Source organism: Peromyscus maniculatus, chromosome 3 (assembly GCF_049852395.1).
Source record: "Peromyscus maniculatus bairdii isolate BWxNUB_F1_BW_parent chromosome 3, HU_Pman_BW_mat_3.1, whole genome shotgun sequence".
Classification (NCBI taxonomy): Eukaryota; Metazoa; Chordata; class Mammalia; order Rodentia; family Cricetidae; genus Peromyscus; species Peromyscus maniculatus.
In genome coordinates, this window is record NC_134854.1 from 55,755,356 (window position 1) to 55,899,534 (window position 144,179).

A 144,179-nucleotide genomic window follows, 5' to 3' on the forward strand; every position below is an offset into this window, starting at 1 on the left:
GCAGAGGGGCCTAGGTTCATCTCATAACACCCACATGTTGACTCACAACTGCCTATAGCAACTCCAGGGATCTGATGCCCTCTTCTGGCCTCCATGGGTACTGCATACACATGGTGCACATACATACATTTAAACATTAAATAAATAAACATTTTTAATTACAATAACAACTGTCTTCTGTAGACTTAAATGCAAAGTGGAGTGTTATCAGAGTTCAAGTGAAAAGCAAACAATGCTATCCTTATTAATAACATCAGTAACACCAAAAATTCTAATAAGCCAGGAGTGGCAGCACATACCTATAATCTTAGCACTTGGGAAGTGGAGGAAGGAGGATGAGATGACCAAGGTCATCCTCATCTACATAGTAACTTTGAAGCCAATAGGGGTTCCTTCAGACCATGTCTCCAAAAAAAAGAAAAAAAAATCATAATAATTGACCATTGATCATTTTTAAAAGATTTATTTTTATGTGTGTGTCTGAGTGTCTACATGTATGTATATGGACCATATGCATGTTTGTTGCCCACAGGGGCCAGAAGAGGGCATCAGATCTCCTGAATCCAGAGTTACTGGAGGTTGTGAGCCACCTGCTATGTGTGCTGGGAACTGAACCTAGGTCCTCCGGAAAAGCAGCAAGTGCTCTTAACCCCAATAACACACCATTTCTTAATGAAGGCCAGGAAGAAATCCCAGTGTCTTGTGTAAATTACTTCCTTTACCCTTCACAACCATGTGGCAGAGGATATATGATTTTGCAGAAGAAACTAAAGCTCAGAAGCTGGCTAGTTAGCATAGGAGAAACTGGGGTTTATCCATCTGATGCTAAAAGCTGACACCTGTCCACTGAACCATTGTGCCTCCTGCCTCTCTGGCTCCGTGTGCTGGACAGCCCAGGCAGACTGTGGAGATTCACTGGTTTTCCTTTGGTAGGAAAAGCCAGGAGTCCTGACCCCCAGCTCCAAGAACCCAGAGACGAACAGGAAGAAGTACAGATCCCACCATGACCAAATGATCTGCAAGTGTCTCTCTCTGAGTATCTCCTACGCTGCTACCATCGGTGGCCTGACCACCATTATTGGCACCTCCACCAGCCTCATTTTCCTAGAGCATTTCAACAAGTAAGTCGTTCACTTGGTCAGCAAGTACTAAGTCAGCACCCTCTACTGGTGGCTGGGCCAGAACGGGACGAGGTCCCAGGGGCATAGCAGGAGTCAGACCAGAGCTGCTGCTGTACCAGTTGAGGAGGGTAAGACAAGTCCAGGATTCTGCTCAGGGGGCCGATCCATCTGCAGAGAGGATGACGGTGACAGGGCCACCGGGATGAGGAGGCAGGAGAAGCTAGATGGAAGCCTTCCAATGAACTTCACGGTAGTGTGGGGGCTCTGAGGCAGGAGAGTGGAGCACTTAAAAGGAACAACAGGACAAAGGGGGCCAGGGAGGAGAGAGACCATTGACAAAGGGCTGGAAAGACTCACGGAGAGCCTGGGTGGTACCGAGAAGGCCATGAGAAGCCTTCGAGGAATTTGAAGTCAGGATGAGGAGGTCAGAATCACAGTTTTGAGAACTCACTCGGGATGGAGACTGGAGAACAATGTGGAATAGGGGATTTAGGGAGAGAGCTCCTTGTGGTCTCGGGAGGGAGCGCCAGTGAGGAGGAAGGGCAGAGTTGAGCCTGTACAGTTCTAGACAATGTCTGGTCAAACATTACTGTAGTTGCCTCTGCCCTTGGCCCTGCCTTGTGTCTTCTGAAGGAGCTCTTGGCTATCACTCCCAAAAACCATGTGGAAATAGCGTTCGTTCCTTACCCTTGGCCTGGTCTTTACCCTCCAGCCAGTATCCAGCGGCAGAGGTGGTGAACTTCGGGACCTGGTTCCTCTTCAGCTTCCCCATCTCTCTCATCATGCTGGTGGTCAGCTGGTTCTGGATGCACTGGCTCTTCCTGGGCTGCAAGTGAGTACCAGGGCCCTGCTGGCAAAACACCAAGGTTCTCCCAAAGGCTCGGGTCCAAGTGGGTAGGCCCAGATCCAACAGCCTGTGCTCTGGGGATGCAGGGGACAAGACCAGGAGCTGATCATCGTCTCTTCTGGAGATTTCATGAACTCTGCACTTCTCTCGCAGTGCACAATGAGATGTTCTTAATGCCAACCACCTGGCTTGCAGGCCTGTCTGATTTATAGAAAGCCTAGAGAGTGTCTGATGCAGTTTCGTTGCCCTCAAATCCTACAGAGTAACCTCAACTGCTCTTAGAAACATGGTTCTAGGTAAAGCTGCCCTGGGTTTAGTTCTATAGACAGGGATGATTTCTGTTTAGAAGTTTGTATAGAATGTGCTCATGTCTCTCAAAATGGCATGTTGGCTATGACTCCTGTGGTTTTATTTCTAATATTAAACTGCTTAGTAAGCCTTTTCTTAATAACCATTGGTCTACTCTCAATTTGATCAACCCCAAATGCAAGAGGGGAAAACACATATGATGTTTTGTTAGCAACTCACCCGTGGAACCCATCACTCTCTTGGCTAAGGAATGTCTTCTTTTTACTCAATTTAGTGTCAAACCAATGATGGCTGCACAAACAGGCCAACATTGTAGTATAAAACTAGCACCTATGTTTACCCCAGACAAACCTTGTCTCTAGACAAATAGTTGTCTGTACATACACACACACACACACACACACACACACACACACACACACACACACCCTCAACACTCTGACTACTCACGTACGAGACAGTTGTATGGAAGTAACTAGACATTCATACCCAGCTACACATCTGTAGGACATAATGCCACACTTATATACCCAAACCATGTCCAGATAGATAGAACTGAAGGCCAGGGGAAGGTCTAGGAGAGGCTGGGTAACTAGGCAGACAGAAGCTGTGCAAACAGCAGGGCAGGACAGTGTGTGTGTGTGAAGAGGACAAGGAGATCACAGCAGGAGAGGATTGGTACATCTACCCTCAGAAGCATATTTGCTTATTCTCCTTTCTTAGCTTTAAAGAGACCTGTTCTCTGAGCAAGAAGAAGAAGACCAAAAGGGAAGAGCTGTCAGAGAAGAGGATCCGGGAGGAATACGAGAAGCTGGGAGACATTAGGTAAGAGCTACATCCCCACCCCACCCCCCGCCAGTGTTCCAGTGTAACAGTGAAGGGAACCAGCAGCCTGGGTCCTGACAGTCCCCTACATTGGTGGAATTTTCCAGAACTCCAAATCGAAGCATTCAGATGGTACTATTTAACGTCAGAGCCATGCTGGCCCAGTTTTCAGTTCTATCCTATGGTGTGGAGTATCTAGTGGGACAATTGAAGAAAAGCCAACAGAAAGAAAGCACAGCCACTCACAGAACATGCTAGACTCCTTGAAAAGCCAGGGATCTTTACATTTCTCAAATGGGCCACAACAGTGATCCCGCTGTCACCCCCAGGGAGCTGGGGGCTGTATTTAGAGCATAAAATAGCATCAAATACAGATTTGAAGACATCACTACCAGCTTCCCCAACATCAACATCACAAACACTACTGTCAATATTCCCACAGTGCCCCAGTACAGCCTTCTGACTAATGCTGTATCTCCTCTCCCAGAGTGCTCCCGATGCAGAACTTTGAGTGAAAAATTCAGATAGAAATTATATTCTTTAAAGCTTTAATTTATAAAAGGAATAAATGTTCATGGTGTGCCATTTATAAATAGGAAAGTATAAGAAAAAGTAAAATGGACTTGTATCCTAGTGTTAATTGTTAGCACAATATAGTCCTTTCCCGTGTGTTTGTGTGTATGTGTGTCTGTGTATGTGTATGTATGTGTGTTATGTGTGTATGTGTGTCTATGTGTGTGTAAATTACATGACTAAGATGGGCTTATAATCCCAATTAATTCCAAAGGCTGAGGCAGGAAGGTATGTCCAAGACCAAACTGGACAACTTAGACTATTTCAAATTTAAGTCAAAGGAAGCTGGGAAGGTTAGCTCAATGGTAGAGCACTTGCCGAGCATGCACAAAGCCCTGGGTTCAAGCCTCAGTACTACAGGATATGCATATTATAAATATATATATGTGTGTGTGTGTGTGTGTGTGTGTGTGTGTGTGTGTGTGTGTGTGTGTGTGTGTATTTGTATAACGTTCATACCGGACTAGTTATATATGCTGTCTATTTTCACCTAGCCTTCTGCTCTGATTATGTCCCCATGTCATTCATTCTGCCTGGGCAACATGACTATTACTGGTTGGATTTCATTTTAATGGTAATACCAAAATGTATTTATTGTCACGGAATGTCATTGGATCATTTCCTTTTTCACTGGGTAATAATTCACTGTGCATTGCCAATTATTGTCTCGGGTGAAAGGAATAACCCAAACTAAAGCTCCTAAGGTATATGGTAAATTGCCCTAAAACACTGGTTGGTAACAGAATCTGAAGGTGCTCGCTGTATGGCGCTTTCCTGAGAGGCGAGGACTAAGCTGTGCTTTCGCCCTCCCACCTCCATTTCTCCAGGAAACTTGGCTTCTGTCGGCTCTAGCATCCCTGTCAGTTCATTTCCTAATTCACGGCCAGCCATTCTAGTGCTTAAGTAGCGACTGTGTTTTGTGTGTCAGTGTTGGCGATCTGAAGCCATGTGAAAAAGCTGTAAGTTCCCAGTTCCTGAAGCGGGTCTTCCTGCTTTCCTTGACAGCTACCCTGAAATGGTGACTGCATTTTTCTTCATCCTGATGACGGTGCTGTGGTTTACTCGGGAACCTGGCTTTGTCCCTGGCTGGGATTCTTTCTTTGAAAAGTAGGTTCTACCGTTTCCTCCTGATCCCAGTCCTCACTCACCCTCAGGCTGTAACCACAGGTTACACAAACCCAGGAGCATTTGGCCCCTTGAGAAATCCATTCTGTTAAGGAAGTGGCGGTATGGGAGCCAGGAAGAAAGCACGGTGTTGGGAGTCCCTGTCTAGGGTTGGAACCAGGGGCTGCTAATTACCCGTGTGTGGCCTTAGTCATCTTACAGAAGTGCTTGGGGCCTCGCCTATCTCCTAGGATGCTAAGAAACATCTGTAAAGAACTAGCTTAATGAGACTGTGGCCTCGGAGTCCTGTGGAGGAAGAAGCCACCAGGCGAGGTACACATAGGTTCCCAGGCCATCACTGGATTTATAAGCTCTCCCAGCACCAACGTTGAGGTGTGGTCCTCACAGGAGAGAGGCCCATGCTTTTCTATCATGTAAACAACTCTGATCACTCCACAACTCAAGGACTCCCCAGCCGTCGCTCCACACTAAGACACCTGCCTTCGGGAGGCTGTCTCCAGACGTTAACCCTGGCAGTGAAGCCCCCATAGCACACCCAGCTCGACAACTGGCAAAAAGTCAGGTTGCTGTCGCTGCTGGATTACGTCCTGTGAAGAGGTGCTGTGTCCCCACAACCTGTCCTGAGACTTGTGCTGCTCCCGAGGATTCCTGACCCGCCGCCTCCTACCGCGTGTGTCTCTTTGTTAGGAAAGGCTACCGCACTGACGCCACCGTCTCTGTATTCCTCGGCTTCCTGCTCTTCCTCATTCCAGCGAAGAAGCCATGCTTTGGGAAGAGGAGCGACGGTGAGGGAAGGCCAGGGGTGGGGGGGATGGGGGGGTGCGGGGTGCGGCGGGGGGGGGGGGTGCGGGGTGCGGCGGGGGCGGGGGGGTGGCTCTAACCAGAGAATGCCAAGTCAGAATTTTCAAGAGCCTTTCCAAGGCCCTTCACACTCCAATCCAGCTTGCAAGCTCCCAACCCCTGCAATGTACATGTTAGCTAGGCTCTTCTTCACAAATCCTACCTCCAGGGTCTTACCTGCCTCCATTCCTTCCTATCTGTGATCCAGGGGCAAGCCAGGAGCCCAGCCAGGGGATAGAGCCCATCATCACATGGAAGGACTTCCAGAAAACGATGCCCTGGGAGATTGTCATCCTGGTGGGAGGAGGCTATGCTCTGGCTTCTGGCAGCAAGGTAACAAATCAGCTCTCTTCTTGGTCAGATGCTGGTTCAGAAGCTTCCTAAGGAGTCCGTTACAACCCTGAAGGAGAGACTAGAAGTTTCCAAGGGGGAGCACAGTGGTCACCGAGTCACTAGGAAGGACGGCAACACAGCAGGACAGACGCTGTGTTTCCCCCCTGGCCATTCAGTCGGTGCCACAGGTCACAGCACACAGACATTGATTCCTCCTTTGCAGGCCCCACACTGTCACAAGCAAAGGAATTTGGGTTTTAACGGGGTCTCATAATACTGACAGGAGGTAGGTTGCAAAGGCTCATAGAGACCCCAAATGACAACTCAGTAGGCTGTCCTTCTGTCCATCTACATGCCTAGACTGAGCCTCTCAGAGAATCTTAGCTGAAGCTGCTATAAAGGCGCTTCCCGCTTGGGGAATGTTCAGCATGGGATCTCTTTAGAGCCGCTAGTGGGAAATAACTGAAGCTCTTCTACCATTTGCCCTCTATGAAGAAAAGAATCCTGGGAATGAATCCTGTTGAGATTCAGACCACTTCCCCCTCCACCTTGTCTACAGGCACTAACCTGCCCCAAACTTGGTATATTTTCAATCTTAAAATTTATTTTATGGCCAGGCGGTGGTGGCGCATGCCTTTAATCCCAGCACTTGGGAGGCAGAGCCAGGCAGATCTCTGTGAGTACGAGGCCAGCCTGGGCTACCAAGTGAGTTCCAGGAAAGGCACAAAGCTACATAGATAAACCCTGTCTCAAAAAACCAAAAAAAAAAAAAAAAATTATTTTATGTGTAGGAGTGTTTTGCCTGCATGTATATATGTGCGCTGTATGTGTGCCTGGTGCCTGCAGAGTTCAGAAGACATTGGATCCCCAGGAACTGGAGTTAGGGCCGGTTGTGAGCCACCATATGGGTGTTGGGAACTGAACCCCGGTCCCCTGCAAGAACAAGTGTTCTTCACCACTGAGCCTTCCCTCCAACCCCAGCCTGGTTCACTTTTGGGCCTCAATACTATCTCACGGTCGGCAGCCAGGCAGACCCTATAGGGGAAGGAACCTCAGGGGACACTGAGGCCGACTTCCTACCCACTGAGTGTTCCCTCCAGGACACTCATCCTTGCACACCTCCACTGATGGAGTGCTCCCTATACAAAGAACAGTTACTCATTTCCAGCCAAGTTCTTCTTGATGCCTCATGTGGCATCACTCTTGGTCCTGGCTGCTTTCTGGAATTCCAGATAATAGTTATTAATCTAATAAATAGGTTCTATTGGGTTTTTTTTTCCCCAGCTAAAACTCCCTAGTTCCTATAACCATTCTCAGAGGTTATACTTCCTGATCTCACTCAGGACTCACTGAAGTTTTTTTTCCCCAGCCATATTTAAATATGGTCCCGGGGTGGTCAGTGCATGGGTTAATTATATTCGCCAACCCTCCTCTTTCCCTGATGGAAGCATCAGCCTGCAGCTGCATAGGAGCTTTCATGAGGCTTCCTGGGCACGTGTGTCAACATCTACACTGAAACTGCAATCACTTGCAACTCTAATTCTTTGCATTAGGGGCAACTATTAAACCTCAGCCCTTTCAGCCCTATTAAACCAAGTCTTTTTAAAAAGTAAGACTTCTTTTGTTATGCTTCTTCTAACTTGGCACCATAATTAATCAATTTATTACAAACTTTTGTATAAAAAATTTCTGTTGGAAAAGTAATTATCATTGAATTATAAGTACTATTTGGATAACATCATAAATAAAACTCAACTGTTTCCTAAAACGCACTGTTTGTAACTCATCGGATGGCTCTTCCTGCTGTGGGGCCATTCTCTTGGTGTAATAATGTGTTATAAGAAGGAGCAGTGGCAGCTGCTGGAGGCTTCGAGGAGCTGTATGAATTATTAACCAACACCAGGTACTGTGTGGGCAGCTCTCAAAGTCCTGCACACGCCTCAGCTACAGCAGAGAGAATTCTGAAGGCCTCCAGTCATCACTGGTCTGTGAGCTTGCCATGATGTGAAGAGAGTTCCCTGGAGATGCATGAGCTCTCAGTGACCTTAGCAAAGAGGAGCAGAGGGCGCCTGCCGCCCAACCATGTGGGGAAGTGGCCTTTAAGCTTGACGGATTGTAAAATATCCCCACCTTGCTTCCTGCCCACTCTCCATTTCTTTATCGCCTTTGCAGTCTCTGGGATAGTCTAAGAGGAGTCTGAGCATGTCAGCCACAGAAGAGAGAGAAGAAAGATGCACATGGCGACCTGGGATGTTTTAGTCCGGAAACTCAATAATGCTGTCGGCCATTTTTTAGGAGAGGAGGGATCACCCTCACCTTTGTGAGGGAGGCCGCACAGAGTGAGGTTGTCAGAGGTAGGGAAAAGGATGAGAGTAACCTTGAAGTATAAAACTGGGGGTAAAGACCCCCAATTTTGCCTAGGAAGGATCGTGTGGCCAAGGCGGGTGGCTCTAATGCCCCATGACCAGGACACCCAAAGATAGAATGTTGTACAGCCTTGAGACATTTCTGGGCTATAAAATTAATCTAAACTCAGTGTGGGCTCCGGTGAGGCCAGATAGATCAGATGAGGCCTGGTAGCCCTCCCAGGCAGCATTCCCGACCCCCTCAGCCCAGAAGCTCCCCCTGGAACATTCTTTTACTCCTTTCCCTCCTCCCACAGAGCTCTGGCCTCTCCACGTGGATTGGGCACCAAATGCTGTCCCTGAGCAGCCTCCCGCCATGGGCTATCACTCTGCTGGCATGTGTCCTGGTGTCCATTGTCACGGAGTTTGTCAGCAACCCAGCCACCATCACCATCTTCCTGCCCATCCTGTGTACCCTGGTGAGTAGATGAGACTCCTAGATGGCCAGGCATGTGCCCTGGGGTCTCAGTGCCAAGCCTGGCCTGGGGAACAGTGTCTGTGGCTGTTCCTCCCCCTGACTACTCACCACTTTCAGTGGCTGGTGTCCAATCCATAGTTTAAGCGGTGAATTTTTCCAAATGGCAATTAGTAAAATAAAATTAAAATGTATCAAGAGTTTAGAAACACTTTTCAAAAAAAAAAAAAGCAGAATTAATTTATTTGAGGGTAGCATGGGTTGCATACTGAAGTCATCTCAGGAAAACAAATACCCAAGACCACAGCTTCAGTAGGCACCACCTCCAACGTCAGCCCGACTCCATGGCCCTGAGGCCAGTTTGTAGTGAGCAGAGCAAGTGCTGAGGTCCCCAAAGTTGTACACTTGATCGAATGCTGCACCTGGAAACGAAGGGCATGAAGGCCTCTACCAGTCTCCTACAAAACAGTCCTTCCTGCTCCGTGGAATGCCAGCTCTCATGGCTACTCTGCTCAGATGTCCCCATCTGCCTCTGCCTTCCAGCCCTGGGGAGAATACTGGAATTAAATCCATGTGCCATGATGCCCTTCATACCATTTTCTTAAAACATGGCAATATTGAAAGCAAGGCCACGGGTTCAAATCCCAAAGAGAGCAACTGAACTATCTTCCAGGGTGGGAGAGTCCCTCAGATCTCTATACCCCAAGGGTGAGGGATTCTGGCTTCAATTAAAGCCACTGATTCATAAGATTTTCTTAAAGAAGGGATTTCTTGGCTAAAGAATAAACTTCAAGAAGCACTTCATTAAGATGTCCCCTCCCCTCAAAGCTCAAACCCTTGGAATTGCCCTAGTGGGCAAAAGCACTGTGTGCCCCAGAGGGCAGCGAACTACCTAGCCCAGAATATGGTGTCCAACACCAAGCCATGATTAGAGCACATTCCATGCCAACCTGTTCTCAAAGTTAACATCACTGTGACTTCTCTCTTCTAGTCTGAAACGCTGCACATCAATCCACTATACACCCTGGTCCCGGTCACCATGTCTATCTCCTTTGCTGTGATGTTGCCTGTGGGCAATCCCCCCAACGCCATCGTCTTCAGCTACGGGCACTGCCAGATCAAAGACATGGTGAGCCGGGGGTGCCCTCTGCCAGGCCCCATCCCCTGAGGGTAGGGACGGTTCGCTGTGTGGGCTTCTCCTGGAGTCTCCTATTTCATAGCAGGCTCCCAGCACTCTCTCTGGCGTGTGGAAAAAATGACTCCTGTCAAAAGGTTCTTGGTTGGCCTGTAAGCCCCAGGAATAGCAGTGGGCTTTCCCTAACTCTCATCTGGAAAAAAAAAAAAGCAGGCCCAGGGATAGAGACAGCTGCCAGGGCACAGGCTGTGGCCTCGTTCCAGAAGGCATGAGCTTGCACAAACCTTCCCTGGACAAGTACTGATTTATTTGTAGACAATGGAGTATGAGAAACTGTATGAACCCAAGGTGAAAGGTACCTTGTGAGAACAGGATCCTTCTGTTCAGTTCTCACCCAAGCAAGGAAGCCTTGAAGCGTTGCTATAAACTAAAATGTCTCCTCTCCGGGCTCTGGCTTCCAGCTGGCTCACAAGAGACAGCTCTGCAGACATTCTGTGGCTGCTGTTAGCGTTGAGCATACCCACATTCCACCCTCAGCCTATAATTACGGCTGATCTTAATCCTCAAAGCTGACCACAGGTCGAGGAGATATTAAACACACTAACACAAACTACTGAGGCCCAACGGTCTGAAGCAGGGTCCGAGCACCATTGCTGAGGTGAAACTATTTTCCTCAGTGGCCACACAAAACAGCAGATGAAGCCAAGGAAGGAAGTTTTGGGAGACCTTTCTCCACCATTAAAACTGCTCTTCATCGGGATGACTTCGGAGCAGGAGGTCATGGCCACACCCTCCCCCTCTCCTCTTACTCCATAACCCTTAGACTGTTCATGCTGAGCTCTGCCTCAACTCTCTTGCCTCCACTTCTCCTGTGTGGCTGACCCCTCACCCCCCTAGCCTTTATATTAATTATCAGAGACAGTACTTAACAAAGGAACTAGGAGACAAGTGAACTAGTGCCAGGTTCCATTCCTAACCTGATGTTAACTTTAAATCCCCAGTCTCTTCATCTGTTCAACAAGATGCTTCCAACTAGGTACTTCCATGGAACCCTAATTTACTAAGTTAGAACCCATCCACCATCTGCTGAAAAGCACGGTCAACTGACTCCTCACACAACAGGGTCCAGGATGACTGAAGTTCAGGTCCTAACCAGAAGGCTAGTCATGGGTTTTGAACAATTTTCCAGCATCCATTTTTCCCTTATAATATCCCCCAGCTTCCTACTAGCTAGAGGACCTGCTTGAGCTACAAGCTACGTGCTTGGTTACTCAATGGAAGGATGCTAGCTGCCCTGACCCTGGGTCCCCATTCAGCCAGTCCACCATCCTTCACATCATCGACCTGTGAGTGTCGATGCCCAGGCAGAAATGAAATGGGTCCTGTCAGAGGTACACTTTCCTCTTAAGGAAGAAGCAAAGGCCCTCTGGGGCAGCTGCTTCCCTAAGTAACCCTGGGTACTCTACATCCCTCAGCTGTTCCTTGGGGGCTGGGGATGGAGAGATGGCAAAACACAGCCTCTCCTACATTCTTAATGCACTGAGCACTTAGGAGGCTCTGCCTTCCTGCCCAGGAGATCGCTTATGTAGAATATATTTCCCCCATCATTTTGTTGCACAAACAACCACATTCCTCAGATCTGGTTTTCCAGCTAGCTCACAGACCTCCTAGGCTTCTTCTTAATGATGAGTGTGCTATAAGCAAGAAGCGAAGGCGACTCTTATCACTCTCTCCCATTCTCCATTACCTCTCAGCCTTTCCAGTCCTTCCACAGATGGGTACACCTCGATAAGGTAGAACTAGAGCAGGCCAGGCAGCTACTGAGAGAAATCAGAACGGCATGGGGGCAAGGCTAAGTCAAGGCCTAGGAAGGGCTCACTGCGGGGCAGTCTGGCTGCTGTTGACTCAGAATGACCAGGGGTTTTTTCTGGCTTATGTCCTGCAGGTGAAAGCTGGCCTAGGAGTCAATGTCATTGGCCTGGTGATAGTGATGGTGGCCATCAATACTTGGGGAGTTAGCCTCTTCCACTTGGACACTTTCCCAGCCTGGGCTAAGGTCAGCAACATCACCGATCAGACCTAACACAAGTGGACAGTTAATTAGCACAGCCAGAGCTGAGCCACCGGCAGAGAAGACCACCGGGAGCACACCGCCCAGACCCATACGGAGGACATCCGTCACCAGATTCCTCTTCCTGCCACCAGCCACGTTGGGTGTGTCTCCTTCCCAGCCTTGCCTGCTCCCCTTAGCACCGACTCTCAAGAAAGCCTACAGCTGCTCTCTCCCTGTGTCCAGCCCTAACTCTTCCTGAAGATCAGAAACGCTGCAAGCCTTAGTTCCCTGAGGGAAGCCTCACAAACTGTCCGGCCTCTCTGTCATACCTTCCCAGGAATCGGAAATAGCAGAGCACTCTGCCCATATGGACCACAAGACCTGTGACCTCTCTTCCGGGGGAAAGCATTTCTATCTGTGTCTAGGAAAAGGTAACCCTTGGGAGGTCCTCTTTGTGGCAATCTGTACATTCATCAGTTTTATTTGCCTTAAGTCTCTCCTCTCTCTCTCTCTCTCTCTCTCTCTCTCTCTCTCTCTCTCTCTCTCTCTCTCTCTCTCTCTCGGTTCCTCTTTACCTTGGTATCAAATTCCTGTAAAGAAATAATGTTCCCCTTTACAAAGAGGCTGGCCTTCTTCCATCAAAGGAAAGTGGCAGTTTAAAAAAAAAAAAGCATTGTGGGATCAGCATCTCTATGCACTGTCATTATGTCATTAACCAGAAATGCTATTGCCTTGTGAGTGTGGTGAGGGAGGAAAAACAGTTCAAACTTGTCTTATTAGGGAGACCAAAACTCGTTAAGACCGCAGTATTGATATTACACCTGCTTCTCCATGTAATGACTAGTTTGTTTCTGAGAACACCAAGTTCTAAGCAGTTCCCAAAGGCCCTGCTGGTCCTTCCTATGCATCCCTGAGCCCTCTTGGGGGAAGATGTGTCTTGGGTTCTTTACAGTGTATTCAACTCTAACTGCTCAATAAATGTTTCTGATAAAAAAAAAAAAACCTCACTGTGAAGCAAGGCCGACTCCTTCCACTGGAGGAGTGTGTCGTTTTTCCCATCAGATGCCCCTTGCTGGGTGGCTAGCTGGAGATTTCCATCCCTTGTTTGCGGCCATTCTGCGCTTCTGATTTCACTATCAGTTGCTTGTTGAACGTGTCTTAGAAAAGAGGAGTCCCCTGCAGTTACTACACTGTTGTAACCAAATTAACTTTACCACTGGTGGCACACAGTTTCCTTGTGACAATGTATCCCTTCAAGTCTGAGTTGTGAAGTTCCTTGTGTGCCAGACAACGCTTCCAGGCTCCACAGAATGTAGCCAACCAGGTTTAACCAGGAATACAACCTCTTCTACCTTACTAATTAGCACGGCCAATCACAACAGTGAAGACTTCACAAGGCCACACACAATGCCAACAGTATAGCTGGCCTGAAAGTAATGGCATCCTGCCAGGCGGTGGTGGCGCACACCTTTATTCCCAGCACTCAGGAGGCAGAGGCAGGCGGATCTCTGTGAGTTTGAGGCCAGCCTGGGCTACAGAGTGAGTTCCAGGAAAGGCTCCAAAGCTACACAGAGAAACCTTGTCTGAAAAAAACCAAAATAATAATAATAATAATAATAATAATAATAATAATGAATAATAAATAATAAAAGAGTAATGGCATCCAATGCAATGTTTTTTAAAATGTTTTGAGCCGAGGTGTTTCTCCTGTTGCCAGGATGGCTTCTCACAGTTCTGAACCACTGGATAAGAAAAGCATAGGTGACGTGATTGAGGGAGTCGAGGAGGTAAGAAGAGGAAGGAAAGGTGACTTAAGTAAGAGTTCCTAGCATTACTGGCCACCTTCAGCCACCGGAGTCTTCCTCGGGGAAAGCAACGGCACCTCCCACAGGACCCGCTGCCCGCTCGGTCTCCATTAGCAGACGCCTTCAACCATGCCAGTCTGCCGTGGCCATGCCCAAACAGCGCCTCCTTCCCTAACCCAGACTCAGGCCAAACCTGCCTGCCTGCCTCAGTAACGGAGCGGCAGATGTGACTCAGGCCAAACCTGACTGCCTGCCTCAGTAACGGAGCGGCAGATGTGGGCGCCCTCTAGTCATCTAAAGGCACTTCACTTCCAGCCCTCCTCTTGGTACAATTTGATTTTTATTTTCTAGTATCACACAGTGTTTGTGAAAATACAATCATCTTACACCAGCTCATCTTCCAGATGATGAAACAGAACTGAGGATATTAAGTATGGCTGCATCTTATTCTTAAAGCTGCCTTTAAAATCCCTTTAAGTCATCCATGTCATAGTTACCTTCGATTATCAACTTGACAGCTGGAAAGAGGCAACCTCAACTGAAGAACTGCCCCCATCAGACTGGCCAGTGGGCAAGTCTATAGAGCATTTTTGTTTTGTTTTGTTTTTGTTTTGTTTTCTGAGACAAGGTTTCTCTATATAACAGTTCTGGCTATCCTGGAACTCATTCTATAGATCAGGCTGGCCTCAGACTCACAGAGATCCACCTGCCTCTGCCTCCCGAACGCTGGAATTAAAGGCGTGCGCCACCACCACCCCACCACCACCCCACCCCACCCCCCGCATGAAGTATTTTCTTAATTGCTAATTGACATAAGAGAGCTTAGCCCCCTATAGGCTGTGCCATCCCTGGGCAGGTAGACCTGTGCTGCGTAAGGCACCTGAGCGTGCCACGGGAAGCAAGTCAGTAAGCAGCACTCCTCCTTGGCCTCTGCTTCAGTTTCTGCCTCTAGGTTCCTGCCTTGAGCTCCTGGGTCCCCTTGATGATGGACTGCAACCTGAAAGCAAAATAAACTCTTTGTTCCACAAGTTGCTTTTGGTCAGGGTGTTTCCTCACAGCAACAGCAAGCACGGGTATGACCTTCCACATTCAGCATCTACATGTCACGAAGACTTACGTCCACCATCACGGCTTTTAAAAACTGCTACTTCTCCTTCCATGGAGGATATATGTCAGCTCTATGCAGATGCACACCACTGTACATGAGGGACTTGAGCATCTTGGACCTTGGTATCTACAGGGGGGCCTGGAACCAATCCCCTGTGAATACCAAAGACAGCAGTCAATGTCACATACAGAGACCCTACTGTTAGTATCTTTAAACGCTAGAATCACTGTCAGTACTGCAAGATGCTTGACCCACTAACATAAAAGGGCTGAAACTCTAAGTAAACATAGTATCTTCTTCCACTGCACTTTCTGTCCTAGCCCTGAGCATCTGCACATGTGCTGACACACCTCACCACACCTTTCCCACCCTCCGGCCACTGTGGCAATGATTCAGGCAATGCTCCACCCTGGGCTCTTTCCATGAAATCCCTCAGTTCTTTTTTTGCTTCCACTGTGCCTTATAAAACTGCCATCCATGACGTCCCTCATTTGGCTGGGTATGTTGCAACCAGACTCAGGAAAAGCATATACTGAATCCTTGAAATTCGAAGTACCACAAACTCCCCAAAAAGAACAAGCAAGGTCTTAAAATATTTTTCCTTCACTGCCCTGTTCCTTTCCATAAGCAAGGCCCTAAGAGCAGGGAAAAAAGAACTCATTGATAGGTGTCAGGAGCAGACCCACGGCTGGGAAGAAAGGTTTCATTTGCTCCAGTACAGTATAGTGCTCTTTCACAAGGAGGACCTTTAAAGCACTATTTAAAATGTAGGAGACCTCACCAGAAAAACAAACACCAGCACAGTATCTAGGGCGTGAACTGCCCAGTGGAAATGAAAACATTACATATGTAGTCGGTACACCATGACCAGTAGGACAGACGAGGAAAACCACACATCTCACTTTTCTCTGCAGCTGTGAGAATAAGAACTGAGTAAGTTAGAGAAAAAGAAATCAGATTTCTCTTTTACACCAGAAGTAGGTACCTCCTTAACTCCATACAACATCAGCTCAGAAGTCTAAAGATGCCATTGTGATGACTCATAAAATGTCACCCTTTGAAATTAAATGTTTGGTGGCTTTTTTTCTCCAGGTTTACAGTTTGAGGATATGTCTTTCAAATTTAGTGTAGTTATTAAATTTCCAACAATCGTGTCAGGCAGTGGTGGCACACACCTTTAATCCCAGCACTCAGGAGGCAGAAGCAGACGTATCTCTCAGTTCAAGACAAGCCTGGTCTTGGGACAGCCAGGACTCCAGAGAGAAACCCTGTGTTGAGAAACTAAATAATTACGTGCAGACATACGTAAATACATAAAATAATCCCAACAAGCCTGAAGTCTTCTATTTCATGTGTCAGAGGAAGCTGCTGTAGTATTTTGAGTAATTCTTACAGTCACCTAAGGTGAAGTTTTCTTAAAATATATCCCCAGAATTTTCAAGTATCTTTTAAATGGAGATGAGGAGAGCCATGTCTCAGTGATGGGTCTTCACAATCACAATCACACTCACATTACCAATTTCCAATCCCTGCCCCCCACAACTCACAATGAATGGTTCCAGACTCTTCCAACATTTATGTCAATGGCTAATGTCTTGCCCAGGAACTGAGCTCCCTTTCACTGCTACAGAACAGAAAGCCAGGGCTGGGGATAATATGCTTCTGTAGCAGAACACTTGGCCAGCAAGTGCAAGGTCATGAGTCTGATCCCCAGGATCAGAAAATAAACACAGCAAAACATCAGGAGAATGTACCTGAATAGCAAACTTGCAACTAGCCTCTATTTATTGTGTGTCAATTTCTATGCTGGAGCTGAAATGAAGGCAGCTTCCCTTATAGAAACAATTCTTTTTTTTTTTTTGGTTTTTTCGAGACAGGGTTTCTCTGTGTAGCTTTGCGCCTTTCCTGGAGCTCACTTGGTAGCCCAGGCTGGCCTCGAACTCACAAAGATCCGCCTGGCTCTGCCTCCCGAGTGCTGGGATTAAAGGCGTGCGCCACCACGCCCGGCTTATAGAAACAATTCTATCAGTACAGGTAAGTGTCACTCCTGAGGGAAGCCCTCAGTCCCCAAAAGTTTGACTACATAATATAATGTAAGAAGACCTTGGGACTGAAGAGATGGTTCAGTGGTTAAGAGCACTTGGTGCTTGTCCAGCGGACCAGAGTTCGGTTCCAGCAGGTGGTTTACAACCATCTGTGAGGGTGAATGGGATCTGAGCCTCTTGTCTCTTCAAGGTACTTGCACTCACATGAATATACTCACATGTAACAAAGACTGTAGAGGTCCAGCCCCTTATATCCTTTTCCCAGAGTTCCAGAAGAGACGCTACCAGCAGCAAAGAATTAATCTGAGGGATGTCAAATGAATCTAAGTACATTGAGCTCTTTTGTCCATTCCCTTTATTCTTCTAAATCAATTCTATCTACACAGCTTCACTTCTGTTCTCATACTTAGTTCCTCTCTGTCCCTTCTATTTTCTCTCAAAGTTCTTTCCACTTCATCCGTCCATCTTCTCTCAAGTTCCCAGTTATATACACATACAATCAGTTATTCTCTGGCTGTGCTGCTTTCTGGTAGGGCAGGCAAGTGTACTCAGTAGCTAGGCAGCCTGTGTCACAGCTTGATGCACGTGGTATGTAAAAGCCCTTTTGTTCTGAGTTAATTGTTAAAGGGGGAGTCTTTAGAACTAGGGATACCACTAGGGCTATGGGAGAAAGGAGGGTTTAAGCTTAATAAAGCTTTGTACCTAACATCTACCTGGCCTTGGTGGTTGTATCAGTAAGACATTTGCCCTATCTCAGGAAACTAGCAGGCAGTCTGAATGCTTATCTATCTGCAGTCTGTCCTTGGATGTTTATCTCAGATAAAATACTTTTGTCCGGAGATGGCCCTGGCTGGATACTTGCTAATGAACATAATTACAGAAAGGCAGACTTGTGAGTCTAATGCTAAAAAGGGAGAACAAAAGCCTGGGGATGTTATCCAAATACCCCAATTGTACAGGGGAAATTGTGCCAATGAATGATCAACCACACTGTTAGAAGTTCTTGGGGAAAGAATCAAATGGGAAAGCTACAATAGCACACAGGAAATTCACTGCAGGAAACACATGCAGACACACACATAATTAAAAATCTTATGAATAGGAGCTGGAGAGATGGCTCAGCAGTTAAGAGCACTAGCTGCTCTTCCAGAGGTGCTGAGTGCAATTCCCAGCAAGCTCATGGTGGCTCACAATCATCTGTAATGGGATCTGATGCCCTCCATGCAGAAAGAGCATTCATACACATAAAATAAACCTTTTAAAAAATAACATGAATAAGTCTTTCTTTATATAAAAACCTAATCTCCTAATATCTAAAGGGCCATCACCTCCAAAGCAGCCACCCATACAATGCTGTCATGGCGGTTCTTTGCCAAAAGCTTGCTAAGTAAGCCTCTATCTAGCATTCTGAATATCCTCGAGTGCGACAAACCTTTCTTCTTTTGAGGCTGTAGTTTATTCTGCTAAGAACCTAGTCATTCACAATCAAATCTTGTGAGCTGGGCAGTACAAGGACAATGGATACTGCATATTTTCATTAATATCCAAGAGAATAACCACAGAATACCACCACATTCTATGCGTTTCATGAACTGGTTCCAAAATGACTGTAGAAACACAAAAGCAGTATGGCTCAAAACAGCATGTTTCAACTAATGTCTGCTATTTATTGAATAGTTTGCAAAGCACAGTATAACAGAGCACATACATCGTCTCAACTGTTTCTCATGAAACCCTCATGAGGTAGGTGTTACAAAGTTTCAGAAGAACACACCACTTGCCCACTCCCCACTGCTAGGGAGAAGCCAAATCATAATTTGCTCTTCCTCTGTCTCCCAAAAAATGACTTTTACAGGGATAAAATGCATTCCCAACATGAGCGCCATGTTGACTTCCATATGGGATTGGTGCCATCCCCTTCTGAAAACAGGTGTCTCTAAGTAATCTCTGCAGCTGTTGTCCACTGAAAGATCTTCAGAAAGGCACTGTCAGAGAAGCTGCCCAACAAGCCCTCTGAAACAAGACTCTGTCTTCATGCAAACTAGACTTTTAGGGCTTTATCTTACAGCTATACTCGGGGTGGCTCTGGACAGCAGGTTCGTGGCTATCACCACAGCAGCAAAAGAACCACCTAAACATTCATCAGTTGCACATTCAATCATGAAATATCCAGTCAATAGAATCTTACACAGAGAACAGAGGGTTGTTTCCTTGTTCTTAACATACTGACATGGAATATGTTCCATTAAGAATAAAAAAGCAAGTCAGGCATGATGGAGCACAGCTTTAATCCCAGCACTCGGGAGGCAGGGGCAGGTGGATCTCTGTGAGTATGAGACCAGCCTGGTCTACATAGAGAGTTCCAGGCCAGCCAGGACTACATAGTGAGATCCTGTGTCAAAAAAGCAAATGAAATAAAAGAAAAGGAAAGAGAAAAGAACTCTAAAAAGAGCAGCTGGGCATGGTACACACCTATAATCCTTGCACCTGGGAAGCAGAGGCAGGAGGATCAGAAGTTCAAAGTCATCCTTGATTATAAAGCATGGGCTTAACACTCTGTGTCAAACAAAAAGGCGAGGAAGAGACAAAAGGCAGAGCGCTGTGTAAACAAACCAGAAACACATGTGTGTCTAGACACTTTCTCAATGGTACACAAGAAACTGGGGATGGCCTGAAGAACTACACCTGGGAACAAGACAGAAACTACAGAGAACCTTCGTGGGAAATCACTTCTTACCACCTCCTGTGGAACAGTTACCTTTTAGAATATTTTTACTTAAAAAAATGATGGACTAGGCCGGACACTGTGGTGCAGACCTGTAGTCCCAGCACCCGAGGCTGAGGCAGGAGGACTGCTTGAGCCCAGGAGTTCAAGGTCACCCTGGGTAACACTGTCTTTAAAAAAAAAAAAAAAAAAAAAAAAGATGATGATGCTAGATGATCCATTCTCATTGGGGTGGGAGGTGCTTCAACTGTGGAAAAAAGAAGAATTTTCCCCATGGTCTCATTTTATCACACATTCGGACATTTCTCTTAGGGAGAATAGCTATAAAGCTATATAGTTAGTACATACTTTGATGTTTATCATTCTTTTATCAACAGCTTCTCACCCACCTATCACATAATGGTGAGTGTACACATAAAGAATGTTTCCTTTGATGGCAGAGTCAGAGCAAATATATCATTAAAGAAGAACACTCGGACTAAACAGACTGAACTCTACTCAGACAACAATTATTTTGCATGTTTAAAATTTCCCAGTTCTTATAGAATTCAGTTTCTTGGTTAATGACAAGCAAATGATTTATTGGTTAAATTATCAATCATGGAGCTCCTTGATAACAAAATAAATGGATAATTCACCAGAAACTGGCTTGAAGGTATTGACTTTAATTACTTTGACAATAAATTTTAATAACAAACGTCTAACAAGCTCCTGGTTTGACTGCTAGACAGTGAAATCAGCTATCCAAACTCATTCATTTTTATCTCTTGACAACGGGTAGCAGAACTCCCAGAGGACAGCAGAGCGAGCACTAAGAAAGAATGTGTTTGCTAACCTAGCACCATAATTCCAGTCTTAGGACTCGGACACAGCTGGACGGAAGTTACAGGAGGAAGAGAAGATGCTGGAAACGCAAGGAAACCCGACTTCTGGCCCCATGTTGGCAGGGTCTGAGGCTGAAGAGGAACACAGATTTGGGATGCGGCTATGAAGGAGGCAGGCCCCTCCGGAGAGAGCTGGTGGGTCCGGAGTGCAGTGCCGGGCAGTGTCAGGGACTAGGGGGTTTCTTCTTGGCTTCCAGGTCCTTTTTAATCTCTTCAAGTTTTTTCGACATGTTTGGCATCTTTAAAAGAAAAAGGCAGCATTATAATTTAGCATCTACCTAACCAATATTCTTTCATGCTTCTTCTTTTAATAATGCCTTTGCAAGGTTTTGGCTTCCTCTGGAGGAGACCTGCTCAGCAGTGGTATTTCTTTGCTTCAGCCCTGCATACAAAAGCTATCAGTGTTAAGTTTATGTGATGTGCCCTCTCTGAAAGCCAGGCCCAACTCAGTCCTTCAACCCAGTACCAGCCAAAAGATACAAATCTATTTGCAACAAATGGCAAGGCAATAAAGACCCTGACTAGACTACTAGATTCTAGTGATGGGACTCCTTTTGCCACACTAAAACCGTTAGTACACAAGAAAGTACAATCCCCCTCCCCCCAAAAAAAAAAAGTACAATCCCTTGTCTTTCTAAAGCACCTTTGCACCTTTTAGGTTCCTCATCCGGCTGTGACATCCAGTTTTCCACCCCTCATCCCTACAGTAAGGCTGATGCAACTCCCCACTGCACCAAACTGTCTTCCTTACATGAACCACACTCTATAAATCCACAGCTCCAATTCTCTTGTGATGATATGGGATATACATCCTTCTGTGAGTTCAATTATTTTTTTCAAACAACAGAAAAACTTTCTATAAAGTTAAGGACTCATACTTATGGGCCTCATTTATGCTAGTAGGCAAACTTCACCTTGAGAGAGAAAAATAACTACGAAACAGTTACAGAGATCCAAGAGAGATGTGAATATGACTACTTACGTCATAGTTCTGGGCCAGATACATTCCAACCACGTTGCCCAAAGTAAATCCAAGCTGAAACAACAGAACAGGAGAGTTAGACTGTAGACAAAATCCATAATGAGCCTGCAACCAAGCCAAACACACAGGCTACATCTTCCCAAGATGCATGGCAGGTGAATGCTCAAGTGCTCAGTGTAGGATTGCATACAACATAGGGGTCACATCTCTCTCCTATGAAACAATCACACACACACACACACACACACACACACACACACACACGCATGCGCGCGCGCCATGCACCAACATTAGAAAGTCCAGGACAGAATAAACGGTGGCTATGAGTAAGTTGCCCTTGTCTCCTCCAAGCCCCCATACAGTCCTTAATGGAATCCGGAAACCCAGGCAAGGTTAATTTGTTGCAGGTGCTGTTACTCCTGTCTACAGCTGATAAAAAGTCCTCAGTTACAAACACCCACTGGAGCGGGACATGGTGGCTCACACTTGCTATCCCAGCATTCAGGAGACAGAGGCAGGAGGATCCTCAACAGTGAAGGACCATTCTGGTCTACACAGACAGTACCAGAGCAAGAGTTCCATCCACACCTACGCGGCAAGACTTGGTCTCAAAACAACAAACAACAGCAACAAAAATCATCTGAATCAAAGAAGTTTAGAAAATAAAGGAAGTCTCAGAGTTCAGTCTCCGTGTTTCAAAAGAACGATCTGCCCAGGGTTATCCACAAAAGCAGCACAGGACAACTTGAGTTACTCAGAAACTCAGCTCCACAGGGCAGAAAGAACAGGAAACTGACACATCAGTGAGCCCAGCACAATGCCAAGGGCGGGGACTAAAGGACAGGACACTTGAGGTCTGTGGGGAACATGGCTCCCCCCCCAAAGACAGAAGGGACAAGAACAACTTTTAGAGAACTCTAACTGTTTATCCCACTGGGTGAGATTTTTCCTGAAAATCTAGAGTACTCCCTATACACACAGGGATTAAGTCTCTCAGCTTTGCGTTGTAATGATGATAGTTCTGTTTTCCTCCAGGATCTTTTTACTTCAGAGCTCACAACTTCAGGCTAATTTCTGACTTAATAAATTCAAATTGGCTTCTACCTTCGCCCCCCTCCCCATTATTTTGTTGAGACAGTGTTGCTTCCACTCAGTCTCAGTAGAGAAGTTAAAACAGAAATCAAAGAACAGCACTTACTGTATCATCAATCACACATGAGGTGTCCAGACACCGAGAGGGCAAGGATACAGATGGGGTGATGGGGAGATGGCTCAGTAGTTAAGAGCACGTACTACCACTCTTGCGGAGGACCAGAGTTCAGTTCTCATCGCCCATGTTAGTTAGCTCACAACCGAGTCAGTCCAGCTCCAGGGAACCAACACCGTATTCGCCTTCCGCGGGCACCCGCACCCCAGGGTGCTACTGTCACCTCCAACCAGAACAGTAAACATAAACCCTAAAGGGGAAACCACAACTGGGTCTTTCCTACCCTTAGCCTTTAAATTCCAAGAGCAATTTTAAATTGGTTTGCTGCTAGGAAGAAACACAAACAAGGCTATCTAGTTTCTCATGGCTGACCATCTTCTGATGCCTTTAAAAAAATCCTTACCAAGCTGGCACCAAGAAGCAGAATTCCTTTTTTCCCCACTACACTAGATTCAAACCATAAGTTCTTGAAATCCAGAAAGATAATTACATTTGAGACAAAGTTTAAAAGGAAGAGGGGGAAAAAGTCCCTTGAGGATACTAATCCTAATATCTCCCAGAAGGAAAATGGGCCTGAGAAAACGTCAAGGAACATCAGCACCAGAACTCTGGTTGTCTGCCAGCATCTGTGTGCCTTCAGGTGAGCCTTGCTGAGCTGGGCTTCCCGTCTCTTAAAATTCCAGGTTCTTACTATGTATGTCTCAAAATAAACACAGGCCATCTAGTGTGGTTCTATCTTAGCAACGTCACCAAGCACTGGGGCACAAGAGAAGGGACAGTTATTTTAAAACACAAAACAAAACCCATGGGCCTCTATAAACAGCACCCTCTTCCAGTTCCAGAATACCATCAGATCTAACAATAAGACATTTTGAATATGATATACAACCCAATCTGAGAAGTGTCACTTCTCAGAGAAATGATGGAGGACACCCGGGAGGTCAGGAAAATGCGCATGCTGTTCAGGAAATGCCAATATAAAATCTACACTTTGACCTCTTACCTCTACATCCACATGCACAGGCAAGCAGACCTGCATACATTCATGTGCACATACACACACACACATCCTACACACAAAATAAATAAAAATGTTAAAATGTCTGCCTTTCAAATAATACCAAAGAGAAAGGACAAACCTAAGAAGAGAATTATTCGCAAATCATATATCTGTTAGTATTTGTATCCAGAATAAAGATCTTTCACATTTAAATGACAAAGAAACAATTCAATTTAAAAAATGGGCAAAAGCCTTGAGTGGATTTCTCCAAAGACACAGTCAACAAGCCCATGAGACGTCTGACATCAGTTAGTTGTTGAGGAACTGCAAAGCAAAACCACAAAGAGCCATGGCACACCCACTAAGATGACTTTATTGAAAAACAAAACAAAAACAAAAACCAGAAGACACCCAGCCCCTCACCCCCACCCCCGGGATGGAATGGCAGGCGCACTACAGTGAACAAGCACGTGATGGTGAGATGGGAAAGCTGGAGGGCTCGGTGGGGAGACGGGGGAGAGAATGGAGCTGTGCGCGTGTCGTGGAGGGGGAACTAGAGCAGGCAGATGTGAGGAGCCTGTGTAGCCGCCTGAGGCCACGATGTGCCGGGCTGCCACTGAGGGCCACGGCTGGGTCGTGTCCCTACTGCAGCCTGTGTTGATGTCCATGTCCATGGACAGTGCTGTCACCAAGGGTGACAAGCCACCTGGTCTGGGCTGCCACCTGAGGCCATGGTGATGTCTGGGGTGGGGGGGAAGACATGCTCTCATCCAGGGCCAAACTGACCTGCGTGGCCTGTGCGGCCACCAGAGGCCATGGTGCTCTCTGGGCCTGGGCTGCCACCATCACCTCCCACCCCTACACCAGGGCCATGCCTGAGTCCACGGTCCTCCTGCAGCCAGGGTCTGTGCTGATGTCTGTGGCCAGTGTTAACACCAAAGGTCATGCAGATGTCTGGTCTGGGCTGCCACCTGGGGCCATGCTGATCTGAGTGGCCTGCACTGCCACCCGAGTCCATGGTGATATCCAGGCCTTGCTTCGACCGGGGGCCATGTCTGGGTCCTTGGTCCTACTGCAGCTGGTATGAGGCCTATGTTACCACCAAAGGCCATTCAGCTGACTGCGGTCTGGGCTGCTGCCTGAAGCCATGTTGATGTCCTGGCACAGTACTGAGCTGGCTTGGGCCTTCAGCAGCCATGGAGAGCTAGCCCTACCCCTCACAGGCCACCACATGGGAGAGCTAGCCACAGCAGCAGTAGAGGCAGCAGCGTGAGTGTGGGGGAGTTGGCTCATCCCTCACAGGGGAGTGGGGGACATTGGGGAAGGGAGGTCCAGTGGAGACCCAGGCTGACCAACTCAGCTGACCAAACCCAGATCCAGGGTTGAGCTGGCCCACCCCAACACCTACCCTATCTATGAGCTGCTAGAGCACATGAAGGGGCAGGTCCTACAGAACCACACCACAGGACCTCCATGACTGAGGCACCAGCGGGATATCTGAGAGGACACAGTGACAGAAGATAAACCAGTGACCGACTGGGCTGAAGGGGGGGTGAGAAATGAATCCTAACATCACACAGTTTCTTTTTTATATAAAACAGAGTGATGGCTGCACAGTCTCGGAGCACACTAAAACCACTGGATTACAGACATTAGCTGGCTGAATTTCTGTCTCAATGCGAGAGAGAGAGAGAGAGAGAGAGAGAGAGAGAGAGAGAGAGAGAGAGAGAGAGAGAGAGAACGAACACTAAAATTTGGTAAAATAATGTCAGCTACCTGGGATGAAATGGAAGAAACCAAAGACAACTTCATGGCTTCCAAAGAGGACTTTGTTAGGAAGAATGAAATGCCAGAGGAACAAGAGAAAACCAGGCAAATAAATGGCACAGTCTGCACATAAGAAATCTAAAAGTATTCTGAATTTTAAACACACGAACAGATCAGTCAGCAATACTCTATCCATTAGCATTAAGAAAGTACCGTTAAAAGCAACAAAGATCACTCTAGAAGGATGCATCTGGCCATTTGCTCAAGCCCGTCCCCTTCAGAAAGTTGTAGTGTCTGGAGATCAACAAATAAAACTACAACCTTTACCTGGGGATGGCTCCTGGCAAGAACCCAAAGCAGCTGACAAGTTGAAACTATGACTCATCCAATTACATAGTTTCAAAAATAGCATGCCCAACCCAAAGTTACTGACAAAGGTTTAAGATTCTAAAAAGAAGGGTGGAGAGATGGCCCAGTGGCTCAGAGCATGGACTCTTCCTGTAGAGGATGAGAGTCCAGTTCTTAACACCCACATCAGGCAGCTCATAACTGCCTGTAACTCACCAGAGAACCTAACGCCTCTGCCCTCAAGGGGTGGGTGTTATACACACACACACACACACACACACACACACACGCACGCACGCACGCACGCACGCACGCACGCACACATGCGCGCACACACGCACAAAACACACACCACTTAAAATAATAAAAATAAATCTTAAAAAAATATTAAGCAAATATAGCTACATGCTAGCATTAAAAAGGAAACCTAAAAATATTTGGTCTATGGTGAAAACATCTATAACTCAAAACTATGCATTAACTAGAATTAATAAAAAGCTAAGTTGATAACAGTATTTGAAGTGTTATTTATTTTTATCTGCATGGGTGTTTTGCCTAATTTATAACGTATACCACTTTTGTGCAGTCCCACAGAGGCCAAAAGAGGACATCAGATCCCCTAGAATTGGAGTTACAGATGTTATGAACAACTATGTGTGTGCGGCAAATCAAACCCACGTCCTTTGGTAGAGCAGGCAAGGCTCTCAACAGCTGGAGTATCACTCCAGCCCTGGTAACAGTACTCTTCAATTTTAGACTCAAAGGAAGACATCAGAAGGCCTTCCAAGGAGGCATGTACATACAGCACCATTTCTGTGTCTCAGTTTCTAAACTTGCTGTGAAGACTATCATAAGATGTATAAGGTCTGCTTCAAGTAGTAAAAATATCTATATTCTATGCATTAAAACAAAACCCTGCTGGGGATTAGAAACTAAAACCCTTCTATACTTCCTAGAAAAGCATTCTTTAAGAGGTAAGCTATGGCTGGATGCGGTGGCGCACGCCTTTAGTTCCAGCACTCAGGAGGCAGGCGAATCTCTGTGAGTTCAAGGCCAGGCTGGTCTACAAAGTGAGTTCTAGGGCAGCCAGGGCTACACAGAGAGAACCTGCCTTGGAAAACCAAAAAGAGGTAAGCTATGTTTTATATTCAGTAATACTGCTTGGAGGATAAATGGAGAAAGAAAAACATAATAAGAAAAATCATAAACTCCTTAACTGCCAATAATCAACAGGGGCACATGAAAATCCTTCTGGGAAGGATGTACTGGTTTCCCTACTCTCAAAGAAGCTGTTACAAATATTTAACTATCATATAACCAAAAGTAGAAACGGAGTGAAAAAAGAAGACCTAACCTTAATGAGGGATCCATTCCAGGGCACCCCACACACTAACATCTGTAGCTGTTTGAGCTGGTTATACAACTGCACAGAAACCCACCCACATTCCCCAGCTCACCCTAACCCTCTACATCACTCACAATGCCTACTGCAACGTAAGGCGACAGGGACAGTCCATCCCACTATCCTGGTTAGGAATGTCAAGGAAAAACTGTACACATGCAATACATACACAATTATTTCCTACTATTTCCCATCCATGGATAGTTAAATATGGAGAACTGACTGTAAATGAAGTCAGTCATCACCAAGTATTGACTAAGTCCCTTGTATGTCCCCAAACTTAATCCCTTAGTAGTGATGAGAAGCAGCAGCCTGGCAGCCAGCCTGGAGAACCCTTCTAGTTCACACCTGAATTCAACATCAGCCAGCTGGGGCAGCCGCTCTGAGAGCAGAGTGGGAACAACTCAGTGGGAACACTGTGAAGAGAGCAAGCTTCAGTGGGTCAGCCACGGAGACCTCACAGCCGCCATCTAAGGTGGCATCCCGCCTCTTCCATTAACTCTTGGTCCTCACAACCTTAGAGAACCACTATTATTGCCCACATTTATGCCGGGAAAACTGAAGCACAGAGTCATGAAAGATCCTAGTCAAGACTATACAGCAGGTCTGGCCTGGAAAATGGCTCAGCAGGTAAACACCCTTGCCACAAAGCCTGGCAACCTGAGTTCGAGCCCCAGAACCCATATGGGGGAGGAAGAACCAACTCCTGAAAGCTGTCCTCTGACCTCTTCATGTGCATGCCCCACAGTAGAGACAAGTGCAGAGAAAGATAGAGAGAGAGAGAGAGACAGACGTGATTTAAGAAAGAAATTTGCTATATGGAAGATGCACCTGCTACATCACATAAAAAGATTGTGTAAACAAGTGAATACACACACATGTCAGGCATATGATATCAAGAATGAAACAGTTTTAATGAATAAAATGAAGAATAAAAGAAAGAAACCAAAGACTGTGTCAACATTTCAAATGTTCAAGTTAAATGTGGGGAAGGATTGGGGAAGCAGGAAGGAGCAGTCAATCCAGATGAGAAGAGTCTGAGAGGATGGCAAATAAGACATGTTGACGGTTGATAGATGGAACACACAGAAAAGGACTCAAAGTACTTTTGGAAACCATCAGTGAAGATGTGAAAAGAGACAGCTTGATCAAGAACACGTCTCTAAGGGTAAATTCAGAGAGCACAGTGGCTCAAGACCCAGGCCTGAGCCACCCACAGTAACTAAGAGCAGAGGGAAGCAGCCAGTAAAAACAGGAAAGATTAGAGAGGCAGGGAGCGTCCCATCTGCTACACCCAGATAGGGCCCGCTCTGCGGGAGCAGTGGCCAGTCACCCTCACTCTGCGATTCTGAGTTTTAACACAACAGAACCTGGGCAGTCCAGTGCACGGGCCCCAGAGCTAAGGGAGACAGTTAAGGAAGATGTGGTTTGAGTTAACAGCCACCGCGGCTCAAGAGGAAAGAGGAACTGACCCTGCAGCAGTACCATAGGTGCTGTGAACCGCCACAGTGCTCACAGCCAGCTTCCCATCTAAGCGTTCCTGGAAATAGCTACAGCTGAGCTAGGGGCAGGGTGTGGAGTGCAGTGTGCAAATAGGGATGATGGATGCCATTGTAACCGGAAGAGAAAGGAACAGAGGAGCAACACAATCAAACGCACAGGTTCTTCAATGGCCTCCGAGGCAACAACTGAGGAAACATTCCAGAGGGCTACAAGTGCGCAGTGGCAGGTCTCACACTGGGACTGGATCATTCCATCACACTCAGCCTTCTCCTATCATCTGTCTGTGGGAGGCCAACTCCCACTTCTGATACCTTACAAAAGAGAAGGGGCAGTATCTCCGTCTTTAGGGAGTGCCAGTGTTTAAGTGTCTAATGTACTGGCTCCTTTTGAAACCTCACAAAGGGCAAACGGAAGCACAGAAAACTGAGATGATTTGCCCAACTCCCACAGCTTGAGAGTAATAAGGACAGGGTACAAATGCAAGCGTGATTCTTAAGCCTAAACTTTTTTTTTTTTTCTTTTTTGGTTTCCAAGACAGGGTTTCTCTGTGTAGCTTTGGAGCCTGTCCTGGAACTCGCTCTGTAGACCAGGCTGGCTTCGAACTCACAGAGATGGACCTGCCTCTGCCTTCTGAGTGCTGGGACTAAAGTTGTGCGGCGGAGTCTAAACTCCTAGACATTAGGCCAGGATGGCCAGTGTTTTCTAGATGAAATGGCTAACGTAAGGAGGAAGACTTGCAGAAGTTAACCAGTGTTTGACCAAGTCCACAACACGAAAGCTGATTCCACCTCTGCCCATCCGTATTCATTCATCCCCAACAAAAGCAATGAAGGGGGGACACAGGGCAGGGGGACCCTAGTGGGTGACCAGTTACGTCGGTGCTAAGAATCTGATGGGCGGCGTCAGCATCTCTCCTTAAATGTTGAAAATCTTGAATTCCCAAATCAAAACCCACGTTAGTACGGAGCAGTTTAGTCCCACACCAAATACACCCATTCAGCAAAAGCATGTAAAATGTTGTGCAAATTGAATTCATGTTCTCCCTAGTTATCAATGAGCATCAGGTGCGGTGGGAAAGCCAGTCATATCATCTTCCACTAGCTGGTTGATACTGCTTTTAAAAGTGATCCCTAACAAGTAAACTGACTGTTAATTACTCCTGCCTCCTAAGCTAATGCTCGGTTAGGACACTGGAGAAACCCCCAGAGGCAATGCGGGCAGCAGGCTTGTCTTTGTGGGACAGTTTATGTCAACAATCCTGTTTGGGCTAACTGGATTAAAAGCAACTCCTTCCCGGGGCACCAGGTGGCCACTGACCATCTGAAAGAAAAAGGACATCTGCTTTATTAGAATTAGAGGATGAAACATCAAGTTTGAAAACGTTCATCTGAAAATTGGACTGTCGGCAAGTTCTCCTGGAATCCTCAACAGGCAATTTTAGAAATAATTGATTTTTTGCCAGAAAACGTAGTAATTCAAAAACGGAGAACTTGGACAATTTGCTTTTGATTCTCATTTTACACCCCCCTCCCAAAAGGGTTCTATGAGGAGTTACTTATAGGCTAATCTGACTCATTCCTCAAAACGTGCCAACTACAAAGGTCTTTAGAGAGCTCCTGAGCCGCTCGCTCCAACGTCGTGAGGTGCCTGACTAATGCACGGCTTGTGAAAGGCACTCTTAGGGCCTCAAAAATGCCAACTATCGGGCCGAGAATGGGATGAGGGGGTCTGTGGGAAGGGTGGGGAGGGGGCGGGCAGGAGACAAGTCCTTAAGGACCTCTCTGATCAAACTTTTACTAACTAGGATGGCGCAAGGAGCTCACAGTAAGTGGCTTTGAAAACGCATCCATCTCCCTGACACCGCAAAGTTTTCAGAACTTGAAGGACTGCATATAAACCCAGGCAAAGGAGCAAAGGACTTGGGAGAAGGCCGGAGGGGAGCCGCGCGAGCTCCCCCGAGGGGCTACGACTGGCTCGAGCCGCAGGTTCAGAGCCGTGCCCCGCCGACCCGGGACCCCGAGAGGACGAGGCGACCGCGGCGCCCGATCCTCGGAGGCTCCACTCACCAGGAACTGGAGCATGATGTCGGTGGGGAGGGCGAGGAGGGTGTGAGAGCGGCTTCTGCTCCAGCGCGGCTCCGGGACTCCTCCCCAGCGCGAGGGCGGAACCCGCCATCAGGTTCCGGTTTACTCCCGGGCCCGCCCTCTCCATGCCCGGAAGCGACTTGCGGTGCCGCAGCGCCCCCTCACGGCCATCGCGGGAAGCGGGGAGGGGTGAGGTGCAAGCCTAGGCTTCTTTGAACCAAGGCCGCTGGAAAACTGAGGCCCAGAAATGTACGCTGTTCCAATTGTTACGCTGGCAATTGTGATAACACAGTCGGACTTAGAGCTTCCTGGCCTACTCAGCCCTAATGAGGGTGAGGTGGCGGGTCCCATGCCAGGTGAGCAGTTGACTCTTTGCAAAGAGTCATGCTAATCGCCCCCACAGTGGACTCTCAGGCGAAAAGGGGCGAAAAGTCCCATTTTTCAAAAGCTCACAGATGTGCTATGCAGCCTAGTTAAGCGGAGTCCTCAGATCCATGATAGAGGATGGAGAGAGATCTTCGGAGCCTGGCACAACTGGACCCAAGTCGTGATTGCTGGCAGCCACCACCAACTGCCTAATCTCTCTGAAGTTCACTAAAGGCCTGTGTAAGTAGAGCGTGCATTAGCTACCACATAGGAGCCAAAGATGAATGTGGGCGCGAGCACTGGGAGGCCCCGTCCCAGTCCGTCCGCTCTTGCCCGGTTCGTACACAAACACAAGGAAACCACCCTTTTCACTTTGCTCTCAGTCTGCGAATTCAACTTTATCTGCTTAGGTGAAACTCTGGTTTCCAATCATAGCTGGATCTAGCGGTGCATGCCAGTCATCTCAGCACCGAGGAGTCAAAGGCAGAAGACGTGAGGCAAGTTCAAAGTCAGCATGCTGGACATGGCATGTTCTTAGGCCAGTCCGAGCTAGATGGCAAGACCGTGTCTCAGAAAAGTAATCAGAAAAGCAAATCATATTAGCTTAAACCAAATGGGAGTGCATTGTACAACTACAGAAAAAGGATCATAGATATTTCTAAGACTTTATTAATTTTATGATTGCTTTGCCTACGTATATGCATGTGTGCACAAATGTGTACCCAGAGCCCTTGCCGGTCAGAAGAGAGCATTGGATGCCCTGGAACTGGAGTTATGGATGGTGGTTAGCCACCATATGGTTGCTGAAAACTGAACCTGGGTATTCTGGAAGCAAAGTGCTCTTCACCACTCCCTGAACCATCTCTCCAGCCCTTTATCAGAATTTCCTCAATTCTGCTTTTCTCTGTCCATCTGCTTCAATGCTTCTCACTTCCCTCCCCTCCCCCACTCCTCTGTCAAACTGACAAAAGATCTGATTAGAGAAAAAAAATTAGATAAAAATAGAGATCAGCACACCACCAAGAGAAAGATTGATAGATTTGACATACCAAAATGTGTAAAAATCGAGAAAAATAACCTAAAGACTTTAAGTAAATATATGCAGAGAAAGTGAGGGGGGCCTTCTGAATTTATTATTTATTTGTTTGTTTGTTTGTTTATTATTTTGCCTGCATGTTTGTCTGTGTGAGAGTGTCAGATCTTGGAGTTAAAGACAGTTGTGAGCTGCCATGTGGGTGCTGGGAATTGAACCTGGGTCCTCTGGAAGAGCAGTCAGTGCTCTTAACCACTGAGCCATCTCTCCAGCCCCCTTTGTAGCCCAGGCTGGCCTTGAACTCATGAACCTCCTGCCTCCATCTCCTTCAGCAAATCCTACCAGCGTGTGCCACCACAACTGGCCTGAATTTATTACAATTACTTCCTACCCGTGGGGGAAAAAAAAAAAGATAACCCAGTGTACTAGTTAGTTTTATGTCCACTTAACACAAGCTAGAGTCATCAGGAGCTTCGATTGAAAAAATGCCTCCATGACATCCAGCGGTAATGCTAGGCAGTGGTGGCACACACCTTTAATCCCAGCACTTGGGAGGCAGATGCAGGCAGATCTCTGTGAGTTCAAGGCCAGTCTGGGCTACAGAATGAGTTCCAGTACAGCCATTGAAACCTTGTCTTGGCAAAAAAATAAAAAATTAAAATTAAAATTAAAAAAAAAAAAAACAACTCCAACTGTAAGGCATTTTCTTAATTAGTATGAGAGGAGGGCCCAGCCCATTGTGAGTGGTGCCATCCCAGGGCTGGTGGTTCTGAGTTCTATAAGAAAGCAGGCTGAGCAAGCCACGAGGAGCAAGCCAGTGAGTAGCATTCTTCTATGGTCTCTGCTTCAGTTCCTGCCTACATGTTCCTTTCCTGTTTGAGTCTGCACTGACTGTCTTTGATAATGAACAGTAATATGGAAGTGTAAGCCAGGTAAACCTTTTCCTCACCAGCTTCCCTTTTTGTCATGGTGTTTCATCACAGCGACAGAAACCCTAAGACAAGTTGGTACCAAGATAATGGGGGATTGCTGTGACAGACCTGAGCATGAGTTTTGAGGATCGTGGAAGGACTTGGGAAAGAAAAGCCATTGAGTCTGCGGTGCTTGCTGAGTGGTACTGTGGGGTCTTGGAAGATAACGTTGAGGGCAATGCAGACAATGAGGGCCTGGCTTGGGAAGTTTCAGAGGGAAATTTAATGATTCCGTCATAGCTGTTTGTTATTTTGAATTAAGATGCTGTGGTTCTGCTCAGCTGAGACTGAAAATTAGCCATGATTAACAAGACAGCATCACTGAAGTGAACCCTTTGTTTTACTGGGGCAATTGATGCTGTTTAGCTGGAGCTGAGAAATTAGAGATGATTAAAAAGAGACCAGCATCACGGAGGTGAAATCTTCTGGGAAGTGTTTCCTGAGAGTCACCACCAGAAGCTGTGGTCCAGAGGTGGCCGTGTTTGGTAGCCAAACTTGCTAGTTAAGAGTCACCCAGGCAGTACTGGTTTTGAAGGCATGAAGGGGTCATGGAGTGCTGCTGAGGCTTGGCACTGTGAGAGGCCAGGAGAGGCCATTGGTGAAGATGCAGCCTCAGTAGCAGCTGAAGCCATGATTGAAGGGATCACACAGAGAAGTTGAGGCTTGGCACCATGAAGAGAGGCCAGGAGAGGCTATTGGTGAAAGTGCAGCCCAGTTGCAGCACTGCATTTTGGAGATGCCAGTACCATGGGATGACCACCAAGATCAGCAACAGCCTTGGAGTGGAGCTTACCAGAGCTTAGAAGACAAATTGTGTATACGACAGAGGGTAGAGCCAGAGACGTGATCCAAGCACCTTGGGGGAGCCCAGAAGATCGTAAGTGAATCCCAGATAATTGGACATTGAGATATTTACACAGTTAGAGTTTGGTTTTACTTTGTTCATATTGTGACTATGCCCTGGTTCTTCCCTCTTGAAGGAAGCATTTAACTTAATTTTGATTTTTATAGGAGCCCAGATTTGAGAAACTTTGAACTTTTAAGAGATTTCAGATTCTTAAAGAGATTGGATATTTTAAGCTGAGTGTGGTGACTCACACCTTCAATCCCACCACTCAGGAGGCAGAGGCAAGTGGATCTCTGAGTTTGAGACCAGGCTGGTCTACAGAGCAAGATCCAGAACAGCCAGAGCTACACAGAGAGACATTGTCTTAAAAAACAAACAAAAGGGGAAATAGAGGGGTGTTGTGGAATAATTCTTTTGTATACTGTAAAGATTTGTCACTCGAATTGGTTTAATGAAAAACTGACTGGATGGTAGCCAGGCAGAAAGTAGAGGTGGAAAACCTAACTAAGGATGCTAGGATGAAGAACACACTGTTTCCTGTCTGATCCATCCAGTCCCAAATAACCACTAGGAGGCTTAATATTACTTATAAATGATCAGCCAATAGCTCAGGCTTGTTACTTACATTTAAATTAACCCATACTCCTATATTTATGCTTGCTACGTGGCTTGTGGCTTGTTACTTCATTTTCTACATGTCCTGCTTGCTTGATGGCTAACTGGCTAGCCATCTCCCTGACTCTGCCCTATTTCTTCCCATTGTTTTCAGTTTGGCTTTCCCACCTAACTTCCTGCCTGGCTACCAGACTGTCAGCTCTTTATTAACCAGTGAAAGTAATACATATTCATAGTGTACAGAAGGATTATTCCACAGCAGGAGTAAGAGGAGATGCCAGTAGACACAGAGGAAGCAGGACATGTAGAAAATGAGGTAACAAGCCATGAGCCTTTTGGCAGAGGGTAGATAAGAAATATGGGTTGCCGGGTGGTGGTGGCACATGCCTTTAATCCCAGCACTCGGGAGGCAGAGGCAGGCAGATCTCCGTGAGTTCGAGGCCAGCCTGGGCTACCAAGTGAGTTCCAGGAAAGGTGCAAAGCTACACAGGGAAACCCTGTCTCAAAAAACAAACAAACAAAAAAAAACAAAAACAAAACAAAAAAAAAAAAGAAATATGGGTTAATTTAAAATGTAAGAGTAACAAGCCTGAGCTATTGGTCAAGCATTTATAATTAAGTCTCCCAGTTGGGCCAGGCGGTGGTGGCACACACCTTTAATTCCAGCACTTGGGAGGCAGAGCCAGGTGGATCTCTGTGAGTTCAAGGCCAACCTTGTCTACAGAGTGAGATCCAGGACAGGCATCAAAACTACACAGAGAAACCCTGTCTCAAAAAACCAAAAAAAAAAAAAAAAAAAAAAAAAAGAAAGAAAGAAAGAAAAAAAAATCTCCTAGTTGGTTATTTGGGAACTGGCAGGCTGTTAGGACAGGAAAACTCTATCAACAGATGGGGAGGGAGAGAGTGGATATTTTAAAAGAGACTAAACTTTTTAATGTATTTAAATTTGTAAGGACTACTGGACCTTAAAATTTATATATGTCTTATATTATGATATTAACATTTCATCCTGGGGATAAACAAAAAGGAAAGGTTCTAATTGAAAAGTGATGTGTCTGTGTGTCAAGCTGACAAGGGGTCAGTTGTACTGGCTAGTTTTATGTCAACTTGACACAAGCTAGAGTTATCAGAGAGAAGGGACCCTTAATTGAGAAAATGCCTTCATAAGATTCAGCTATAAGGCATTTGCTCATTTAGTGATCAATGGGGAAGGGCCCAGCCCATTGTGAGTGGTGCCAATCACTGGGCTGGCAGTCCTGGGTTCTATAAGAATGCAGGTTGAGCAAGCCATGAGAAGCAAGCCAGTAAGCAGCACTCCTCCATGGCCTCTGCATCAGCTCCTGCCTCCAGGTTCCTGCCTTGTTTGAGTTCCTGTCCTAACTTACTTCAATAATGAACAGTGATATGGAAGTGTAAGCCAAATAAACCCTTTCCTCCCCAATGTGCCTTTTTGTCATGGTATTTCATTGCAGCAACAGAAACCTAACTAACACACCCAACGAAGGAAAAAAATAAAACATACAAGCAGGCGGGGCGGTGATGGCACATGTCTTTAATCCCAGCACTCGGGAGGCAGAGGCAGGCAGATCTCTGTGAGTTCGATCTGCAGTCTACAGAGCAAGATTCAGGAAAGGCACCAAAACCACACAGAGAAACTCTGTCTCGAAAAAACAAAAACAAACAAACAAAATACAAGCAGAAAGAATGGCCAATAATGTACACAATGCAAAACAAGTGAGATCCACTTTACATCCATCAGATTGATTTTTTTAAAGTGCAGCAATTAGGGCTTGGGAAGAAAGCTCAATCAGTGAAATGCTTGCCACACACGCCTAAGGACCAGAGTTCCGGTGCTGGGGAGACAGACCTGAAAAATCCCTAGGGTTTGCCAGCCAGCCTTACCTAATCTGTGGGTTCCAGGCCAGTGAGACATCCTCTTCCAAAATGTAGAATGCATGGCACCTGAAGTATGACATCTAAGACTAACTTTCAGTCTCCACTCATACATACACACAAACATAACAATTCAAGGGTTATCAATGGTGTGAAAAATGCACGACTCCTCACCCTGCAGGTAAGAGTACTTTGGGGCAAACGCTAAGAAAAAGAGCAATGTCCAGCAAAACCAGGGTTCTTATCCTCCCAAGCAGGATTTCCACTTGTAGTTACGTGATGTGCAGAAGCCCTCTTACATGGCCTATGTCTCACCAAGGAGATATGTATATATAATCAGCACTCCAGTTCACAAAATATTGGGACCTAAATGTCTGCTGATCCCATTACAGAATAAGGCATAAATCAGGGTGTTTGCACAACAGGATACTGTAACTATTCAACAATTATAAGAATGCAAAACTAGCAAAAATCATGCTGAACGGAAAGCAATTTATAAGTTGTTTCATACAATATCAAAATGGATAACTCTGCAAAGTAGTACTAACTTAATGCCTGTAAACATACACTTAGAAGTACCAAACATGGGTTGGAAGAAGCAATAATGAATTAAGAAGTGACCTCAGGGAGGGAAGCAAGGAAGTAGGCTCCGTGGGTCATGGGGGCCTAATCCTGCCTACCATCCTTTTCTCACACAGGACCTGGAACACTGTGGCACTACCATTCACTGTGAGCATGTGTGAGGGTATGTGCCTGTGCACATGCAGAAGCCCAAGGACACTGGGTGTCCTGTCCTGTTACTTGCCAGCTTCCTCCCACCTGGAGCCAGGGTGAAAGCCACCTTCCTGTCTCTGCCCGCAGAGCACCAGGGTTATTGACACCTCCATGCAGCCACGCCCAGCTTTCTACGGTGGCTCCTGGGTCCAAACCCCAGCAGCCACGCTATATAGCAAGGGTTCTTACTCACTGAGCCATTTCTCCAGCCTGAAACTGAGTTATTCTAAGGTATAAAACTACGTGTCTGGTGCCAGAGAAGACTGGATAGCCAGGTTTGTTGTACTTAAAGCATTTTTAATGGAAACAGCATGTAATTTTTAAATATTTTAATAGAAAGGATTAATTCAATGATTAAAGGTTTTCCTGGGACCAAGATATTCAATCTGAAAGTATCACCCTGACAAATTACTTACTCCAATGGGAAATGACCTTTCCATCTCACCAAATGATCACTTAGTGTCACGGGACACACTGATGTGAACTTCCTGGTGAGATAGATACACTGTAGGCACAGTATCACCTGTCAAGTTGATTCCGGTGGAAAATATTCAACATGAATCTAATCAAAAGACAACGGATGCTCTTTCTAAACAGCTAAAACCTGTTAACTTCTCACTCTCTTAAGGGGAGAGGCAAGGTTTGCAAATACAGATGATTCGAGAGGTAAATATATGTACCGTGTGATTTTTTTTAAAAAAGCTTTTTTCAAGACCGTTTTCTGTGTAGACCTGGCTATCCTAGAACTTGCACCTAGCTTCCTGTGATTCTTAGTTGGATCATATGTTTTTAAAAAGTTTTTTTGTTTTTTTTTTTGTTTTTTTTTGTTTTTTTTTTTTTTTTTTTTTTGGTTTTTTTCGAGACAGGGTTTCTCTGTGTAGCTTTGCGCCTTTCCTGGAGCTCACTTGGTAGCCCAGGCTGGCCTCGAACTCGTTTTTAAAAAGTTTTAAACTAAGCTTTAAAGACAACTGAAGAAATCTGGATATGGAAGGAATATAACAATGTTTGCATTTTATAGTAAAATGTCTAAAACATGGAAATGTCGTTGGTTCGGAATCCTTTGGGCACAGGTAACAACTGAAGGCAGTGACTAGGTTTACGGGAGGCGCTCACTGCACTCTGCTCCCAACTCTTGAGAAGATGCAAAGCTTTCAAAGTAACCTGGGGAAAGTGGTATTTGGAAAAGACTAAATTCGTGCCTTGTACAGCACAGATAAAAGTTTGTCAAAGCTACAGTAGTAGTGATTGTGAAGAGAACATACCTTTTTGAATTACGAGCTCCAGAATACTGATTAACTCAGTAAAAATGAATTAAAGCCCTAAATTAACTTAGTCCTTTTGGGGAACAGAAAGCCTTTCCTTTAAATGCTAAAACTGTAAATCAAAGTATCTAAAACCTGCTTCTCTCCCCTTTGCTTGGCAGAGGGGCCCATAAATAACTTCTCTCCATGTCTCACGTATAGGAGCCTCGGTCAGGCCTTCCTGCTTCTGCCCACCCCCTCTGCTGCATGCAGCAGCAGTTCTGGTCAGCGGCACTGCTGCTGCTCACGGCATCATTCCTTCCCACACCTTCCCACTGCCCTGCTGACCTGAGCCGGTCCCCTGCACATCTGGAAGAAATGAGAACAAGAATGATAATGCTGGGCCAGTGAGGTGGCTCAGTGGGGAAAGGCATTTGCCACAAGCTCCATAACCTGAAACCCTCATGGTGAAAAGAAAACCGACTCCCCCAAGCTGCCCTCTGAACTCTGTGGAAGCTATCACTTCTTTTGGGAGCTTCTTAGGCTTTGAATGTAACACAAATTGCTAAATGGTAAAACCCAGAGCCAGATATTGGGATGAAAGCTGAAAGATCAAAGAAGCAGAGCGAGCCACAGCCACCACCTCACCAACTCTTTTGGCTGAAGCCAAAAGAGCCTCCTCAGCCTAAAGACTTTAGTTCCTGTCTCCTCCCGCCTTACATACTTTTCTTTGCCCTCGCATGCCATTTCCTGTCTCAACTTTCCTAGTGCTAGGATTAAAGGTGTGTGCCACCACTGCCTGGCTTCTATGTGTACTCTAGTGGCTTGTTCTGTCCTCTGATCCTCAGGCAAACTTATTAGGGTCCACACTACATCACCACATTTGACGGTCGGCAGGGTCGTCTTTAGTTATCTGAATGTGGGTACACTGTAGCACCATGCACACGTGGGAGTCAGGACAATGCTAGAGTTGGTTCTCCACCTCTACCAGGTATGTTCCAAAATTCAAACTTGGGCCAGCAGACTTGGCAGAAACCACCTTTATGCCCCAGCCATCTTGTGGCTGGCCCAACGCTGTGTTCTTGATGACAACGGGCTGGAGGGAGAGGTCAGTGTGCTACTGGGAGGCCCTGGGTTCCTCCTAGGGTCACAGGAGACAAATGAGGACCAGTGCAGCGAGGCAGGAGGCTGACATCTTGACATCGTGGATCCAGCTATATGCTCACTCATCTCCCTAGGACTTGTGACTAACAGGACATTTTCTAGCTAAAGGCTGTTGTGGAGCTGGTGGGCAGCCAATTACTTTCAAAATGTAACAATGGCCAAGTCTTTTAATGACAATGCTTAAGAGCTGAAGAAATTTCATTGTTAAGATTTAAAAAACAAAAGCCATCAACTATAACACCATGGACTGACATTAACGCTCTGCGTCCATGTGAGTCAGGCCTCAGCCCCCTCAGCAGCCTCAGTTACCAGGCTAAAGTTGCTGCTGGAAGGGAAAACGTACCTCTAATGGCGAACTTGGGAGAGCAGTGATGATGTAATCTTTTCCTCAGTGGTAACCACATTAATGAGAATATAGGTGGATGATTGAGAATTGAGAATTGTCACAATCCTTTCAAAGAAACCATGTGGATTTTGCTGCCATTTGAAATGCAGGAAAGAAAGGCAAAAGCTAACTTTAGGAGACGGCTTGTCGTTTTTGAGGCATTTCTGTTTCCGCAGCATGAGCATGGCTATAGTTCATCATCCACTCTGCTACAGAGTGTCTGAGCATCACAGAGGCATACGCCACAACTGAAACAAACTGCTCTAATTGTGCATTCAGAAGTTCTCCGGAAAAACCATAAGCATCAAGACATTTTTATGTTAAGAGTCTTAATAATTTCAAAAGACTGATCATGCGTTTGTTATTTTTTAAAAAGTATTTTATTATTCACAAATGAGGGTGAAATAAGGCAGAGGTTTACAGAAAAGATGTCCATATATCAAGAAAGAAATAGCAAAATATCTTTTGGTCATAATTTAGAAATAAAGTCATCTATAAAAAGGAGATGTTCCTCAGTTCATCTCTTCCACAGAAGAGCATTAGCACGGCTCTCAACTCCTTGATATCCTCAGCAGGCCACGGATCCGTCTGACAAGCGCCTGTATGAAACTGTAGCGGGATCGAACTTTTGAATATAACCCTTCAATGTCTAGAAGTTTCTTTTGGAGTGATTCTCCAAAGGCATTGGTGGCATCAGACTGAAGCTGGAGGTGACGCAGAAAACCTTTTATTATTACATTGCTTTCTCAGGATTTCAATCTGTCTTTCCACTTAAAACCCTGCCACGCTATTCTAATTTGCTCTTTCTTATATAGACTAAGGTGGAGTACACTTCAGAGGCAGGCATCTGCCTAGCATGTGCAAGGAAGGCCTTGGGTTTGAAACCCAGCTCCACCATTACCCCATGCCTGCTTTACCCACACAAACATTCAGAAAAGGCACTTTTCTAACATAAAACACTATCAGGTGTTTGTAATGGGGTACCAAATTAATTAAAAATTACATTTCTATCTTAGAATGCTTTTGTAGTTTTAATTCCTATACAACAGTGTATAAATTAAAGGTGTATCTTAAATAGAAACAATTGTTGATGCTGACAAACTGAGAGGTATATAAAAAAAAAAAAAAAAAAAAAAAAAAAAAAAAAAAAAAAAAACAAACATAGCTCCTAAAGGCCACATCAAAAGCTGTTAAGGGCCTGGGAGATAGCTCAGTGGTTAATCGCACTCACTGGCAGCTTTTCCAGAGGACCTGAATTCAATTTCCAGCACCCACATGGCAGCTCACAACCACCTCTAACTTCAGCTCCAGGGGACCCGATGCCCTTTTCTAACCTCTGTGGGTACCAGGTATATGCAAGCAAAGCACCCATAAGTAAAATAAAAATAAACATTTTTTTAAAGTTGTTGAGTAAGTGTCAGGCTAGTGATGGAGAAGCTGTTATGAGCACTTGCTACTCTTACAGAGAACCAGGGTTCAGTTTCCAGCACCCATATCAGGCAGCTCACAGTCACTTCTAACTCTAGTTCCAGGAGATCTGAGGTCCTCTTCTGGCCTACTAGGGTACCAGGCACACACATGGTGCACATACATATACATGGATACTTTTATATACACATAAACAATTCTTTAAAAAAGAGACAGTGTCTTTAGTGAATAAACAGAAACAATTACTACTTTTATCAACAAACCAGTTTCCCTTTAAAGAGTAAAGAATATGAGGACAGAACCTTACCTGGTCTATATCATGTTGGCTCACTAGAGCCAGCCCACTTCTGAAGTCCAGATTGGGTTCTGAGGAAAAGGAATCTGGAAATAGGAGACACAGTGAAGCAGCCCTGCCCCGTGTGTGTCTACTGCACAGCAGAGGCACCTACCGGCAGCAGCACACAGAACTCGGCTTCGAGCACTGGAAGCCTGGGAAGTACATCCCAGTCCACGATGGGTCTCGCCCTCCCCTTAGGAGTCTAATGCGTGTTCCTCCATCCCAGAGCCCACTCCCGAACAAGAACAACGGCCTGCATCTATTCTTCTGGAAAGTTAGCTGTGATGGGACTCTGCAGCTGGGGCAAACCTAACTATAGGAAAAGGAAGGACAACCAGTGAACAGCCTCCAAAATCATTTCCCATGGGCAGAGAGTAAAATACAGAAAACAACTGTGTTTACTATTTAGCTCTCTAGTACTCAATTCACTGAGTAATCTGAAACACACAAAATTTAAGGTTGCTTTGAGTAGCTGGTGGTATGCATCCACAGTCCAGCTACTCAGGAGGCTGGATCAATTGAGCCCAGGATTTTAGGGCCTGTCTGGGAAATAAAACAAGACCTTGCTGCAAAAAAAACAAACAAAACTAGAAAGAGGCAGCTGGGTTTTCAGGGCAGTAAAATGTCTACATTCCTGGCTCACCTGTTTTGAGAACAGCTTACCTTGTAGTCTTCTGCTTTTAAATAAAGTCCTAGAGGCAAACATCGAGTCTTGGGAATCTGTTGGAGTGCAATGTAACAAGTAGTACTCCAGATGGCGCCAAAGAATAAACAGGCAGGTCTCTATGATAACTGGAGTCCAGATTAAAGAAGAATCTCATCGAGTGTTTTTTACAGACCAGTTTCCGAGGGGGAGAAAAGAAGAGCCTGTACTTGATTACGCACCATGAACTTTCTCTAAATGACAGGGATGAGGTTCACTGAACATGCTTCAGAAAAAGCTGCAATGTGACCTACGGCAGGTGAGGCCCACAGGGTCCTGTGCCACCAGCCTCTTGCCCACACAGAAATCATCTGCAGATTTTATAGTACTCCTAGCTACTCTAGAAGGTGAGAATAAAAATACCAATATGGAAATACATCAGGTTTTTACTGGGCAAAACAAGATAGGCCACAAAACAATAATTAGGTCACTTTCCATATGGTTTTGGTAGCTGAATGATGCAAGAATTAAGTAAGGACTGCCACAGTTTAGGGTCTGCACTCTGGGCTGTGGCTGCACAAGGATACAGGAACAGAGGGACAGCAGCTTAGCGCGATTATTGATCAGCTTGACCAGACGCCGTCTCGCTAAAACACACTTCTGCGCAGTAGAGATTTTATCAACACCAGCAGGCATCACAGACTGGCACAACTAAGAAAAAGAGAGTATAAATTGTAACAACTTAAAATAATATACTATGAACAGGTTATTATAATAAGAACTGTGAAAACACTCAAATGTATTTATCCAACTTTGTGGACAAGAGTTTATTACCCAAAAAAATGAGAGTTAAAGAAGCAGTCAAGTCCCACATGAATGTTTACCTGCTGCCTTTGAAAGTCTGCTCAACAGACAGACACTGCCAACCCACAAGCGGCCCGCCAGCCCTCATTATCCTATCAGATTAAAATAAACAGCCTTTTTAAGCAGTGGGTGAAAAACTGGCATGAATTCATCAGGTAGCTTCCGGAGAAAGTGGCACGGCAGATTTGCGCCAGACATAAAGCGATCAGGGCTGATATGCCATCCCATCTGTTTGGAAATTTCAGTACCACATGAAGATGCTGAAGACAAATGCCCAAGTTCTACTGCAAAAACATTTGCAATGGGAAGCCCAGTTTCTCTGCAGCTCTTTACTGGGGCAGCCGCCCTCTCATTTTCTTCAGGAGGAGACACTTGGCTGCTCCTCAAGTCAAGAGGTCCATGCTAATGAGGTGCATGCAGAGGAAAATCTGTGCAGATCCTTTCGTAGCACCGAGTACCTGAGCCCATGCTGGTGCAGCAATGACTTTTCAAGCCCCACAGCTCATTACAAGGTTCATACCTCTTTTATCTCATCTGGAGGAAGTTGCTCTACATTCTGTAGCTTGTTGACACTGCGTCGGTGACTGTCATAATAGCTAAAGAAATCACTGGCGCTCTGTTTCAGCAGGTAGACAATAATGCCCAAGCCAGGCAGGCGCCAATACGGAACCATGGGAACCTGGGTATCTAATAGGTGATAGAAAACAGCGTTCTGCTTAGACACATTTCCTACGGATTTCGTTTGTCGTAAAAAGAGAGAACAAGAATGCAGTCCTCTACTACTACAAATTACACAGTGGAGTTTCCTGTTTGGGAAACTCACAGGGTCAGCACATCTAGAGTTCAATGGATGAGCCTCACCCTGGGAAAACAACCTTCTATGAATGTTAAGACATCTGTAAAAGTAAGAGATAAAACTACAAGTCATGTAGGCTATGATTAATGGCAACCCAAAACTACTTACAGCACTGCTGGGGCTGGAGAGATGGCTCAGGGGTTAAGAGCACTGACTGCTCTTCCAGGGAAAACCAGTTCGATTCCCGGCACCCACACAGTGGCTAACAATTGCCTTCTGTGACTCCAGTGCCAGAAGATCTGACGCCCTCTCCTAGTCTCCAATGGCACTGCACACAAATGGTGCAGATATGCATGCAGGCAAAAGATCCATGCACAGGAAATAAAAAGCAATCTCCAAATAAATAAACCAACACCCATTAGTTCAAAACACAGTGGTTAAGTGCTACTGTAGTCAGGTACGTAAATACCGCTGGAGTCCTTGAGAGAGTAAAGAAATACGGCTAGCAGGTACCCTTTATTAGGTGAAGATCTAGGCATTATAAAATGGCACACCCACCCATATATACAAACTATATCTACCTTTTCAAAGATTTATTTTATGTGTATGAGTGTTTTGCCTTCATGTATATATGTGCACCGTGCCATGCCTATGGATGGTGTGAGCTACCATATTGGTGCTATGTCTTGAACCTGGGTCTTCTTCTAGAAGAGTAAGTGTTCTTATCTGATGAGCCACCGCTCCAATCCCACAAACTATAGAGATAGAGATATAGATAGGTAGGTAGGTAGGTAGTGTGTACACACACACACACTTTCAGGAGTTCTTGACCCAAAGTGAGCAATGCTCACCTCATCCAATGGTTGTAGTTAGATGTATTTAACTCTAATCTGCACTGTTCTGGTTGCTGAACTGACAGCTTTAAGTCATTCTTCCTAAGAAATCCTTGAAAAATGAACCGGATTTATTTTTAACCTGTCTCACTACAACAACTCCCTCTGGGAGCTAAACCCAGCAACCTACCTTTTACTTTGCTGCTTCTTAGTGAGGGTGCAAAGGAACAGTGAGTTTAAGAACACCCTGACCTACAAATTTAGTTTATGAATAGCCTGGGGTAGACAGGAAAACACTGTCTCAAAGAACAGAAAGAAGAAAGTCACTGGTGGGTGACTTTAAATCAAAAGGGGTCTCTGGCTTTTATGTGTCCCACAGGATTGCTACCTGGCCTTTGCTACTAACTTCTGAAGACACCAGAGGCTAAGTCTGCCTGCTCAGCACCTAAAAGTTTACTGTCATGTGACAGAAATGTGGAGCTGTAACACATGACCCACTTAGACTCTGAATTCAGCACGAACTGATTCAGCATATACAGTTAACTTGCTGAGTGTTCATACATTTCACCCACCTGGCTCTCTCTTCAATCCTAGGTGCTTTCTTTGGGATCTCTAGTATTATTTAAAACTACACTCTCCTACATGGCTCTTCTAGTTTTAGCCTCAAAAATCCAAAGACTTTCCCTAACCTCTGTGCTTCCATCTTCACACATAGATCTGACAACAGTACGCCCACACTTTCTTTAAAAAGTCATTTTAAACCAGGCGGTGGTGGCGCTTGTCTTTAATCCCAGCACTCAGGAGGCAGAGGCAGGCGGATCTCTGTGAGTTCGAGGCCAGCCTGGTCTACACAGTGAGTTCCAGGACAGCCAGGGATACGCAGAGAAATCTTGTCTCAAAAAAAAAAAACCAGAAAAGAAAAAAAAGTCATTTTAAAATTTTCCCATTAGTAATTCATCAAAAATAAACTGCGTCTCACTGGAGCCAAGCTGCAGAGCTGTTCCCTTCCTTAGATACAATCAACCAACCCACCTCCGGCTCACCTTGCCGTGGTCCATCTCTGTTAATGGTCTCTGAAAGGCTAGGCGTGAAGAGACACACAGCATTCTGGAAGGTAGGGGAGCTCTGGAGCATGAGTGACTGGCAATATTCCATTACATTGGCACAAATCTACAATGGAAGAGAAGAAGTAACTCAAATATTAGTCTAAAAATTCCCCAAAGTTCGTACACACATACACACACACAACAACAAAAAAATCCCCAAAGTCACAGAAATTTAGACTGCAGAAAACGAGGTCATAATCAATTTGTAAAATTATATACAACTGTTATTTTTATCAAAATTTCCAAAACCATAAAAACTCCAGGTCCACAATTTTCACCCCTTCTTACCTGCTGCATGGCCAGCTCAATTTCATCTTTCTTGCTCACCCGATCCCCCTCCACATTATTATCTTGGAATTTAAACTGCCGCAGTCTGTCAGAGCCACCGAAGCGACTTAGAAGGCCTAAGCACTGGCGCTAAGGAAAAAAAGACCAGGTGTTCACTTCAGGCTGAAGAACTTTAACATCTTAGTTACCCCATTTTTCTTTAGGTAGAAGGGGGAAAAATTCAGTGGGGAGTGAGTGGAATTACTCTTGAAATCACCTGATATCTTTTCCTACTAAGGGAAGCTTGCTAAAATTCACCTTTTTCCAAAGGAATTTGTTTCCCTTTCAAAGGACCCCCAATATAACCTAAATGTTTCTGAAGAAAATTTATGTCCTATAAAGAAACATTCAATACTTTCTTATGAGACAGTCATAAAAAGCAGCACAAGTTAATAAACAAATGAATACCACATTTTTACAGGCAATTACAAGATGGTCAGTGACAAATCCCGTAGTCTTACCAGGACTGGAACTTAAAGGCTGTAACTCCAGTGTCTGGGGACTTCCTGGAGGGGTTAGGAATTTACAGGCAGATAACACGCAAATGTTAGGGCCTGTGGGGCAGCTCTTCAGCAGGGAAAGGCCAGGCCTGACCTGACAGTCTGGGTTTAGCCCCTGGGGCCTATATATAGGAGGACAAACTCCGATAAGTTATCCTCTGACCTCCATTTGTATACAATGGCACATGTGTGTGCGCATACATACACAAAAAACCAAGCAATAATTTAAAAACTTTAATGTAAATATTGCCAGCTTGAAATCTTCAGTACGTTCCTATGTTTGCTGCTTTTACAGATAAAATAAACATGTTCCAACATTCCCAGAGGCCACCTAAAAGGTCTTTTTCTCCTTTCTGGGAGGGGGGGGGAGGGAGGTGAAAATTTGGGGGAGATAGTTGGTGGTGAATGCAAGTCCTTCTGGAAAATTATTTAATAATATGATGTCAAAACATAGCATGTGCATGTACTTGAACTTAACCATATATGCAATTAAATCCAACTTTGAAAACAGATACACGAGTCAGCTACTCATCGTCGTCATCATCTACGCAGGACTAGGGTTTCAAATTGAGAGCCTCAGGGCACATGCTAGGAGAGCACTAGGAGTGCTAGGAGAGCACTCATCTACTGAGCCGACACTTTTCTTCTGAAAACTTGGAAAAATGGATTATGAAAAGGGAACTGGTTAAGAAAATTATTATATAAAAACAACAGGCTGTAAATTCTTCTATGTAATTATTTTATAGCTAGTAAGAGGGGACAATGTTTAAGTCAAAGATGAGCAGGCTCTTAGGAAGCCTTTAATAAAATATCTAACTGATAAACTAATACGTTTAAATATGCTAAAAAGATATATGCATGAAGAAGAATAGGGATAAACTAGTAATAACACACAAAAACCAACTTCTAAAAAGGTAAAGCACTTAGCAGGTGAAGGCAGGAAGACCAACAGTTCAAGGCCAGACTGGCTCCTGGAGACCTACCTCAGAAAGTCAGGAGAGCGCTAGGGATAGGGACAGCTGTCAAGTGTAGGAAAACAAAAGGCTGCATAAAAAGTGGCAGCCGCAGGTGCTGGGACACGTTTTGTAGTTCCAGCACACTAGAAGCAGAGCAAAGAGGAGGACTGCTGCTAGTTCAAGGCCAGCCTAGTCTACACAGAGAGTTCTGGGCCAGCCAGGGCTACACAGCAACACTCCTCTCAGAAAACAAAGGAACAAGTAAACAAAATAGTAAAATTCACAGTTGCTCATGGCTTACTCATCAACAAGATTTACATAGCCATAATAATGAAACATTAAACATGAATATAGAAACAGAAAGCCTTAGGAGTTCTGCTAGGAAACGCTGGAAGAAGAGCGGAAATAAGGACACTCCATCTTCACCAGCAGCACGAAGTCAGAAGGTGACTGGGAAAATCAAGTAGTCAAAACAATGCACATCATTCAGAGTCTTCAAAGAACCCATGAAACAGCTGAAGGGGGCCGCTCTAATCCTGGGGCAGCACCTTCAAACTGCTATTTCAAGACAGTAGTCCGTTACCTGAAATCTTCCAATGTGTCCCTGGAGCTCCATTAAGGATCCTTCATTTACGTCAACATCAAGTTCACTTAACATACCTACAAAATATGGAATATGTGTAAATGTAGTTTAGTGCTAAAGTGAAAACACTATAGAGTGCTTCTGGCATTTTCTATCTTTAACATGCACGAGCAGACTCCTGCCATGGAAAGTTTTGGGGGACAGAGTTTTCCAGACTGTAAGCATCTCTCACACAGTAGTAACACTAGCCCGAGGGCAGTCACACAACCTAAAACCTGGACAGGTACTTTCAAAAGGATTTCTAAAAGTTTAAGAAAAACCTTTACTCAAAACTTTCAGGAGGAGAGGAGGGAGGGGAAACCATGGTTGGTATGTAAGATAAATGAAAAAACAAAAACAAAAACAAACATCAAGTCTTTCCTAATAAGTAATAAGAGCTTAGACTTACAAGATAAATGAACTTTAACCTCCCCTGAGGAGGAGGAGTTGTTAACTTAGGCCATAAATATACAGGAACAGACGGCAGAGAGAAAGGCGGATCAGCTACGGGACAAGCACTGACTCAGCTCAGGACCCATCTACTCCCTCGGAAGCAGCATGGAGGAAAGAGGAGACACTCACAGAATCCTTGCAGACCCTAATCCACGAGAAACATACTGAGGAGTTAAGGCTTGGGAGAATCAGGGGAAGCCCTTACAATACCTGCACTGCACTGTGGGACATGGCAGAGGCAAGAAGTGGGGACTGCCCCGACACTCCACCAGCTGAGTCTCCTCAGAAGCAGTGAGGCTCCAAGTACTCTGACAGGATCGCACTCAGCCCTAATCAACTCTCCACTCAGAGGGCTCAGATAGAGACGGCCACAAAGAGGCAAAGTGCTGGGGACAGTAGACCAGGGGTTACTCCATAGAAATAGAGGAAGGTAAGTCCATAGGCTCAGAAGCTACACTGCCTGGGACTCTGTAACTGATCTGTGCTTCAGATCCCTCCCTGTAATAGGAACACTAACAGTTGGACCTCTTGAGATTCTTGCACACTCAGATCAATTAGCATGCCAGGGGAAAGCAGAGCCTGAACATAACTACTGAGCATGTGTTACCACTGGGATTGCATGTGCTGAGGGGAAGAAAGGCTTATCAAGCCGGGCGTTGGTGGCGCATACCTTTAATCCCAGCACACGGGAGTCAGAGGGCAGTCAGATCTTTGTGAGTTCAAGGCCAGCCTGGGCTACAGAGTGAGATCCAGGACAGATGCCAAAGCTACACAGAAAGGCTTATCAGCTGTGCTATCATTTAAGATCAGTGGCAGCATCAAGACAACCTTAAAACATGAGGGAACCCAGTGAATACACTATCTCCTTCAAAGAAGAGGCCTGCAGTGCAAATTTAAAATGCCAAGAGCTAATCCCAAACAGAACTGGTACCGGTCACAGGAGGACCTGAGACTGAGTGGGACCATTACAAAACACCCTGCAGGTGGAGTGGGAAGGGTAAAGGCCTCACTGCTTCAGGTTTCACATCTGGGTGCTGCTGACTTTAGAATTTACATAGTACAGAAATTATACTCAAGACAAAAGTGACAACAAATTCATTAGTTCTTAACTTTTTCTTACTCATGGTAACTTTTTAGTAACAAATATTTCTCTGTACTCCTGGAGTATTTCTAGAGTTCAGTAATTCCTCTTATTTTTCTTCATTAAGTTTTTAACCTATTAAATGCACGGAAACTTCGTCTAAAGCAGCAAGCCGAAAGGTGATGTGGTTCTCATTTATCACCTCTGCCTGCTGCTACCCCAACACAGCAGTGCAATGTCTGAAAAGCTGTTTACCAAATACAAGTAATGAGATTCTGATGCTTTTAATTATCTCCTTGAACTCTTTGATTTTTTATGAGTATATGGTTTATATAATATCAATTTATTACTTAATAAAGGCAGTTGAGTGTCATTGGTACTAATTCCAAGTCAGTCATAAAAACCTCCCTCAGTTAAGCCTGTGTCAGCCTGTAGAGAATTAATCGGGTTCAACACCATCAACTCACCAGGAAGTGCTGCTTTACTTATGATTCCTGTCAGCAGCGCTAACTCCTGCAAAGAGCCAGCGCTAACATCCTGACAGCGCAGAATTGCTTGGATCGTATCAGAATGAGCGATGAGGAACTGCAGCACCTGAGCAGCCGAGATGGAGGAAGAGAAAACTGCATCACATGGGGAATTCATCTTTTCAGCAAATAATCGTGAGCAATGAAGAGCAAGAGAAAGCTGCTTTCTCACCTTCAACAGTGTATTTCCTCACAAAGCCAATATAACCACACCTCAGCACAAAGCTAAACCACTTCAAAGTCTGCCTCTCCACACAGCAGAGCTCGCTGTAGGAGGCCAATACTCAGGAACACTGCCTGGAAACACCTGTTTTACTTCTTTTACTATTTATTTAAAAGGAATCTAGAGAACTTCATATGAATGGGTATAAAAATGGTCACTAAATTCAAGAAGTCACTCTATGTAAGCCTGACTTGGGCAGCATGCTTCACATAAGCTTGTGTTCCTTTTTGATAACAATAAGAACAAAAAGAGACAGAAACTCTTGGGTCCAAACCTCTTTCTGCCTTTGGTATTCTCTGGAGCACTCCTGGGGCACTAAATTCAATTCCCAGCCCTAGGGAGGGGTGCGTGTGGGTAGGAGTGGGGCAGGGAGGACCACTCAATCTAGTAAAGAAGCAAACAAGGACACCCGAGTTAAAGAATTAGCTCAAAGCATTCTGAGGATGGAAGGATGTCCTCTGGGCTGCTGTAGTACAAATAAGGCGTCACTTTAGAAGCCGCAGCTTCTACCTGGTGAAGCAACTCTGACTGCATTGTACGAAAACAGACAAAACATTCAGAAACCAAAGCATCTCATTACCCCATGCTGCTAAAAAAAATCCTATGCATATGATACTTTATTCCATACTTTTTATTTCTGTTGGAAACAGTGTCATAGAGTTCAAGGCCTTGGACTAGTTACACAGTCACAGAAGACCTTGAACTCTTGATCCTCCTGCCTCTCCTTGGATGACAGGAATGTACAGCCATGCCCAACTTTAGGGTTTTGTTTTTTTTGGAGACAGAGTTTCACTCCATAGGCCAGGCTAACTAATGACCCGTGGCCTCAGTCACCCTAGTACTGGGATTACAAGTATGCATTACTATATGAGGCTTTAGGTTTCTCTTGCATTTTCTAAAGGCCTTGTGGTCTGAATGAGAATGGCCCCCATAAGTTTGTTTTGATTATTTGGTCCCCCGTTTTTGGAACTGTTTAGGAAGGATTAAGAGGTGTGGCCTTGCTGGAAGAGATGTGTCATTTGGGGTGGGCTTTGAGGCATGAAAAGACTCACCCCATTCCCAGCATGCTCTCTCTCTGCCTCCTACAAGACATGAGTTCTGAGAAGTTCCTGTGGCCATGGCTTTGCTCTGCCATCAAAGACTCTAACCCTCTGAAACTATAAGCTTAATTAAATGCTCTTTTAAGTTCCCTTGGCCTTGGTCATGGTGTTTGTCATAGCAATAGAAAAGTAACTAAGACAGGCCTACTATCCCTCTCTAAATGTTTGGCTGAAATACATCTTAAATGACAGCTTATTCCTATCAGAGTAACTGCTTGCTTTTCTCCAGGAACACATTCAATTTCTTGCTTTCCATCTCAGGATTCTATTAAGTAGCTACAATATTCCATTTGCACAGGAGTACAAAAATTAGCCAGAGTAGTTCATAGTGAAGTACAAGGGGCTATGCTCTACACTCTGCTTTGCCACTAACAGCAGGGTGGACATGACCTCACTTGAGCTTTCTATCTACAGACTCTGCATTTCTAAAGGTGGGTTCTGCATTAGTGACTTCTGTATAAAGTGTTCACCTTACCTGCCCTGCTGCCTGCAAGTGCTGGGCCATACTCGACGTGAGGATGACCTGGCACAGCTGAAGGGCTGGAAGGAGAATCTGCCGGTATCGGTCCACGGGCGTTGGGATGAACATTGGGGGGTCTCTCATGCCAAACATGCTTGATTCATTTCAAACAACCAAGAAGAGAGCAACACTGCATGTAAGACAGGGTCTTAACAATTCATTATCATTTACATGCTACACTATAAACATTGATATTTTAAAACTTTTAGACAAAATAAAATGGGTACTTATTGAGAAGAATAGAAGGAGAATGTTAAAGAGGCTTTATAGAGACAAGTTAATTTTATGGCAGGATCTCAGAAGTATTTAATTCAACTCTCCTTACATTCAGAGAAAATAGCTAACTTTCGTGTTTACGATTTGTAACATGGGTATCATAATAACCCCTTCCCTTCTGAGACAACACAATTCTGTGTTAAGCCTAAAAAGCTTAGATATCAATTTGGCAATGGACTTTCTATGAGTATGTACAGTAACTAACCTTAAGTTAATTTTTTATTGCTAGGAAGATATCTATGCTAATTGCCTAGCAATGCTGCTATCCTGTAGACTGAAGGGGGAAAAACCAGGCCCATGGGAAGGCTCAGCTATTACAAGTGCTTGCTTGCAAACCTGACAACCCAATCTCAATCCCTGGATCCCACAACCAAAGGAGAGAAGCAATTCCCAAAAGTTGTTATTCTCAGACCTCCACACACTGTAGTGCCTGCAAGCCACACACCCCAAATAAATAAAATTCCATTTAAAAAATCAAACTGAATGCTCCATATCCAAATCCAAATCCAACAGACATCTGCTGAAAAACCTGGAACTTGAGGCCAGGCAGTGGTAGCACATGCCTTTGATCCCAGCATTCAGGAGGCAAAGGCAGGTGGATCTCTGTGAGTTCAAGGCAAGATTGGTCTACAAAGGGAATTCCAAGAAGCTAGAGCTGTTACACAGAGAAACCATGTCTTGAAAAATCAAAACCAAACCAACCAAACAAAAAAACCCTGAAACTTGAAAAAAATTTCATTTGAACCTATCAAAGTCATAAGCAGTAGATAAAACACTAAAACCAGAAAAAAATAAAAATAACTCTGAAATTCTGTTCAAATTATTAGGATGAGAAATATGTAACAAATTAGTTCTTTTCTCCCTTGATTTTGCTTGCTGTACAATCCAGGCTAGCCTCAAAATCACAATCCTCCTGCCTCAGTCTCCCAAGTGCTAGATTTACAAGCAGATGTGTACTACCATACCTACCAACAAAGTTTAACTGTACTATTATATTTTAAAAGACCCCTGACTAAAAACAAGTACCTATGGAATTCATATAAAATAAGGCTGGCAAGGTAACACTGACTAACAGAATTCTCACACTTTCTCTCTTCTCCTCTGAAATATAAAAAATTAGGTCCCACCCACTTTTACTATCTTGGCAACTTCTACTAACTAGTAAATGACAAGGGCATACAACACTCCCTACCCCTCAGGAAAATTATCTTAGGGATTTCCATTTCTTCACAGTCCTTTGCTAGGAGCATAAGCAAGCGAATCCATGTGGACACTTACCCATGCGGGTCCATCTCTGGGCGCATGTCATATACCTGGCACTGTGCGAGCCTCACAACCACCCCAGACCTTAGGAGCTCCAATGAACCTTGCTGTAACTTAGCCACTCTTGTGAGAAATGCCTGCAAAGTTACAAAGGGAAGACAGTGCTGAAATCATGTCCAAGGGCCTCACAGGAACACAAGACACTCCTACATACTCCTTATCAACCACAAATAAGGAGATCCTGAGCTGCCTACAAAGACACATTACACCTCCTATCTCTTCAGATTTTTTTTATGGGAACTCAGGGGTAAATATTGTACATGTATATTACTGTACATGTATTACTGCATATTGGACATTATTATTATTGTGAATTATTCAAATATAGTTTCTGTCAACAGGTCAGATGAGTTTGCTGTGCTTCCTTCTAGTGTGTCTCTAGCACCTAATACCATGCTTGGTATACGTTAGGCATTTAGTAAATACCTATGAAAAAAGGATGACGACTCTAAGACTTCCACTACTGTGACATATGTGAGAAATTCAACAGATCAGGAGGGAAGGAACTGACAGCGTAGACGCTGAGTTTTAAGTCGCTGCTCCCTTCCCATGAGCCCTGGCCTTCAGGCCGCTCTCAGCAGCATGCTGGGTGAGTAAGCAGGCAGCAGGGTACGACCCTGGAACCTTCTCAGGAGAACTCCAGCCCATCTTCACACTCAGAAGATGCAATGCCAGCACAAATGCCCAGATGTAACAAAGCTCTTACAATAACGACAGCTTATATAATAGAAATATTCAGGTGCACCGGTGGCCTAGTGGTAAACACATCTCCAGGCCTAAAGAAGACTGCTGACCTAATGCCAACGTCCACCAAACCTTACCATCTTGGATTCATAGGTATAAAGGGCTTTTAAGAGAGGAGGCTGTGGAGTTAGCAAGCTCTGTAGAGTCCGGTCATCTTCCACCAAGCTATCCACGAGGACCTTCAAATAGCCACTGTTGGAAAGGTACAGGAGCCACTGCTGCTGCTTGTCCACAGAGACGATCCGGTCAAGGAGAGCCAGGGCCAGCATCTACGGAAGGATGAGTCAGAATCAAAGTCCTACCGTGTGGACGGCTATCAAACCTCCGACAGCCGCTGCCTTCTCTACTGAGAACTTTTCTTATAAGAATGCCTATAATAAAATTTTTTTTGAGAAGTTGGAAACTATATGTATCTAGAATCTAAATTTCTTGATATAAGGAAAATTTCCAGCATCAAATTTTAATTCTGAAGCAAAACTTACATTAAAAATAATGGCATTTATATTTTATATCTTAGCCAAACCTGGGCACTACTTGTTAGAGAGAAAGGAAAACCAATTTTTTGAAAATGTATGTGTGCGTGCCTGTGTGAGACTACACGCACCATGAAAGCCAGAAAAGGTACTAGATTCCCTGGAAATGGAGTTATGGACATTGTGAGCTGCTCAATGCAGGTTCTGGGAGCCGAACTCAAATCCTCTCCCAAGAACAGTAAGCACTCTTAACTGCTGAGCCACCTCTCCAGCGCCCATGTTTTCTTCTGTTACTTCCAATTCTAAATTTTTCTGTGTGATTTAGAGGAATCTTAGAAAAGTATTAAAAATACATGTAATCTAATAAACACAGTTAAACCCATTTTGATCTACTTCCTCCCAGGGTTTTGTTCTATGCATAAAAGTACTTGAAAATTTTTAAGCATAATTGAGGATTTCTCTCTAGTTTGTATTTCATCCTATTTGTTTAATTTTTTCTCCCATGGCCTTGAAATAAATGATGTAAGTGCTACAGGATCTTCCACTGAGAGGAAATCCTCTCTAAGGTGTCATCAGGATGCCACGATGGTTTACTGAAGGGGAAATGCAACTCTGCCCTCCATAAGGTATCATACAAAAGAGAACAGGAGTAGCTGCCCAGCAGCAGACAGACCAAAGATCTATCAGGTAGGACTTCTGTTGTTTCTATCCACGTTTTTCTACCTGCAAACCTCACACTTAGCAAAAGTAATTTTAAGGAGAAATTCCGAGTTAAGATTCCACACAATTAAACAAAACAGAGTAACAAAACAGAGGCTACAATCATAGCAAATGAGCAAACTCACTGTAAAATAATACAGAAAATAGTTCTCCACATGCCACATACATTTTCAAAGTTGATTCAGTATACACCTTCATAAATGTACAATACTCATTCACTAGTAGTACTAAACAACTGTTATTTTTACCCTTCCAATCTCGTGACCATCACAAGCGTCTCGACAGACCACTTCCATGAGAGCAGCACCGTAACTTTCAATGATAGCCATGTTTTCTCGTTGTAATTTACTAAACACATCTTCAGGGGCTGTCAGTCTTTCCCACATGGTTTTCTTAGCTACAAGGATTAAAATGGAAAAAAAAAAAAAATCCAAAAAAAAGCACTTTACCAACTACTAATATCTCATATCTAACAACAGAAGGAATCCATCACTGCATGCATACAAAGACCAGATCAATGAGTCCGGACAAATGAACTTTGAGAGCATGTGTCATGCATGTTCACTAATAACACTCATACTGTATGACTCTTTCAGAAGGTAAAGTTAATTATGGACCCTAAGGGAACTGATAACTTGTATTTACCCTGCTAAGCAATTTGCTTTTTTAGTTTGCTGCCATCTTTGAGAATTTGGCTAAGAAGGGACAGATAACAATATAAACAAAAACCTTCCTCAAAAAGGAAAAACAGGAAGTTTTAATCTTTGGGGTTTTAAATTTTGCAATATTTATTAAAATTAAAAACCTTATCATTTATAAGGGTAATTTAAATATCTTACCATTAGTAATGTGAACATACATTAAGAGTCTTGCAAACCTTATAAAACTTTCACAACCAAATAAAACAACAGTTTTTACTTCAAACTAATTTTCATGACTTCCTCCCTAGTTTCTGAACTACCATCTTTTTTGTTGTTGTTTTTCAGGGCAGGGTTTCTGTCTCAGAATTCTCTCTGTAAACCAGGCTGGCCTCTATCTCACAGAGATCTGCCTGCTCCTGCCTCCTGAGTGCTGGGATTAATGGCATGTGCCACCACCGCCCGGCTCTGAACTACCATCTTGAGCTAGGCACACAACACACACTTGTGATCACAGCACAAGATCCTCAGCTTGCAACTAGTCTGGGCTATATAGAGATCCAATCTGCACAGAAATAAGCTGACATCGTGATGACTGTTCTAAGTGTGTTGTAGACCTCCACCTAGTGGTTGACTAGTGTGTGCCACTTTCACTAAAGGAATACGAAAAATACTTTTCAAAGAAAAATATGGGAGTTATTGGGAGTGAACAGTCGCAATTATTTTCTCTTTTAAAAAAAGTTTGATTGTTCAAAGAACTTCTTTAAACTATTTCTTTTTCTTGACCTTAAAAATACCTGTACACAGGGGCTGTACAGATGGCTCAGTGGAAGGACCTTTGTTGATTCCCAGCAACCACATGGTAGCTCACAACCATATGTAACTCCACTTCCAAGGACATCTTCTATCTGACGTATTCTTCTGGCCTGAGCCATACCACACACACACACACACACACACACACTAAGTAGGTGCTTATCTTCTAAGGTACCATGCATGAATGACAGCCACCACAAGGAGTATGAGAGAAACCATGCTCAAAACACAAACACTCACAAGGAAGAATACAGACAAAGCCCATTATCAGATAGTGCCACTGACAAACTCTTAATTTATTTTAGTTGAAATACTTATTACTAAAAATAAAAAGCAAATAGTGTTTTAACTGAAACAAAATTAGCAATGAAAAACATCTGTTATAAAGGCAATTTAAACATACATCTTGGCTAAGAAGGATTAGATACAACATAGATTAAAAACTCTTCCTCAAAGAAAGTTAGTTGATGGGCAGTAGTGGCGCACGCCTTTAATCCCAGCACTTGGGAGGCAGAGGCAGTCGAATCTGAAGGCTAGCCTCGTCTACAGAGGAAGTTCCAGGCCAGCCAGGGCTACACAGAGAAACCCTGTCTCAAAAAAAAAAAAAAAAAAAAAAAAAAAGTGAGTCTTCTAAATGCTTCATAAATACACCCAACAAAACAGTCATTTTTGTTTTAAAGTAATTCCTGTTTACTCATTCAGAGCAGGATTTCAGACGTGCCACTATGCCTAGCTCAGTATTTTAAATATGTCTCTCTTTTAGATTTATTTTTATCTATGTACGTATGTGTGCAGGTGTCCATAAAGGCAATAAAAAACTTGGATTCCCCAGAGCTGGAGTTCTGGGTTTCAAGCCATCCAAGGGTGCTAGGATCTGAACTCCCATACAATTAAGAGCAGCACGTGTTCTTAATTGCTAAGCCATCTCTCTGGCCCTGCCTTCCTTCAGCCTGTGAATCACAACCCCTTTGGCAAACCTAACTCCAAAAAATATTTATATTACAATTTATAAGAGTAGCAAAATTACAGTTTCATAACGAAAATAATTTTATGGTTGAGGGTCACCACATTATGACCGAGCTGTATTAAAGAGTGGCAGCATTAGGAAGATTGGAAACCACCACTTTAAATGAAGAAATCCTACCCTGAATTTATCTATAACAACCTTCACGCTAGCATAAAAGACATATACTACAGATGAGCATTTGCACTAGGTGAGACCATTTGTAGATGGCCATTGAAAAACTCTATTGAAATAAAACTGCGTACTGCTTCATATGGGAATTCTACCACAAATCTTCCTCTTGAAAAGTAGAGGCATATTATAATTTTGAGACAGTATTTTTGTGATAGTAAAGTATTAGAATTTTTAAGCCTATGAATAAGGAAACTGTTTAAAAGTTACATCCTTACTGTAGAATAATAGCCATTTTGTAAGACTCCAGTAAGTATGTACTATGGAGCTAAGGGGAAAAGAGACATTGTCCAACTCTGCAAACGGTGTGTTGAAGTTCAAGCATTAAAAACTACACATTACCTGAGACTCTTAAAAACTAAACATGCACCCTCAGCTTTACATGACATGATCTAATGGTCATGTCAAGACTTACTAACTGTAGTTGTGTGGAGTCAACAGATAAGAGAAGCGACTTAGGTAAACTAGGAAAGGCTAGACTAGAAACCATCTAACTTTACCAGCTTCTAATGTGTCCGGCTCGTCTGGTCTCTGGGCAATCTGTAAGTAATAAAGCAGAGAGCCGTACAGGTGAGTTCTTACACGCTGGAAACCACCACCTAGGGAGACAAAAACATGCAGTCAAATGAGAACTGCTTCCTCAATCAAAGTTAGAACAAAGTCATAACGTATAGAAAATGTAGATGGAAAAACCTGTCTTCAAAATAAAGTCTAGCAGTTTCTTCAAGATGATGTGAAGTGAAGAATCTCCAATAGAAGCAAACCCCACTGGCCGGCTCTCTGCTGCAGGAGGTGAGGTGAAAGAACTATCAAGCATGAAAGCATAATGGGCCTCGCCATGTCCCGAGACCAGCGGCTGCTTCTGTTCTGTGCGCACAGCCTGGCTTAGGTGAGCGGTCAGGGTGAACACAGCGCCGGCAACCACTGGCATTAACTCCTGTGCTGCTTCGTCATCCAGTACCTGAAAGCACAGAGGGACCAGAGTGAGGTCCAGCTCTCATCCAACTGCTAACACGTCTCAGACACACTAGGCTTTTCAACTACCTTAAGAATGTATTAAGCTGGGCGGTAATAGCGCATGCCTTTAATTCTAGCACTCAGGAGGCAGAGGCAAGCAGTTCTCTGAGAGTTTAAGGCCAGTTCCAGGACAGCCAGAGCTACATCATGAAACTCTGTCTCAAAAACAAACAAAATAACAAAACAAAACAAAACAAAAATGTAAGAAATATTCACAAGAAAACTATTAAATAAGTGTATGTAACTAATTCTTATCAGAATTCCATGCAGATGTTTTTTGCTTTGAAATACATATACATGGCCTTCACCACTAGGATCATACATACTCAATAGTTCTGGGGTGGGATCTGCCCATGCCTCTTTTTATAAAGCTTGCCAGATGATTCTGATATACTCTAGCTCAAAGCTCCTACTGTACACAATTTACCTTTCTCAAGGAAAGTTTTCACATCAATATTATAAACTCTATTTTGCTTCTAATCTAAAAACAGAAAAAAATATATTTGCTTCAAGGCAAATGCATATACCTATCCTATACACTCATACATATAACTCTCTAGTCATAGAAAGTAACTCAGGAAGTAAATCACCTTATCATGGACATCTTGTAAGATGTCACGAATAATCAGCTGCCGATCTTCTGCCTGAATGAGCTCCTGAGGACAGGCTGTCAGGATAATCTCTACCAGCTGTCTCCAGGACTCCAGCGCATGCCGCTTTGCGTAAAGACACTGCAGCAACCTGTTTCTTCCTACAACGTACTGAAGAATAGTGCTGATTTCCTAGAGCAATAAGTATTGAGACCGGTTAACACTCAGGGAAATAGTACCTGTTGTAAACAATTTCCTATTTTTTGTTTTCACAGACCAAGCTTTGACCTTTATTATTTAAAAAAGCTGCATATTTCTTTCACTTTCTGACTCTGCCTGTGCCTTCAACACGTTCACAACAATTTTCTGCTCCTCAGTAAGGAAAGTCGCTTGATCCTGTCACGGACACACCTGGCACAAAGGACCCACTGGAGGCCCGGCTGACATGCTTCTTTGTCTTAGACAATCTCATAAGGACTTTCAGTCTCACAGCATGAACTCCTCAAAGTGTGCCAGGGCACACACCGCATGTGGATTTAGGTGCTTTTCCAACCTTCTCAGTGTAAAGGTAAACAATCCTGTTGCCAGGGGATCGAAACAGCCTAGTTCTGTTATAGGCTGTATTGTAGGAAAGCCTACGATGGTATGTCAAATGCTGGACCATTCTGAGTGCCTCTAAGCACCATCCCCATAAAAGACAATTTTCTATTTTTAATACCATCATTTATTCATAAAACTTACTTAAGCAAAACCTTAAGTAGTACAAATAGCTAAAGTGTCAAAATAACAGAGCTTACCTCCATCAGCAGAGGCCTCTGTCCTATGGCTGCCATACCCTGAAGAGCATTGACTTCAGCTACAAGAACCCTATGAAGAAGCTAAATAATTAGTGAAAAAGAGAAAACAATATCATCAGAGGTCAGGAGGATAGTATGTGGCAATTACCATAAACCACCCTAACTGGAAAAGATGCAGGTATCTCCGCACACAGTGTAACACTCGCACAGTCCAATGCGCACACAAAAATATTAGTTAGTCCTTCCAGGGAGTAGTACCAAAGGGACTCGGGCAATAATTTAATGCTGGGTGCCTCAATATCTTTCTCATTTTGCTGAGGATGTTACCATTCACCTGGTAGAGAACTAAACAGTGAAGACCACTCTGTAGTCTTAGTTGGGTGGAAAAATACCTAAAGGAAAGCTGATGGAGAAGCTCTTACAGAAAGTAGGGTATTTATTGAGTTTTATTTCATCACTGTTGACAAAACAGGCCAATAAGCTAATAGCAGAACTCAGTAACATGGAAGCACATGCGCGCGCGCGCACGCGCGCGCGTGCGCACGCACACACACACACACACACACACACGCACACGCACACGCACACACACACACACACGCACACACGCACACACACACACACTGTTACACTTTCCCAACAGCTCAATGTCTGAACCACTGCTGCTACAGGCTCTTTAAAGGAACTCTCACCTTGACATTGCAGACTGTCTGCCCCCGTAAATTCTTGTGCTCACAGTTGGCAATGACTTGCTCAATCTGAGCACGGTCAAAAAAATCCAGCTGCAAAGGCTCAGGAATCTCCTGACTGAAGTCAATCGAATCAAGAATACTTAGAATTTTTCGACGTACTAGAAACAAGAAGTAAATAAAGTATAACTGAGGCACTGGAGAGGAGGACAAAGCACCATACATAGCTCACTTTGAACATGCTCTTATTCTCTGAAACCAAAGACCTTGCTGAGACCGAAATCTGACTTGTTTCCAACATGGCCATTCACTAAGACATTTTCCCTCTGTTCTGTAAACCCTTTACACAGCTTCTTGACATAGGTCCAGAGTCTACAGGTACATGTAAACGACCCTGCAAAGTTTTAAGCAGTACAGGACGTCCGTAACATACAATCCCAGGGCTTCACCTTTTGTGGCAGTGTCAAAATGAAGGAATCCAGAGACAGACCTAGTTTCATCTTCTATCCCTCCTTCACCATCTGTTGGAGCACCAGTAACAACAGGTCAGCAAAGGAAAAACACCCCTCCAAATTACATTTACTTGGAAATGGCAAACATAATGTATTTTATTTCTGGGTCAAAGAGCCTTTTATAAATGGATAACTAAGATGCAAAGATTATGAGGACTTACTAGCAATGTTCATCTAACTCTTTTCATCCCTATGGGACTCATTCATAACTCTGAAGAGGATAATTAGAATTTCAAAACTAGCAAGAGCTCATCATACTAAGGAAGTGATTAAAAAGAAGCTTATGCTTCATTTGCATGTATAATACATATTAAAATAGCTCAGGTCACACTGGATCAATGAGACAAACCACTATTTTGTATAAAATATGACTATTGCAGCACTATTAAGAGGAAAATAAAATGACATCAAAGGACAATTTTTGTTTGTTGTTGTTTGTTTGTTTTCTTTTTGAAACAGGGTCTCTCTATATAGGCTGCCTGCCCTGGAACTCACTATATAGAGCAGCCTGGCCTCAATCTTACAGAGATCCACCTGCCTCTGCCTCTCAAGTGTTGGAATTAGAGGCATTTGCCACCACCACCTGGCCAAAGCACAATTTTTAATTTTGTGTTTTAAGAATAAAAACTGGGAAGAACCAGTTTTGTCTAAAGTCACATCCTAAGTGTAAGATGTGTACTCATCAAAAGTGGTCAACACACAGCACACCAAGTGTCAACGCTCACCTGAGTAAGGCTTCACTGGCATGTCATCTAAGAGGAGGTGCAGAAGCCTCTGCGTATGTGACCGCTGGCGATTAAGAGAAGTTACTCTTAGTTCTATTGAGGCAGTCTTCATAAGCCACGACATTTGATTCAGCATAGAGATTTCATACTCTAAAATTTAAACAAATAAATTTCATTTCCCATAGTTGTAACACAAGATCAGAAAATTCCACAAATCTAACTAGATACTTCCCTATGAAACAATAATTTCTGAATCTTAGTAACATCATGATCATAACATAAAATTATGAAAGAAAAATGGATACAAAGGAAAAAGAAGTTATTCTATGTCCATGAAAGATGAAGAAAACTAATAATTTTTTATTAGTGCTGGATGTAGTATATGCCTTTAATCCCAGCACTCAGGAGACAGAGGATCTCTGAATTTCAGGCCAGCCTGATCTATATAGCAAGTTCCAGGCCAGCCAGAGATACAAAGTGAGACGCTGTCTCAAAAAAAAAAAAAAAACAAAAAAACAAAAACCTCATTACCAGAGTAATTTCACAAAGATCCTATAAGTCTGCTATGATTTAACATTAATGCCTGTTTATATTTTGTTTATATATAACAATCCATTTTTAAAAACCATAATTTCACTCCATGAAACCCACATTTAAACCCACATTACATCATTTTATGACACATGATAAGACAGCTGGTAGAGCTCTTGACTTCACATATAATTAAGGCTATAAATTTCACATATAAAAGAAACTTAAGGCCGGGCGTTGGTGGCGCACGCCTTTAATCCCAGCACTCGGGAGGCAGAGGCAGGTGGATCTCTGTGAGTTCGAGGCCAGCCTGGGCTACCAAGTGAGTTCCAGGAAAGGCGCAAAGCTACACAGAGAAACCCTGTCTCGAAAAACCAAAAAAAAAAAAAAAAAAAAAAAAAGAAACTTAAAGGGGTTGGAGAGCTGGCTCCACAGTTAAGAGCACTTCCTACTCTAGCAGAGGACCCTGGTTTAATCCCCAGCACCCACATGGCAGCTCACAACTGCCAGAACTCAAGTTCCAAGGGAGCTAACACTCTTCTCTGCTGCCTCCCTGGGTCCCTGCAGGCACATGGTGCATTTAACACAAAGGTAAACACACTTAGATAGAATTTTAAAAAGAAGTTTTCAAATTCAGTATTATTTTGAGATAGTCTTGCAATATAACCAAGACAAGTCTAAAAGACAGTCCACCTGCCTCAGAGTCCCAATGCTGGAAACATTGGCTAATGTTATTTTTAGGCTTGGTGGGTCCTATGCTTTGAAGTCCTAAACGATGACAAGGTAAACAAGTAATATTAACAAATGTCAGTCTGTCCTGGTCGGCCTTTGTGCCACCCTGACACAGGCTAAAGTTATTCTAGAAGAAACCACAACTGAGAAAGTGTCTCCTTAAGATCAGGCTGCAGGCAAGCCTGTGAGGCATTCTTAATTAGAGATTGATGTGGGTGATGCCACCCTGGGCTCCTGGTTTGGATAGTGTAAGAAAGCAGGCTGAGCAAGCCAGTAAGCAGCGCTCCTCAAGGTTTCTGCTTCAGTTCCTGCCTCCAAACTCCTAGCTCAAGTTTCTGCCCTGACTTCTCTCAGTGATACAGAGTGTGACCTGACCCTTGTAAGATAAAATCAACCTTTTCCTCCCCAAGTTGCTTTTGGTCCTGGTGTTTATCACAGCAATAGAAGCCATAACTAAGACACAGGCCAGCTAAGTCAATCTTTACTACAACACACATATCGTAAGCCAGGCAGTGACAATTGTTTTGGATTACTCATATATAAAATTTTAAAGTTTCTATAATGTTTTTATATAAACAGTATCTCATAACTAAAAATGAGAAAATTATGAAAATATACAAGACTGTTTTATCAATTAGATAATTCCCAAGGATCTTACAGTTTTCTAAAAAGTAAATTAGAATGCTGACAATTACCAGTAACAGAAATGTATTAACAGAATATGTGGACCTCAATTTCAAAACTATGACGACATAAGGTATGCTTCAGGCCTGTGTGGCAGTGCAGGCCTCTGGGTCCAGTTACTCAGGAGGTTGAAGCAGTGGAGAATAGTCTGCGCTCACAAATTCAAGACACCCTTGGTTTGGCTGTAACATGGCTCAGCAGATAAGGGTACCTGCACCAGGCCCGACTCCGAGACTGATCCCTGGGACCCGCACAGTAAAAGAGAACTAACCCCTGAAAGTTGTCTTTCAACCTCTACGAGCAAAATGTTGTGCAAAATGTAATAAAAAATAGCAAGTTCTACTATATGTGAAAGGGATTAACACAAACAAGTATAGAAAAAAGTCTGTAACTTAGTTAATCAAAAGAAAATAAAGAGCCAGGTGGTGGTAGCACATGCCTTTAATCCTATCACTCAGAAAGCGGAGGCAGGTGATTCTTTCAGTTCGAGATCAGTCTGGTCTACAGATCAAGTTCTAGGACAGCCAAGGCTACACAAAGAAACCCTGTCTATACATACACACACACACACACACACACACACACACACACACACAGGAGGGAGGGAGGGAGGGAGGGGGGGGAGGAAGGAGGGGGGGGGGGGAGAGAGAGAGAGAGAGAGAGAGAGAGAGAGAGAGAGAGAGAGAGAGAGAGAGAGAGAGAGAGAGAGAGAGAGAAAGCATACATATGGTACACAGATATACATTCAGGGATAACACAAACTTTTTAATATATGGGTTTTTTTTTTTTTAATTTTAAAAAGAAAAACAATCTTGATAAAGCATAAATTAGGCTAGAACAGTTCTTAGTCATGTTAATAAACTAGATTTAGCCGGGCGGTAGTGGCACATGCCTTTAATCCCAGCACTCGTGAGGCGGAGCCAGGAGGATCTCTGAGTTCGAGGCCAGCCTGGGCTACCAAGTGACTTCTAGGAAAGGCGCAAAGCTACACAGGGAAACCCTGTCTCGAAAAAAACCAAAAATAAATAAATAAATAAACTAGATTTATAATTTCACCTAAAATTACATTTCAAAGTTTTATTTCAAGATAATTTGACTAGTTTCAAATATATATAAGACATAAATGTAAATCAGAAATTCTTCTAAGAAATATTCATTCACAAGCAGGCGAGCTGCCTTGGCAAGTAAAAGCACTTGCCACACGAGCCTGATGACCTGAGATCAATTCCTAGAACTCACGTCAAAGGTTCTCTGACCTCCACATGTGCACACCCACTCACATGTAACACCCCCCCCCACACACACACACAGAATGAAATATCTAATTTCAGTGATCTTCTTACCCCTCCAACACAACCTTTAAGTTTTGTTTGTAAGAGCCAAATTCCCTCACTCAGATTATACTTGGGTAATTTTGCACTGTAAGTGAAAACAGGAAGCTTCTCACACAGAAATTACAGAAGTACCCAGGTAATAGCAACAAAGAAACACATGAGAGGCCCACAATACCTGCGGCTCTAAAGTGTGTGTGTATATAAAACCAAGCAACAACTCTATATTAGTTACACACTGTGACCAATACCTGCGGCTCTAAAGTGTGTGTGTCTATAAAACCAAGCAACAACTCTATATTAGTTACACACTCTGACCAATACCTGCGGCTCTAAAGTGTGTGTCTATAAAACCAAGCAACAACTCTATATTAGTTACACATTCTGACCAATTCTAAGTTGAAAACACAAAACCCAACAAATGTTCTAAACCCCGAGATTCATAAGTGCCCACATACCACAAGTGTAAAATCCCACATCTGACCTCACATCACAGGTTGCAGACAAAATGAAGGCACACTAAAAATATGGGGTAAAATTAACTTCAGGCTATTCCTGTAAAGTTTATATACACACATGAACTTCGTGTTTAGAAGTGGGTACAGTCCCCAAGATACCTCATATGTAAGAAATACTCCAAAATCAAAGGGTGTTGGAGTGGGGCGTGGTGGTATTCACCTATAATCCCAGCTGAGGAAAAGTACCTCAAATTCCAAACCCAGGTCCAGAAAAAAACCCTATCAACCAACCAATCAAACATTCAAACTCTGAAGCACCCCTGACAGCAAGCCTTCCTGTCAGGCAGAGTCCTCATCTAACAGTAATAAAGTGATACAGTTCCCACCTTTGTTGGAGAAGGGAAGATGCTGCAGCTGGGAGAACAGGAAGTCCTGGCTGGTCCGCAAGTACCTCATGGTAGGACCAGACGTGTCCGAGCACGCACATAACTGATATATCACCTATGAAATAAAAGAAAATCTCTAAATCAGTACTGGTTTTAAGATAACAAAATATGAGTGTAAAATATTAATATGCACCAATAACCCAAGCAAATGGAAAATCACATGTATAAAATAAATATGTACTTATATTAAAAAAAAACTTATTTATGCATTTTATGTTTATGAGTGCTCTATCCATCTGTACACCTGCATGCCAGAAGAGGGCACAGGATCCCATTATAGATGGTTATGAGCTACCATGTGGTTGCTGGGAATTAAACTCAGAACCTCTGGAGGAGTAGCCAATGCTCATGACTGCTGAGCCATCTCTCCAGTCCCACAAGCTAAGATTTCTAAACCCAGGTCCTTGGTGTGCTAGCTCAAGAAAACATATTGATACACAGCCTGAGTACCGACATTGCCAGACATGGCCTGTAATCCCAGAACCAAGGAGACTGAGGCAGGGTAATCATTAGTTCAAGCCCAGCCTAGGCTACATACCAAGACCCTGCATTCAAAATAAAAATAAACAAGTTTTATAATGACAGCACTAAATCTTGCAATCACCCTGAACATATTTATTCATACATACACAAAATTAATTAAGTTTTACTATTTTAATTAGTAGTAGTATTACCTAGTAGTCACCCCTTTAAAAATCATTAATCATTTTATCTCAACTTCAAAAAATAGTAAAACTTAGAAGAATCGAAACAACACTACTAAGAAAACTACAAAGATCTGCAAACTTCACTGTGTTACAAATACAAGCTCTAAATACAACTTTAACAAAACAGTAAATGTGAGGAAGGAGAATTTTATCAATCTAAGAAAAACTGAGATCTGGTTATCATACAAAGATCTCCATTATGGACATGATTATCATAAGTATATAAATAGACAAAATGGCATAAAAATGAAAACTACTTGCCGGGCGGTGGTGGCGCACGCCTTTAATCCCAGCACTCGGGAGGCAGAGGCAGGCGGATCTCTGTGAGTTCGAGGCCAGCCTGGTCTCCAAAGCGAGTTCCAGGAAAGGTGCAAAGCTACACAGAGAAACCCTGTCTCGAAAAACCAAAAAAAAAAAAAAAATGAAAACTACTCATAATAAATCAAGAGTCCATCTGTTTTCAATAACAGACAATAATTAAGCCTAGTACCCAAGTACCCAGTGGCTAAGTACCCAGTCACAGCTCCTTGGAAAGCTGAAGACAGATAGCTTGAGTCTACCAGTCTGAGACTAGGCTGGCTGACAAAGCAAGAGACAAAATTCATCTCTTAAAAATACATAAATAAAGCCTGGTGGTGGCGGCACATGCCTTTAACCCCAGCACTCAGAAGGCAGAGGCAGGCAAATCTGAGTTTGAGGCCAGCCTGGTCTACAAAATGAGTTCCAGTACAGCCAAGGGCACAAACCCTGTTTTGATTAAAAGAAAAAAAAAAAAAAAAACAAAGAATAAAAAAATGAGGCAGCAAAGCAGGTGTCATACATCTTATAAGTCAAAGGAGTTTTGTTTTGTTTTGTTTTGTTTTTTGGTTAAATGTTTCTGAATGATTTATTTATTCTTGTTTTATGTGCATATTGCTTGCGTGTGTCTGTGTGAGGATGTCAGATCCCATGGAACTGAAGTTACAGACAGTTGTAAACTGCCATGTGGGTGCTGGGAATCAAACCCAGGTCCTCTGCAAGAGCAGCCAGTGCTCTTAACCACTGAGCCATCTCTCTGGAATCAGAGAAATTTCTAACTGCAAAATGTAAATTTCAGTATTTGCAAAGCAGCAGCAATAACTGTCATTCATGAGCCATCCATTTTTAAAGTACTTGCTAATCACTTTCTACATACCAGGCTCTTTAAGCTTCACTCAGTGCATTAATACTTAGCATACTTGTTATGATTATTTGAATTAAAAATCTAACCATACAATTATTCATCCGTTTGGGGTTACATAAGCAATACTCTACAAATTCTATAGGTGCCATCTTGCCTATATGCTAAAACTGACCCTAACCCTGAAATCAATGCTCAGATTCTTCTGCAGCAGTGGAGAGCTGCAGCTGCCTGGCTTGTCCACTGGCTGTCTCTGTCTTCAACTCTCACACTGCACATAAAGGTCCTTTTCATGGTCCAGCTAGTGTCATACTTATATCAGTTTGGTTCTTTAATTTTGCTGAAGTCAGGATCAATGGCTAAGAGACAGTTCAATGTGTAAAGGCATCTGTTACAAGCCTGCCAGCCTGAGCTCATCCCCAGGACTCAACATGGTGAAAGAAGAACTGATTCCCACATGTCTTCTGACCTCCACCCTAGTGTGGTAGCATGTGTGCACTCACACTCATGCACACACACAAATAGACAAAACAAAACAGAGCAAATAAACAAAACCAAGCATAGTTCTGAAGTGTTAGTTAGTTCTAAAACCTAAGAAAGCTGTGAGGTAAATTGCCCTTCTGAGAAACTATTTGTTAGTAAACTCCATACAGCCCTGATTAAGTGCCACTGTCCCTGAACTAAAAAACGTTAGTGGAGCATCAATACATACTATGTAAGATCCTTTTAACAGAAATGCATAGAAAATAAGGTCATCATAGGTTCACCAGTTATCAAGAATGTCGGCATGAGGGAACTGTAGGAATCTAACTGTAGTAGCCAACAGTCCCAGACTTGCCAGTTCAGTATTCAGTGACCTTATAAAATATGTCACCGTGAGTGAGAAGTAACTGTAAATCCTTGCCTAGAAATAGTCTTATTACGTTTGTGGTCTATTGTTAACTTTGTGTGGGGGCACGCGTGCCAAGTAGAGGTCAGAGGACAACTCTGGACAGTTCATCCCCTTCTTCCACCATGGGCTCCAGAGACCAAACTCGGTCAGCAGGTCTCTAGGAAGCACTTTTACAGACGAGCTATCTTGCTGGCCCTAGAAATATATTCTTAAGAAAAATACAAAGCAACAAACAGATCAGAACAGAGGAGGAAATGTAAACATAAATTACTTTGACGGCACAGAAAATGTATCCAAAGGGGAAGGAAAGGGACCACAGAAATTTGTATAGAAGGGTTTAAAGGAACACAAAAACATCTGTGTACTGAATTCAACTAAATGAACAATAGGCACACATAAAGAGAGACCACAAAATCAAAAGCAAGTATTTCTGCTGCAGACTGACACCCATCTTCAGACAGCTTTGGCATCCAATCAGCTCAAAACATAAATCAGCTGAAAGACCAAAGAGCACCCTCACCTTCTCTTCTGTCTCCAACCCGGCTTCATTCACCCTCACCTAGCCTCGCCTAGACGATAAATAAACTAGATGCCTAGCTTCTCAACTGCTTCTGTATATCTACCAGATCCTGTAACAATGAGCTCCAATTACCTCGGATCTCTCATTAAGGAAGATTTCATTCAGATTCAAAGAAGCATGAACGTTTGGAAAAACCAGAGGACAAAAGTGAATACTGAAAAATCACAAAGATAACATGAGAATAACAGAAATGTCTCCATTACACCGAGAGAATAATCCTACTTTTTAAGCCATGAAATGTGAATCATAGTGTCCTAAGTTGAGGAATTAGTCATGAATTATAAAACTTAGTTCTCAGAACACTTAAGTTCTCAAGCCAATCTAAACTCTAATCAGATCCTGCCGTCTCCACAGCTACAGGACTTCCTTCTTTACATGCTTCTTCAAAGATGCTGCTTGTACTTGACTCTGCACCTCGGCAATCCATTTCATGGATGGAGAACGCAACACCAGAGAAGGCACATGCCCCAGCTAGCTCAGCCTGCCAGCGGACACAGATGGCAACCAGGGATCTTCTGACCCAAGCCCACTCCAGACCCCCAAAGAGCCACTTGAAATACTGCACCACTGCTAACACTCCATCCACACACCTAACAGTCCTCATTTCTCACACTGTCAGGATCCTCAGATCTACAGGGTTGTTTACGCCTCATGGATTTTATCTTAAAGAAAGGCTGGAGGAACTGTTGGTGAACTCATTTCTATCCTAATCACCACTCTTCCATCTAGGAAACCAGCTGCTCAAGTCTCTGCTCAGTTCCTCAAGGTGCGATCTTCTACGTACCTGGTAGCACAGCTCAGCCAGCTGAGGATACTCCTGCACAGCCACAGGGCCAGTTCTCCCTTCTGTCCCTTTCTCCAGGATGTTGAGGATGGCATGCAGGCAGGTCCGAGGGCAGCCTAACACTCCTACACAGAACCAAAAGGAAATCCAAATTTTCTCAGGGTTTCTGCATCACAAACCCAAGACTCCCTTTATCAAAGTCTAATTTTAGATGTAACACATGCTCAACTGTGAACACGCTACAGAAAATACTGACACAGGAAATTATAAATCTCAATCCTATAAATCTGTTTAGACAGCTTTGATGATAAAGTCTGACCCACAATAGCCTTCACATGTCACTCACTTTCTAAGTGAACTGCTCTGTGAGCCCAGTATTTAATAAACACCCACTTACATCAACAAGCACGTAAGCAATAGATGCCCATGTGCAGTACAGCTAACCTGGGTCTTGTAGATTTGTGGTACTGATGGGTTTCTTCAACTCAAAACCCAACAGGTAAAGAGCAAGATTGGGTGGATTGCGTTCTAGAGATGTGATGAGAAGATTCAAGATGTGGATTCTCGTTTCGTGGCGGATTGCAGCTAACTTCTTTTCAACTTCTGAGCCTGAATACAGAGAGTACAGGACAAAATCACAAATCAGTGTAAAACAAGCACTTTCAAGCAGCATGTATTGGAACCCCACATCTACTTAATTCTTGACTGACTACTAAACTGCTTTGATTTAAAGCATCTTAAAACTCTTTATTTGTTCTAGCAAATTCCCAATTTCTCTTACATTAGCACCAGACAATTAAGTGCGTCAATGTTTTTCTCTTTATACTATGGACATATATAAAATAAAAGCACACATGTTAGTCAGAGCCATACCCTCTTCTACACGTACAAATTCTTCTGTGTCTTCGCTATCCAAGCACTCTACGAATCCAGCCATCAGCTTCTGGCTCACACTCTGAAGTCACAGACAGAAAATGACAAATTAACAGAAACTCTACATAACAGACAACCCACGATAAACACAGAGCATCTATAGACATTCACCTGTGAAAACAAAGGCAACTCTGCCTCAGTGTGTAGATTTTAGGCTTGTTTTGTTTTGAATTTTATGAGTGTGAGTATTTTGCCTATATGTATGTCTGTGTATCAAGTGCATGCCTGGTGTCCAAGGAACCCAGAAGAGTCGCCAGATCCCCTGGAACTGGAGTTAGAAACAGCTGTGAGCCACCATGTGGGTCCTGAGACTTAAACCCAGGTCTTCTGCAAGAGCAATCAATGCTCTTAACCACTAATCACAATCTCTCTCTCTCAATCTCTCTCTCATTCATTCACTCCTAGATTTTAGTTGTTTTTTAATTAAAAGAAAATTTAGCTATTTAGACTGCTACACATAAGTTCATTACAGAAATAATTAAAGCAAGCACCGTGGCATACATCTGTAATCCAAGCACTCAGGAGGCTGAGGCAGGATGATCCTAAGTTTGAAGTCAGCCTGCTCTAAAGAAAGAAAGCAGACCAAGTGTGGTGCACACACCTTCAATCCCAGTCTTGGGAGGCAGAAGCAGACAGGTCTCTCTAAGTTCAAGACTCACCTGGTCTACACAGTGAGTTCTAGGCCAACCAAGGTTACATAATGAGACCTTGCCTCAAAAAAGAAAAAGAAAAGGGAAGAGGGGTAACAGAAAAGAAACCTGGCAGGAAACAGCATGCAGTAATAATAATCTGTATTTAATTTAAAGCTCAGCATGGTGGCTTGTACCTGTAACCCAGCACGTAAGAAGGAGAGGACACAAAAAGATCATAGGTTCTAACCCACTCTGGATCACAATAGCCAGACCTACTCTCAAAAAGAAAAGCCAGATCCAGAAGCCACATCCGCATCTTACAGTGGCTCTCAGCCTTGGTGGTGCCATCATTCCAAGGGTACTTATAAAGATGTGAGGTCACTTTGATTGTTACAACTAGAGTTTACAACTGACACAGTGGCAAGGAACCCAGTCATGTGAAAGGTCTCATAAGAATTATAGTCCATGAAGATCTGGGGGCCAGTGAGCTGGCTGAGTGAGTGAGGGTGTTGCTGCTGAGCACAATGAACCAAATTCAAACCCCAGAACCCCACGGTAAAGGAGAAAACCGACTTCTACAAGTTGTCCTGACCTCAGCATCTCCTTGTGCACACCTTGTGCATATTCGCTCCCTCTCTCTCCTACACACAAAACAAAGAAAAACTTAAACAGAATCAAGATCTACTTCACCCAAAGTGACAAAACGTCTCTGCTTTAAACCACGGCTGAGAAGGAGCCGGCAAAGGCCTAGATTTTAGTTAAGTAGAGCGTCCTACAGACACTAGATGTTTACACAGGACACCCAGAGCCAATTGCACAGCTGCGGCTGTCCAAGGGCAGCAGAGGAGCTAGAGAGCAGAGCCACCATGGGTCAGGCAGGCGACCTCTTCAATGGAGCTTGAACCAGCCAAGGCAACACAACACCCTTTCAAATGACAAGAGGAGAAGCAAAAACTACCAGGAAGAGAAGAAAAAGGCGCATCTGAACTGGTACAGAACACAGGCCCACAGTGTCAACTTTTCCACAGGTGGAAGCAGGAGGATCACTGGAGCAACACAGTAACAGTCTCAGGAAAAAGAAAAAAAATCCTTAAATACATTCTATAATAGCCAACATACCACAAGTGTGGATCACCAGAAAACCACAAAGGTAATTAGCTCAGCAAACAGATGTGGCTGCAAGATCAATCACTTCAGATGCCCAGTCACAGCCATTTTGTAGACTACATAGTCACATACTGGAGTGTAAACACTCACAGAGCACACTGCAGAGGGTACTCTGCTGCGGAAGTATTCACTTCCTGGCTGGTTCCTCACCCATCCCTTATCAATGCACTTACTCTTTCAGGATCATTCCACAAACACAAACACAACTCATCCAGACACCATGACCCCTAGAATGCATCAACAACACAATCAATTACCTGGTCATGTGTGAAATCGCCAACCAGTTTGATCTGAATGTTGGAATTGCAAGAGATACAGCAGAGGATCTTGGCACTTTCAAAGGCCAATTCAGGATTACTGTTTCCATGATAGAGATACCTTCAGAAGAAAACATTGAAGAACAATGTGATCAAACTTGGCTTGTCACTGTTCCAAATAAAGAAAATTTAGGGGCTCATAGATAGCTCATGGTTAAGAGCATTTGCAGAGGACCTAGTTTGGCTCTCAGCACCTACATCTGCTTACAACTATCTCAAACTCCAGCTCCAGAGGATCCAACATCTCTGATCTCCATAGACACACATATAGATGTGATGCCCAGAGACAAGTAGGAACACACAAATACATATAAAAATTAAAAATAAATAACTCTTAGCTGGGCATAGTTGGCACACACTTTTAATCCCAGCACTGGGGAGGCAGAGACAGGCTGTGAATTCGAGGCTAGCCTCGTCTACAGAGTAAGTTCCAGGACAGGCTCTAAAGCTATACAAAGAAACCCTGACTCAAAAACAAACAAACAAAAAAAACAAATAATAATAATAAATAAATAAACTCTTAAAAGAAAAAAGAAAAAAACATAAAGCCAAAGGTTCACCTACCCATATAACACTCTTGGACGAATGAGAGAAAGGTGTTCCCCTTCTAGCTACAAAGAACCTCTTACAAGCTATATCATGCCTTCCAAAATACATGTGTAAAAGTTTTATTCCACAATGACTGTTTGGAAAAAGGCCTTTGTATATGTAGGAAATCAAGTACTGACAAGGTGATTAAGGATTTGCTAACTAGTTTTATGTCAACCTGACACAAGCTAGAATCATTTTGGAAGAGGAAACCTCAATTGAGAAGACGTCTCCACCAGACTAGGTCATGGGCAAGCCAGTGATTTTTCTTGATTGATGGCTTATGTGGGAGGGCCCAGCTCACTATGGGCAGTGCCACCTCAGGGCTCATGGTCCTAGGTGCTATAAAAGGCTGAGCAAGCCGTGATGAGCAGGCCAGTAAGCAGCATTCTTCCATGGCCTCTGATTAAGGTTCTGCCTCCAAATTTCTGTCTTCAGTTCCTTCCTGACTTCCAACAGTGATGGGAGAGTAAGCTAAGAGATGTAAGATGAAACACTCTTTTCTCCTCAAGTTGCTTTTGGTCACACTGTTTTATCACAGCAATGAGAAACGTAACTAAGATAAGGGTACAAGAAAACTGTCCTCACAAAAGGCTATGTGGACAGAAGCACACTTCCACAGATCACCTTATGAAGCTGAAGCAAGTGACTGGTTCTACAAGCTATACAACAGCAACCACCAGAACGTTAGCAAATGCACGGGTATATATCCATCTATGTATACAGGCTGTGGGTGGCTCACAATCCCCTCCCCACACCCAAAAACATTCATTTTCCTACAGAAAACAAATACTATTCATTTTGGACCTAAAACTTTTAGGACATAGAATAAGTTAGGAAGGGAAAAAAGAAAAGACTGGTAAGGCTCAGAGTGACTGAAATCAAAGGAGTGAAACTAGGTAAGATTAAAATAGTCCCAAACAGATCATCTGTGATGTATTAAACATACAACAAAAAGAGAGAATAAGAGCTGTCCTGCTCGTGCTCTACTGACAGGTGTAACTTACCTGGCGATGTTAACCACATTGTCTGCCTTCTTAGTTCTGGGGTTAATTCCCTGCAAGAGCTGCTCCAAAGGAGAGACGATGAGAGCCAGCTGACTCTCTCTCAGAAGGTCCATGAAAAGGTTCTCCTTCTGCAGAGTGAGATTGAGGAGTGCTAGACAATGCTGAACTGCTTTCTCCAGGTGCTTCTTTCCTGTAATCCAAAGGAAGTTACACTAAATGAATCTTAGAAACACACAGCACTCAAGACAAAACAAACTAAAAGGCAAGTTTTAGTCTCAAATAATTCTTGTTACAAATGTTCAACAGCACCTTCACAACAGCTTTCGCCCATAGAAAACCAATGATCTGTGTGACCCAGGCTACTCAGGATATTAGCGTCTCTTTTATCTTTTCCTTGATCCGCTTGAGCAGTGGTTCTCAACCTTCCTAATACTGCGACCCTTTAATACAATTCCTTATGTTGTGGTGGCCCCCAACCATAAAATTATTTTTATTACTACTTCATAGCTAATTTTGCTGCTGTTATGAATTGTCGTGCAAGCATCTGACATGCAGGATATCCGATATGGGATTCAAGGGGGGCTGTGACCCACAGTTGAGAACCACTGTTTTAGAGCACTGGCTCTCTGAATGGGGTGATGTGCGCCCAGTGAACATTTGACAACACCTATAAACACTCTCGTTTGTCCTAACTGGGAAGATGTAACTGGAATCCAGTCAACAGAAGCACACAGCACACAGTACCGCACCCACAGCAGAGAACTATCAGCTGTCAATAGTGCTTAGAGTGAGAAACTGACTTCCAGACATAGCCATTGTCAAAATAAAGCTGAAGAGATGGCTCAGTGGTTAAGAACACTTGGCTCTTACAGAGAATGTGGGTTCTATTCCAGCACCTAAATGGTAACTCATATCCAACTGTAACTCTAATTCCAGGGAATATGATACCTTCTTCTGGCCTCCGCAGGCACAAGACATGCACATAATACATGGACATACACACAGACAAAATATTCACATACAGAAAATAAAAATAACCCTTCAAAAAAATTTTAAAGAAATAGCAGAAAATATAGTAAAGGTCACTTGTAATCTCAACCTTTCAAATTTAAAATGTTAGGCCCTAAGTTTTTCTACAGTTACAAACCTATGTTCAGAATCTGACTTTTCTATTTCAGACCACTGCCACACTAGAGACAATACAGCACAGCAGTATGAAGCCTGGGCTCTGGGGCCTAACCGCTGAGGATCAAATCCCAGCTCTCAGTGTAACTTCTTTGTGCATCATTTCCTTAAACGATCTGCCACATAAGGCTTCTGTGCAGATGAAATGTATTAAAACACATGCTATGCTTTTGAGAGCCAGCTGCAGAGAAAGCACTTAACAAACAGTAAGTAATGCCAATGATAATAAATAACACTTACTAAACACTATGAACCAGACTATAGTACGTGTTTCTGTAAGTATCACAGGATTCAGATTCAGAGTTAAGCATGTTAAAGATGTGAAAGAGAAAGAAACATTTTAATTGTCTGCAGAAGACCCTGCAATGATAGTCACAGTGAATGAGTCTCTGTAATTCAGTCTATTTTCACTCATAGTAAGAACTCACTGAAAATACCACTGTTAGATAAGACTCTTACAGTATAAAAGACGAAGATGTCACCAGTTCTGAAGTCACAGAGACTTACAGGCACATACCAGGGAAAGGTGCGTAGGTATCCAGCTGCTTAACTCCTTCTTCCAGTAAACTGAGAGCAAGTTCCAACATCGGTGACTCATTCAGAAGATGGTACATCAGACTGAAGCCAGGCGGCTTATAGGCTATGATTTCTTCTCCTAAACAGAAGTCCAAACACAGTCCAAACGAAGGTGAATCGGCATTGGCTTACAACAACTGTGTGTGTGTGTGTGTGTGTGTGTGTGTGTGTGTGTGTGTGTGTGTGTGTGTATGTTCAGAGCACAGCTTGAAGGAGTCAGTTCTCTTCCACTGTAAAGTCCAGGGATTGGACGGAGACCATGCAGGTGCTATTACCTATAAAGAATCAGTTAGTGGCCATCTCACTGGCCCCTCAATCACCATTTTTGTTAGACCCTCTGTTTTTGTGAAATGTATGACATTGTAACTTAAACAGGATCAACACAGGCGAAGAAGGCAAGCCTCAAGTCAGGACAATGACACGAACTGTTGAGAGGAGCAGTTCCTGAGGAGTGAGTGACTAATGTGCACGTGGGAGCCAGTGCCCACTACCAATCACCACAGGAACTATAACCTGAGTACTTAACCTTCTACTCAGGAAAATCCTATTTTCTCTCTTAAACAGAACATAATTAAAACATTAAAGCACTGATTAAATTCTAATTTAAATCATAATTTTTAACTTTCATTTATATACACAATCACTAAATCATAAATACTCTAGACAATTACCTTGTAGCTCCACAAACTGATCTACAAAATCTTCGAGCTGAGGCTCATAATCTCTCAGTAGCTTATAGAACACTTCCAAGACAACCTCAGCAACTTCCCACTACAGGAAAAAAACAAGTATTTCAGTAATAATGAACAGTCCAAGTGGGGAATTGTCAAGCTTTTCACTCCCTCCACTTTGCTCTCCAGAAAAGAGACGAAGTCCCTTGTGTACTTTATTAATTTATACAAACATTCTTAATTCATGTTGTTATTTGTCAAAGGATAACAGGTTGGCTTTTTTCTAGACAGAACATTTTTTAAAGATTACTTAAGAAGTGTCTCTTCAGTCGAAGGTTGAGCTCTTTTACAAGCTGAAGGTATTTAGCACCTGGTCATGTTCACTTTACAATTACAATACCTGACTTCTCTATAGTTCAAAGAGTTCACGTTTTCTCTAGGACGCTCATGTGAAGCTAGTACAGTGCCTGAATCCCTCAGATCACATAGCTCAACAGCAAACACGCTCTGCCCAACAACCAGTCACAATGCTCTAAATGACCCCATGACCATCTCACTGTTAAAGACGGACTTAAAATACTTTACATGGGAGGACACATACGTACAGCTATATCCAGCGGAATTTAAACTGTGCTTTAAATCCATTGCACAGAGTTTTTTTTTTTACATAATTTACTTTTGCGGTGGAGACTGAACCCAGCCTGCACATACAAAGCCACTGCTCTACACAGTACAGCTGTGGGCCCCCACCTCCAATGCCCTCACCCCAACACAGAGGTCTAGTAATTCTGCTTTTTTGATGATTATTTAAAGGTCATTAAACTACATAATTTTATCAGGGCTGAGTTTTAGAATGGGACTACACTGTGGCCTTTTTGAATTTTCAAGATTTGAAGACTGTTAAATCTACTACCTCTAACTGTAGTATTAACCTCAACCCAAAGCACTGTTGTCATGAGATCCCACTGTCTTAAGATATAGTTACCTAAGTTAAACTAAAGAAAGCTTCAAGGAAAAAACATTCTAAAACCTGACAACAATTTTTCAGGGAAAATAAACTAGGTGGCAGCAAAGAAAGCAGCAATGTTTGAGGTGAAGCTTCATATGGGCAAAAAATTATCTGCAAAGAACGAGGCTGACTAGTATTGCAAACTCGGAGGTCGGAATGACCTTATCAAGACAAGACAAATAAGACATTTAAAAATGTGCCGGAAGATTCTGTTGAGAAGGCTGCAATGATGACACATGTACTGCTCATTGAAATGTGCTTAGTGAAGCATGGCTGCTATTAATAGTTCATTGGATCAGGAGACTTATGTTAACAAGGAGACCTAGAGATGAAATAAAATGTATCCCCTTGTATTTATCATCACTAAGGAATAAATTATAAAGCAAAGAGAACTCTGTTTCTGTGACTAAATATTAGATCACCATATGACCCCTAATGATGAAAATGCAAAGAATCAGACTATGCCAGGTATAGATACAAGAAATGGATACTATGCAGCCATCTAAAGGCCATTTTTTAAGTGAATCTTCATAATCACTTGTAATCTCCATGCAAACAATACAAAGTAATGTAAGGTATGCTTTCTAGTGTTATTTAAAGGTGTGTACAAATAAGAAAAAAGACTAGAAATTACTATTTTTCTTTTGGTAACAGGGCTGGGGTGATAAAATTTCTTATGTTCTGAATTGTTCAATATTAGCATGAACTAAGTTCATTCTATAATCATTAATATAACAAAACATCCAGCAGGCTAAGAAAACAACAAACTAGTAGAGCAGAAACATTCCTATAAATTATATCCAAGGATATTCTGTGAGATAATAAACAGCATTATACACTAAAGGTGAACTACATAAGAACCTGGAAGGGTCTCTTACATAGATTAGTGGTTATGAGCTTGGATCTGAAGACAGAGTCCTATGTTCAAATCCTGGTCCTGGACCTTAGGCAAGTTCCTTAACTTTGCTAAGCCTCCATCTGTAAAATTGGAACATTAATAGTACCTGCCTCAAAGTAATACTAGAATTACATAGAACGATATATACGATGAGCCTGGTGGTGTCAAGGGGCAGAGCCAAGATGTGCATAAACATCATTGCTCTCAGCATTTACCCACGGTAGCTAAGTCCACTGGTTCATAACATAGCTTCCCTCTGGGTGAATAATCCACAACCTAGAATTGCTATCAGAACTAACAAGCCAGCTTGAATTGATACAACTTTTTGTTTGTTTGTTTGTTTTTTGTTTTTGTTTTCCGAGACAGGGTTTCTGTGTGGCTTTGGAGCCTGTCCTGGAATTCGCTCTGTAGCCCAGGCTGGCCTTGGGATTAAAGGCGTGCGCCACCACCGCAGGGCAATACAACTCCTAATCTAAAGCATCCCATGTGTTTCCAACAAGTGTGGAAAGGTTTTAGTTCAATGTTAGTTAAAATCTTCTTAGTGAGACATAGTGAGATTTTATCTTAAAATATTGTTCAGTTAAGGACTGACTGTGAACTATCAGAAAACTGCCACTGATCATTAAACTGTGTCTATTTTAATGCCCAAATTTATTTGTAAGACACATGAATAATCCAAGTAAAGACTACAGAATTAGGACTATAAATTGTATGAACTTCCAAAAGCCGAACTGAATTTATAGCCTTACACCTTGGTTGAAAAAACTGACAAGTTAAAAGGAGAGAAACGTTTCCTCTGAATATCACCTTTTCAGCTGCTCTCCGGTAAGCTCTCGTACGGAATCGGAGAAACACAGAATCCCTGAGGAACTGCAAGTAAGGGTCAAAGCCAGGGGGGCGCAGGCCAGCGCCCAGATTAGAAGGGAACGAGCTCTCCACCAGGGCACTGATCAACTGGCAAAAGGCCCGAGTCAAGGGGTATTCTTCACAACGGGACTCTATTTCATTGAGTTCAACCTTCAAGGAAAAGAACAAAGGGAATTAGCAATACAAAGCTAATGATTATCAAAAAAGAGCATTTTGCTGATACTAACTCATTAACAATGATATATCACAACACAAATAATTAACAAATAGTACTTCCTACTTAGCAGAAATGACACCAAATTATATCAATCTAATGAGTCAGAAGAATTTCAAATTTTCACATAGTATCTTAACTTTGAAATAAAAAAGATTTTTACACACTTCTACAAGTAAGAGGACAGCACACCAACTGGTTATACACACAAGTGACATACAGAGCATGCTGTATTTAGGAATATGTATGTGTATACATATACATGTATGTATGTAACAGCACTTAATAAACAAGAGGTCATGAATTTGAAAGAGAACAAAGAGGAGTATATAGCAGGCTTGGAGGGAGGAAAGGAAAAGAGAAACGATATAATTTTAATCTCAAAAGTAACAAAAAAAAGAGAGGGGACAGTGAGATGGCTCAGTGGTAAGGGTGCTTCCAGCCAAGTCTGAGGATGTACATTTGACCCCCCAGATTCTACACTGTAAGAGAGAGAATTGACAACTAAAAATGTTCCCCTAGAGGCTAGAGAGATAGATCAGAGGTTAAGAGCACCAGCTGCTCTTCCAGAGGTCCTGAGTTCAATTCCCAGCAACCACAAGGTGGCTCATAACCCCCTATAATGAGATCTGGTGCCCTCTTCTGGCCTGCAGGCATACATGCAGGCAGAATAATGTATGCATAATAAATAAATCTAAAAAAAATTTTTTTCCTCTGACCTCCATTGACATGCCTCAGCATGTGCCACCTTCCTGCAAAATAAATAAATAAATAGATGTAACAAATAAAAAGACAGAAAAGGAATAGAGATAATTTCTCCCACTGGAGGTAGTGGCACATGACTGTTATCCAGCACTTAGGAATCTGAGGAAGGACTATTAGCAGCTCAAGGTCAGCCAGAGATACAAAGCAAGATATCATCTCAAACAAACAAACAAACAAACAAACATTAATTCTCACTCCAAGTTGACTTAACTAACCTAATTAAAACAATTGCAATCAAGACTTTCCACTCAAACGGCTGCCATGTGACATCCTTTTTCCAACTCTGAACATACTAGTTTCTTTCACTGACTGCTTCATTTCATAATGAACAAGATGGCACAGCAGATAAAGATGCTCGCCTCCAAGCCTGACAACCTGAGTGTGATCCCCAGAGTCCCACAATATGGAAGAAGAGAACTGACTCCCCAAGGCTGTCCTCTGACCTCCACACACATACCAAGGCACATGTGTGCCTAGGCATACACATGACCACACAGTATATAAATTAATTAATTAAATAATAATAAAAAGACTTTGTCTCCATTTCAGTATTAATGAACCTTCCAAAAGCAAATATATTAAATTTAAAAATTATAGAAACTGAATAATCTACAAATAACTTCTCACAATTTTACTTTGGCATTACTGTATGAATGAATGTAGTTGAAACTAAAAAAGAAAACCTTACCTCAATGCCAATAGCTTGCCTCTGGCTTGGAACCCTGACGGTCTGCAGTATCTGAAAGGAAGAAATGCATATCAGGAGCATCCTTGTCCATCAATGAGCAGAAATGGCATGGCACAGTTACACATCTCCCCCACCACTCTTACAGGCTCACTCTATCGTAAGTGATCACCAAGGAGTCCCTGATCAACTCTCATTAGCGGTTCTGGCAGACAGAATTGTAACATACAGAAAACTGCTAAGTTCTGAGAGCATACAATTTATTTTTCTTAGCAAATTCCTCTCGGATATTCTGGAATTTGCTCTTGAAAAGGATTTACAGGGTAGAACCTGACCCATGTTCAAGACACTCTCTGCTCACAACCAGTCATACATAACCAAGAAGCAGCCTGAGAAGAGTTAAGTCTGAGCTAAGTCGGTTCTTCCTGAGTGTGCCACGGCCCTTCAGTGCCTGTGGCAGGATAAACCACACATCTTCACACTTCCTTCTCCTGAAGAACATTAAGGGGCCTCCACTGTGTAGACTAAAACAACAACAAAGAGCGGTGCTGCTCTAGAGACAACACACCCAGTCACATACGGCAGTGAAGAGGCTGGACACTGCAAGTACTGCATTACTGTGAACCAGGAGAGGGACGACAGTCTCAGTCGGCCAGCACACAGATACACAATAAACTCCATTAACTGTTTTAATGGCTATTCTCAGCTTCAGGATGCACATTTGGAAAAAAATCTAGAAGCCTCTGTTTATGTGAACAATTAACAAGAATCACAGGCCCCCTTATATGTATTACCTCTGAGACAAATGCATATTCCACCTAAGTATCTCCTTGAAAGTTATTTCTATAAGCATGGTTCTCAACCTGTGGGTCGTGACTCCTTTGTGGGTCAAACAACCCTTTCACAGGGGTCACATATTATTTTGTATTATCAGACATTTACATTATGACTCATAACATTAGCAAAATTGCAGTTATGAAGTAGCAATGAAAATACTGTTATGGTGGGGGTCCCCACAACATGGGGAACTGTATAAAAGGATGGCAGCCTTGGAAAGGGTGAGAGCCACTGCTCTAAAACATATTCTTTCTACTTAGGGAATCACATAGAGAAAACAATACTTAATGGAATAATTCCAACAGAGCTGACTTTTAGAAAAAGAAAAATCATTCCCTGAGATGTCATGTAGCTGCTCTGAAAATTTCTGTAAAACTTATCAAACAGTTGGACGGCACTTTAATGGCTAAAACCATGATAACAGAAAGCTACTCAAATACTTCACTCCCCTAGTTTTGGGCAGGAAGGGCACAGGGGAAAAGGAACAGTATAGAAAACATGAATATCTATTTCCTGCATTTAATGAGTAGAAGTATGTCTGAAGGCTTACATTCATTAACCTGGTCTCAAAAACAACTGTGGCACATTAATCTGCCACACTAGTAGTATGTCACTGATCTTGGGAAGTAAGATCTTTAGTTACTTGAAGATCTAGCTTTCATAACCTAGTAAGGTTGTGAACCACCAAGAAAACAACCCAGACTATCAGTTCCTAACGCTATTCTTGGCTCCCAAATCCTAACTTCCTATACGAGAATCCCCTGGAATACTCTGTTTCAACAAATGCTCTTGCTTCTACAGTCTAATCATTCTCTAAATTATACAAATAAGGAAGTTCATGGCACTACCTGAGTGTATTCCAACGACTGCCAAAGTGAAGCAGCAATTTCAGGAGACTTTCCAAAAGCGGCCAGTGTCTTCAGTAGCTCAGCTTTGAGAACTGGGGGAATACTGCACTGCAGGAGCCCCAGAATCACCACGACAGGTGTCCACTGAGGATGCTCACAAAGCGCCAAGCGAGCATTTTCACTCTGAGATTTGAACACAAAACAAGAACGCTATTTTATTTATTTTTCTAGGCTTTTTTTGTTTTGTTTTATAAGAAAAGCTCTCGCTAAGCTGCCGATACTGGTCTCCAACTCCAATAACTCAAGCCATCCTCCTGATGTGGCCTCCTGAACAGATGTGAATATAGGTACCCACTACCAATTCTGGCTTTCATCAGCAATACACCGCACCAGCTATATACATTTAATACATACTAAAACAAAGAGAGTCCATCATTTAGCTTAAAGTCTATTGGCAGATTAAATCAGATTCTAGTTTGGTCATGGAAAAAACAGAAGATAAATTTCAAAGAATTTCTCTGGCAGATCCAAGAACAAAAAATACTACTACAAAAGATAAATAGTCTATCTACTAGGGTGACATAAATATCAGGCACTTTTAAGTCCTTTCTAGAACAACACAGTATTATTACACTAAAATATATCTAATTCATGAATAGGTCAGCAATATCTTTTCTTTTTGAGGAAAAATAAGAAAAATATTTTATCAGGGATTACTTCATTTTATTTCAATAAGACATAATAAATTTGATATTTTAATGCATAATACCATAATAATATTAGAAAAATAAAAAACAAAAAACACTTCTATATTCCGGACAAAATGTCAACCTGAGCAGTCCATTCTGCTCTAGCAATCAACTAGGATTTCTAAGTTGTGAAAATAAGACTGACCTGGTAGAAGCAGCTAAAATGATGTGATAAGAATGTTGCACACATATACACGTGTCTACCTCAGAACCTCTACCAGAATTACCTTCTAGAGCAGTGCTTCTCAACCTCCTAATGTTGTGACCCTTTAATACAGTTCCTCATGGTGTGGTGACCCCAACCATAACATTATTTTTATTGCTACTTCACAACTGTATTTTTGCTACAGTTAAATGTAAATATGCCTGTGTTTTCCAACAGTCTTAAGTGATCCCTGTGAAAGGGTTGTTCAACCCCTGCAACCCACAGTTTGAGAACCACTGTTCCAGAAGGCACACCCAACTGACTCTTTCCTCTCTTGACTACTTTCTTATGTGTTAAGGCTCTAATTTTCAAATTAAGATTGTGCAGTGAACAGAACTAGCAAAAATTGTACCCTCTAAAGTCTAGACAACAAGAGCATAAGGATGTATGTATGTGCTAAATATACCACTCGCAAACATTAACACTAAAAGAAAATGCTTGCCCACTTGAGACATCACCATGCTGCCACCCAGATCAAATCGTTCTGTGGATGGGTCACCTACCCAAGTGATAATAGTAGACGTCAGCTGGAGAAAAGCAATCAGTCCATCTTGTTCCTTCTGAGTGATGCCACGTGAAGGAAGGTGGCGGTACTGGACACTATCTGCACTTGGCAGGTCCTTTCGGAGATGTTCATGGTAAAGCAATAAGGAGTGAAAGAAATGCTCCCAGGACACAGGACTGCCACCCGCTCCCTGGATGTTTTCAACTGAAAGGAAAAGCGACATAAGAGTTTCCTTTCAAACACTTCCGACTGGGACTCAAAGGTGGAACACCGCCTAGCACATGAGGGGCGCTAGGACCACGCACCAGTCTCACAGCAACAACAGGTCTGGCTGCTCACTGGAGTCTAAGCGTAATTTAATGTCTAATGACATTAGTTTGCCTTTGTCATAGCAGACAGTCAGTCTGTCCTGAAGGAGCAGTGCTGTTTTGCCCAGGTAAGAAGCATGCTGAAAGGGGTCAGATTCCCTCTGGATTCATTCTTGCTTAGACCTAAGAATGGGATGGTGCCCATAGAAAGTGACTTTGCATGCCATTTACCTGCTTCTTACCCAGAAGCTGTCATGTAACAAAATGGCTACTTTTTCCCACCAAATAATTCACAAGGGCTAAGCTTGAATTCTCATAAAATGATAGTTCTAGCATAGATCTATAAATTATAATATTCCTTTACATACCAAGCATTGTGGGGCAGAGTACCACAAATAAGACAAGCAGGCCCTGACAGAGTAGCCAATATGCTGGTTTGGGAGCCAGGCAGATCTATTTTAATCGTGGCCCCAACCTGTCACCATGGGTATATTAAAACTTCTCCAAACCTCATATTCTTCACATACAAAAGTGAAAATAAAAATATGCAGCCAACACAGCAGACATTTAGCTTCTTTTCCCTTTTAGCAGTAGATCTGGCTTAACCAGATCTGAGTCGGAAAATTAATAACAAGAAAACAAGTATTTATGAAGACAAATTACAGAAATGAAATTTAGCTATGCACGACGGCTTACACCTAACACTCTAGTACTCTGGAGGCTGAGGCAGGAGGACGGTGACAGGTTTAGGTCCATCCTGGGCTTTAGAGTGAATTCTAAGACAGCTTAGGTTATGGAGTGAGACCTCATCTCAAAACAAAGAAGAAACCAAACCTCCACTGCAAGGAAATATACTTGTTCTTATGTACCAGATGTGTTCTTGAAAAACTACATATATTGCTGCAGACTATATTTAACAAGATAAATTGCAAAATCCCCCAATCTCTGAGACCATAATCAAAACATTACCATGCATAAAAATCACCAGTGTAATCTTTCCCTCAGTTATTATAAATGCATTTCATACCTACGGTAGAATCTACACAGTGGTACATAAACAATAGTGTAAAACCAAATTTGACACGCAGACTGCCCTTACCGTGACTACTACCATTGACTTTGAGCAGGCTAAAACAGTAGTGAGCACACTGAGGCCCATTGGCCAAGCCCTGGAGCATTTTCAAATAAGGAATATAAATAGTTGGCGGCAACAGGTCACCCATTTGTCTAACAAACTTTGACAAGACAACCTGAAATTAAGAAAAAAAAGTTTATAGGAAATGTATCTTAACTTTAAGGCAATATGAACTAGCTAATAAAAACTAAAACAAATTCAGTACTATGATTTAATTCATTGCCATAAAAAAATAAAAAGTAACTGCTATTTTATTTATGAAAAACTGTTAAGCTTGTTATTAGTGATGTAAGACAATTACAGAACATCATTCTAAACATTCAGCACATTTTCTTCCAATGTCCAATTTCCACCTCATTGTCACAACATACAGGACTACTAATAATTTTGAAAATTTACTTTTGTTTTTGTATGCACGTGTGTCTGGGTCTGTATGTACGTACAGGTGCCCAGTGGCCAGAAGAGGCATCAGATCTCTGAACCTGCAGCTGTGACACATCTGACATGACAGGCGCTAGGCACTGAACTCTGGTGCTCCGTTCTCACCCCTGAGCCACTGCTCCAGCCCCAACTACTCATGTCTTCACTGTGTAAAACTAAAAACCAAGCACATTTTCAGATATCTGGAAATTACTGTGAACTGTTAGGTATAAAATAGTTTTATAGTACTGTAGGAAAAATATCCTTATTTCTGAGAAAAATACTTAGCCATGTCTTACTGAAAACTTTGCTTTAAAATATCCATCAAGATAAAAGCATAGTTGCAGATGAAGTAAATATGGCAATATGTCAAAGTGAAATGTGAAATTAGAGCATTGGAAACCCATTATTAATTACTCTATGTGCCATATTAACCTTTGAAAAGCTTTCATATTTCCTTCTACAGAATACCATTTTCAACATGGGGAAAAAGCCAAAACAATAAATGTAAGAAATATAAAGAAAAAGGAAGTATTCATTCTAGACTCCAGAAAGGGGATGATGAATATACAGCATGTAAGCTTCTGAGAGCGAAATCCCAAACTGATGAAATCTGACATGGCAATTCTTTTATTTGTGTTTATTTAGAGAATGTAGGACCGAAACCGGTGCTTCTCTACATATATGAAGACTCCCAGGTGCAATGTCATCAATTATGACCTCTAAGTCTTCTTCTATACTGCTTACACCTCATTAGAATTATGTATACTGGTTATTGTCACACCTATAGAGGACAGCGATATATAATGAGGCTAGGAGCTTTCCTGCCGCTAACCATTTACCACATGTCTAGTACGAAATGAAGGGCTGATTATATAAAATTCAAGATGAGCCCAACTTAAATGGATTCAAATTTTCTCAAATAAAAGATGGAGAGTGCTGGTTTCTAAATAACTTAGTGCTTGTGTTCAAAATTGATCAATGACCCAATCAGAGAATAAAAATAAAAAGCTGTAAAACTCACCTGGCGCTGAGGGGGTCGCTGGTGAGCCACTCCCAGGTAAGAGCCCATGATCGTGGGAGTCTGCAGGGGCTCTGAGGGACACCAGTATTCTAGAGCAAGCTCCAAATGAAAAGGGTTTTTTTTATAGAGTTCACCAATCTGCAGAGAATAAGCAAAAACTATGGAGAAAGGTTTATAACAAATTAATTACAGAAATAAAAAAGTATATTAGTGTTGAATTCTTTCACTAAAATTTTCCAAGGTTCAAGAAAAAACACAATGGAACAGAAAAGAGATTAAAAAAAGAAAATCTCAGTCTCTCCAACAGAATGGCTTACCAGGAGCATTAAGTGTTCCAGGTCCCTTCTAAGTGAAATGGGGGGCTCGTTACCCATCTGGATACTCATGTGAATCATCCGAGCATCTTCATCTGCCCGATTCTTCAGCTGCTTCACCTTTGTATGTATTAGACAAGGCTTAATGCAAGTATCTCATGCATTGGTTAATAACAAAATCAAGAAATTAGGTAACTAAAAGTAACAAGACTTAAGAAAACATCACTTAAACACAGGTATATTTTAGCAACATGAAAAATACACTAAGAACTTCATTAAAATACTAAGATTATAGTATCTTAAGGATCACAGGGAGCCAGGGAGATGGTTCAATAGGTAAAGACACCTGAGCCAAGCCTGCCAACCACAAGAGGTGGAAAGAACCAACTTCTACAGGCTGTCCTGATTTCCATCCTGCCCACCATGACATGCTCATGCCCATATACATACACTCACACAATAAATAAAGAATAAAATGTAAAAAAAAAAAGTAATGATAGAATTTTCCACTTCACAAAAGTGGAGATTAGTGTTTCTCAATAGAGATATTACTAACGTTTGGGACAGGCTAACTCTACTTAGGGATTTTCCTAAATACTGCATGAAACTTCACATCCGTGGAACTACTAACAACATGTTACGCCTTTAATCTCCACACTCAGGAGGCAGAAGCAGGTGGATCTCTGTGAGTTCAAGGCCAGCCTGGTCTACAAGAAGTTCCATGACAGCCAAGGCTGCACAAAGAAACCCTATCTTAAAAAAAAAAAAACAAAAAAAAAAAAACAAAAAAAACCTCAGTTAACAGTTAAATAAAATCTAAGGAAAAAAAAAAAATCAATGAAGCCAAAACTGGATCCATAGGAAAGATGGGACTGATAAACTTCCAACTACATTATAAATGAGAGGAGAGACATTGAAGAGATAACTCAGTAGTTAAGACCCTCTCCCCGAGGATCAGTTATGTTCCCAGTACCCACAACAGGGGCTCACAACTGCCGTAACTCTAATCCCAGGGAATCAAACACCCTCTTCTTGCCTCCCTAGATACTGCATGTACATGGTACACAGACATACATGCAAGCAAACACTCTCACACATAAACATAAATTAATTTGTGAAGGGGAGAAGATAATTACAGAGGCATCATGACTACAGAGTCTAAAACAGGAACCTTAGGAATAACATAATGTACACCAGCTAATATAGTAACTTGAACAAAATGGACATTCAGTGGCAGACACAAATTATTAAAGCTCATTAAAAAAAAAACTAAAATCATCCTGTATTTATAAGTATATTCTAGTATCCAAGAATTGTGTGATTAAACTCGTTTCCCTTGCCCAAGACATTTCTGACTCTTCTTTCATAATTCCCTAACTTTCATCTTTTCAGACAGTCATTATCTCTCCATAATCAAATACTCATGTAGGTTATTAATTAGAAGTACTTTAAACCTTAACCTTTCTAAGGGTTCCTTTCCCCAGATACAAAATGAAAGCACTGGCGGGCTTCTTCCTACTCCAAAACTCTGTCTTGCTCACCTTACATCTTTAGAGTTGCTGGAGTCTCAGCTTACCTGTTCACTCTGACTATTCCAGTCCTTCACTGAGTTACCTTCGCCGAAAAAAACCCACTGTCACTCACTGCCTGTATCTGCGAGGAGGTGCTATTGCAATCTATATTTCTCTTTATATATGATGAATCTTTCCAGCAGGATTATAAAGTCTTTGCTATGAGGAAGACAGCATCTTACTCATTTGGCTTCTTAGTATTTCTTTCTCCGTTGTTTTCTCTTTTGAGAAGAGAGGTTTAGGGACTATCAGAGCCTTGTATACATGATCTAGCACTGTGCTGGACCAGCTCTATCTGTTTGCTTCACACCTAACACAGTACCTGGACCACAGTAGAAACACAATGAATAGGTGCTGAGATTACAGACCCAGCCACCCCACCTGGCTGTGTTCATCTCCTAATCCATATGTCACCATACAAGCATGCTGAGGTTCATCTGTATACAATGAATAAAAAGTCTAAACAATTATCTATAAAAGGAGATTTTCCACCACGCCTCTTCCAAATCAAGTATAAAAATACAGTAGTCCCTTGAAATCCATAAAGGATTCGTTTCACTACCACCTGAGGATACCAAGAAATCTATACTCATGTCCCTTATACAAAATAACAAGGTAGTCGAATACACCCTACAAACATCTTCCCATCTATTCTTTAAGCTATCTCTAGATGACTTACAATACCTAATGTAAACAATACAAATAGTTGTTATTCTATGTTGTTTAGGAAATAATGGGGTGGGGGGAGTCCTATATAGTTTCAGTACAGACACTTTTTTCCTTTGGCTTCCCAAGGCAAGGGACAGGGCTTCTCTGCGTAACAGCCCTGGCTGTCCTGGAACTCACGCTGTAGACCAGGCTGGCCTCAAACTCAAAAGAAATCCACATCTCTGCCTCCTGAGTGCTGGGATTAAATGCACCACCATGCCTGGCTCAGACACAATTTCTTTTAAGCCTGAATATTTCATGTCAAAGCTGGCTGATTCTGAAGACATAGAACACATGGCATAGAGAGCCAAGAATATTAACAAGGTACCCTCAGCACTAGGGTACCTGCTGCCCAGGGTACCAGGAAATTAACAGAAATCACCTACCCAGAGGGATTTTTGTTAACCCACTACTTTCTGAAAAAGCGTTCTGGGTGTCCAATGTTTCTTCAGGAAGACATCTTTCCAGTTATATTACTATTATTATTATTTATATTATTTCACTTTACCATCCAAATTGTACTTGTAATACATCACTGTCAGATCTCAGTCTGTACTGACTTTATTAGCTCCCAAACATAAAGCTAGTTAAAACACTTTTAAGCCATCTTAAAAGCTCATGCTACACTGTTATACTTACTTTCATTGGCATAAATGCAAGGAAGTCTGTAATGAGATTATGGGTTCTTCGAATATAAAATTCTTCCTGATAGAAGTTTTCAGACAGCACGACAGACTCGGTGAGAAACAGGAAGACGCCATCAGCAATGGCGAGTTCGGCAATTGCTTCATCTGCTTCCGTGAACTCAGCCAGGGCTAGAAAGATTTAGAACATTAAAAAGCAAACTGAGAAAAAGTCTTTAACTCAAGTTCTATCTCCTGATAGAATGCTAGTGGCTCATATTCAGACATTTTTCCAATCTCCTAACAGGTGCTATGCACAAAATGGGGTTATATAGAATTATAATGGACTCACAAACTCAAAAAAAAAAAAAAAAAAAAAAAAACTACTGAAAGAGTACATCCTTTCCAATACACTGAATTCAAAAAATTAAATTTTCAGGTTGAGACAACGTGGAAAAGCTTATGAACAAAATCAAGAACGAAAATGAAAAAAGTTTTAGAATAATAATAAGTAGCTTGTTGTGGTGGTACACATTTAATAATCCAGCACTTCAGAGGTAGAGCCAGGAAGATCATAGCTCAAGTGCACCCTCAGCTACATACAGGTTGGGGCCAGCCTGGGATACATGAGACCCTGTTTAAAAAAAACTAGGAATGTAGCTTGGTGGCAGAACCTTCACCTAGCACACATGCAGAAGGTACTAAGTTCAATCATTCACACCCCAAAAAAGAAAGAAAATCAGTGTGACTCACCAGGCAGTGGTGGTGCACGCCTTTAATCCCAGCACTGGGAGGCAGAGCCAGGCGGATCTCTGTGAGTTTAAGGCCAGCCTGGTCTACAGATCCAGTTCCAGGACAAGCTCCAAAGCCACACAGAGAAACCCTGTCTAGAGAAAAAAAAAACAAAAAGAAAAAAAAAAGTGGTATGACTCTGCCTGTTGGAATTTTAAACTTTTAACTCTTACTTTGAAGGTTAAAGAGCTCTGTCACTAGATCCAAGAAAGGGAAATAACTTACAGAGAGTTCTTCTCTGAGACAGCAACAGTGGTGTGTCTCAGTATTATTTACAAGGTTTTGAAGGGTTTTTGATGCTTTTGGGACATTCTGTGTAGTCCTAGTTGTCCTGGAACTCACTCTGTAGACCAGGCTGGCCTTGAACTCAGAGATCTGCCTGCCTCTGCCTCCTGAGTGCGGGGACTAAAGGGTGCAGCACACACCACTCACTGTTCCTGGCTTACAAAGTTTTATCAAACAGAACCTGTATTTTCTCATGCTCATATTTACACATATTCTCTCCCTGATTTAAAATCTGATATTTGAAAATAAATGCACTTGGGGCTGGAGAGATGGCTCAGTGGTTAAGAGCACTGGCTGCTCTTCCAGAAAACTGAGATTCCATTCCCAGCACCCACATGATAGCGAGAAACCATTCCTAAGTCCATAAGATTCTTGGGTCTCAGGGAACATAAGGAACACATGGTATACAGACATATATGCAGGTAAAATATTCATACACATAAAATGAATCTAAAAAAAATGTAAAGGAAGAAAATAAAAATGTTGCTGGGTGTGGTAGCACAAGTCAGTTATCTCAAATTTTCATTAGCTGCTGATACATTCTTTCTCATAACAAGATCACCTACAATTTACCTGTTACATCAGGTAGCTGGGATATTCCCCTCAATGCCAGTGCCCAGGCAAGTCTAACAGTGGCCTGCAGCCCAGGAAGCTTCCAAGGCTGTGAGTCTTGGAGACGAGAGTGAATTGTTGCAATGTACTGTCTCTCTGTCAACAGTGGAAGCTGATGAATCATATCTGAAAACACAAAAATAGACCACTTCACCAGAAAGGAACAGAAATAAGTTCTCACTTCTGATACATAGGAATATCTAAAAGTCAAGCATTTTCAAAAGGAATTATGACTAATTAACATTATTATTTGATATAACAAAATCTATATTACTGTTAAGTATGATACACACAAAAACTAAAGAGGAAAGATAACCCTAAATTTTAAGTTAACAACTTTCAATTATTTTCATAAACATAGCAGCAATTAGAAAAAAGAGGCACTCACTTTTTTCTGTATATAAGAATTCTAAAGTCTAAATAAACGCTATCTAAAGATAAAATGAATTATCTACTTTAAAAAAAACTATGTCAAAGACAAAATAAAGATTCTGTGTTTTCACATGAGTTTTTAAAATGTAAATACGGAACAAAACAGTGAAGTTAAGCATGTGTACTCATGCACACATTATTAACTATCATGTAAGACAGCCATTTCAAATCTCAAAAGAAACAAATTTCATAAGAACAAAGCCAAGCATGATGGCACACACCTAAACCTTTAATCCCAGCACTCAGGAGGCAGAAGCAGTTGGATCTCTGTGAGTTCAAGGCCAGTTCCAGGACAGTTAAGACTACAGCAAGACTGTGCCACAAAAAAAAAAAAAAAAAAAAAAAAAAAAAAAAAAAAAAGGGCACAGGAACAACTACTCCAGGGCTTTTTTGCTGTTGTTGCTATTAGGGTTAGCAAACTCAGCACCTCACCTCACACATGCCAAGCACTCCCTCTAAAACTGAGTTCTGACCTTAGCCTTACAGGTGCACCATACATTTAAAATATTCCAAACATGCCTGAATTGCACAGACAGAAACAAAGAGGCAAATTTATATTTTGGAAGTTAAAATAGTGCTTTCTGAATGTTCTCTTACCCACTTAAAATCTGATTTTTGAAAATCGATGTATCGGTGGGTGTGGCAGCACATGCCTATAATTCCAGCACTCAGAAGGCTAGAGCAGGAAGATCAAGAGTTCAAAGCCAGACTGGCAAGATGGCTAAGAGGGTGACCCTGCTCCTGCCAAACCTGGCAGCCTAAGTTTACCTCCCGAACTCATATGGTGGAAGGAGACAATTAACTCCTGAAAGCTGTCTTCTGACACACACACATGCACCCCGAACCACATGGAGTCTAGGAAAAAACGACATTAAAAGGCATGAATATAAGAGCAATACCATCCCGTTCCTCTGTGCTTTGTTCTATAAAGCTGGTATCAAAACAGTAGAGAAGAGCCATAAGGAGAGCCAGATTCACTGCATCCAGGGAGCCATTAGCTTCAACTGTCACTCTTTCCAAGTGTCCAATGAGGAGGAGGGTGTCATCTTTGCCTAATGGTGACTGGCAAGCCCAGGCAAAAAGACTTTCTGCCAGAGACTGCCTGCACTCCTTGATGAGATCAGAAACCTACAAGTAGAAACATGACTGTGATAAGAACTTTAGCAAAGTCTGCTATTACAAAATGTAGACTATCTTCCGTAAAGGTTAACAAAATAAGCTAATTTGAATCTGAGTGATCTTAAAATGGCTGGCATTCTGAATGAATTCTAGGGTTTAGTCCTCTCCTTTCAATTCCTTAAAAACCATGGTGACCAATTCCTTGAACAATTCATTTCAGAAAGAACTGGACGAGGCATAAACAGTGGCACAGCAACTGGAACAACTGCAAACCAATTCCACGAGCAGCGCGGTCTATACATTTAAAACGCAGTTTCCATGGGGGTGGTTGTTCATGCCTTCAATCCCATAGGCAGGTGGAGCTCTGAGTTGGAGGCTAGCCTGGTCTACATAGCAAGTTCCAGACCAGTCAAATACTACATTGTGAGACTTTGTCTCAAATGAAAAAAAAAAAAAAAAAAAGGTCATGGGGGCGGGCAGGCAATGGTGACCCACGCCTTTAATCCCAGCACTGGAGGCGGAGGCAGGTAGATCTCTGAGTTGGAGGCCAGCCTGGTCTACAGAGTGAGTTCCAGGACAGCCAGAACTACACAGAGAAACGCTATTTTGGAAAAACAAAGACAAAACAAGAATCTCTTGTTTTATGGGGCTGGAGAGATGGCTCAATGGTTAAGAGCACTGGTTGCTTTTCCAAAGGGTTTGATTCTCAGCATCCACATAGAGAGGCTCACAGCTTTCTGTAACTACAGTTCCAGGGGATCCTCTGCTCTTTTGTGATCTTTGCAGGTACTGCATACACATGGTGCAGATATACATGTAGGCTAAACACACAGAGAGACATACACGCAAGTATGCACATACGCATGCACAAATAAAAAAATATGGGGGTGGGGGGGACCTGGAGAGATGGTTCAGTGGTTGAGAGCACTGGCAACTGTCCCAGAGGACCCAGGTTCAATTCCCAGTACCCACATGGAGGCTCATCACTGTCTGTAACTTCAGTTTTAGGGGATCTGGCACCTTCACAGACATATATGCAAATGATCAGTGCACACAAAATAAAATAGATGAATAATAAAAAAGCTAACAGTGATGATGATGATGATGAAATGCCTAAGTGAAATGAATATTCCAATTGTTAGGACTTCTATTCCAGATGTAACGAAGACTCCCATGAACTCGTTCTATACAAACACTTGCCTCTTTACGGTGTTTCTCACTGCCCAAACCTCTCTCTCTCTGTAGTTTCTCAAACTCATTATTCACATCAATCTGTGACACCAAAGTAAGGACTTTGTAAGTCAATCCTTGCTCCATCAGCTCATCTGTAAAGCGTGTTGTCATGGAAACCAGCTCTGGACTGTAATGAAAAGAAATAAACAATATATGAACAAAAACACTGTTTTGACAGCAGCCTATTACTACAAACAACCAGGATGAATTATAGTTTTGTTCTTTTTACCCATTCTCAGTCACTGAAGTTAAATAAGCCTCTAAGTGACTTTTCCCTTGCAAACAAGGCAGGTTTAAACTAACTTATCACTCTGGGAAGAGTGGTGCAGTATATTACTGACCTGAGATCACAGTTTACTGAAACTGTATACACTAAGGGGAAATTATTTTTTCCAAAATTCAAATTCAAGTAATTTTACATTAACCCCTTAAGTCCCAAAAGGCAAACAGACCTGAGTTCTAATGTCCATGTCTTCCCTCGTCTAGACTGTATCAGGGTTTTGAGAGAATTTGCAATGCACCGCTTTCCATCCCAGTATAAAAGGACAGCTACCAATCCCCTGGTGAGGCCAGGGAAATGTGGCTGCTGATGCTCTCCTAGAAAGGAATCGATGGTTTAGTAATAAGCTCAAATGTGTTTGAAATGAGACACAAATCCTTAAACCAAAATGTATTCGAATAAGCAGTCTCAGAGTGAAGGGACCCTGAGGCCTCAGCTCCCCAAATCACTCCTGGTGTGGTAGACTCACAGGGCCACCCACCATATGCGAAGACAAACCCCAGCAATAAGAATAAGAACTCATCACTTTCCAAACTCAATTTCATCTGACTTCCTAGGCTGTGCTCACTTGTCTTCACTCATAAGAACTCTTGAAAATGTTTACTCATCCAATCTGCACTGCCTCCTGACAAAACCTTCCTACATCTTCCTAAACCATGACACTGGGCTCCTTCATACTGCTCTGTCTTCATTTTACAGAAGCCTCCCCACAGTGTCTAGAATATGGTGGACAGAGGGCATGTATGTTAAATCAGCCTTCTGGGAGGGCTGGGAATGTGGCTAAGTGGGTAGCGCCTGCCTGCCAGGCCAAGGCCCTGGTTCTATCTCCAGCACTGCCAGAAAAAAAGCTCAAAGTTCTGAAATGAATTTAAAACTCAAGTGTGTCAAGTCAACATCCCCTCACACAAAGAAAACTACCTTCCTCATCTTCAATAACTAATTTTCTTCAGTCAGAAAGGATTTTAGTAGTCACGTGATATAGTTAAACAAACTAAACTACTGTTCAACTAAGATGTCTATATTTTCTTTACATGGCGGCTCCTTGTGATCATTAATGAACTGCATATTTTATGGAAATACTGATCTTTACACTGTAGCCACAAATTAAGTTTTATTTGGAGTTACATATGCTAATCCTCCAGTACTACCTTACTACTCCGATGAGAAGAAAATCTAAACATCTACACTTTCCTCCACTCTCCCCTATTCACCAGGCCCCAGGCACAGGAGTCTTCTTCCCTTAAACAGGCATTTACTCAGACCTGAAGCGCACACTATCTGTGCCTCTGCCAGCCTTCCTCAAGAAGTCTGGGTGGCTGGCATCTACACAAGACGCAGGTCTCGGGTCCCCACCTCGGAGAGAACTTGACTAAACCCAATAATGAGAACCATCTTCATCAGCCCTGATGTCTCTACGCCCTGATGCCCAGTTTATTTCCTTCATAATATTGTTATTAAAATTATCTAGTTCTTCACCTAGTCATTCATCATCTAAATAGCCCCCTGCAGAAGACACTCCAAAGTAAGCCTTGCCCTCCTACTCACGGCACGACAGGACTTGCCTTGAGCCATGCAATTCTAGGGATGCAAGTTAATCTGTGCTAGTAAATGACTACGCTGAGACCTACCTTAAGGCAGCTCAGCAACAACTGGGGTCAGTAAGCTTGCCCTTTAATCCAACATAAATTGAGTATTTTGATTCATTCTGTCAAATAAATGATATCTCTAAAAACAATCTGTTAGGGGGCTAGACAGATGGCTCAGCAGTTAAGAGTACTTCTCAGCACCCACAAAGTGGTTCACAACCACATGTAACTCTAGTTCCAGGGACCTAAAACCCTCTGACCTCTCACAGCTCCTGAATGAGTACAGTGCACATACATACACTGAGGCGCACACACAGGCATAAAATAAACAAACAAACAAACATTTTAAACCCGTTTGTTACCCGAGCAGTAAAAATACTAAGTTGGGGTGCATAACGCCTTCATGATTTAGTACTATGGACCAGAGTTCCAGCCAACTGTCAACTTACCAGCAAGGAGAAGCTCCACAGCTGACAACTCCCCAATATCAAAAAGGTCACTGATGATAAAAGCTTCTTTAATGAGCTGCTCAGGGAGCAGTCTGGTTCCTTGTTGCCCCTGGATGGCAACGCCCTCCGTACTGGCTTTCTGAACCTTCTCATGCTGTTGCACATTTTTTGGCTAGAAGGACAAAATTATAATCACGTAATGAAATTAGTATACTGACGGCAAAGTCCTCCAAGTGCTTCTAGCAGAAGTCTGTTCATGAGGATATAGCTGGCTTGCCACAGCAGCACATGCCTCGAATCCTAACACCTAGAGGCCAGGCAAGCAGAGTCAAGGCCAGCTGGCTGAAAACAAAGCTAGCATGACAAACTGAGGTGTTTCTCATCCAGTAATCTAGAATGGAGGCTGTGAGGTAACACTTCGTACCACCTTCCACTTTTTAATCCAGTACTACCTTCTCAAAACTTCCTACTAAGCTATAAAACCCAGAGAAAACACAAGCAATACTATTCTGTTTTCCACATGTCTAAGTGATTTTTCCAGTTACATACCAGTAATTCAAATGGACATAGAACTGTATTAAGTAATGAGCAATAGTATTACCTTGCAGAGCAAATCATAGATTACTAACCTATGATTTTATTTCCTATAAAATCTTTGTGTGTGTGGGGGGGGGGGGGGGTAGGGATGTAACCCACAGACGGACACACGCTAGGCAAGGGCTCCAGCACTAAGCTTCCTCATTAGCTCCCCCAAAGACTCCTTGGTTGAAGCCGGGTGATGGCGGCAGTGGCAGAGGCGCCTTTAATCCCAGCACTTGGGAGGCAGAGGCAGGTAGATAAATGTGACTAAAAAGATCTTTTAAAAAAAAAGTAAATCTAAGAAGCAAAGAAGAAAATATCCTACTGGGTTTTTGAACAGTGAGATGAAGTCAGGTTTGTGTTTCTTCAAAATCATGTCAAGAAGGTGGACAGCTTCAGGTTGTCTTCTCCAAAGAGCATTTCCGACTGTATGCCAAATGTCTTTATAGGGTCCCCAAAGACTGGCAGCTTAAAGAAAAAATAAAACCAGCATGAACAATACATGTCATCTACATGTTAGACACACTCATCTATTTTTTAGTGCACAATTACAATTAAATTCTTAATATAAAAAGTTATATATGTTACATACACCAGCCAAAAAGAGTACAGTTTATTAGAATTCTTTGGCAACAATATAAACTTGCTTTCTAACAAGATTTAAAAAATCAAACAAACCTAAACTAAAGTGGAATGTCAGCTGAACCTGGTTTTACCACTCTGTAACTTCTGTGAGCTACAGTGAGGACAGCCCCTGCTGGGGAGTATTACTTTAAGGTGTGTTACTTTTGTTTATGTTGCATTTGTTTAACTCTGTGAAGCTGTGTTACTTTGCCTGTCTAAAATGCCTGATGAGCTAATAAAGAGCTGAATGGTGAGACAGGAGAAAGAATAGGCGGGGCTGGCAGACAGAATTAATAGGATAAATCAGGGAAGGAGAAGGAAAAGGAACGAGAGAGGAAGGAGGAGGACTTCAGGGGCCAGCCACACGACTATCCAACTACACAGCCAAACACGGAGTAAGAAGGAAAGAAAAGGTATACAGGAATAGAGAAAGATAAAATTCCCGAGACCAAAGATAGATGGGATAATTTAAGTTAAGAAAAGCTGGCTAGAAAAAAAGCCAAGCTAAGGCCGGGCATTTATAACTAAGAATAAGCCTCTGTGTGTAATTTATTTGGGAGCTAGTCAGCAGGGCCCCAAAAAGAGTAAACATTAACATTTTGGTGCCCAACATGGGGCTCGAACCCACAACCCTGAGATTAAGAGTCTCATGCTCTACCGGCTGAGCTAGCTGGGCATTTATAACTAAGAATAAGCCTCCATGTATGATTTATTTGGAAACTGGTGGCACACCCCACCAAAAGAGCAAAAACAAACAATTCCCCTTTCTACTTTAGTTTCCTTTTATATAAACAGGAGAGCCAGGCATGGTGGTGCAAATACTAATCCCAGCACTTGGGACCAAGGGCAGGCAGAGCTCTATAAATTCAAGGACAGCCTGATCTACATAGCTAGTTCCAGGCCAGCCAAGACTACATATTGAGGCCTTGTCTCAAAAGACAAAAAAGACAACCTAATGAAGTACAGAGCTGGCTCAGTGGTATATAGCACATGATGCTCTTGCAGAAAGGACTGGTGTTCTGTTCCCAGCACCCACAGGGTGGCTCACAACCATCCTTAATCCTGACCTCTGAGGGATCCTGCATGCATGTGATACACAGCCATACACTCAGGTATATACATACACACACAATTAAATTAAAAATTGAAAGAAAAAAAAAAACAGGATTACCCATTCCTAAAGCTTACAGTTCTTGGTGTGTGTTTGTTTGCGTGATCCTTTGGGGTTTTTTTGTTTTGTTTCTTCAGAGAGTTTCTAAAGCCCAGGCTAGTCTGAAAACCCCCTCATGTTCCTAAGTGCTAGGATTACAGGCCTGTGCACCACACTCGGCAGTTTACAAGTTTTTAAATGAAACAACTAAGTAAAACACAGCATCATACCTCCGTATCACAGGCACTCAATAAAAGTGTCTTTCCTTCTCCCCTAACACCCAGGTGAAAAGCAGATTTTGTGAAAACATTGTTTGTTTAGGAAATAGAAAAATGTACTTTGTTTTAGCTGGAACACTGGTTATTTTAAAAAGCAAAGAAACATTAAAGACTTTTATGAAAGCCGGGCGGTAGTGGCGCACGCCTTTAATCCCAGCACTCGGGAGGCAGAGCCAGGCGGATCTCTGTGAGTTCGAGGCCAGCCTGGGCTACCAAGTGAGTCCCAGGAAAGGAGCAAAGCTACACAGAGAAACCCTGTCTCGGAAAACCAAAACAAAACGAAAACAAAAGACTTTTATGAAATCATCATAGTAGACAATCCTTACTGAGCTTCCGCTGTGTACCGAAGCACAACCCAGAGTGCTTTACATGCATAACTGTGGGGGTTGTTTTTGTTTTTGTTTGGTTTGGTTTATTCGAGACAGGGTTTCTCTGTGTAACAGCCCTGGCTGTCCTGAAATTCGCTCTGTAGACCAGGCTGGCCTCGAAATCATAGAGATCGCCTGACTTTGCCTCCTGAGTGCTGGGATTAAAGGCATGCACTTGCCACCACCCAGCTGCATGACTGTATCTTATAAAACCTGAGTTCAGCACTGTATTTTCCTCTGTTCTGCAGATACAAAAAACGAAGACAGTAAAAACACTCAGCCAGTCACACCAGTGTAGTGGATCTGCACCTGGCCAGTCCATTCCCTAACCACTGGGTTACACCACCTCTTTACATACTTAGCAAGTTGATGTGTTTTAGAAGATGAATTAAGGATGCCAGAAATATCTGGCAAATAGAGTACTAAGTGAGGGAGTAAGGATTGATCTAAGTAAGCCTGCCTGAACCCAGACAGACTGTTTATTTAAAACCCACAGCGAGGGGAACCACAGGCAATAAGACGAACAAGCTAGGACTTTTAAGTGGGACTAGGCTGAGGTTTAATGGCAGAGCACATGCTTAGCATGTGAGGGACCTTGGATTCAACCCAATGCATACACACAAACACAATTAAGTTTAGGAGACTAATAGAACTTGTGAACAGGAGAGCCTGGGGCCACAAGTATATCTTGGCAGTAGAAGACATACTCATTGTGCAAAAGGCCTGGCTCAGTCTCCAGGACCAAGAAGGACCTGTGTCAGGTCTTTCATATGAGGATGTGGGAGAATGAGGGTCAACGCATCTCAGTCTTCCTTAGAAAAGATCATCCAACTCCCTGCTTTGCTTCTCCTACATCAATGCCCATTTGCCAATTTTTTGATTTAAAAGTATGGCTTTTGCCAGCCAGATGAGGTAGCACAAACCTTTAACAAGTATCAACTATGCGGTCAGCTGAGGCAGATCTCTGGAGTCCTTGAGTGAGATATACCTGGACAATATATCAAGATCCCATTTTTAAAAAGAAAAAAAAAACTGTGCCAGGTGGTGGTGGCGCACGCTTTTAATCCCAGCACTTGGGAGGCAAAGCCAGGTGGATCTCTGCGAGTTCAAGGCCAGCCTGGTCTACAGAGCGAAATCCAGGACAGGCACCAAAACTACACAGAGAAACCCTGTCTCAAAAAACCAAAAAACAAAACAAAACAAAAAACCCCTGTAACCTGTCCTGTGGCTCTCTACTGTGAAGATCCTGCTCACAAAGTAACACAAGTACCTGTGCACACACACACTACTCCTACCATCAATAACACACTAGCATGCAGGTGTGCCTATGTGTCTTTCTGATTTTTATTAAAGAAGTCAATTAACAAGACCTAGTTACAGCTAACAAACTGGCAAAGTCACTTCTGAGCCTGCCAAAATGATGACCTGTCCCTTGACCCTGGTAACTTCCCTCAGGACCATTTCCTTGGCCTTCTCTTTGTAAAGGTAAAGGGCAGCGTAGGACTGAGCTTTGGGTTGCAGCACAGACTAAAAAGTCTGAGCAGCAACCTGAGGCTCAAAAAGTTCCATACTCTAGGTCAGGGTTGCTCAACTAGTACACTCCATGCAATTACACACCCCCACTACCAAAAAAAAAACCCACAAACACTTCAGCTATTCAAATTGTTCAACCTGTAGTTTGTGACCCAAAAACAAAACAAAGACAAACCACAAACATACAACTAGCAGGGTGGACAATGGTGTTCTAGGGTATGGATACCGGAACAGGAAGTGTTGGGAAGCCAAGTTAATAGGTAGGTAAGGCGGTAATGAACTAAGGTAAGGACAGTAAAATAGTTAGGAAAGGCCCATAGGAGTAGAAAGGAATTAGAACTGGCAACTGAGTGGGCACGGGATACAAAGGGAAAGCCTCAAACTGATCCAGGGTAGAACTCAAAGCCCTGGGTTCTATCCCTGTTCTGGGGAAAAAAGAGTTTTAGGCAAACCAGAAACAGCCTTGTCAGAGATTTCAGAAACAGCCATGAAGGCATAAACACATCAGCAATCCCAATCCTCACTGTAAGACAGACAGACAGACAGACAGACAGACACACACTCTCTCTCTCTCTCTCTCTCTCTCTCTCTCTCTTATTCTCTCTCTGTCTCTGTCTGTCTGTCTGTCTCTCACAGAAGTTAATTCTCTACCCTTAAAATACTAGCTATAGACTAGGGGGCTGGAGAAACAGCTCAGTGTTAAGTGCTTAAAGCTCTTCTAAGGAGTGGGCTCCTCCCGGCATCCATCCAAACAGCTCACACAACTGTCTGTAATTCCAGCTCTAGGGGACACAATGCTCTCTTCTGGTCTCCATGGGCATCTGCATTCCTGTGCAGACACGTAATTGATAAAAGTAAATATTTTAAAAGGATTTCTGAAGAACTAATATAACTGTCTATGTATTACACATGGTTAGTGTACAAGCTCAGTAATTACAAAGAAAAGTTCTTTTTTCCTATTAATGAGTTAGCCAATAACAGATCAAAAATATATGCACAAAAATCACAAACACTGGTCTACTCAGTCCATGATGAACAACACATCAACAATCATAAGTACACAAGATTTCCCAAATTCAGTAATTTTCCTTTTACCAGTAACAAATGAAATGTAATGCATTTTTCCAAACCTCTAAATGTGAATTTTTAATACAATTTACTCACCTTGAGAAATACATTTATTTCTTTTAATTTTTTAGAATATTCCAGCATATCACATTTACTCATTCACCATGCATGAGACTTGTGTGAGACATTGGTAAGTTCAGTTTAATAAGAAAACAAACTCAACTGCATACGTGGTCTGAAAGGAGGTAATCAGGGCAAGAGGGTTCACAGGAAGGGTGCTTGACCTAGCCAGAGAGGTCAGGGGAGGGAAGGATTTGAGAAGTATGGCTGAGCTAATATCTGGGGGGAAAAATAAGTATCTATGAAGTAAGATATGCATTCAAGGAAGTGAGGGCAGACAGTGGGTTCCACAGCAAAGAAAAAAAAGGAGGCTAGCCCATCAAAGACCTAAAAAGATCAAGACAGCGAGAGTACAGCAAATGGATCTGACAAGGTAGGCAACTGCCACCCTGTACAGCGTGTTCAGGATTCTGGTCTTTACCCTGAAAGTTCAACTGATGAGGATTTAAAACGTCTGCTAAACTTGGGGCTGGAGAAATGGGCCAGCGGCTAAGAGTGCTGCTCTTACCAAGGACCCAAGTTAGGTTTCCAGCACCCACATCAGGCTCACAACCACCTGTAGCTCCAGCTTCAATGACTCCAATGCCATCTTCTGGACTCCAAAGGCTCCTGCTCCTGTGCACACATGCGAGTGCGTACATAATATAAAACAGCTGCTAAACTTGGCGAACTATATAACACAGAACACTAACTAGAGCTGTTTAGGACAGGAACAGACTGAATGCTTGCAACATTAAAAGTATGGAAAGGGAGCCAGTGAGTGTATACTGGCAATCTCCTACAAAGTTTGACAATGCAGAGAAGCAAGAGAATGGGAAATAAACTGAAAATGAGATCAAGGCAAAGACAAGTACTAGAGAAAACGGAGAGAGGAAGCCACACAAAACAGAGAAAGAGTAACGGAGGAAGGACACAAAGGGTGGGATTTACCTTGGAGAAGGTCACAGAAGGAAGCAATGTGCAGAGGAGATTTTCAGGCATCAGAGTGAAAATATGCCTCCTGGCTTTTTCTTTTTCTAGGTCCACTGGAGGTTAATGGTTGGAGAAGTGGGAAAGGTATGAAATAGTCACCACTGTGAATACAGCAGGGGTGATGAGGTTGCCTACCAGTGTTGGTGGCTATTTGCAAACTTGTGAGTGTCTCTACTTGGTGGACGTGACAGGTCACAACAGTGTGAGCCATGCAGTTAAACCAAGACAGGTGTAAGAACTCTACAGCCATCAACCACCCTTTTCTCCTTCCACACTACTTAAGGTGTTTTTGTTGTGACTACAGGAAAAAAAAAAAAAAAAAAAAAAAAAAACGGCAAAGGACAGCAGCTTAGCTAGTCTTGTGAACAGCAGCATTAAATGTATTCACACAGTTGTTGCAACACAGTGGTATTTTTTTTAATCTTGCAAAGATGAAATGCTAAAGCAGCCATGGAGGTTCATGCCTGTAACCAGGAACCACGCAGCACATGGTAGACTGAGGAAGGGTTGTCATGCTTTGAGGCTATCCTGGGCTACACAGTTAATTCCAGGCAGCCCAGGCTACATCATGAGACGGCCCCCCAACACACACACTTTTTTTTTTTTTTTAATCTGAATCTTTACATTCACTAAATATCACCACCATATCTCACTTTTCTAGCCCCTGGCAAATGCCATTCTAATTCTACTTTTTTTTTTTTTTTTTTTTTTTTTGGTTTAGCTACACTTGATAAGTGTAGTTGTTTTGTTGTTGTTTGTGTGGCACAGTCCACTTAATGTCCTCAAAGATCATATACGTATCATGTGACAAGATTTCCTTCTTAATACTGAATAATATTCCTCTGTGTGCACGGCATGTTGTTTATCCATTCACTCTTCATCCCTTCATCTATGGATGCTTAAGTTCTTCCCAAAGATGATACATTAAAAAGAAAATAACTCTCTTGACTCCTGGGTTTTTTAAATGCTTTCTTTTCTTACAGCCAATTAAAGCTCTCCTGTACAATGTGTACTCCTGGGAGCTACTAACAACTGTTTCTTCCCCCTCGATGGTCTGTGCTTAATGGCAGGGATATTATGTGCTAAAAAAAATGTATGTAACATGGAAGCCATGCCTTTTAAAAATTTTAGTAGTATATTATTTATCTACCTGGGGGTGGGGGGAGCATGACATGATGCCACAAAATTAAGTTGTGCCTAAAACCATTAACTTTAATTTTGGAGAAGCTGCTGGAAGTCTTTGCTTCAAAATTAAATCTGAGATATTTAATTGCATTACTCCATAGGGTATAAAGGGATTAAAGGAGATAAAGCAAGTCTAACACTTATTCCAATGCTGAGGCATAGAAGGTGCTCAATAAACAGAAAATTTCATTTCTACAGAACAATTTACCATAGCACTTCTGAGATGGTTTAATGTACAAAACTCAAATCTGGACAATCTTCAAAACTACTACTAACATGGCAAGAACCAGTACAAAACAGTTTAGAAACAAAACACTCAGGAGTCCTCCTGAACGACACTGCCTGTACACATTTGCTATACTGCCTCTTAATTGGACTCATGGATCAAGTGTCTCAATCTGTTTTCAGGGGTGCCACACCTCGTACAAAACGTTTGACATCTATGTCCTCCTCGCTAATGACCAGCAGTGTGTTGTAGGAACTACGACAAGTCAAAATCCATTCATTTTTTCCAGCATCTCTGGAGGTTAGAATCGCCAAAGATGACCCACCCCATCCTTTCCACAGCTCCCTCACTATCCGAGTCGGCTGTTAGGCAGGTGCAGGCCGGACGACAGCCGCAGACCCCTGGCACTCCTCGCCGCTTACAGAATCTCAATCCCCACCCTGGGACCGGCCCACAGCCTGCTGTGAGACAGGCGAGCCTCGGCTCGGCCTCAGTGCCGTATCCTGGCGAAATCGGGGCTGCAGACACGCGAGGGACACGGCACGGGAGGAAGCGGGCGCGGGGCCCCGCCGCTCCGCCTCCACGCCCAACACCCATCTTCCAGGGCAGAGCTGCAGCCGCGCCGCGCGCCATTCAAACTGGGGAGGCGCGGGGCTGCGGGCCCGAACGCGGAGAAAGCAGGCGCCGCGCACAAACCCGCGCCCGCACTCCCGAGAGCCTCCCTGCGCGGGCGCTCCCCCGAGATCAGCCCCGCCCGGCCCCGTGGGTCCCCCACGGCCCTGCCGCGCTCACCCGAATTTACCGCCAACAGCGCCGCCATCTTGGAGGAGGACTGCCAGAGCCCTCCTGCCGCGGGGAGGACCCCCGGACCGGAGGGGCTGCCCGCGGCGACGCCTGAACAGAAAGGCGGCCCGAGGCCCCCTGCGAACAGCGGGCGAGGCTCGAGCAGGTGGACGCAGGACTCCAGACTTTGCTCTCACCCACTGTCGTCGATTCTCACGGAGAACATTCCCGTTCGAGTAAGGCGAGGGCCACCGGTTCGGAGACTAGTCGTGCGGTGCATCCTGGGACTTGTAGTTTATGTCTAGAGAGACCTGAAGTTGACTAGTATGAAAACAAAAACAAAAAAAAAAAAAAAAAAAGTAGATCTCTGGAATAGTTTTTAAAAAGTGCATCAAGCTGGGCGGTGGTGGTGCACGCCTTTAATCCCAGCACTCGGGAGGCAGAGCCAGGCGGATCTCAGTGAGTTCGAGGCCAGCCTGATCTACAGCCTGATCTATCATCCAGGATAGGCACCAAAACTACACAGAGAACCCTGTCTTGAAAAAAAAAAAAAAGAAAAAGAAAAGAAAAGAAAGAAAAAAAAAGTTCTTCAAAAGACACCCACTTATGGTTTTATAAAATTTTAAAAAAACAAATCATTACCTTCATTTCAATTTAAATTTTATTTGACTATCTTCCTCACCTTGAGGGAGTAGAACGAAGTGAGTCTAAAGTGATTATGGCATTTCCATTTAAGTATGTTGTGTAGACATAACCACATTATATTATGAAATTTTCAGACATCTGCAAAATATGAATACTATCTGTCAGATTCCAAAAATGTCACTCATTTGCTTCCTCGTCCCCAACAGATTGTTTTGAACAAATTCCAGACACAATTTCATAAACACCAAGTGTTTTTCTACCTAAGCAACCAAAATTACTAAATTCACTTGTTAAATTTTAGTTTGTTAACTTACATATTTTCGTGTGCGTTTGTTTATTTTTACAGTGCTGGGGGGTTGGACCTACAACCTGGTTCATGTTAATCAAGTGCTCTACCATTGAGCTAGATCCGAAGTCCCTTTAAAATTCTTTTTTATTACTTTATTTTATAAGTATGGTATTTTGCCTGCATGTATGTCTGTGCATGGTGTATGCATGTGCGTGGTGCTGTAAGAGGTCAGAGGTAGCGTCAAATGCCCTGGAACAGGAGTTACTGATGGTTGTGAGGGACCACTGAGACAGGTCAGAGGGAACCACCTCTTCCTTGGCACATTGGTGCAGGAGTGAGTCACTGTTAAGCATTACTAAATACTATCAAGTAACTTTTTAAAAAGCTCAACAACAACTTTATTAGAGTTAAAGAGAAAAACAGTACAGGTTCCGTGTAAGTCCCAACAGCCACCAGGAGAGATGGAGAAAATGCCTTTTAAGTTAGGCATGAAATAGAAACAGACATCTTATTAAGAAAGGGAAAGGACAGGGTAGCACACCCCTTTAATCTCAGGACTCAGGAGGCAGAGGCAGGCAGATCTCTGTGAGTTGGAGGCCAGCCTGGTCTATAAAACAAATTCCAGAATAGCCAGGGCTTGGGGGAGAGTGGGAAAAAAGAAAGGAAATGCACTTCCAAGAATGGAAGAGGGTTAGGGAGCTGGGAAAGAGCCTAAAAAGCCCACTGATGAACTTCGAAATGCTGTTAGAATTGTTAGTTCCCACTTGAGTGTTCATTTAGTCTATTGTAGAACCTTTGTAATGATCTGTTAATGACTGCAATTGTCGAGAGTGGACTGATTGACAGTTCTTCGCTTATACTTGGAAGCCTTCATTGGAGAGCTCTGAGACCCAAGCAGCCCTTTTACTGGCAACTGGTCAGACTGCTAGTAAGGCAACCCCACTATTTTGGAGAGTTTACAGTCACCCTAAGAATGCTCTAGCATCTGCACACTCCAAACAGCCTGGACTGGCCTTTGGATATGAACTCTAAATGACCCTGTAGTCATTTTCACCCAGGCTACAGGAGGAGCACTCTTCCTGGTGTTGGCTCATCAGAGGTTTGTGATTGGTACAGATCCATAATTCCTTACATGCATGAAGGATTGTGCCATGACTGGTGCAAACACCCCTACGGCATACACTTTCTGGGTATATAAGCAGGCTGTTTGGCTCTCTTTGCAAGCCAGCTGGGAGGCACCCTGTGGTCCTGCCCCTGCTGTTGCATCCCTAAGACCATTGAAAGGCTTCTCCAGAAAGAGAGAGAGAGAGAGAGAGAGAGAGAGAGAGAGAGAGAGAGAGAGAGAGAGAGAGAAGAAAACAAAACAAAAAAATACTTCTATCTTTTTAATCTTTCAGATTAGCATGGCATGCTGAGCTGGTAAGAGGACAGTTGAGGTGGCATCAGAGCAGTGAAAGAAGCAGACGTGGCAGGGAAAGGCAGTGGCACCAACAATAGTGACAGGGTGACAGGGTACTGAAATGTAAGACGTGACCGGCAAGAACGTACGGTGGAAATATAAAAAAGCCAAGAGAGGACAGATGGTCAAAGCTAGAGACAGAAGAGTATGAAGAACCAGAAGGGGTGGGGAACTGTGGTCTCTTGCTGCTGGAAGGGAGAGGTCTAGGGGCTGCTAAACCTTAAAGTCCTGAGACTCTAGGCCTGAGAGCTGAGATACATTGTCAAAAGACCATGCTTCCTGACACCGGGGCCCAAGAGCTGTGGCACTAATAGATACTGCTTGCCGCTGCCCCCGATGCTGCTGGCTTCTTCTAGAAGCCAAGAATTACAATAGTCACTAAGTGGCAGAAACACGGATGGCATGGTGGTTAGTGTTAATTGTCAACTTGATAGAATCTAGACTCACCTGTGAGACAGGCCTCTGAGAATGCCTGTGGATGATTATTTTGTTTTATGTTTATTGGGGTGGGAAGAAAGAGCCACTGTGGGTGGCACCATTCCCTGGCTAGGATCCTTGAGTATGTGAGCAGACAGATGGAGCTGAGCAGCAGCAGACATGGATTCCTCACTCTCTGCTTCCTGAAGATGGGCGCAATGTAACCAGCTGCTCCAAGCTCCTGCTGTCTAGACTTCCCAGCCACGACAGGTTTTACCTTTGCACTATGAGCTGAAATAAATTCGTTCTCTCTTGAGTAGTGTTTGTCAGAGTATTTTTATCACGGCAACAGGAAAACAAACTAAGATGGAGGGTAAAGGCAATAAATCTTGAACCAGAGTGGATAAGTCTCTAACTTCCAAAGTCTGGAGCAATAAGCCTCTACTTCCAGAGCTTGGAGCTGTAAGTCTCTGGGTCTTCCTCTCTAAATTCTAGGCCTTGAGTCCTCAAGGGCCGCAGACTGTCATACTGAAAGAACTTCACCTGGCCCACTTGTGATTTCTGTCTGGGAACAACAGGACTCCTGCCCAAGTGGAATACCATCCTCAACCACAAAAATGCCCAAGTCAGAAACACGGGGGTCACTCGGTAAGTTTCCTTCAGTCGCCAGCTCCTGCTCATCCTACCTGATGAATCTTTCGGGAGCTCTTTTTCTCTTCATGCCTACCTGTACCATTCTTCTCTGCAGATCCCACCTTAAACTTGATATTTTGCAACATTTGAAGTTGTTTCCCTGATGATTTCCATCTTATTCCCCCTGACAGATTCCCAAAGTGATTTTCAAATCCCCAAAGATGCCATGTCTTGTCCTCATTAATATTCTTTTTTTTTTTAAATGGTTTTTCGAGACAAGGTTTCTCTGTGTAGCTTTGCGCCTTTCCTGGAACTCACTTTGTAGACCAGGCTGGGCTCGAATTCACAGAGATATGCCTGGCTCTGCCTCTCGAATGCTGGGATTAAAGGCGTGAGCCACCACCGGCTGGCCTCATTAATATTCTATTACTTCATAGTGTCATTTGAAAACTTCTTAGTCAGTCCCTGACAGGTCTGGTCCAGGCTCCTTCTTCAATCTCCCACCCACTTTCTTCCTGTAGTGTCTTTTACTCTGATCATTCTGGACTTTCATCCTCCTGAGACAGCATCATTTATTGAATCATGTACCAAGGTCTTTCCAACTGTTCTGTCTGAATTACCTTCCCCTTCCTTTCTTTCCCTCTGAGAAGTGCCCACTGACTTATCCTCCAATCACAGCACTTCTCCAAATCAAAGGGCTGTGTTAGTGGAAACTGCACGATGTCATCCTCAGTTCCTCCCTACCGCCACAGCTGACTCTACCGATGTCCCCATCGCCCTATTTTACCATCTGTATGATAATCCTGTGCACCACGTGACACTTGTCCTCTCACTGGGACTATTAACTTATTGTAGTCAATGGGTATTGAAAGGCTCCTACTGTGGGCTGGAGAGGTGGCTCAGCGGTTAAGAGCACGGGCTGCTCTCCCAGAGGACCTGGGTTCAATTCCCAGCACCCACATGGCAGCTCACAACTGTCTCTAACTCCAGTTCCAGGGGATCTGACACCTTCATACCAACACACATAAAATAAAGTTAAATAAATTTTTTAAAAAAAGGCTCCCACTGAGATATACTTGCCTGGAATACCGGCAATCTTGCGGTGGAGAAGGAAGTACATTCATCTTAGATCACTCACCCCAGGGACTGACAATCATAATGGAGCAAATGGGTCCTGTGAAAGGGCGACTTTCCATAAGCTGGGCTCTTAGAGCCCATCTTTATGTCCCCAGCCCTATTTATTTCCCATTTATCTTCCGTACTGTGACCAGCCTCTTCCCGCCACCCTTCATCTTCTCCTTTCTCCCTCAATGTTTGTGGATGGGGTCTTTGTAGAGCATCCCTTCTTCATCTCATCACTCTTCTTTGGCCTTCAAGCCCCAACTCCGGTATTACCTTCCCTCAGCCCATTTCTAGCCCAGGCTGGGTTAAAATCCCCTCCTGTGTTCTCCCATGTTGTACTATAGTTTTTTTGGAACTTCTTCCTTCTGGACTGAAATATCCACATAGAGGAGTGCCCAGTAAATAATGACGAAAAGTTTGTTAAATGAGTAAGACTGAGCAAAAGAACGCTGCTGTCTTCCACCTTGTTATCGTTGGTCTCTGGAGCCCTCCCTGGCTGTCCTGGAACTCACTATATAGAGGAGGCTGTGCTCAAACTCATGGCGATCCACCTGCCTTTGCCTCTGGGTGCTGGGATTAAAGGCGTGTGCCCTCCCTCCTGGTCTTGTTTGGATTTTAAATGTCCCCCAAAGCTCACGTGTTGAAAACGTGTTCCCCAGTGCAGCAGCACTCACAAGTGGGGCCTTTGGGAGTGACTGGATAGTGAGGGCTCTGGCTCCATGATGAGTTAATTCATCGCTGGACTTGTGGCTTTAATATGTTTAGGAGGCAGGACTGTTATAAAAGCAAGCCCTCTCTCGGCTTCCTGGACACCATGAGGTAAGCAGCCACACCCCTCTCCACACTCCCCACCGTGATGTTTTGACTCCCCACAGGCCCAAAGCAAAGAAGCCACGTGACCGTGGGCTAAAGTCTTTGAAACTCGAAGCTAAAGTAAATCTTCACAATAATTTCATTGCCTTGGGTATTTTGTCACAGTGACAGAAGGTTAACTAACATACATCCATTGCCAGAGTGTAGTGTGGGCTTCTTGAAGACAGGTTCACAAGCAGGTAGTTCTCTCATGCTGTCTCACTCTGTCTGTCTGTCTGTCCGTCTGTCTGTGTGTGTGTGTCTCTCTCTCTTTCGGTTTTGGTTTTAGTTTTGGTTTTGGTTTTTTTCAAGACAGGGTGTTTCTCTGTGTAGTCCTGGCTGTCCTGGAACTTGATTTGTAAACCAGACTGGCCTCAAACTCAGAATTCCACCTAACCTCTGCCTCCCGAATGCTGGGATTAAAGGTGTGTGCAACCATGTCTAGCTATGAAGATATTCTCTTAAGAGTATCTGAAAACTCAGGGATCAGAAGGATGAGTTCCTTTCCAGATACCAGATCGTCCAGTGTAGATACGAAAGAGGTGGATTACTCCATATTCCCTCCTGTGTCAAAGCTCTGGTCCTGACAAGGGTATGAACCATAATTACTTGGCCTAAAACAAAACACCAAGTTGTGCAGAGTAAAGCTTCTGTTTGCAAATCAATTCATATGATCCAAAGGAGTCTGGACGGGAAGCTGCAGAGACAGCTCAGCAGTGACTCGGAGCACTGGCTGCTCTTGCAGAGTACTTGGGTTTGATTCCCAGCACTCAGGTGGTGGCTGCTGTAACTCCAGTTCCAGGGAATCACATGCCACCTCTGGCCTCTGTGGGCACTACACACATGGTGCATGTACATATGTGCAGGCAAAAACATACACATTAAATAAATAAATTCCTTTTTTACCCTTTCCAGGTGCTCAAGATGTTGAATCAAGGGCATGGTGGGTCCTCCAGAGGGAAGTCCTGGATTTCTCTGAGTCTTCCAGTAGCAGCCATGATCAACCATGCTGGCAATACCGTGTCAGTGAAGGGAATCAAGGGACAGCTTGACATACTTCCTTTGGTATGGTGATGGGCACAGTTAAAAAAGGCAAACCAGAGCCAGATGTGGTGATGCACACTTTTAATCCCACCACGAAGGAGGTAGAAGCAGGCGGATCTCTGTGAGTTTGAGGTCAGCCTGGTCTACAGAGCGAGATCCAGGATAGCCAGGGCTACACAGAGAAACCCTGTCTCAGAAAAAATAATAATAATGAAAGGCAAACCAGAACTAAGAAGAGGGTCCATCCAGATGTGCTAATTTGACAATGAGAGTCATACTGAAGAAAAGATAGGGTATTTCTGTATTTTGGAGATGATGTAGAAGTAAACAAAGGGGAAGATGAGAGGTTTTGCCATCACAGGTCAGTTACAAAGGAATGTGCGGGCTTGTGGCCCAGAATTGCATCCAATGCAGGCAGCACCACATGGTTCCCAGGGCCTTTGTAAAATATATCCATTAAAAAGTCTTTGCTCCAACAACAATTAATAAATGGGACCTCTCAAAATTGAGAAGCTTTTGCGGGGCAAAAGACACAGTCAATAAGATAGCCAACAGAATGGGAAAAGATCTTCACCAACCCCACATCTGACAGAGGATTGATCTCCACAGTATATAAAGAATTCAAGAAACTAGACATCAAAATACTGAACAGTCCAATTAAAAAATGGGCTAAAGAGCTAAACAGAGAATTCACAAAACAAGAATCACAAATGGCTGAAAGACATTTAAAGAAATGCTCAACATCCTTAATCATCAGAGAAATGCAAATCAAATTGACTCTGACATACCACCTTACACCTGTCAGAATGGCTATGATCAAAAACACCAATGACAGTCAATGTTGGAGAGGATGTGGAGCAAAGGGAACACTCCTCCACTGTTGGTGGGAATGTAAACTTGTACAACCACTGTGGAAATCAGTATGGCGGTTTCTCAGAAAATTAGGAATCGAACTACCTCAAGACCCAGCCATCCCACTCTTGGGCATATACCCAAGGAATGCTGATTCATACCATAAAGATACATGCTCAGCTATGTTCATAGCAGCACTATTTGTAATAGCCAGAACCTGGAAACAACCTAGATGGCCGTCAACAGAAGAATAGATGAAAAAAATGTGGTACATATACACAATGGAGTACTATTCAGCAGAGAAAAACAATGAAAGCATGAAATTTGCAGGCAAATGGATGGAACTAGAAAAAAAATCATCCTGAGTGAGGTAACCCAAACCCAGAAAGACAGTCATGGTATGTACTCACTCATAAGTGGATTCTAGATATAAAATAAAGAACAATCAGACCACAACCCATAGAACCATGGAGGCTATATATATAGCATGGAGGTCCCTAGGACGATTGTGGCTTATAATAAATTTCGGTTTTACTCAATTATTGAAAAAAAAATAGCCAAGTGAATGGAAACACATGAACTATGAGCCAAAGGCTGAGGGGCCCCCAGCTGGATCAGGCCCTCTGAATAGGTGAGACAGTTGATTGGCTTGATCAGTTTGGGAGGCAACTAAGCAGTGGGACCGAGTCCTGTGCTCATTGCATGAGTTGGCTGTTTGAAACCTGGAGCTTATGCAGGCACACTTGGCTCAGCCTGGGAGGAGGGGACTGGTCCTGCCTGGACTGAGCCTACCAGGTTGATCACAGTCCTCGGGGGAGGCTTTGCCCTGGAGGAGGTGGGAATTGGGGGGTGGACTGGGGGTAAGGGGAGAGGGTGGGAGGGGGGAGAACAGGGGAACCTGTGGCTGATATGCAGAACTGAATGGTATTGTAAAATAAAATAAAAGGAAAATAAAAAGAAAAACAAAAAAAAAAGTCTTTGCTCCAAAAAAAATTCCGTTTTTTAAGAGCCTGGACTGTGTTCTGGGAATAGTATGACTGTGTGGCTCTGGCCCTGGATAGGCAGAGTGAGGGGCGTGGGGGGCGTGGGGCTTCAGTCTGCAGGTGAGGGAAGAGCCAAGCATTCATCCTCTCAGAAGAATGCTCAACTATTAGCTAATAGCTCAGAAGAACTATTCCTACAGGAACAGGAAAGCACTGCTGGAAATAAACCTGAACTGTCCAGGACATGATGAAAATTCAGAAACAAAGAACAAGAGAAAGAAAAAAACATGAAGTGTGTAAGTCAGAGAAAGAGGATTCTGGACTAGCACGAAGCTGTTGCGTGTGTCTTTTCCTCTTGTGACTCTTTGCCAATGTGTATTTTGTGCCCTCTCTCCCCATTTCCCAAAGCGTTGAGATGTCAGGAAGGGAGCAATGGAAGCCAGCAGGTGCTGGTGGAGAGGCGGAGACAGCCCCTAGACAAATTGCTCGGAACCTAAATCCTAATTCACCAGTGACTTTGCTATGTCTATGATAGTGAGCAAGGATTTTGACTTCACTGAGCCCAAGTTTCTTAACCAATTAAAACTGAAACAATTCTTTCCTTGGGATGCTATGAGGATTTAGAGAAATATGGCTTTAGCATAAAGCATTCAGAAGATATTCTTGGCAGTAGTAAGATGATGATCAAGAGGGATGCTGAGGAGAAAGCACAAAGATTAAGAAAAAATGGAAAGGGGGCTATTGAATAAAGATGTATCGATCCAGCACTGACAGCATCACTGAATTCTGTTGCTGAGGTTCTCATGGCACTCTTGATGCAACCATATGACTGAATTATGTTACACAGCTCTATATGTTTTAAAGTACACATTGAATGAACACAAAAGTAGTGATAAGACTAAGTTTAATGCTTCTAAAATTAGATAGTCTGAGTGGCAGCAGGAACTCAAGAGTAGAATTTTGCTCTTAGTTTACTCTTTCCATCTCTTCTGGGGTTGTGACTGTGTGATAGTGCAATGCCCTAGATTCAATCGGAACAACATACATGTGCACAGGTGCTCACTGACCATCCACAGCCATAAGAGTGACAACTCAGAAGCAAGTCAGTGTTGTAGGGTCTGAGGTGGAGGAGATAACACTGTGATTAAAATGCTTGCTCCCCAAGTGGAAAAACTGAAATTCAGATTCCCCCAAGGCCACATAAATGCTGTGTGGTGTAGTAGCCAACCTGTGATTCCAGCTGTATTAGTCAGGGTTCTCTAAAGGAACAGAACATATAGAATGAGTGTGTGTGTGTGTGTGTGTGTGTGTGTGTGTGTGTGTGTGTGTGTGTTTGTGTGTGTGTGTTTTCTGGATAATCTAACAATGGCTCTCTCCAGACAAATGTCCAAGAATTCAATAGTGGTTCAGTCCATGAGACTGAATGTCTCGGCAGTCCCAGTCCTTGGCAGTCCCAGTCTGGTGATGGAGTCCTGGGGAATTCCAAGAGAGCTACTACTGGTCTTTAGTCCATGTTAGACTCCTAAGAAAAATCGATCTCAAAGGAACACCTCAGCAACAGGATAGATGCATTTGCCAGTGAGAGTGAGGACAAGCAGGCAAAATGCAGTTTTTTTTCTTCCACGTCCTTTTATGTGGGCCGCCACCAGAAGGTGTGGTCAAGATTTAGGGTGCATCTTGTCTCAAATGATCTAGTCAAGAAAATACCTCACAGATATGTCTAGATGCTTGAGTTTTAGTTGATTCCAGATGTAATCAACTTGGCAACCAAGATCAGCCATCACATGAGCCTTGGAAGGTAGAGAATGGATCCCTCAGCAAGCTGGCTAGGGAGACTAGCCATATCATTGAGCTCTGAGTTTGATTAAGAGATCTTGCCCCAATGAATAAGGTGGAAGAGAAATCCAGAATTACTCCTAACATCAGTCTCAGGCCTTTATATGTACATTTACACACACACACACACACACACACACACACACACACACACACACACACATACCCATACACATATAAACATGTATACACATACTACATAAAGAGGGGAGAAATGGAAAGGGGAAAAATATGGGGTAAAGAGGCTGGGATTGAACTCGGAGCCTTGCAAATGATGAGCATGCACTTATAATTAGAATGAAGCAGAAATGGGATGCTCCTGGGGACAGTTACTGCTGCTGCTCCACCACTGCCACCTCCTCCTCCTGTTACCACCTCAGCCTGTTCTACTTGTGAATAAGACCACAAATAGACGAGAAAAAATTAAAGAGAAGATTTTATTTTGAGCCCAATGCTGTGACACTGAGGTCAGTACATGGAAGAGGACCTGCTTGGTTCTATTGCCAGAAAGAGTGTGGCAAGTACAGAGGATGCCGATGCAATCTGCACCAATCACAACACAGATAACTTCCAACAACATGCCTTACATAATGACCAATCGCAAACTCTAATCTTCATGAACCACAAGCTTTCTGTGGAGTCGGGAAGGTCAGGAGTGTGTCCCCCTCCACGTGGCATGAGTAAAAATAGTCACAGAGTGATCAGGGTCACCTAGAGTTCTAGAAGGTTTGGAGAGAAGTCCTGCAAAGCCAGTGTACTTTGTCTGGAATGCTGGTGACTGGAATAAGGCCTTCTGAAAGGCAGCTTCTGGTCAGTAGGGGAGGCAGCGGTATTCCTGGCATCTGAAGGGTGGTTTCTTCACAGCGTCTATGAAGTGTTCAAACCAGCTAGGACGCTGTGATGGCAGTCAGGCTGGCTGCAAAAAGAAGGGCTGGTTTGTTGATAGCTTTCCGCTCACAGCAGCCAGGCACGTCAGTGGTCTCTGGGGCAGGAGCTATGGCTCAGTGGTGGAGTGCTTGATCAGCTTATGCCCTGCCATGGGTTCCCTTCCCAGCACCGACAAACCACGGATCTGGGGAAGTATGGATTGTAACTTGCAAACCTGTACTCTCAGCTTTGAGTTTACAGAGCAGTTCCTGTCTTAGTCTTCCTAAGTCAGGTTTTTACTGCAGGGCCTGGAGAGAGGAGGGTTCAGCGGTCAAGAGCAGTCACTGATCTAGCTTGAGAACCAGAGTTTGGTTCCCAATACTGACATCAAGCCACTCACAACCACCAATAACTACAGCGTTAGGGGATCTGATGTCATCCTCTGGCCTCCACCAACATCAGCATGCATGTTTGCAAACACATGCAGACACTCACATACTCACATATACATAAGGAGAAATTAAATTTTCTTTATAAAGGACCTTCAGAGCTGGGTGGTGGTGGCACATGCCTTTAATTCCAGCACTTGGGAGGCAGAGGCAGGTGGATCTCTGTGAGTTCAAGGCCAGCCTGGTCTACAGAGTGAGTTCCAGGACAGCCAAGGGCTACACAAAGAATATTTGTCTTGAAAAACAAAAACAGTTAATCCCAGCACTTGGGAGGCAGAAGCAGGCGGATCTCTGTGAGTTCGAGGCCAGCCTGGGCTACCAAGTGAGCTCCAGGAAAGGCGCAAAGCTACACAGAGAAACCCTGTCTCGAAAAAACCAAAAAAAAAAAAAAAAAACAGATAGATAGATAAACAGACAGACAAGAAAGGATCTTCAAAAAATGTAAGCCAAAAATGGGACAAAGTTTAATACTGATAAGTACTTTAAATCAAAACTGGTTAAAAAAACAAAAAAAACAAAAACCTGGCATGCAATTGCTATCTTTATATGCTACCTTGATTTCTTGGTACAAAAAGGAATTTCCAGGCATTAATTTCAAAGAATCTGGATTAATGAAAAATTTCTGAAACTTTTGCTACCTTATTATATGCTACTGAGTTAAGCTGTGACTGCCATTAACACAGGCAGGAAAGGAAGTGTGTTTCAGACAAATACATCCCTGCCAGAGGTCTGAAAATACTCAGACATTTCCCCAGTAGTGTTTTGCAGTTCTTTGTATGTTGCATTTTTTCCCTTGACAAAGACCCTAGTCTGCAGCCGGCACTATTTCACTCCCTCAAAAGTCTCTGAACAAAACTGTCTGGATTCAGATCTCTATTTTTAACCCCCTTGAAAACTCCCTTGAGTAAATCACTTGATCTAAGCGTGTGAAATGTGCTCTGAGCTTGGAATAGCTTCAATTATATTATAGTTTCTTCAGGTAAATTCAATGCATTTATTTATTAAGACCCCCACTAAGGAAAACAGATGAAAAAAGGAAAGAGGTTTAGTACTGGTAATAGATGCATCCCCACATAACCACACACCCATGACTCTGAAATGCTAGCATAGAAAGCACCATAGGGAGCTGGAGTTAAAAGCATTTGCTGCTCCATCGTGAGGCCTGGAGTCTGGATTCCCGCACCCACAAATGTCTGTAACTCCAGTTCCAAGGGATCTGATTTCCTCTTCTGACCACACACACACACACACACACACACACACACACACACACACACACACACACACGAGAGAGAGAGAGAGAGAGAGAGAGAGAGAGAGAGAGAGAGAGAGAGAGAGAGGTTAAAGAGTAAATAAAACAAAGCACCATGGAAATTTAGATAGGAGAGTGGGAATAAAACTCCTTTTACCTTTTTTTCACTGAATGAGTGTATGAAGGTTTTTCAAGAAGTAAAGAATAGAGGGGAGAAAGAGAATGGGGTGAAAAAGAAAACCTCCAGGAGTTTTTCCTCGAGTCCACAAAACTACCCCTCCCAAGAATATAAACTCTGGGTAGGCTTCTTGGATTGATGTGGAGTTAAAGTAAGGAGCCAAAGTTTTGGGACAAATAGCTTAGAATTCATGGGGCAATGTGAAAAGCTAATGGAAGTGGCCAGCAACATAGAAAAGTAGATCAGATAACATAACAGATAAATGTGTGTGGCTGCATTTCCAAATGGATGGGTCTTTACAGGATCCTTCTGCATGTATTGTCTCATTTTTCCTCCCAAAGATGAAATAAATGACCATTTTACAGGTGGGTACACTGCAGGTCAATTGGCCTATCTAAGATCATCCAGGAAGTAACACAGCAAGACACAGCCTACGTGATCCAACTGTAAGTTCGGTGTTCCCTCTAGAAGAAGAAGGCTGGAACCCTTTATAAGTGATGCTGGTATTATCTGTGCATTTAAGAAGCTCTGGAGTCTAGACTGTGCTTTCATATCTCCACCAAGGTCTCTTTTAAATCTTCTACTAAAGAATAAAGAGGATATAAAGAATAAAGGCGGATAAAGAGAATGGTTGCAACACTGACTTAAGCAAAAGAGGCAAGAAAATCACCATGCTCAAGGTACCACTAGGGATGTGGCTCATTGATAGAGGGTGCCTGGCATGCATAAGTCCCTGAATTCACTCTGCAGTAACCCCCTCCACAAGGCCCCCAAATGTGTACTGTTCTAAAGTGTTTACATTCCTCACAAAAGGTAAAAGAGAAGGTGGCCTTCCTAGTTAAAGAAGAAAGAGACAAACACAATTGGTAACATCAACATTATAGTTATTACCCAATTATCACACATACTAGTGCTTATTCTTATATAGTAATATCCAATACTCATCACACAGGTAGTGCTTTTTATCTGATATTCTACATATTGTTCTGTCTCAGACGTGCAAGCTCATTTACTTTTCACCCCTTATGAGTTAGGTAAGTGACGCAGCTGGCATCATGAAGTGGCACTCCTCAGAAAGCTGGGCTTCCCAGGATCACTTAACTGCAGACTACATCTCCTTCGGGGTACCTGTTAAATTCCTTCTGAGAACAAGGAGACCTCCAAGTGACCTAGGTTAGAAGGATCTCCCGTACTGTGTTCTCATAACACCTTTCTCTCCCTCCATCAAAACTCCACATTTTATTCAGTCTTGTGGTCGCATCTTAAATGGCCTGTCTCCATACGCTCGAAGATACAGAAGCAGATTAAGTGGCCATCTCATTCACCATCACACTCCAAGCACCTGGCTCAATGCCTGGACCATCATCCTCACTGTGTCATTTATTAAGCTAATTAACAGACAGATCTAAGAAACACCATTATTACTGTCTACTGTGTGCCTGGTACTGTTTCAGAGAACAAATACTAAACAACTCTCGGAGGTATTACAATTCTACAGTTTAAAAAAAGAAGAAGAAGCCGGGCGGTGGTGGCGCACGCCTTTAATCCCAGCACTCGGGAGGCAGAGCCAGGCGGATCTCTGTGAGTTCGAGGCCAGCTTGGGCTACCAAGTGAGTTCCAGGAAAGGCGCAAAGCTACACAGAGAAACCCTGTCTCGAAAAACCAAAAAAAAAAAAAAAAAAAAAAAGAAGAAGAAGAAGGAAAGCTGAGCACACAGTGGTTAAGTAATTTGATCAAGGTCACAATAGTAATAGGTAGCAAAGTCAGGATTAAAACCCAGGCAGTCTGGCTCCAGAGTCTATTTCCAGAACTACTAAGCTGAATGAATGAATGAATGAACAAACAAATGAATGAAAAGGAAGGGAGAAGGCAAGCAAGCAGGAAGACACTCGAACAGACATGAATTTTCCGGGTGGCTCTTGACAGCTTCCTTTGAGGCTCAGGTTGGTCATTTTTCACCAGCCTTCCCCACTGGAAAGCCACTGGGCATCAGAATTGTGACTCAGCTGAGGAAACACCACATGCCTCTGTCTTACTTGCTCTCTTTTTTTTAGAGAGACAAATGGCTCAAGGTGGAAATGGATGTCTAAATTTTTAGAAAAGAACTGAAGACTAGGGCTGGAGAGATGGCTCAGTGGATAAGAGCACTAGCTGCTCTTCCAGAGGTCCTGAGTTCAATCCCCAGCAATCACATGTGGCTCACAACCATCTATCATGGGATCTGACTCATATACATAAATAAATCTTTTTTTTCTTAAAAAAGATTGATTCTCACAGCATTGTTTGATGTCAATAGAGTGCCAAAAAGTCAATAGAGGGCAGGGACTAAAAGTATTATTTTGTTTACAAATCCGCAACATCATCTTACTGAAGTCTCAAACACCCTAAGTAATTTGGGAAAAGTACTCAGACAAAATTGTGCATATTTAAAGCACACAGAAAGTGCTGTTATGGCATCTCTGCAGTCTGTTGCTTTCCTTGTTCTACAAAAGCTCGTGTGTGAAAATAAGAATGTTGGAGTCTGGGGTACAGCTCAGTGGTAGAACTCGTACCTCAAAGTCACAAATGAGCCTTGGGTTCAATTTCAACTTCAACTGCAAAACAAACAAGTTTGTTTCTAAAAAAAAAAAAACAAAAACAAAAAAACTCTGCCAATTTCTGGATTACTGAGAGGAAAGAAGGGAAGGCACAGTTTGAAAGTAGGTAGGACTGTGTGTGTGTGTGTGTGTGTGTGTGTGTGTGTGTGTGTGTGTGTGTGTGTCCTCAGAGGCCAAGTTGATGTCCTTGGCCTGGGCAACCACTGAGGTCTACGATGGTGTCTGTGATGCTCCGGCAGAGGGCCTTGTTGATGCTTGTGGTCTGTACTGCCACTGGCATGTTGAGGTTCGTGGCACTTGCTGATGCCGGAGACCATGTGATTGTCCATGATCCGTGCTCCCACTGACTGTAATGGGCGAGGAAGCTACTTTTGCAATGGCATTGAGGACGGCGGACTCACAGTTGAGAAACAGGGGCATAGAAAGAAGGCTTCTGGGATAACTCCATAGCCCCACCGTAACAGCCTAGACAGGAAAGCATTGAAGAGAACTCTTAAAAATTGTGATAAGGGCCAGGTAGAGGTGGCAGAGGGAGAGGCAGGCAGATCTCTGAATTCAAGGCCAGCCTGATCTACAGAGCTAGTTCCAGGACAGCCAAGGCTGTTACACAGATAAATCCTGTGTGTGTGGCGGGGTGATTGTGATAAGGATGCTGAGGTGTAGTTCTTCACAAGTGATGGCTTTTGGTGGGGGTGGGTAGGGAAGGACTCAGTTTTCTTTAAGGGACTGGCTACTGGGAGTTTGACCATGCCCAGTGAGTATATGGGCAACACAAATTGGACTTGTGTATTTTTCTTCTTCTTTTTTTTGGGGGGGGGGGTGCGGAAGAGGAGGAGGTCACAAGGGTGAAGGCAGACCTGGGAGGACAGGGAAGCAAGTGTGATGGGGTGTGTGGTGGGTTGAAAGAAAATGGCCCCCAAAGGGAGTGGCACTATTAGGAGGTGTAGCCTTGTTGGAGGAAGTGTGTCACTGTGGGAGTGAGCTTTGAGGTCTTTTTCTCAGCTTCACTCAATGTGACAATCAGTTGACTTCCTGTTGCTGGCCTATCAAGATGTAAGGACTCTAAGCTCCAGTATCATGTCTGCCTGCCTGCTGCCATGCTCCCTACCATGATGATAATAGATTGAACCTCTGAAATTGTAAGGGAGCCATTGCAATTAAATGTTTTCTTTATAAGAGTTGCCATGGTCATGGTGTCTCTTCACAGGAATAAAAACCCCAAGACAGGGCGCATGATGCGAAGTTCTCAAGTAATCAATAAAAATATTATCTTGAAAAAAAGAAAGTACATGGGGCTCAACATACCCAATTCTCAAATCTTTTTACTGGTATTTCAAGAATTTGAGGTGGTTTTTGTTTTGATTTTTTTCTTTTTTCTTTTGTTGTTGTTTTGTTTTGTTTTGTGACAGAGTGAGCCCAGGCTGGACTCAAACTCACTATGTAGCTGAGGATGCCCTTCTGATCATTCTCTCTCCACCTCCCAAGTGCTGGGATTATAGGCCCACCACTTCCCGTTTATGTGACACTGGAGCAGTACATCAAATCCAGAGCTGTACATACTAGCACAACTAAGCATATCCCCAGCCAGAACTTGGGATAAGATCTCACAAAACTATGCTCTCAATAACAGAGCAAGAGTTAGTATTATTCATGGGCTAGTGAGATGGTTTAGAGGGCTGCTGTCAAGCCTGACAACCTGAGTTTCATCCCCAGGACCCATAGGGTAGAAGAAGAGGGCTGACTCCATAAAGAATTAACTCAGACCTCTACATGTGTGCCTAGGCATGTAGGTCATTCCCTAATACCCATGCACAATAATTGTTGTGCAATAATCTTGTTGTACACGGTGAAAAGGTATCTTTGCCAAGGCACCTTGTGATTGGTTTAATAAAGAGCTGAATATATATCAATAGCTAGGCAGAAGGAGGTTAGGCAGGACTTCCAGGCAGAGAAAGAAGAGGAAATGAATCTAGGCATGGAGGAGATGCCAAAGGACAAGGAGAGGAAGCAGGAAGAACAAGATGGAAGAGAGGTAAAAAGCCATGAAGCAAAACTTAGATTAATATGTGGGTTAATTTAAGTTATAAGAGCTAGTGGGACAAGCCTAAGCTATAGGCCAAGCTTTCATAATTAATAATAAGTCTTCATGTCATATTTTTGTGAGCTGGCAGCTCCAAAAAATCCACCTACAAATAAGTGTTACTCTTTTCTCAAAGTTACCATTATTAATTTTTCCTATTTATTTTTTCCTCACTGGAGGCTCTGAAGCCTACTTGTAGTGTATAAGACACCACAATGTATAGCATTGACCCCGGTCCCATAGATGACCAGTATTTACTGATACAGGTCCATGCCCAACTTCTGTGCCCTAAAAAACTTTAAAATGCAAATCAGAACTGGGTTATAGCTCAAAGGTACAGCACTCACCTAGCATGGTAAAGTCTGGATTTAACTCTTAGCACCAAAGAAGAAGAAAAGAAGAACACAGGCCAGCTTTTCCAGAGAGGCCAAACTGAAATTACAGAGCTTACCTTCTCCCCAAATTTTATGGTAATCAAACTGAGAAAAAAAATCAGAAAATATTTAACCTATGAATCCAATGATCTTTGAATAGAGTGACTTTTCGAGGTCTTTCACATGAATCATAAATTATTACAATGTTTGTCAATGCGTCTGGATTTCCCCCTAGGAGGAAGAAAAACAGTATCCTATTTTGGTACCATATTGAATCTCCAGGGAAAACAATTTCTCCCAACAGATTACCTCTTCAGAGGCAAGCACTATGATGAACTAACTCCCTGTGTAACCTTCTGGAATTAGTGTTTGCATGTATGACTTTTTCACAAATGTAAATAGACCATACACTCACTTCTGACCCATTCCTCTTCCTTATGGCTTTAGGCCAGTCTATATGAATCTGCATCATTCTTTTAAATAGTTGCTGTATAGGACTCTATTACATGAAAACTTCATAATTACTTCAGCCATTCTACTATCATTCAACATTTAGATCTTATTATCTAACAATGATAATTTGTGATTATAACAATACTAAAAAATAAACCTAAGCCACAGACCATAAAAATTAGGGTTGGTGAGGTACAGGCCTTGCCTGTCCAAAGAACAAGTGCATGCCATGCCAACCAGAAGAATAGATAGGCTGTCTGCCTGCCCACCCACAGAACCCTCCCATACCCTCAGTTTAAACCCCGAAGACCCAACCACTACCACTCCTTCCCATGCATCCCCAATGCTGTGCATACCTTGCATACCTTGGGCTGATATCTGCTGTTCAGGTGTAGGTCATGCCAGTCAGAAAAACAGATAGGCGAACTCTGGCAGAGATTTCCTTCTGGGCTGGAGACCACATCAGCCACCAGAACTCCACTCTCTCAGTGACCCTCACACACTATCCCCAATCACCACTTCCCTTCTCATCACCATGTCCCACCCCTGAATTGGAGCAGAGACCCCCTGCTGGACTAACGGCCATGCTAGCTACCAGAAGTCCATCCCCCAACTCAAAGGAGACTTCCTGCTGGACCAGAGGTCACGCCAGCTGCCGGAACTCTAGGACACAAAGATTAAAAGACCAAAGAGGAAACAGAAACCAAGGAAGAAAAAACTCATCCAATAAAGACAACTCAGAAATCAGCACCTAGAACTATAATTACCCCAAACCCAGATGCCTAGACACCAGTGTAAGAACACAATCAATAGCCACGGCAATATGTCACCACCAGAGCCCAGCTATCCTATTACAACAAGCCCTGACTATTCCAACACAGCTGAAGCACAAGAAAATGATCTTAAGACCAAGTTTATGAAGATGATAGAGGTCCTTAAAGAGGAAATGATAAACCCTTAAAGAAATTGAGGAAAAGACAAACAAAAATGGAAGGAAATCAATAATCCCCTTAAAGAAAGCCCCCCCCCCCGCGGGAAAAAAAAAAGTTGAAGTGAATAAAACTGTTCAAGACCTGAAAATGGAAATAGAAGCAATAACAAAAACATAAACTGAGGAAATTCTGAAAATGGAAAATCTAGGTAAGTGAACAAGAACTACAAACGCAAGCATCACAAACAGAACACAAGAGATGGAAGAGAGATCTCAGGTATTGAAGATATGATAGGAAAAAAAAATACATCAGTCAAAGAAAATGTTAAGTCTAAAAAAATTCCTGACAAAAAACATCCAGGAAACTTGGGATACTATGAAAAGACCAAACCTAAGAATAATAGGAATAGAGGAAGGTGAAGAATTACAGCTCAAAGGCTCAGAAAGCATTTTTAACAAAACCATAGAAGAAAAATTTCCTAACCTAAAGAAGAACTTGCTTATAAAGGTACAAGAAGCTTACAGAACACAAAATAGACTATATCAGAAAATGAAATCCCCTTGCCACATAATAACCAAAATAGTAAACACACAGAACAAAGAAAGAATATTAACAGCTGCAAGGGGAAAAGACCAAGTAACAAAGGCAGATCTATTAGACGTCTCAACAGAGACTCTAAAAGCCTGAGGGCCTGGAAAGATGTTCTACAGACTCTAAGAGGTGTGGTGGTATTGTGTTTCCCAAAAATATTGTGCACCCTAATAAAAGTATCTGGGGTCAGAGACAGAACAGCCACAATATTAAACATAGAGGATAGGCAGTGGTAGCACACACCTTTAATCCCAGCATTCCAGAGGCAGAAATCCATCTGTTCAAGGATACAGCCAGGTATGGTGACTCATACCTTTAATCCCAGAAAGCGAGCCTTTAATCCCAGGGAGTGAGGCAGAAAGCAGAAAGATAGATAAGGCGTGAGGACCAGAAACTAGAAGCATTTGGCCTGGTTAAGCATTTGGCAGGTTAAGCCTTTGGCTGGTTAAGCTTTTAGGTTTTGAGCAGCACAGTTCAGCTGAGAGCCATTCAGATATGAGGACACAGAGGCTTCCAGTCTGAGGAAACAAGATCAGCTGAGGAGTTGGCCAGGTGAGGTTAGCTGTGGCTTGTTCTGTCTCTCTGATCTTCCAGTGTTCACCCCAATAACTGGCCTCAGGTTTGATATTATTAATAAGACTCTCTAAGATTCCTGCTACAAAGAGGCCACAGAAGCCAGCCCAGACTACTGTACTCAGCAAAACTTTCAATCAGCATAGATGGAGAAAACAAGATACTCCATGACAAAGTCACATATAAACAATATCTATCCACAAGTCCAATCCTGCAGAAGGAAAACTCCAACCCAAGGAAGTAGTTAACACAGGAGATAAGTAATCTCACACCAGCAAAACCAAAATAAGGGAAAGGGCATCAATGGACAGGTCATCCAGACAAAAACTAAACAGAAATAATGGAGCTAACACACTTTATGGACCTAACATATCTACAGAATATTTCATCTAAACACAGAACAATATACCTTCTTCTCAGCACTTCATGGAACATTTTCCAAATTTGGCCATATACTTGGTCACAAAAGCAGGTTTAAGCAGATACAAGAAAATTGAAATAACCTTCTGTATCCTGTCAGACCACCACAGATTAAAGCTGGCTTTCAACAACGGAAACAACAAAAAGCTTACAAAGTCATGGAAACTGAACAACTCTCTACTGAATGACTACTGGGTCAAGGCAGAAATAAAGAAAAATTAAAGCCTTCCTACAATTCAGTGAAAATAAATGCACACAGCATACCCAAACTTATGGGACACAATGAAAGCAGTGCTAAGAGGAAAGTTCATAGCACTAAGTGCCTACATAAAGAAATTGGACAGCACTCGGGAGGCAGAGCCAGGCGGATCTCTGTGAGTTCAAGGCCAGCCTGGGCTACCAAGTGAGCTCCAGGAAAGGCACAAAGCTACACAGAGAAACCCTGTCTCGAAAAACCAAAAAAAAAAAAAAAAAAAAAAAAAAAGAAATTGGAGAGATCTCACATGAGCAACTTAACAGCACACCTGAAAGCTCTAGAACAAAAAGAAGCAAACTCATCCAAGAGGAATAGACAGCAGGAAATAATCAAATTGAGGGCTGATGTCAATAAAACAGAAAATGACACCATGAAATTTTCAGGCAAATGGATGGAACTAGAAAAAATCATCCTGTCTGAGGTAACACAGACCCAGAAAGACAAACACTCACTTATAAGTAGGTATAAACTGTAAGTAAAGGATAATCATGCTACAATCCACAGACCTACTGGGTTTCCTTATCCAGCCTTGATATGAAGCTTGTGTCTAGTCTTATTGTAACTTCTCATTCCATGTTCAGCTGATACCCCTGGGAGGCCTGCTCTTTTTTGACAGGAAATGGAGGAGGGGTGAATGTGGGGGAGAGAGAAGATGCAAGGAGGGATTGTGGGGAGAGGAGAGAAGGGAACTGAGGTCAGGTTGTAGTATATGAGAGAAAAATAAATATAAATAAATAAATAATGTAGGATTGGTAACATTATGAAAACACTGAAAAAGATTCTGAAACCTTACCTGGACTTATGTCTAATTTTTAAAAAAATATGTGGTAACTTAGGGAAACAATAAAATGTAATGGAAGTTAGAGAGCTGCCTTATGCAAAAGAATTCCAGATTTGGGTGAATAAATAGATCCACTTACAAGTACAATAGTTTGAGAAGGATGTACAGTGTTTGGAAAGCAGAATGAGATTGCTGAAGACAAGTAATTTTTGGCTACATGCACAGAGATTTTTTTTTCCAGATTCAGACAGCCCTAAGCCCAGAAAAGGTATAGAATACAAAGATCTTCATCATGAAAACACAGGTTCAAACAGTATTGCAGAGAAAAAAGGTGATGTGAAAGACAAACAATGGCAAGAAAATGATAAAGCAACTAAAGCAACTCATGATGAAAAAGAAATAAAATGTGTGTGCGCACGCACATGAAAAATTCCAGAGAATTTCCACACCGTGATGGTCCCAAATGGAGGTCAGGAAAGTCATGTGAGACTCCCTTGCAAATGGTTTTGCACCTTCTGATAGTTAATATAAATTGTCAACTTGACGAGTTCCAGAGTCACCTAAGAGAAGAAATTTTGAGCATGTCCATGAAGGATTATGTTCCAGGTTAATTGAAGTTGGAAGAGCTATCCTCTGGGGGTGGACCATGGGTGGGCAGGGGTATCAGACTGTTTAAAATAGAGGAAGTGAGCTGAGCTGGAGTACTCACTGCTCGGGCTTCCTGACTCTGGATGTGAGGTGACCATCTGCGTCCTCAAGTTCCTGCCACTGTGATTTTCCTGCCATGATGGACTACAACCTTGGACTGTGAGCCAACACAACCTTACCTTCCTTAAATTGCTTTTGTTAGGGTATTTTCTTTTAAATCACAAAAACTGAAAAGTAACTAAGGCACACCTTAACCCAAAGTCAACCTTGGTCCTTCCATCTCCTCAAGCAGAAGATTTTGAGGAAGACCAGCTCAGAGAAGCTGGGAGCAATGAAGTCAAATGTGTTGGGAGGCCCTGCTGGTCAGTTGCAGTCTACCATGGCCTGGCTGCTTTCTCCAAGCCGAGCAACATGAAGGACACCCTCCCCAGTGAGGCTTTCTGACAGCTACCTGCCCTTATTTGGAGGATGTCTCTAGGCCCAGATGCCTGACTTATCTCTAGCATGACCCTTGGCATAGTTCCCTGCAAACGCTCTTCCCCTGCGAACCACATGGTTATTAAGTAACTTGCTCTAGCTAGTTTCATAGGGCCCTGCTGCCACTAAGGCAGCTTTCTGCCTCAGGAGGCTGAGGCAGGATCAGTCAAGCCTATGGATTCAAGTTCATCCTGAGCAACATAGCAAAACTCTTATCTCAAAACAAATCACAACAAGCATGATCTATACTTTACAGTAATATATTCTTTCTAAACTTCAAAATGAATGATTTAAGGAGGAAGAGATGGTCACATTTTGCTTGTAGCAATATAACAGTTACAATGGTGCCATTGGAACCACTGAACAATGGTAACAGATGCCATTGATGCCAGGATATCTGTCCTGCTATGCAGATGTCCTAGCTGCTAGCCTTTTGGTTCCTACGTGTGTTTTTTTTTTTTTTTTTTTTGTTTTGTTTGGTTTTGGTTTTGGTTTTTTTCTTTTCTTTTTTCTTTTCTTTCTTTCTTTCTTTTTTTTTTCCCAGACAGGGTTTCTCTGTGTAGCTTTGCACCTTTCTTGGAACTCACTCTGTAGCCCAGGCTGGCCTCAAACTCCAGAGATCTGCCTGCCTCTGCCTCCCAGTGCTGGGATTAAAGGCATGTGCCACTACCTCCGGGCCTGGTTCCTGCGTATTTTTTAAAGCCAGGTTCTCCACTTCCCAACCAATTTTTTGAGTCACCCAGTACCTTTCTAATAAATTTATTTTCTACTTGTATTTGTCAAGGTTCTTTGTTGTTCTTGGTATCGATTAATACAGTGTGCAGCATGAGGACTAATTGGTCTTAATAATAAAAACCTGGAGCCAGATATCTGGGTAAATGCCGAAAGATCAGTAAAGGAGCCAGCCACTAGAGAGACTTCTTATCTCCAGGACTTTTCGGCTGAAAGAGAGCTGGGCTCCTGTCTCCTCTTGCCTTATATTCCTCTCTCTGCCTAGCCATATCACTTCCTGTCTCCACTTCCCCAGTACTGGGGTTAAAGGTGTGAGTTCCCAAGTGCTGGGATCAAAGGTGTGTGCCACCACTGTCTGGCTCTCTTTCTCTTTTAGACTGGATCAGTCTTATGTAGCCCAGGGTGACCTTAAACTCACAGAGATTTGCCTGCCTCTGCCGCCACCGCTGCCCTGCTCCACGAGTGCTGGTGTGCACCATCACTGCCTGGCCTCTATGGCTAACTAGTGGCTATCTCTGCATTCTGATCTTCAGGAAAGCTTTATTTGTTAGATCACAAACAAAACCACAACAGTGGACGGGAAGGCAAATGGACAACTGTGATGAGACCTGGACTCTTTCAGAAACAATCAAAACTAAGAGTGTACACAGAAGCCTTATGAAGCCCCACTAGTTTGTAAGCTAATTCATATATAGATATAATATATATCTCTATATAGATATTTTTTTTAAAAGGAACTTGTCCCAGCACTTGGGAGGCAGAGGCAGGTGGATCTCCAAGTTTGAGGCCAGTCTGGTCTACAAAGTGAGTTCTAAGACAGCCAGGGCTACACAGAGAAACCCTGTCTCTAAATAAATAAATAAATAAATAAATAAATAAATATTTTTTAAAAAGGAGCTTGAACAGAAATATCCCACATTAGTGAACAAAGCTGCTCTCAGAAGTAAATGACAGTTTCATTGACAGGCACAAGTTACCTCTCTCTCTGATTTATTGGTCAAGGAGGCCCCAATAAAGACTATTGCTATTTATTGCTGTGGTTGCCCATCATAACTAGATGGTAAAACACTACTTTCTGAAGACAACACACAGTGGTCTCAGGACTCAGAAATATCAGTCTGAACTGACCAGAAAACCTATGCCTTCCTAGCTTTGGAAGGTGCTATGCAGGATGCATGGGGAGAAAAATATATCAATGGCCTTATCAAGCACTGACCCCTGAGGGCTACAATGTTGACCTCACAGGCACGATGTGCTACACTGTTTATGGGAGTAACCAAACTGCTCTCCTGATTGGATCTGAGATTTGTGCCACAGGCAGGAATTAATTCATGCCTGGTCTAGTAAACATGGCTAAAACTAGTGGCAAGGGAAGCCATAGGTCAGAACCTTTTGACACTGTTTTTCTAAACTGTCATGTCGTCAAGCTGCCTTCTAAATATTTATGTTCATATCTGTAGATCTGTGCTGTGCCCAACAGCAGAAGCTTCTTATTGAAGTGGTCAATGCGGAGATGCATTTCTGTTCAAGATACTAGAAATAAGTGACTGTAGTTGCTCAACCAAATATATGACATATATATCAAACCAACCCAGAGGCTCTGGGACCATTGGGATTGAGGGGCAGAAAGAATGTAAGAGTCAGAGGATGAGGAAGGGCGCCGTGAAATGCTGTCCTCTGGACATGACATGGCCATTGGACATCTGAACTCACATCACAGCAGCTGGGATCACTTACCCAAGACCTGTACAAGATCAAGCCAGGTAAAAATTCTAGCACAATGTTAGATGTGGCAGTACACACACCTTTAATCCCATACTTGGGGAGGAGATGCAGTTGGAGCTCTGTGTGTTAGGTCAACCTAGCATACATATGTTCTAGGTTACATCATGAGATCCTGCTTTAAAAATATCAAAACCAAAACAAAACAAATTCCAGTAGAGAAGGGAGGTTCCTAAGGCCTCACTCTTGGTTGAGGAGTTACTGGTAGTTTGATGGCTGCTGGGAGAGAATCACTTTTCTTTTTCTTTCTTTCTTTCTTTTTTTTTTTCAAGACAGGGTTTCTCTGTATAACATCCCTGGCTGAGCTAGAACTCACTTTATAGACAGGCTGAACTCTTATTCAAACCACCACTCATCATTACTTATCTCTGTTAATCTTTTTAGGAAAGGCCATCTCAGATCTACCCAGAAAGATGTCTCTTAATTGATCCTAGATTCAATTTGTTGACAACTAAGACCAACCATCACAATGTCTAAAGTAAAGATAGTAACTGTTAGAGAGTGAAGTATAGTTTTGGTCTGATGTTTGAACTGCTAAATGGTCTTTTTATAAAATAAATAAATAAATAAATAAATAAATAAATAAATAAATAAATAAACAAACAAACAAACAAAACAAAACAAAACCCAGAACCTGATATTGGGGTGAATGCTGAAAGATCAGAGAAACAAAGCAATAAGCCGCCTCTTACCCCTAGGACTTCTCAGCCTAAAGAGAGTGAGTTCCTGTTTCTTCATGCCTTATATACCTTTCTCTGCCCTGCCATATTACTTCCTGGGATTAAAGGCGTCTGTGCTTCCCAAGCCAAGGTATGAGATCTTAAGTGCTGGCATTAAAAGTGTGTGCCACCACTGCCTGGCTCTGTTTCTCTCCTATACTGGATCAATCTCATGTAGCCCAGTGTGGCCTTGAACTCACGGAGATCCAGAAAGATCTCTGCCTCCTGAGTGACAGGATTAAAGGTGTGTGCCATCACTGTCTGACCTCTGTGGCTAATCTAGTGGCTGGCTCTGTCTTCTGATCCTCAGGCAAGTTTATTAGGGTACACACATTGGTCTTAGTTTAGTTCATTGGCATACAACTCCTAAAATTTTTGGAATCTTGGCCAGGCTAGCCTCAAGCTCACAGAGATCTGCCTGCCTCTGTATCAGAGTGTCGGGATTAAAGGCGTGCATCACCACCGCCTAGTTTCAAGTGTTTTTTTGTTTTTTTGTTTGTTTGTTTGTTTGTTTATTGGTTTGTTTACTAGTTGGTTCACTACTGACTGGCAGTCCCTAGGTAGATTCAGGATGGGCATTGGTTATCAGAAAGACCAAGGTAGGATTAGAGGATTGGGACTTTCAGCCCTATCCCTAATCTCTGGAACTGAGTGTGGAGGGTGGAGCTAGAGGCTAAACTGACCCCTAAAGGTCAGTGATTTAATCAGTCATGCCTATGGAATGAAACCTCCACGAAACCCACAAAGAACAGGGTACAGAGACCTTCCAGATGGGAAAACTCACGCAGATGGTCCTGGAAGGTGGTGCTGTACTAGAAGAGGGCACAGAGGTTTGCAGCATTCCCTCTATTTCTCTCATTCCCCGGTACCTCTCCACATGTAACCATTGAAATAGCCTCTGTACAGTGTTTCTCAGCCTTCCTAATGCTGTGACCCCTTAACACAAATTCATGTTGTGGTGACCCCCCAACCATAAAATTATTTTCCTTGCTACTTCATAACTGTCATTTTGCTACTGTTATAACTCATCACATAAATATCTGATATGCAGATGGTCTTAGGTGACCTCTGTGTAAAGGCTATTCATCTCAAAAGGGGTCGTGGCCCACATGTTGAGACCACTGTTCTATAATTAACTGGTGAATGTAAGGGCGGTGTTTTTCTAAGTTCTGCTAGCCACTCAAGCAAATTAAGCAAATCCAAGGTGGCAGTCATGGGAATCCCAGCGTATAGCTGGTATGTAGGGTCTGTGATTCATATCTGAAGTTCAGGGAAAAACTAGAATTGAACACTGCTTTCATGTAGACAGTGTTAGATCGGCTAAAAATTGATCAGCCAGCTGGAAGTCTGGATGTTTTATGTGGGGGTGGGAGGTGAGGAGTTACAAAAACAGTGTTGTGAGATGATAGAAGAAACAGAGTTTGTTAATTCTAGAACTTCTAAGTAACAATGTATTGAGGACTTATGTAAAATGCACGACAAAACAGCACAAAGGACACTGGTAAAGAGGTTTTAAAAAGTCATCTCCTCGGGTGGTAGTGGCACACGCCTTTAATCCCAGCACTCGGGAGGCAGAGCCAGGCAGATCTCTGTGAGTTCGAGGCCAGCCTTAGCTACCAAGTGAGTTCCAGGAAAGGCACAAAGCTACACAGAGAAACCCTGTCTCGAAATTAAAAAAAAAAAAAAAAGTCATCTCCTATTTTGTTATTGTAGGGTTGGTTAGGTTTTAAACTCAGAGCCTCCTGCCTGTAAATTGGATGTGCACTTTAGTGGATAGTGAAAGGATTTACATAAGTCACACCAGTAGAACAGAGTTTGTTTAGTACTTTACAAGGAAACAGCCCACAAGGTGGAAACAAAATTGCCTGCAGTAACACAATGACTGAAGCAGTAACACAATGATTGTAGTAGTAACACAATGACTGCAGCAGTAACACAATGATTGTAGCAGTAACACAATGACTGTAGCAGTAACACAATGATTGTAGCAGTAACACAATGACTGAAGCAGTAACACAATGACTGAAGCAGTAACACAATGATTGAAGCAGTAACACAATGATTGAAGCAGTAACACAATGATTGAAGCAGTAACACAATGATTGTAGCAGTAACACAATGACTGTAGCAGTAACACAATGATTGTAGCAGTAACACAATGACTGCAGCAGTAACACAATGATTGTAGCAGTAACACAATGATTGTAGCAGTGTTTTGGGGGAGCTGTTCTCCTTGCAGTTGGAATTTCCATTATGCAATGCCTACCATGCAAAGGTGCCTAGTCCTGATTGGTAGATGTTTGACTCTGGGCAGGGACTGGAGTTTTAGGGTGCAGGCTCTGCTGTACCTGATGGAAGCTAAGTTTGATTTGTTGCACTCAGTCAGGTCATTCTAGGCGAGCCACTGGAGCCAGTTATTTATTTATTTTTTTCTTTTATCTTTTTTGTTTTTTTGAGACAGGGTTTCTCTGTGTAGCTTTGTGCCTTTCCTGGAACTCACTTTGTAGACCAGGCTGGCCTCGAACTCACAGAGATCCACCTGGCTCTGCCTCCCAAGTGCTGGGATTAAAGGCATGTGCCACCACCGCCCGGCTTACTATTTTTTTTCTTAAGAAAATGTTTTTATTTATTTTACATACCAATCACAGATCCCTCTGTTCACTCCTCCTGCCATTCACCCTCCCCTCCCCCAATCCACTCCCCATTCTCTCCTACAAGAAGGTAAGGCTTCCCATAGGGAGTCAGCAGAGCCTGGTGCATTCAGTAGAGATAGGTCCAAGCGCTAGAGCCAGTTATTTTAAATGGTTTAATTAGAGATTCTTCTCCGACCTTGCATGGTAGAAATTCTCTGACGAGTCTCCCAACAATGGCTTTTCCTCTACATGAAAAATAAGCTCTACCTCTGAGTTACAATTTGAACAAGATTCTTTTTCTTTAGACAAAAAGAAAGTGTGAAGAAGAGGAGGAGCCTGTGACAGTTGATTGGCTTGATCAGTTTGGGAGGCAACTAGGCAGTGGGACCAAGTCCTGTGCTCCTTGCATGAGTTGGCTGTTTGAAACCTGGAGCTTATGCAGGGACACTTGGCTCAGTCTGGGAGGAAGGGACTGGACCTGCCTGGACTGAGTCTACCAGGTTGATCACAGTCCTTGGGGGAGGATTTGCCCTAGAGGAGGTGGGAATGGGGGGTGGTCTGGGGGTAAGGGGAGGGTGTGGGAGGGGGGAGAACAGGGGGACCCATGGCTGATATGTAGAACTGAATGGTATTGTAAAATAAAATAAATAAAATTAAAAAAAAAAGAAGAGGAGGAGTCTCAGGTGTTGCAAAGAGATGCAGAGGAAGCAGGAGATGAACTTCCTGTACTGAGAAAATGTACTGAGCCACATGGCAGAGTGTAGATAAGAAATATGGGTTAATTTGAGTTGTAAGAGCTAGTTAGTGATACATTGAGCTATCAGCCGAGCATTTGTAATTAATAATAAGTCTCTGTGTGGTTATTTGGGAACTGGCTGGCAGGACAGAGAGGTCTGCCTACATCTATCTGCCTGTGACTCCTGAGTGTTGGGATTACAGCTGTGCACCACCACCACCAAGTCAAACAAATTTTTTTATTTTTTATTTTTAAATTATGTGTGTGTGTGTGTGTGTGTGTGTGTGTGTGTGTGCGCACGCGCGCGTTTGAGAGTGGAGACCCCTGGAGCTGAAGTTACAGATGGTTGTGAACCTTGCAGCACAGGTACTGGGAACCAAACTTGGGTCTTCAGGAGGAGCAGCAGGAGCTCTGAAATGCTGAGCCATCTCTCCAGCTCCAAGAAATTCTTATATTGTAGGAAGTAGTACAATATTAAAGGTGGATCATGATATATTAAAGATGTGTTAAAGATATAAAGCCCAGGGCACTTAACAAACAAAAAGAGGTTTTTAATCTAATAAGCCAGTTCTGGAGATGAAATGCATAATAAAATATATTCATACAAAACAAAGCTAGAAAAGAGGATCAAGAGGGAGAAAGAGAAAGATCAGGAGAAGGGGAGAGAGAGAAAAAGAGAGGGACCGAAGGAAAAAGGGAGAGAGGCAAATAGATTATTAATATGGTCAACTGAAATTTAATGACAACCATACTAAATGTAAATGGTTAAAACAGTGCAATTTAAAAAGGTAATGATCATCACACTGGATTAAAAAGATAGACTCAATATATGTTGTCATAACACTCACTGCTATCTCTTTAGCCAGGGCCCCAAATAAATATGTACGGCTTCCTTATTTCTCTTTTACCTTTTGGGGTAGTTTATTACACATCTTCAACCAGTAAAAATCAAGGTCTTGGGGTTGGGGATTTAGCTCAGTAGTAGAGCGCTTGCCTAGCAAGCGCAAATCCCTGGGTTCAGTCCTCAGGCCTGAAAAAAAAAATCAAGGTCTTTCATTAATTCTGTGACATTTCCAGACATAATATCCAAATATTGTCTCAATTCCACTTTGTCTCTTCTCCTTTAGTTATACAAAATGTTTTAGACCATCTCAAAGAAAAATAGGTATCTTACTGTTTTATATTTTACTTCATTTTGTATCTATGAGTCTTACTATAGATCAGTCTTCTACTATCTAGTTCAATAATTTCTTTTCAGCAATGCCTAAAACCCATATACTGAATTCTTATTTTTGGTGACTATATCAGCTTTAAAATTTCCAGTCATGGTTGGAGAAAGTTAGCTCACTCAAAAGTTAAAAATGCTTACTGCTCACACAGAGGACCAGGACTCAGTTCTCAGCACCCACATGGAGGGTCACCACTATCTGTAACTCCAGTTATAGGTACACTAATATCATTCACTGGCCTCGGTGAGCTCCTGCATGTATAAGGTAAACATAAACTGATGCAGTTCAGACACATATACATAAATAAAAATAAATAACTAAATCTGAAGAGCCTTCTAGTTGGATGTTCTTCAACAGTGTGATGCTACTATAAAATGTTTTTTATTTGTGTTTGTGTATGTCTCTGTGTGTATTTGCACCCATGCATGTGGATACCCATGGAAGCTAGAAGAGGGAGTTGGATCCTCTGGCACTGTTGTGAGCCACTTGACACAGGTGCTAAGAGTGAAACTACTGTCATCTGCAAGAGCAGCAAGTGCTCTGAAATGCTGAGCTCTCTCTCCAGACCTATGTGATGTCACTTGCAATATTATTCATTTTGCTTATTTATTTATTGTGATGTCAGTTTTAATAGTTGCTGGCCAGGCACTGCGGGGCATGCCTTTAGACCCAGTACTTGGTACTTGGGAGGCAAGGACAGGTAGATCTCTGTGAGTTCAAGGCCAGCCTAGTCTATGTCATGAGACACTGTCTCAAAAAACAAAGTTCTAATTCTTTGAGCAAATGTTCAAGGGTGAACCTTTTTTCTGTATAAGAATAAATGTAATTGCTTTGTATTCTCTCTCTGATAATTTAAATATCTAAGTTTTTAATTTTTTTCTAGTCTATGTTTGCTTTGTTGGTTTTTCCTTTGGATCTTTTGGTGCTTTTTGTTGTTGTTTTTGGTTTTTTGAGACAGGGTTTCTCTGTGTAGCCTTGGCTGCCTTGGAACTCACTCTGTAGACCAGGGTGGCCTCAGACTCACAGAGATCTGCCTACCTCTGCCTCCTGAGTGCTGGCATTAAAGGCGTGTGCCACCACTTCCTGGCTTTCCTCATGTTGCCACAATTTATTCTAGGCCTTTCATCTTTTTGTTTTGTTTTTCTTTTTACTTTTTTTATTAAGAAATTTTCTATTAATTTTACATACCAAACACAGATCCCACTCTCCTCCCTCCTCCTGCCCCCTAGCCCTCCCTCACAACCCAGCCCTCATTCTCACTTCCTCCAAGGCAAGGCCTCCCATGGGAGTTAGCAGAGCCTGGTACCTTCAGTCGAGGCAGGTCCAAGGCCCTCCTCCCTGCACTAAGGCTGTATAAGGTGTCCCACCACAGGCACTGGACTTCAAAAAGCCCGCACAGAGGCATTTCATCTTAAAATTTACTTGAGTATAATTAAACAGCTAGGTAATAAGATAGGCTTCCTCCAGAAAATTTGTGTTTCTATCTGTGGTGGTTTTAATAAGAATGGCCCCCATAGGTTCCCTTTTACTTGAACTATTTGGGAAGAACAAGGAGGTGTGTCCCTGGGTGAGGTTTCAAAAGATATGCTATTCCCAGTTAGCTCTCTCTGCCTCATGCTTGTAGATCAAGATATAAGCTCTCAGCTACTGCTCCAGCAGTCATACCTGCCTCTGCCATGCTCTCCACTATGACTGTCATGGACTCTAGCCCTCTGAAACTATAAACCCCAAATAAATCTTTCTTTTATAAGTTGCCTTAGTCATAGTGTCTTTTTTTTAAAAAAAAAAAAAAACTTTATTTTATGTACATTGGTGTGAAGGTGTCAGATCCCCTGAAACTGGAATTACAGACAGCTGTGAGCTGTCATGTGGGTGCTGGGAATTAGACTCATGTCCTCTGGAAGAGCAGCCAGTGCTCTTAACTGCTGAGCCATCTCTCCAGCCCCAAGTCGTGATGTCTTATCATGAAATAGAAAAGTTATTAAGAAGCCAGATGTGGTGGTGCACATCCTAAATCCCAGCACTTGGGAGGCAGAGGCAGGCAGATCTCTGAGTTTGAGGCCAGCCTGGTCTACAGAGTGAGTTCCAGGACAGCCAGGGCTACACAGAGAAACCTTGTCTCAAAACAAAACAAAGGAAAAAGCCAGGTGGTGCTGGTGCAGACCTTTAATCCCAGCACTCAGAAAGGCAGAGGCAGTCAGATCTCTAAGTTCAAGGCCAGCCTGGTCTACATAGTGAGTTCCAGGACAGCCAGGGCTACTCATAAAAACCCTGTCTGGTGGTGGTGGTGGGGAGTTACTAAGACACTTTCTAACAGTTTAAGATGTTATTGGGATTGCCTAGTTGATCCCCTGGAATTGAACCCCTCCCCCTACTTTCAAAGGTGGCTGGCATTTCAATTTCCCAGTGAAAGTGAGAAGCTCTCTAGCTCCAGGCTGTGTGGAATCAGTGTGTGTTCCCTTGGGCTTAGGCGTCTTTGATGTCACTCCATTTTTCAGCTATTCCCCTTAGGTTAGCAACTGACCCCCCACAGCAAAAGCAGTGATCTTCTAGCACATACAGTGAGAAGGGCACCCTCTGTCTTTGGTGGTCAGGACTCTTTACCTTTGGCCTCTAGACAAAGACAGGCTGTCTGTCAGATTTTTTTTTTTTTTTGAGAGAGAGATCAAATGCCCCTTGGAGAGAAATGTATTCAAGTCCCTCTTTAAACTCCAACTCCTCAGCTCAAAGCCTACTATATTTTTTTGTCTTTTATGACTTTTTAATAAATGCTTCTAGTATTCATCCAATTTCCTTTTGGCTGTTTGTAGCGAAAGGATAAAAGAAAATCTTTATTGAGTCTCCAAGAAAAGAGAAAGTGGAGCGGACAGAGACAAATATGTATGGTTCTTGATATTTACTCTTTTCCCTCATTATCTGATAAATAATTCCTCAGCAAATAGTCACTCATCCAGCTTCCATGAGAAGACTCTACTTCCCAGAAGTTCTGATGGTGAACTTGACCACGTGACATGCTTTGATTATTGAATTATTGCTAAATGTGATACAGGGAGAGGCTTGGAAGTGCCTGCCTATCTGGGCTTGCCTTCCTGCGCTTCTGCCTCTGCCGTCAGAAACATGCAGCCTCCTCACACATACAAAGAGATGCCACGCGGCTAAGCCCAGCTAGCTAGTCAGGACTGTCCTGGGTGGGCCAGGACAATGCTGACAACCTGGGTTTGGACAGCCTTCCTCAACAGGCTAATAAAAACCACAGCAGCAGGCCAGGTGTGGTGGTGGTAAGCAAGGAGATCTCTGTGTGTTCCAGGCCAGTCTGGTCTACAGAGTGAGTTCCTGGACAATCAGAGCTATGTAATAGAGAGACCCTGTCTCGAAATACAGAAAATAACAACAACAACAAATGAAACCATACCAAACCAAAAAACCAAAAAACCCGCAACAGTGAAAAGCAGAAAAAAAAAAAAAAAAAAAAGATTTCGTCGGTGTGGCCACATTGGGAAGAACAAAGCAGTCCAGTCCATCTTGCAGGTCCTAACATGAGATGTAGGTTTAAAAAGAAGACAACTGGTATAAATAACCAAGCAGTCCAAGTCAAGGTGTGGACCTGCCTGTCATCATTATTCTGGTCCCAGATTCTCTTGTAAATTGGTCTTACCAGTTGTTGGCATGGCGTGAAATCTCTTCTCAGGAAACCAGCTCCCCTCTGTGGCTGCCACCAGGGCTTTTCTTTCTCTCGGTATCAGGCTCCTGGGAACATTCCAATTTCTTAGGGTTCACTATTTCTGGTAATAGGGGAGCACAGGGGTGTCTCTTTGGAATATCTTCATTCCTGGAGTTGTAGAGATGGCTCAGTGGTTAAGAACACTGGCTGCTCTTCCAGAGGGCCTGTGCACAAGTGGTGCCAGACGCCCGTGTAGACGAAATACCCATAACATTAAAGAAGAGAATCCTCATTCCTTCCAAGACGGTCACCGCAGCTTGAAGCACAGCCACCCGGATGCACCCAGCTTAGATGCATGGCTTCCTGGCCCTGAAGACCAAGACTCGCATGGCAGAGAAGAACTGACTATTGCTGTAAGCCAATGCACTTGGCTGGATAGTTTGTTACCGAGCACTTCTGTGGCTAACCACACACGTAGCCTCCCAAGAAGTTGGTGCAATAGAAAAAAAATTAAAAAGGCTATGCTCAGCACATGAGTTCCAGAAGGTTTTTTTTCTAAAAGCCATTTCTTTCACCAGAACGTTCTAGTCCTTACACAATTCCCGAGGTACTTTCTGCTTCCCATTCTCTACATGTAGTTAAGACAGTTCAGTAAGTGAGCAGGCGAGTGAGGCTCCGGGGTAGGTAGGAGCAGTGTGTGAGGCCTAGTAATGTAGAAAGCTGTGTCCAGTCTCTGACAGCACCAAAGAAAATTACAGTCCATTTACCAAATCGTCAACATTCCTGCAGGGCAATGAAGACTATCACTCTGCTGCAACTGTGCCTGTGCGTCTCCATGCTAAATCCTTTGTTTGGAGGAAGGGTCTTCTTACTTTGTGACCCAGGCTGCCTGGAACTCACTATGGAACCAGGCTGGTCTCAAACCAGCAGTGATCCTTCTGCCTTAACCCGCTGAGTGCTGGGATTCCAGTCATGAGCCACCATGCCCTGATCCCCACTAAATCTTATTTTACATCTATACTATGCAGCACTTGGGGGGGGGGCGGGGAGGCTCTACCTCCTGTGCATGTTAAGGGAGAAGACGGGTCAGAATCAACTTAGCAGTGTTTCTGAGAGCCTGAGATTGCAGTCACTTCATTAAAATCTATTAGCAAGCCAGGTTTGGTGGCACAGGACTGTAATCTTAGCATCAGGAGGCTAAGACAGAAGGAAGGCAAATTTAAGGCCAGGCTGGTATACAAAGTAAGAATTTACCTGAAAAGTCTATCATCAGGACTCAACAAATTATACTATTTTTTTTCACATGTATCCTTTTTGTGTATGACTCAGGAGACCAAACTCTAGCTTTGTGCATGCCAGGCAAGCACTGGACTACATCCCTATGCACTGTAGAAGAATTGCTAAATGGTCTTATTAATAAAAACCCAGAGCCAGATATTGGGGTAAAAAGCTGAGAGATCAGAAAAGCAGAAAGAAGCCAGCCACGTTGTTACCACTTGGAGATCCTTCACCAAAGACACCTACTTCCTATATACCTACACTTATATGCTTTTCTGTTCAGCCATCTCATTTCCTCTCTCCATCCAGCTACATCACTTCCTCTTCCTGCCCAGCTCTGTCACTTCCTATCTGTCTGTACAGACCTCCAAACCTTTATGGTTAGTGCTGGGATTAAAGGTATGTACCACCTCGCAGAGATACACCTGCATCTGCTTCCTGAGTGTTGAGATTAATGGCTTGAGCCACCATTACCCAGCCAGGTAGTGCACTCTTAAAACTGATTCTTTACAAGGACTCCAATTTGCAGTAAGGCTCGTTAAGGAAGGGAATGGCTCAGTTGCCTTTAGCCTACTGGCTATGGGTGGGATAGGACCTCTGTTGGTCTTTTTTGTGTCGAACACACAGATTGCAAGCTCAGTGCCACTTT

General features: G+C 43.1%; 3 protein-coding genes, 1 non-coding gene and 1 pseudogene across 4 annotated transcripts in view; 1 reads left to right on the forward strand and 4 right to left on the reverse strand.

Moving 5' to 3' along the window:
- Slc13a4 (solute carrier family 13 member 4) overlaps positions 1–12,983 on the forward strand; it is a 38,688-nt gene extending 25,705 nt beyond the window's left edge. Inside the window, exons 8-16 of the mRNA XM_006990396.4 lie at positions 934–1,121; positions 1,834–1,953; positions 3,001–3,102; positions 4,681–4,782; positions 5,488–5,585; positions 5,849–5,973; positions 8,636–8,797; positions 9,785–9,922; positions 11,874–12,983. Coding sequence (XP_006990458.2) covers positions 934–1,121; positions 1,834–1,953; positions 3,001–3,102; positions 4,681–4,782; positions 5,488–5,585; positions 5,849–5,973; positions 8,636–8,797; positions 9,785–9,922; positions 11,874–12,011 — 1,173 coding nt within the window. The 3' untranslated portion in view covers positions 12,012–12,983. The remainder of the gene's footprint in view (positions 1–933; positions 1,122–1,833; positions 1,954–3,000; positions 3,103–4,680; positions 4,783–5,487; positions 5,586–5,848; positions 5,974–8,635; positions 8,798–9,784; positions 9,923–11,873) is intronic.
- A 5,602-nt stretch (positions 12,984–18,585) lies between these two features.
- Positions 18,586–31,060, reverse strand: Stmp1 (short transmembrane mitochondrial protein 1). Its single transcript, XM_006990395.4, has 3 exons — positions 30,824–31,060; positions 21,531–21,584; positions 18,586–20,787 (listed from the first exon to the last, which is right to left on the reverse strand). Exons 1-3 carry the CDS (start codon positions 30,836–30,838, stop codon positions 20,713–20,715), a joined length of 144 nt encoding a protein of 47 aa, XP_006990457.2. The 5' UTR covers positions 30,839–31,060; the 3' UTR covers positions 18,586–20,712.
- Positions 31,061–40,487: 9,427 nt separating this feature from the next.
- Nup205 (nucleoporin 205) lies at positions 40,488–107,958 on the reverse strand. The gene is made up of 43 exons (XM_006990394.3): positions 107,710–107,958; positions 99,719–99,861; positions 98,815–98,986; positions 96,952–97,096; positions 96,467–96,626; positions 95,047–95,275; positions 93,677–93,841; positions 92,043–92,218; positions 89,128–89,244; positions 88,811–88,948; positions 87,331–87,481; positions 85,922–86,127; positions 84,465–84,647; positions 82,783–82,833; positions 81,056–81,265; positions 78,342–78,441; positions 77,612–77,749; positions 75,910–76,099; positions 74,255–74,375; positions 72,139–72,220; positions 71,710–71,874; positions 71,266–71,390; positions 67,084–67,198; positions 62,962–63,111; positions 62,174–62,245; positions 61,728–61,885; positions 61,036–61,116; positions 60,239–60,430; positions 59,325–59,592; positions 59,132–59,230; positions 56,231–56,379; positions 54,867–55,058; positions 54,001–54,122; positions 52,402–52,540; positions 50,544–50,670; positions 48,504–48,580; positions 46,426–46,554; positions 46,075–46,201; positions 43,923–44,089; positions 43,126–43,249; positions 42,559–42,687; positions 41,866–41,939; positions 40,488–40,834 (listed from the first exon to the last, which is right to left on the reverse strand). Exons 1-43 carry the CDS (start codon positions 107,735–107,737, stop codon positions 40,682–40,684), a joined length of 6,039 nt encoding a protein of 2,012 aa, XP_006990456.2. The 5' UTR covers positions 107,738–107,958; the 3' UTR covers positions 40,488–40,681.
- Positions 60,438–61,024, reverse strand: LOC107402866 (large ribosomal subunit protein eL34 pseudogene; annotated as a pseudogene).
- On the reverse strand, positions 100,621–100,693 carry Trnak-cuu (transfer RNA lysine (anticodon CUU)). The gene has a single exon. It is a non-coding gene; the product is annotated as a tRNA-Lys (tRNA).
- Positions 107,959–144,179: the final 36,221 nt, after the last annotated feature.

Excerpts from the sequence above, each read along its gene's own strand:
- Stmp1 (XM_006990395.4), bottom strand. Across the intron at positions 20,788-21,530 it reads ATCTGGCCCAGAACTATGAC|ATGCCAAACATGTCGAAAAA; the intron begins GTAAGTAGTCAT and ends TTTCTTTTAAAG.
- Nup205 (XM_006990394.3), bottom strand. The coding sequence starts at position 107,737 with ATGGCGGCGCTGTTGGCGGTAAATTCGG. Across the intron at positions 99,862-107,709 it reads GCTGTTGGCGGTAAATTCGG|CTGCCAGTCTTTGGGGACCC; the intron begins GTGAGCGCGGCA and ends TTTTTCTTTAAG. Across the intron at positions 40,835-41,865 it reads GCCAACATGATATAGACCAG|CTTCAGTCTGATGCCACCAA; the intron begins GTAAGGTTCTGT and ends CGTCACCTCCAG.